The following is a 144,179-nucleotide window of genomic DNA, read 5'->3' as shown; positions in this document are numbered from 1 at the left end:
TCTTCTTCAGACTCTTCATTGGAGAGAGAATATACCCGATAACAAGAAGATCTTGGTGCAAGGGACCGTAGCAGAAGCCAAAAGCTCCCAAAAATGCAAATACTTAATTGAAGATGATCCTTGAATTGGGAGGCGTTCATTTACCGATTTGAACGAACTGCCAGTAGATGACAATGGGAAAACAGGAAAAATGTGTGTAGGCCCCAGATTGCCAGGCCGCTGTTGGCTTTGTGTACGCTCGCAAGGTAAACACAGATGATGATTTCAAGGCTTTAAAAAAAGCATTCGAGCAGCGCTTCAGCAAGAAAGACGAAAAAAACAGATTGGAACCGAAGCATTCCTCCGAGGATGTAAAGACAAAGATTCTTAAAGGCATGTAAAAAGTAAAATCACAAAAATACTGAACTCAGAGGAAAATCAAATCGGAAAGTCCCTAATCTTGGCAAAATCAAATGACAAAACACATCAAAAACGAATTGACAACAACTGTTATATTCCTGACTTGGTACAGGCATTTTCAAATGTAGAAAATGGTGAATTAAACCTGGTTTTATAGCGCTAAACCTCTTACTTTGAACGACAGTCTCGTCATATTCCGTTAAATTTACAATGATGCGTGAACTAAACAGATATAATAAATAAAATAGTCAAAATAAGGGTACAGCAGTAATCATAATAGCGAGGAACCCAGAAACATTCAACAAGGCGTTAAATGAATTGAAAAGCTCACACTAGATGGCGATATAAGGATCAAAAAGTGCCAATTATGACCATCGACAAGTCTACTTTGCTGATGGCGCAGTATCACTTACCGATAAAGGAAATATGAGCAGTCCTTTGAATAATGAGATGCATAAACTCACAGAAATTGTCACAAAACTAGCTGATGTTATGTTTTCAACTAATCAGCATAACCGTGGATTGGCCGATCAAAATAAACTCGGTTCTTCTGATCAAATAATCATGGGAGATCACCTGATCAATATACACGTGGAAGATCTCCTGAGGAATACAATCGCAGTAGATCGCCAGAGAGAAATACACCCAAGCTTAATGCCTATCGATCAGCAACACCCCCACTTAGCTAGAGATCATATAGTCCCTAAAGACAACGGTTATCAGCTCCACGGACAAACTCCAGAAATCTCGGTTATTTCAGAATACGGTCACCTTCACCAGGATACGGAGCAAATCAAAGTGCAACCCAAACAATGGAGTCTTTAAGCAGCAAAGGGTCGGGCCAGTAGGCCAACGCACGATTCCAAAGTCTATTGACCATGAAACATACCTCATCACAAAATCGAACAGAGGCCCATGGCCTCGTCCGATGTTGTCATCAGACGAACAATTTGAAAGAGATTAGCAGTACGAGATACTATGAATGACAAGATTGTGAGCCTGATTGTGGACACTGCTGCATTGATAAATGAGAAATTAATTCCGGCAGAAAATGGAGATTTGGAGACCGTAACGCTACGTGGTTTTGGTTAACAGCTTGTTATTGGGAAGATTAAAAAGAACGACTCTCGACAATAATAGAGAAAACATACAATGGGATGTGTGCAAAGAGCCATTAACAGATGATGTTATACTTAGGCTAGATATTTGGACACACTGAGCGCAGTGATAAACCTCAGTACTCCAAAAATTACCATCAACTAAAAGTGATAAAAGCGGCATTTGTTAACAGCAGAAACGAGATTTCAACTCAGCAAGTTTGCATAAAACGAACCATCACAGTTCCGCCAAGAACAGAAATGCTGTTACCATTAAAACTAATAAAAGTGCTGACCAGGAGTGCATTTTAGGACCATGCTCGCTGAATAGTTGCGAATTGGTTTCGCACGTAGTTGGAAAATGAAATATTTGTCCCTTAACCATTTTAAATGATTGCAATCGACTAATCCGCCTGAAGAAAGGTACACCTAGAATAATTTGACGATGTAGGGTGTACGGCAGATGAAAACGCGATAAGTGACGTAAGGCATGGCATTGAAGAGATACGAGACAAGGCGCCCTCGGCACTGCCTCAAAGTTCAGATGAGTTACCTACTATTCCACCACATTTAACCAACCTGTATTAACGTTCAATCGACTCGTTTCAACATATTTCATTCCAACCATTAAAACTGAAAGTGTTTAATGAACAATTACAATAACATGGAACATATTGATTAACATTTTGAATTTCACTATTTGTTTTTGTATATATATGTTATATATGCAGCGATTTGCAAATATATGTGTTAAAGAAATAACCATTTTTTTTTTTTATATTACAAAATTAATTGATAACAAATTCAAGAACATGAAGTCCATTTTTGAAGAATCATTACTTTATTTTCCGAAATTATATAGAATACCTTTAGGACAATCTTGATATTTATACCGTTTTTCCGCCATATTGAAAATGGCAGCCATATTGGATTTTTCAGAGTGGGTCCATAGCTGAAATCAAAGGGTATATAACCAAGAACTACTATGCAAAGTGTCATGCTTTCCTCATTAAGTGAGCAATTCTGCTCTATACCTGCACCAATCGGCCGGACTATTTTTTCAATTTGTCTTTTATTTTGAAACGGGAAATACTTGTGTACAGAGAAGACAATTATCAAGTATACATATCTGATTCACACCGCCCTAATAGTAGTGTCAGGAACATTAAAATGGAGTCAATAGCTTAATTCATGCTCCAATTGTCAATATACGAATAACTAAGTTGATGCTTCCAGTAACTGTATGGTTTATACTTACTTACATTTGACGTTAAGCAGACTTTCACCCATCCATCCATCTTAAAACTTATTTATGATATATATTTTGTAACCCAAAAAATCAAACTTTATTACGCGTCGAGTACTGTCCAACGAGTCAAATGATTTGTATTATCACATTCTTAAAGAGTAAGATAAGAAGCTTGTTATTTTAGACAATTGAATTAAGTGATATAAAGTATAATGACATTCAAAAAGAAACCAACTCCGAGGAAATTCAAAACGTACAGTCTCTTATTAGATAGCAAAAACGAAAGCTCAAACAAATGTCTTAATTCTGACTCGGTGCAGATAAAGATAGGACAATGATATCAAAGGAATATTCAATGAGGTCAGTCGAAAACAAACTGACAATGCCGTGGATATCCAACAAAACCCGTGGTTAATTTCAGGTGCTCCTCTTGTGACTACCGTTGTGTTAGTAAGTACTAACCAAATGATATGCCTAATTTGGAAGGTCAATCAGATGATAAATTGATAACAATGAAACTCGGGCGTACTTTTATTATATATCAAAAACATTCTAGGTCTAAAGTTTTAAATAATCAATCGTGTTTTCTTCTCGATTAGGACAATTCAATTTGGCACTTTGGAAAGACACGAAGCAAGATTCTGTATTATCTGACTCGATATTTTTATCTGGAGATGCTGTAAATGGCAACAGGCAGCAAGATATGGAAAACACTAGCTGCAGTCACACATCACTTAATAGAAAATTTAACTGGTGGACAGTTGACCTTGGTATTTGATAGATAATATCATTATATACGGCCGTGACGATTGCTGTGGTAATACACTTAATGACCATAACTATTGTATATGTAATGTTTAGATTCAATTCAATCATAAAGCGGGCTCAAAGATATATCTGCTTCTATCGCAAGCAATGGGATGTCCTCCCCTAAAAGGATATTGAATTCGTGATTCTAATACACTGTGTCAAGTTCCTCTATGCATCGTACATTGCCAAAGATGGTTAGACTAACTAGGCTATATCACAGCATAGTTTTCGTTGGTATCTGTAAAGGTTAGAGAATAGAATGTTCAGTAACATCCATGCAGAAAGAATATCTTTCAGACCAGCTGTTTTTGTGGTTTTTGCTGTGGTTTTTTATTTGTTCCTATCTGTCAATATATATCATTATACTTTATTTCGTCTATTAAAACATTGCATAGTTCAATATTAATTAACAGATTATAAGTGAAGAGTTTATTTTTTTTTCTCCATCTCATACCCGGGCTATCGCTCTCCTATGCGATTTTATCCGAGAAACTTTGAATGATGGAAATAATGCAAACTTGTTAATCTTCCACTCATTTTGAATGAGTTTAGATATTATATATAAATATGCTAAATAAATAAATGATTAAGAAAATACATTGAAGGTATAAAAAGTCATGAGAATTCCGAATGCAATTAGGTTATATCCGGGCACTCTGATTCTAAACCTTGGTTCCATCTGGGTTTTCTGGTTCTGAACCTTGGTTCTTTGGTTCGAAACCATGGTAACTGGTTCAACATCCGGGTTGTTTGGTTAAGGCAACCCAACTTCTTGGTTCCATCTGGGTTCTATTCTAGAAGATTCTAATGTTCCCGTTGAACATAACAGAAAATAACTGCAAGTCTCCGAATAAAAAGGTAAAGTAGGTCAAAGACGCTAAAATTATTTTATAACATTAAACATTTTAGCATCGACGGTAAAGGAAGCTATAAGGTATTTATCTTCTCATTTTAATTATTTTGATAAGGAAACTAGATAAAAATAAAGCATCCTATAGATTTTTAAAACAAACCGAAGTATACAGTATATCAAACATCCTTTTATTTAATTCAGTCATTTTGTTTTCTTTTTCCCCTTTACTCATCCCTTATTTACGTAAATATGTCTAGACAGTGGTGGATCCAGAACTTTTCCTAAGGGGGGCCCGCTTCAGTCATGCTTCAATGATTCCCTATATAATCAACCAATTTTTTCCCACGAAGGACCACCCCCCCCCCCCCCCCCTGGATCCGCTCTTGGTTCCATCTTGGTTCTATTCTAGATCATTCTAATGTTCCCGTTGAACGTAACAGAAGATAACCGCAAGTCTCCGAATAAAAAGGTAAAGTAGGTCAAAGACGCTAAAATTATTTTATAACATTAAACATTTTAGCATCGACGGTAAAGGAAGCTATAAGGTATTTATTTTCTCATTTTAATTATTTTGATAAGAAAACTAGATAAAAATAAAGCATCGTATATATTTTTAAAACAAACCGAAGTATACAGTACATCGAACATCTTTTTATTTAATTCAGTCATGCTGTTTTCTTTTTTTTACCTTTACTCATCCCTTATTTACGTAAATATGTCTAGACAGTGGCGGATCCAGAACTTTTCCTAAGGGGGCCCGCTTCATTCATGCTTCAGTGATTCCCTATATAATCAACCAAATTTCCCCCACAAAGGGTTTGGGGGCGCCCCCTGGATCCACCTATGCTAGAAGTTTTAAAACCACCAAATTAGGACATGTTGTTTATATGGCTAACGATATGTGCATCTAGCCACTTGACCAGTTGACGACTTGCATATATATTTGATTGCACATTTATTATCAAGTTCGACTGAATTTATTTAATGGATTTTTAATAATGTCAGATTTGAAAGAAATACATGTGAAGTATATGTTAGAAATCTTTTTGTTCAAAACAGAATGTTAAAAGACATATAAAGGAAAGTTATGATCAATAAGTTGGTAAGCTTTAATTAGTTGGAAAAAAAGTTATAAATATAATAAAATGTATAATTATGTACAATAAATTGGCAAATTTGATACTCATGCAGTCGTTGTGAAGGGCATGCATATAATCATTCGGCCAAAAATAAAGAAATCAAGATTAAGATTGAATATTATTTTTATAATAAAATTAATTGTACATGTGTTAATGACAGTGCTAGTGGGATATGTATCACCAGCACAATAGTAAGAACTTCTGTGTTGGCGCCATGATTTAGGAACATAAAGAGTTACACTAGTCCGTCTGTCCCGAATGTCCCATAAAAACGGGTTCTGCTCTTCTTACTTTAGTTTGCCTCAATCAAATACTTCAAAACCTAAACACAATATATAAAAGGGGCTGATGCATGAGTGCCAATGAGAACTCTCCACAAGAGACTAAATGACATAGAAATTAACAATTATACAATGTAGCCTAGGTCACCAACACGGTATTCAACAATGGGCAAGGTTCATACCGCAAAGTCAGCTTTTAAAGGCACCGACATGACAATGTAAAACAATTCAAACGAGAAAACAAACGGTATAAGTTATGTACAAAAAAATAAACGAAAAACAAAATAGGCACGTGCATATAAAATAAGGCGGGGTTAAACATGTTAGCGGGATCCCAACCCTCCCCCGTATGTGGCATGAGTGCCAATAAGAACTCTCCACAAAAGACCAGATCACGCAAACACTAAAAACTATAGGTCATATGCAGTTTTCAACAATGAGCAAAGTCAATACCGCATATAGTTAGCAATAAAAGGCACTGAAATGACATTGTAAAACAATATTCAAACGAGAAAATAAACGAACAAATTTATGTAAAAAAAAATGAACGAAAAACAAGTATGTAACACATAAAAAACGACATTCATTGAATTACAGGCTCCTGACTTACCACAAGCACATACATACCGAATAAGAGGGGTTGAACATGTAAGCGGGATCCCCACCTCAACACAAAATCAAATTTGAAATTTTTAAGTGTCACTTTTACCGTTCAAGAGTTATCATGTCCCTTTAAAAAATATAAGAAGTGCTGACTATTTCGTTTCCTTTGCCTAAATAAGTCTGACTCAATCAAATGTTATGAACCTTATACGCGATTCACATTACCCCATAACACAGATCTGTGAAGCTCAATATTGGGTCACGATGGTGTCACTGTTCATGTTTTTTTATATGTAAAAAGTTGTGGTACGATTACCAATGATACAAATGTCAACCCGGAGCCTTGAGATAGGAAAACTGCTAAATCTATTGTTTCTGTTCTTTAACTTTAATTTGCCTCAGCCAAATGTTTTGAAACTTATTCACAATGCTTATGGTCACAAAACGGTCAAAATTACGCGAATCCTGCATCTATATGTGGAAGTTTACTCATTTTTTTCACAAGCAGGGGCATCTGTGATTAATAGACATATTCTACATTTACTTCAGTAATCAGCTTATTTTCTTCCATTGAATTCTTTTTTAAATAAACTGAACTTGCACATTTTTTTCAGGATCTCGATGCAGTTTGGTAACAGACAGTGATATCAAGTTAAATTTGACCAACTTAACAAAGTGTTTCACTAGATTGAGCTCTCTGTCTAAGTGTACTTTAATGGTTCTTAGCATTGAGTTCAGTTTATTGATATGCGTATACCTTCTGTGTGAATTTTTATGATGTAAAAGCAGACTATTCATACCTACATGTCCATGAAATGAAATCTAAGGTAAAATGATTGAAACATTTTGCATTATCTATCACAGCTGGCAGAACATGATGCTACTGAAGCAGTAAATTTTCTTACTTGATATTCACAGAAATTAAAGGATTTAGTTTCATCTGAACCAAACATTCTAAAAAATTGAGAATGGAAATGTGGAATGTGTAAAAGAGACAGTAACAATGTCAAAAGAGCAGAAAGCAGTCAAAGGCCATTTATGAGTCCTCATAGCTGACTATGCGGTATGGGCTTTGCTCATTGTTGAAGGGGACCTATAGTTGTTAAAGTCTGTGTCATTTTAGTCTTTTGTGGATAGTTGTCTCATTGGCAACCATACCACATCTTCTTTTTTATATCTTCAACAAAGCGAGAAAATCCCTCTTCCAGAGGCGGGCTTCAGATGGCCCTTAACAAAATGTGTACCAGTTCAAACTTCAAATTATAAAATCAACTTACAATTAAAAATATACAAGACTAACAAAAACCAGAGACTCCTGACTTGACGTCAAGGTAATCATACCAAGAGACACATCCAATATGCAAAGGTCAAGAGTCAAAAAGTCATAGTCTGGTCAAGAGATTCTTGTGAAAAAAAAAGGATTTTGATAAAAGGGTCATTGTGGTACACTAAACTAACAATATATCTTATGTATCTAATATATCTTAGAAGATGTGGTACGAATGCCAATCATACAGTTAATTCTCCATTTAATTCAAACAAAATATACAAGTTTACATTGAGGACAAAGGTCAAGCTCACATGAAGTTTCTCGTGCCAATAGACTCATATAGAAAACCTAGGGCAGAGACAGAAACACAAGACATATAATAACTAAACTCAATTGAATGGAACTTGTATTGCAGGTCACTACAATTGCCTTCAACAAAGAATATAAACTCTCGCAACAAAGCAAGATTAACCCCGTCTTTCACTAAAGTTTGAGCAGGATTCTTTGCAACGATTATCTTAACACATATAATTGAGAATCGAGTCGTGCAGTTATGTCAAGAAATTAAAACGGTAAGATTAAACATTAAAACAGTAAAAACTAGCCTAAGGGTTTACCATTAATTTTTAACCCAACCATATGATAGTACTATGGTAAACTTATGGATACACATGATACAGTCATGAAATTGAATATTTGAAATAGTACGACCAGAACAATACAAGACAGAGTTGTAAACAAAAGAAAGTAATGATGCATATCGAATTTTTAATTCCAATGCACAAATTAGGAACCGTAGTTTTCATTCAATTTATTTATCTAAAATGTACGCTTGGGTTAAACAATGGAAATTAACACTGTATATTTATATAAACGATCAATCTTGTTAATTATATATAAATTCACAACGCCATGGCTAAAAACAGAAAAAAAATTAACAGACGAAAGTACAAAAATACAACAAGCTCCGAAGCATTGGCAGATCCACAAGAGAAACCATGTAAATGTAAATTCTAACAAGATTTTACTTTTTAGAGGAACGTCTGTCTGATTTCGACATAATAGTTTATGATCCTGAAATTCCAACGTGGGATGATTACAACAAAAGTACACAGATGCTCTGTTATCATCATAATGGGGTATCACCAAATGTACTAAATATAACTTGTCAAACTAGCATCAAAGGGAGATATCTGCAAGTATACAAAGACAACGGTGTAGATAATGCGGACAAAGCTTTAACATTATGTGAAGTGGAAGTGTACGGTAAGAATGTGACAGAGCCTAAACCAATCTTGCTAGAGAGTACTACAACAGAGATGATCAGCACGGATGGAATACAATTAAACCAGAGTATGTTTCATGTATTAACATGTTCATTCATGTAAAATATACCATATTAGAAGTACAATATCATACGAAACAAATATTTTTAAAGTTAGATGTTTACCTAGTAAGCATTTGTAAAGATCTTTCTATACACGAACTTTTTAACAGATATACTAGCATGACTAAACTTATACACAGCTCTAAATGGGTAGTTACAATATTTTAACTTTTTCTCAACGTGCTTAAATGACTTAAGATATATTAGGATTGTTTTTTCCTTTTAAGAAATTTGATAAAAGTATTTGTAATTCAGAAATAAAATGTCAGTGCAAACCAAAAGTATACATAAAATGACATCCTCTTTTTTTGGCTTCGACGCACCTTTCCGAATTTATTGTCATTAGGAGCGCTTAGGCGGCAAAATTACAAATTCAGAGATACATAAGTACTGAATAAAATTGTGCATGCATGAAACATTTGCGGTCAATTGATTGATTCATTTTGATGATGAATGTCCTTCGACGCAAACTTTTACAAAAGCCTTGAAAAATCATGAAATCTATCTCCACCAATAAGATTGTCTTCGTCATCAGTAGTTGGTGTTAAATAACGTAAATATTCAAAATCAAAGACTTCTTTTAAGGTATATTAATAAACGTATACATTTTAAATTCCAGTAGATTTTATAAACTTGCTCTCTTTTACCTGTCAGTGAATCAATTACAAGGGTCCTCTGAGTTGGGTTTATATTTCATAAATTTGGGTTAAACTTGTTGATGTTTGTGTTTTAAATGATGGAGGAATTAATTCAGATCGTCGTATTATAATGGTGAAAGCTGGTTTCATTTTTTAGACGATCATATACTAGACTTTCTTTTTGGAAAAAAAACTCTCAAATATTATTTTAAGACTGCAATTTCAAAGTCTGAACCTAATATTTATAATAAGCTTTAAACTAGTGTAAATAAAACAATCTTATCATGCTGTTATGATTTTAATATTGTAGCATCAACATGGACTTCATATAATAGTGTTGAAATGACAAAAGAAGTTCAAACCAGTCTTTTTGTAGAAACAAAAGGAGTCCAAACCACTCTTGTTGTAGAAACGACAGAAGCTCAAACCAGTCATATTGTAGAAACATCAGAAACTCTAACCATTCTAGTGATAGAAACAACAGAAGCTCTCACCAGTCGTGTTATTGTGGCAACTGAGTCTTCATACAATCTTAATGTGGTCACAACACCTGCTCCAACCAGTCTTGATCATTTATATGCACTGCTTATTATTCCGTTTATAGTACTTCTAATTCTAGCCCTATTATTTAGAAAATACTGCTATCGAAAAAATGGACGCGTACACAATATATAAAATCTATGTAAGGGAAACCTGAAGCAATCTCGAATAGTTGACGTCCTGGCTGGAAAATGGATATTTTCGTCTTTCCTAATAAACTAATAAAGGCAGTAATGTATACCCCTAGTTTCTTTTCTGTATTTTATTCGAAATGGCAAAGGGCTTATTCTACAATATCACAATAAACAATTGAGGAACCCTATTATAATGTTACATAACACGCTGATGTTCAGGGTCTATTACCATGACCAATGTCGGATGTCCGTTTATTCTTTGCAAAGGGCTTGCGTTATATAGTTAACAAAGCTTAAAATTCTGAAGTAATAATTGTTTAATCAATATTACTATACTTTAAAGTATATTTGGATGTTGATATTGTTGTTCCATGAACCATATGTATGACTCAAATCTATGATGGGTTCCAGATTCTTTATCTATGGCAAATATGGTGCCATGTCATTCCAAATCTATAGCAGATTCTTTTGGATCCAAATGTATGACAACGCTTATGTTTCCTTTTATCTAGCTGATTTCTAGTTTTCAAGTTAATGGCAGATTTTCTGCAAATGCAACGGGAACCATCAGTACATATCTGACCAATGATTTCAAGTAGTCTTAAACAAGTGGAAATATCCAAAGGTATGAATATCCAGTTTAACAAATGCAAGAGATAGGACAACTAATGTCAGTGTGTAAAATATCTATATCCAATTTTTTTTATCGTTATATACGATAATGCCTTTTCTCTAATTCTTCGTCAATTTTTCCCTTTCTGCACCCATTGTATAAAAAAAACATTAATCAACGTGTGGTTCGTTTGATCTCAGTACTTCATTAATTAAAATCCGTTTATGACGTCGAATTTTCTTGCTTTCCTCTGAATTTCCTATTGTGACGGCATGAAAAAAGGTGACAATGCCTGATGACGTTACATAGAATGAACACATCTTTTTGCTGATCATTTGAAAAGAAGGAATAAGTTTGCCTTCATAATGTTAGAAAATCATTAGAGAAACAGATTCCACCACAAAATATCGTGTAATACGATATTTATCCACTCTCGACAGTTGAATTTGACAATTTTACTGTCTCGAGTGGATAATATCGTATTACACTCGATACAGTGGTAGCATCTATATGTAATTTTCGTTGTATAAACCTTTAACGATGTTTTAATGTATCTGAAACTCGTGTCAATGTATATGAGTGATAATTATAAACTGTTTAAATATACAATCAACTGTCCTTTTCGCCTAATTTGTTGAACATATACGTTGTAATATTTCGTTATAATATTTATATAAAGAATGAACAAAAAGTATATGTCTCTGTTGCAAGGTGACAATTTCACATACATAAGTAGTGAATTTTGAAATCGTCGTGTTTAAATCTAATTTCTTGGAATTAAGACGGGCGATTATCCAAAAAAATGACACAGGAAATCATTAAAAACAATTAAAGCTGATTAAATGTATCTTTATTATAGTTATTTATACGATGAAGTAAAATCACAAAAACGCTCAATTCCGATGAACATTCAAAATGGAAGTCCTTAATCAAATGGTAAAACCTAAAGCTCAAACACATTAATCGAATCGATAACAACTGTCACAATCCTGATTAAACCTGGTTATAAAGCAAGCTATAACACTCACTTATACTAGTAACATAAATAGTTAATACAGTTTAACATAATTATCAGTAACACTGAAAGTCATGTTGGTTTGTCAGCCTTATAATAAGGTGTTTTAACATCTCCTGAAAGCTTTTGACCTTTCTGGTTTTTTGTCCCTAAAAAGGATTTCTCTGCATTGTTGGTTGACCAGTATTTTTACATGCTTCTAAACATATTTGCCAAAAATACGACCTGTTTGGAAGACCTTTTCGACCACAGACAAGATCACATTGGTAAAACGCACAACGCATGCGACGTTGTAGACAAGTTCTGTTTCGGAAGGAAATGATTTTTTATCGATGTAAACAATGAGAAATTATACATTTTCTTATTTTTCTTTTATTGAAAATAGCTTTGTAGATATTATATAAGATCTCCGACGTTATTATTATGAATTGATTAAAATGTATGTTGACGGCTATCGTAGCTTTAATCTCGCTCTTTCTTCTCTTTTGTTTTTATTCTGCTGCTGCTCGATGCTAAACAAAATATTACACATACACAATGCTGCAATTAATATTTCTTATCTAGGATTTGGGGTATGTCAGGTAAAGACAATGTTTGATTCGTAATGTATAATAGATGTGTGTCTCATATTTTTTATAAAAACAATAAAAGGTGCTATTTCTGTACTCATGCATGTTTTTTAGAATGCCAATTACTACATGAAACCAGAATTATTTTTATCTTTTAATATAACAAGGTTAAAATGAATTTCATCGGGGAAGTAAAAACGATAAAAGCATTTTGAAATCTGAGCAAGTATAAATTTTATATTGATTGCACATAGCCACAGAAAACAAGTAAAAAGAAAAAGACAGACACAATTGTGAAAACTCGTCTGCATAGACACTAACACCTACAACGATACCAACACGGACTACAAAAAGTTCAAACATATTCCAGAGCACCTGAGATCACCTTAAGTTTTTGGTGGTGTTCGTGTTGCTTAGTCTTTAGTTTTCTTTGTTGTGTTTTGTGTACTATTATTTGTCTGTTTGTCTTTTTTTTTAGCTATGGCGTTGTCAGTCTATTTTCGATCTATGTCCCTCTGGTATCTTTCGTCCTTCTTTTATACCGAATGTATGACCTCGTTAAACTACTATGTTACAGTAATCAAAAATATATCCCATTCTTTGATCGTAATCGGAATGCACTCGTTAGTTTTAAATTATTTAAAACCCATTAATTTATGACATTCCATCTGGTGCCTTTTTAATTGTCTCTGTTTTAACCATTCAACTGTATTACACTGTTGCAGTAAACTATACAGTTAGAGTATTGAATTGCTGGAACGCATACGAAGACTTGTCATTTATTTCTTATCTTATGAAGCAAGCGTATACAAAATCAATGTAAATCAACAGGTGTATTGATTTGTAATAAACGTTTCGGTGACTCAAACATAAAATAAAATGGCTGTAGAGTATAATTCAACTGAAAAATAAAATGCTAAAAGTTTAAAAAAAATATCAACTGCGTAAAAAAGGTAAAAAACGAAATTCAAAAAGTAATACACTAATTCAAAATTGCAAGTTCCCAAACCTAAACAGAAAAATAATATTTTAATACCATTCCTCCCCCTCCCCCCCCCCCAAAAAAAAAAGTATACACCACCCCAACCTACCCAACCCCCACAACTTTATCATTCCACCGTATATTAAAGTTTTATTGGATAACTCGTAGCACCATACGTTTTAAATTGTGAAGATGGTGTTTCTCATAAGACTTTTTCAATTTAATACCAAAATATGATAATTATTAAAGGAAGTTTAATAAAGAATGCATTAGTTGTATTGTAATCAGAGGTTGAAAAATATTTTACTTTCACGCTTTAAAGTAAAATAAAAATTTAATAAAAATACAATATAAAGCTATGTTTCAGCGTATACATTAATATTGCAAGTTCCCAAACCTGAACAGAAAAATAATATTTTGACACCCCCTCCCCAACACATCGTTACCAAGACATTTCTGTATATTAAAGTTATATTTGACAACTCGCAGCAACATAAGTTTTGAATTGTGAAGTAAGTGTTTCTCATAAGGATTTTTCAATTTTGTACTAAAGGAAGTTTTATAAGAAATGATTTATTTTTCTTGTTATCAGGGGTGAACAAAATTTTACAATGTATTTGCGATATGTTCTGTTTCTCGCTTGAAAATACTTATACAGTTTCAAAAAATATACAAAATAATGCTATGTGGTCAGCGTACACATTGAGAGTAGGGTTACGCGTCGGTATCGACTTTTTTTTCGAAAACGTATAATAAACACCTAGTTTTATTCTCATTATTTAAGTAAATCCACGACATTGCATATAATAAACTCATCATAGATATCAGGAATAAAATTTAATATATACGCCAGACGCGCGTTTCGTCTTAACAAAAGACTCATCAGTGACGCTCGAATCAAAAATGTTATAAAAGGCCAAAAAAAGTACGAAGTTGAAAAGCATAGAGGACCAAATATTCAAAAAAGTTTTGCCAAAAACAGCTAAGGTAATCTATTCCTGAGATAGAAAAGCCTTAGTTGTTCAAAAATACAAAGTTTTGTGAGCAGTTAATTTATAATTATGAACATATCAATGATCACTTTTGTCAACACAAAAGTGCTGACTACTAGGCTGGTGATACACTCGGTGAATAAATCTCCACCAGCAGGGGCATTGACCCAGTGGTTGCAAATAAATTCATCATAGATATCAGGAAGAAAATTTAATATATACTCCAGACGCGCGTTTTGTCTGAAAAAGACGCATCAGTGACGCTCGAATCAAAAATGTTATAAAAGGCCAAATAAAGTACGAAGTTGAAGAGCATTGGGGACCAAAAATTCCTAGAAGTTTTGCCAAATACAGCTAAGGTAATCTATTCCTGAGGTAAACCAAAGAAGTTAAAACAGAACCTCGTCTCAACCACATATCATGAGGATAGGAAATTGGTTCGATTAGCAAATGTTTCTCTCCACTAAAGTATTCCTGGCAATGAAAATTCACTTATAATTTTTAAATTTTGACCTTTATGGTTTTTCTCACATTGCTAGCCATGTCTACAAGAACATTAGACAGTCGTTGAAACGTAGAAGAGATAGAATTCCTAATTTGCTTTTATTACACGACATCCATGCCGGTATTGACGAAAGTTTAGATTCATACTATTAACGTTTATGAATTCACTTAAACTATTGTACTGTTTCTCCTGAAATCATCATTTTCTTACATTATTCAAGGTTATTTTGACAACATCACGCTATCCAGAAAAGAAAGTGAAATATTCAGCAATGGTTACTTTGATTTTTGTGAACATTCGACTCGTTTAAAATTTTATATTATCTGTTCCAATATGCTTGTTAATTACTAGCACAACATGGTTTAGATTGATACTATTTTGATTGGAATACATTATTTGATGTAATGTTTTTGTTATAAACACATGTTCGCTTTTTTCTGAATTAACTCTTGTCCTGTATGCATGTGATCAAGCATTTTTGAAGATTTCACTAGTATCAAAACATAAAATAAAAGAGAACTTAATTCATAGTCCGGCAAGCTATTACCTGATTTTTAACATTAATTATACAACTTTCCTTTATTTTTAAATAAAACACTATTTCTTTACAGTTCAGACAAATGTTAGATTTAAATCGAGCATTCATCTTTACTGGATTTTTTTGGCTTTTTTACTACATGTATTTGTATATTCTTCAACTTAAGCAGCAGATGGAGATACAGTCATGTGACCTTAAGAAAATGTGGGTATTTTTTCTCAGAAAGTGACAGGAACATTAGAGAAATATTTTAAACACCGTTCAGTTGATATTTAGAAACAACTCATTTCTTTTCTTTCAATCATGAAATCTTAAATTACATACGTTAAGGTTCCACGGCGTAAAGCAACCAACAATCAATCAATCAATCAATCCAAAAGAAATATAGTCTTCATCTTACGTGCATTTTCTTTTTGATGTTTTAAGGAAATAACAATTTCAAGTGTGTTCACCATATGATAAAAAGTGACCGTTATTTATAAATATATGAGCAGCACCATTTTTCATTTGTTGGATATTTCTGTTTGGTATTTTTATTGACATTTATTGTAACATTTTCTCTTGTCCAGTTTGGATTGTATGTCTACTGTTTGCATGCATATGTCGGTGTAAAAAAAATAATCAGTAACTTGATTTTTTAGTCCACATTTTATGACATTAAACAAGTCAGAAAAAATAATATTGTCAAACAATACTCCCTTCGTTGAAGATTATAACTCATCCGAATATATTTGTTATCACAATTTTATAAGAAGAGGTGAGCATATTAACAACCAGAAGCAATATGAAAAATATTTTGTTCAATTACATTTGTAAGCTTTATGTTGTCTAATTCGTAAATCATTTTATCATTTCAGTACCCAGTAATAGAATGTAGGATGTTTGTTTGTCAAACATACAGTTGTAGACAAAAGGAAAATAAAGGCGATTGACACGACATATTGTTTCTGTATGCAATGTTTTTTTTCTAAAAAAAAGTGGGCTTTTTTCAAAAACGGTTATTTCTAATTCAGATCTTACCTTTTCATTTGATTTTGCGATAAGGAAATATCAATCGGTTGATGAAGAGTTAAAATCCCGGATCTTGCATAACTAAAAACGTGAGGCAAAAAAGTAATAACAAAAATACCGAATTCCAAGGATTATGCAAAACGGAAAAACTGTTATAATCCTGGAATTTCGTTATGAAGAAAACGGTAGACTTAACCAGGTGTTATAGCTATCTAAACCTGTGGCTTGTATAAAGTACAGAGTTTTACGCTCCTTGTTTATTATGATACGACTTTTTATGGACATTTTGTTAGATAAATATTTAGGAGACTATGAGTACACATATGTGTTAACTAATGCTCATATAAAAACTCATCACAGATACCAAGCTTATATTTCTATATTCAGGACGCGCGTTTCTACATACGACCCAGCAGTGGCGATCGAATTAACACTGACAAGTTAATTTTAACAAGTGTATCAAATCAAAATCCAATTCATAATTAAAAGGGGTGTAAATTAAATATGAACTTAATATTCACGGAGTGTTGTGTTACTATACATAAAGAGCTAATTGTGTTCTTAAAAAACCTGTTGATATAATAATTTATTGTCCAAATGTATTTAACTCGAATACTTTTATTAAAGACGGAGAATTGTGTATTGAAACGTATTTTTCTATATAAAATTTCATATCTATTTTTTTTCAATACTGTAAGCGCATTGTAAATCTGAATTCGATACTAATGTGTTATACGGCTTTTGCAAGCCATATAGGAAATTAATAAGATCGGACTCACCGCAATCATTTTTTAACATCTGAGGTGAAATTGAGGATGAAAATGTCAACAATTTTTATAAAAAAAGAATAAAAGAGTTTATCGCGACCTTTTTTTTATTTATTTACTTAATAACTTTTTGCTATTAACAGACTATCTGTACAAGAAACAGATGAAAGAAAAACGCAATCAAACACAATTCATTTTATGCAAATATCTTTCAATATGCTGGCCATTAAGAAGGAAAACTAAAATCTTTAAAATAAAAACAGACAAATAAAGAATTACATGTAAGAGATAACAGATGTACACAACACACCTTCTGCATTGACAAGATCAGAAATTATAGTTTCAGGAATATTGCAAACAATGTAAATTAAGAATTTATGTACCATTTCTTTTTCAATCAGACCGGTTCAGGCATAAAAATCGTATCAGTTTTGGTGTTTTTTATTTATAATCAAGAATAGTTTTTAATGTTCATATTACACTTAATACATCTGTTACAATAATGAGATTATTTATCAGGTGTTCTTCATTTTCCGGCATCACGTTTATGGTTTTACTTGTGCTAGTAGTAGAATAAATGATTCTTGTAATATCAGAGCCTCCATTACTTATAGCTTTAGTCCATTCAGGATCCGTGTGCTGTTGCAATTTAATATCTTTTCTTCCTTAAAATGTACCCTTATCTGTATCAAGCTCAACGAAAAGATCGAAAAAATAGTTCACGGTACATCCTTTGCAAAATATAAAAAAAATATGGTAAAATATATACATATGTTCTATTTATGTAGCACCAAAGAACGCATGTTTTCGTCTCAATTCATGAAAGATGTTTCGCGGTCCAAAATCGACATACAGTACCAAATCATTCATCTTATCTGTTAATTTGATATACTCGTATATAATAGTGTAATACATATTATTGTCATTAAATTTGCATGGCAAATGCTACAAAGAGAAGCGTACAGTGTATGTCTTGACTTAATCAGTTTGAACTTGCAGAAAATCAATTGTAAATATATAGATCAACTGAAAACGAAGTCGGGTTTATGCACATTTAAGTGAATAAGGAAAGGAACGAAAATAAAGACAGTACATGAAAATTTTTACACACGATAATCTCTCTCTGCTTTAACATGTTTTTTAATTATTATTTTTTATACATGTGGCGGAGGGGTTTTAATGTTTTTTCTTTCGTTTAAAACATAAATTAGGCACTTCCTAAGATCAGTATCAACTATATTGATATGGTGATCATATTAGGTTTGATAGCTTATCAAAAGAAAACGCATGTTATTGCGTGTAAAATTTTGATTTGATTGACGAAATTAGATAATACAATATATTTAGATATAGTTAGGAATGTATCTTTAATTATTTGTGAAGTGTTCTCGTGGTTTTATATTATCGATAAAAAATCTAAGACGAAAATCACTTTCTCCTTTGAAAGAACCACATAATGTTTGTTATAATTATATTGGTCATGCAATTTCTAAACCCATTGTCAAAGTGTATTTAAACTATCACGTTTGAACTCTAGTGATAGAAGAGTTTTATGTAGGAAAATGTTCTGTTTTAATATACTGCATCTTTTTTCAGTTGTTGGCTTTTCAATTTTGCCTGATGTAGGTAAGTGGTTTAAATTAAAAAGAAAAGAAAGGTAAAGAAAACGGGCAAGGGGCAGTAAAGGCCTCAAAATTATGCTTTCTTGGTTTATCAAGAATAAACTTGTGTGTTTCACTGACCATGTTCAATAAATTCATCACAGATATCAGGATTGACATCATGTACGCCGGACGCGCGTGACGTATAAAAAGACCCACTAGTGACTCTTCAATAAAAAATGGGCCAAAAAAAGTACAAAATTGAAGATCATTAGGGACCCTAAATTCCTAAAAAAATTGCCAATTACAGCGCTAGTTAAGCTATTGTTCTTCTGGGGTAGAAAGGAGTAGGTTCAGTAAGACCCCTTATTGGCCCCAAAATATAGCAGTTTTACAAAATTGTTAAAATGAATATTTTCAGTTTTGTTTTTTTGTTTTTTAATTTATCATATTTTATTGAAATCTGTACCTTTATTAGTTTGAAACATCAAGTACCGGTACCTTATCCCGGCCTCGCTAATATAAGCAAATAAACATATTTATACAGTTGTTAATCTTTGTTAGTATTATACATGTACCTACAATAATAATCAAGTATAACAAATGCACAGGTTTTGAAAAAAAATATATATATATAGTTTTTTATATTAAATTTCATTTTTTTCTGATTTGCACATGAACATAATGAGTTATACACATTTGTTTGCATACTAGTTATATACACTACACAGAAGATATATAATACATTTGATAGACACAGCTGTTTTATACATTACAGAAAAAGATTTTAAGACAGAGGCTGTTTGTTGGATATGAAATATATATACACTATATGTGGAGTCTATTTGTTTTTTTGTTTTCTACTTTTATGAAAGTAAAAGAGTCCAGGGGTTCCAGGAGTTTTCTGCCCTACTGAGTAATTTATTTTTATAGAATATATTATTTTCTATTAATTAGTTTTCTTTTAAATAATGTTTTAGTGCTATTATATTGGTTTGTTCTATAGATAGTTTGCTTCTATAAATGTAGAATTTTGTTAACAGAAGAATTAAGTTTCTTAAATCATTTTTATCTGTTTCTGTTAGAATACCAAATAAAACCAAATCAATATTTAAAGTTAGTTCTTTATCTGTCTTCTCAAATATCCAGGAGTTAAGGTCTTCCCATAGGGTTAATATATATGGACACGTCCAGAATATATGTTCTATTGTTTCGACCCCTCCGCACCCAAAACTACATATATTTGTATCTATAACTTTTATTTTAGGGAGAAGTTCATTTGTGCCTAAAACTCGATATATTATTCTGTATTGAAACCATTGTAATTTTGATTTTTTTGTTATATAAAAGGGCAATACATGGATATTTTTTCAATTGAAGTTTGCATTGAGAATTAATGACCATTTTTGTTCATATTTTTGTTTAGGATTTGACTTTTTACCAATCAAAATATTATACATATCTTTTGAACCTTTCTGAAATTTAAAAAAAAAACCTTTAACACTGAGGACGAAACTGGACCGTTTTCTCTCTTAATGTCATTTGGACATACTTGATATTCTTTTAAATACTTTTTTATTGCCGAAATTAGGCCTTGATATGTGAGAAAATTAGTTTAAATATTGTATACATTATTAAAGTGATCAAAAGTCCTAAAATTTCCACCTTCCTGTAACAAGTCATTGAATAGCCAAACCCTTTTTTTGGCCCAATCTTTATATAAAATTGAATGGTTACCAATATTTATTCCATCATTCTTCCATAAAGGGCATGTGTTAATTTGAGAGTTATGTTGTACATTTTTAAGATCTTGCCAAGCATCAAATACTTCTTTCCAAAATGGATTATTTAACTTTTTATAAGGACCAAGAAACTGCATTTCCAAAAAATTCAAATTTTCTGAAAAGAGAAATAATTTCACTAGTTTTGAATTATTCTATTAACTCTTCTTATCCAGGTTAATTTAAGACCTTTTATGTAGTTTTCAATATTTATAATTTTTAGTCCTCCTAAACAGTGGGGTTTGGAAAATGTGTCTCTATTGACTTTATCTGGTTTGTTATCCCAGATAAAGGAAAATATTTTTTCAGTAAAAATTTTAAGCTTTGTGCCATTTGGACTAGGTATGGACAGGAATAGATGGTTTAATTTTTATATTATAAGTGTTTTTATCAGTTATTTTTCCAATTGGTGAGAGTATTTGATTAGTCCAATTTTTATAATGTTTTCGATTTCTTTCAACCTGGGGTTATAGTTTAAATTTTGAATTTCACTAATATCCACTGAGACATTTATCCCAAGAAGTGTAAATCTGCTGGAACCCCACTCTAATCCCCACTTAACACACAAAGTTTCTTGGCAAACTTTTTCTTCTCAATCCAAACAACCTTGGTCTTCTCTAATTTTATATTAAGACCTGATAAATCATTTTCTTCTGTAAAAATTAAAATATCATAAATTAGTCTAGTATTTTCACCAACATATCTTCAGATCTGTAGCTGTTTTGATTTCTACTTCTTTTACATTTTGATAAAAACTCCGAGATATTAGAAAAAAATCAAGCCTACCTTGCTTCAGAGGATTAACTTTTCTCCATGTTAATCGTTTCTTGTCTGGGTAGTATTCTCGAAAGGGATCAATTAGATCATAAGTTTCAATAAGTTCTAAGATTTTTTCTCTTGCTCGTGGATTATTTATACTTAGGTTGTTGTATGTATCTAAAGCCTGATTTTGAACTAAGTTAAAATCTCCTGTCAGAATAACTTGTTGGTAGTTAAAGTTTTCTATTATTTCATTTTTTATTATAAAAAGATGGTGAGTCATTATTTGGTCCATATAAATTAACAAGTGTTATATTTTTACCTTCAATTGTAATATCTACACCAAGGAATTGGAAATTTCCATTAGCATCTTTCTTTATTTTCTTTATTTTATATTCAAAATTATTTGCAAATAAAATGGCAACTCCTCTTTGATTGGAAGCAAAAGAATTAAAAATGCATTCTTCTCCCCATTTGTTTCTAATAAATGATTCATCTTTTTCAGTAAAGTGTGTGTCTTGCAGACAGTAAATATGTCAGAGTTTTGATTTTAAGTATTCGAACACATCTCTCCGTTTCTCTCGAGAATTTAAACTTTGTCAGTTGTATAAGAAAATTTTTAATGAATCCTTAGTCATTTAAACAGCTTAGATATAGCATAAACTTTACATTTATGATTTTCATTCCTTTAATTACACTTTGACTCATACACCTGTCTATGAAAATACAAAGCTGTAATATTATATCTGAATAAACAAGTTGATATATAAATCTACATTCGTGCATAAATAAATCTTTATAAAAAATTTGTCAAACATCGTAAGAATTGAAATAAATAAAAAAAAAAGCAAAAGTAACAACAATCATGATTGTCATATTATGATATGTTTTCTGATTTTTATAAATAAAAACAAATTTTGGATAACCTGTTTCCAAAGAAAGTGGTTAATGGAGAAAATACCCAACAAATTTATACCCACTCAAACTAAATTTCAACAATCAAAGAGAGACAATCCAAAATAGTATTTACCATTAATTGTAAGATTGCAAACCATATGTGTTTGTCAAAGTTTTAGTCAGTATATTATGGTTATTTTCAAAGTCTTATTTTGATTTCATTTTTTTTCCTATTGTCCAAAGAAAGACATTGGTCTCATAACCTTAAAATGGACACATATTTTAATACTTTAAAATGTTTTTCTTATATATGTTGGTTAATTATAAGGAGGATGCAAACTACATGTACAAAATGTACTACAATAACAACAGAAATATTAACCAACAAATTGAACAAAGCAACACAAAAAATCAATTTAGCATAAAGTAGGATGCACTTTCATATAAATGAACACAAGCAATTGCAAACATGTTTCAACAGTTACAATGTAAGCATTCCAAGCCTAAAGCAAAGAAAATAAAATGGCTGTAGCCAATAATTACAACTTGAGTTCAACCCTAAACTACAACTATTCTCTCAGAAGTAATTTATTAATTAAGGCATTAACATTTCAGCCCGTGGTTAAATATCCAAATGAAAAACAAATACATAAATGCATATTTAGAAGGTTGTCTGAAAAAGAGAACTGATTCCCTTTTCTATGATCTTTCTTTAAAATTATTTTTCATTGATTCATTAATATTTGATTATTTATTTAAAAGTAATATGAGAGAGATATTCTGTATTTTTGATTATTTAAATGAGAGTTACATGTAAGTAGATAGTTTTAGGACTGTGTCCATTTTTCATTTGCATTATTATTAACAAATGCAAGCTCATAAACTAAAAGCGCATAGAAGCACATGTAAGAACAATTCAACACACATATACTTACACTAATTGTAGTATTCTAAAATGTATAAAACAAATAATAAATAAATCAGAAATTGTAGATATGTACAAATATGCATGCATAGTATATGTATTTTACTGGAGACAACAAGCAGATATCTGAAGCAAAGTCTGTAAACTTGTCAATAGTGATAACAGTATGTGATGCAAGTTAGCTACAACGGAATTGCTTGCGAATATGCCACTAGTCTCTTGAACTAGTGCGTGTTTCAAGTATTACAGTGACTCCTAAGTGACGCATGAGTATTTTTGGTTTTTCATCAGACTTAATCTTGTATGCAATTTTTGCAACTTCATTTCGGGCTTCCTTCATGCATGGAGGCAGATCATCTACAATGCGGATATTCTTTCTGGCTAAACGAGAGCCAAGTGATAAGAATAGCTCTTTATTGGCATAATGTATGAATCTAATTATTATGGGATTTGGTCGTTTTCTCTCTCCTGAATTCTGCCTAGCTGGTATTCTATGAGCATTTGCAAATGGGAAGCTCTCTACCTAAGGTTTTTCCATTTTTAATAATTTATCATCAGGTCATCAATTACTTTCCAGATGTTTTCATCATTTTGTCAGGCATGCCATACACTAAAACGTTATATTTGCGGTCATGTTTTTCAAGACGGAACTGCTTTTCTTTTACATTGTTCATGTCAGTCTCAAAACTCTGCCTCATTGACTCTAACTTCTCTACCTCCAGTCAGAGATCGCACATTGAGTTCCATAGCCTCAACCCCTCTGTGTAACTCATCGTGATCTTGTCTTAATTCTTTTAATGCTTGACCTGTTTTTGAGACATCTAACTTTACTTGTGTTACATCCTGTTTTACCTCCTGCACTAGATTTGAAAATTTATTTTCAATTGTATCTAATTTCTCATTAAATTTATTTACTTTTGAGTCTACTGCCAAAATAAGAATTTTCAGATCTTCCATAGTTGTATTTAAAGGGCTTGCCATGATGATATCAGTATAGTGTGTGTCAATTTCAATATTACCTTTATGATTGACATGTACATGTATGACGTAACAGGTAAACAATATCAACGATGAAGCGATGAAACTATGTCACAATACCATGATTGAAAATGCGTAATAAATGTTTTTGAACTATGTAAAATCTCTAGACGATTGTTTGTTTTTTTATTTTTGCAATCTTTAAAGTATTTCTATTACATATTCATTGAGTATTTTGTTTTTTTCCCTTGACTTCAAAAAATTACATGGCGGCTGCCATTACAGGGGAGATAATCTCTCTTTTAGTTATTAATTGGAAAGTAAAATGATTCTGCTACATAAATATGGGCTGTTTTTGACATTACAATGCACATATATCGGATATTAGCATCATAAAGTCATGCTAAATTACTGTAATCTTCACAATTTTAGCATTTAGTTAAATTTAAGACGGTTTCCCTATTAACTCAAAGTGGCCGCATTCGTGTTCATTCTTAATATTGAAATGTAAGTTGTATTTGATGATAATACATAACATTTGTGCAGAAAAATTGGTACCGTTAATGTTATTATTATAAAGGTTGAGGATGGAAACGGATGCGGCCCATTTCATTTTTGACAAAAAAACATCTGAAAAGTGATATTGTTTTGCATATTTGATGGATTTTTCATATTTAAGCTAGAATTGGAGCTTTTTAATGAGTGAATCAGTTAAAATCTTTCACATAAACTTATTGAATCAACTGAAATAGACACTTAAGTGTTTAAAAAGTGTCTTAAATCTTTTGTCAGATGAACTTGAAATTTGAGGCCAAAATCGGCCCTAACCGGACCTACTCCTTTTTTATTACAAAATATCCAAGTTTTGTAAACAGTGAACAGTAAACTTATAAGCATGACGAACGTTTCAATAATAGTTCGTCTCATCGGATTTCTATAATGACCATTGTTTATACAAATCTTTGGACAAAACTACACAAATGATAAACTAACGTGATTTATAACTTTTCTAACAATAATATTTTTTGCCATCTTTTTCAGCATGTCAATGTAATTTTCCATCACAGCTTATAGGAGTGTGGAAAGGGGCTGACAGAGGCGACATGACTTTTGTTAATTCTACATACATACAATTTTATAAAGTGACTATTCCTGGGGTCAGTTCTTTCCATTTTTACTGTGAAGAGCAAAACAGTGCAGGGACTTTATACTACTTGAGGTAATAGGAAGTTAAAATTATGATAGAAAATTATTTTTAAAACTGATATTTGTTGTAATCATTTATATTGATGCGGGAAACATAATATCCACAGAATCGTAGCCAGGTCACTATTGTCAAGTTTTTAAAATAGAAAAAATATAATTATATGTATTGAGGGATGAATCTTATGAATGAAAAAAAACATTTTCATTAGGTCATATTAAAAATTTAGATCTTAAACAACCAAATCAATATCTCGGAAATAAATTCTAGCTGTATTATGTATTAAAATTTAGAATGGAAATGGGGAATAAATCAAAGAGACAACAACCCGACCAAAGAGCAGACAACAGCCAAAGACTATCAATGGATCTTCAACGCAGCAACGAAACAATATTGTCTTTTAAATTCCTATTAAAACATATAGATCGACTGCTTTTAGATTGAAATCATTCTTCGAGAGTTTTAAAGTTATTAAAGTCCATGATACGCTTTTCGGACACACGATACCATGCTTTTAATACATTATACTCCAGACGTACAATTTGATTACATGAGACTTGTCAGTAGCTTCTCGAATACAAACAGTTGGAAAACAATCAATACATATTAAAATTGTTAATAATGGAGTTGGTAAATAACACCTGTGTAACTGATATTCATGGCTACACAGTTATTGGTAAAGATAAACAAATCTTTTCTATGTAGGTGATGTATGACCTCCTACAAATAACTGCTAATTAAAAACAGTTTAATTTAAAGAATGAAAGATGATATTCCGGTATACAAATTCTCATAACAAACTATTCAATATTTCAGAGCAGAACAAACGAACAACATTTTTGGCTTGATAATAAAGTTTTATATGTGCTTAGAAATACATGTTGTTGATAGTGATATTGCCTATTACTACCAGTTAACAGGTGAGTGTTGAAGAATTAACTGTTTTCACATGTTACATTATTTTGATATTTTGTTTGGCTATTCTTCATCGGGAATAGATTTTAAACTTTATTGTTTTGAGACGTCACTGATGAGTCTTTTTACTCAGACTGTTCTACATCAATAATAGATTACCTTAGATAAGCTGTATTTGGCAAAACGTTTATGAGCTTTTGGTCATCAATGCTCTTCAACCTCGTACTTTATTTGGCCTTTTAACATTTTTCATTCAAGCGTCACTAATGAGTCTTTTGTAGACAAAACACGCGTCTTGCGTTAATACTAAATTTCAATCCTGGTATCTATGATAAGTTTATTTATATTAAAAATTACACCATTCCAGGCTCTTTTACTTTCAACATAATCAAATATTACTAATAATTGACAAGTTCTTGGTCGAATCTGATTCCGATTCAAATAGCATATGTCACAAAACTACATGATCCCTGTAACCTAATCTGTACGTTCTGCCTCTATCAGGTGCACAGCAATAGAGTATTCAGGATTTGCAATAAACACGGGTTATACTCACATCTTAACTTCGTCATTATACAGGGAATAACTGATTTCCTTATAATCAGACTTTACCGAATTGTTAAATATTAATCTAATTCAATATTTTTTTGCCCTGAAACACAAATGACTATTTGAATATTGTCTTTTACCTTTTTTACTCATTTATGGTGATTCAATGATATATTAATATCAATACATCTTATAACTATGCGAGAGTACAGTAAACACAAAATTCAGTTAGTTGGATGATCTGGAACCATTCATCACAGCAAGCAAATTGGTAAAACACTTATGGATGTTTGGGATATTTTCACCGTTTGTTATTTCTACATTTGTATGGGAAGTGCATGTATATTAAATGCTACTGAATAAAAACAATACATCATTCATCTGAATAATGGATATGTTGGATATCATCAAATATAGTAACTTAACAACAATAACAACAACAACAAACAAACGAAAAACAATTGCATATGACGTATAGGGGCGATATGCATTCTTCAACAATAAGAAGAAACCAAAACAATATGTGAAAAATGAATTAAAGTTTACAAAAGCAACTAAAAATTTACAATGCAAAACCAATTTTCAACTTACTAAAACATTTACATTTACACGCTTGTTCCAAGTCAGAAGTAGTCAGTGGTTATCCAATCGTTCGATGTGTCTTGGCTTTCTATTTTGCCCTTTGATTCGGATCTTTCCTTTTCAGATTTGCAACGTTGTTCAGTATTTTTGTGATTTAACTTTTTTGATATGTTTAAGAAAACTACTGTCGAGGTTCGTGATTTCAAATCCCGGACATGCGAATACAAACGTGGTGGGTTTTATCGTTTTTTTTACACACCTTTTTCTTTCTCTTTTAAATATTTGTTAACTACGCTTAACCGTTTCAGATCAGAATATTTACCCATCTGAAATGACATATATTGTGATTTGTTCACATCAAATTCTTTTTTAAAAGAGGGGCGAAAGATATTAGAGAGACATTCAAACTCATATGTCGAAAATAAACAGACAAAGCCATGTCCAAAAATGATAAAGAGACTAATAAACAAACAAAAGTACATACATAACAACATAGAAAACTAAAGATTAAGAAATACGAAGACCACCAAAACTAGGGGTGATATCAACTGCTATGGAAAGGTAAGCAGATAGATCTGTAATTGACAATGTTTACAAATGCATGAAAACATACACCACTTCTATGTAACACGTTATGTCATAGCAATAGCTAATATTTGTACAGTAACATAATTGGTTTTGTTTTTGCTTAATCTATAAAAAGAAAGATGTGCTTTGATTGCTAATGAGACAAATCTCCATAAGAGACCAAAGAGACGCAGAAAATAACAACTATAGTTCATCGAACGGCCGCAACAATGTGCAAAGCCCATACCACATAGTCAGCTATAAAAAGCCCCCAAAATAACAAACGAGAAAGCTAACGTCCTAAGTTATGTACAAAAAATAAACGAAAAACAAATATGTAACACGTAAACAAACGACAACTACTGAATTACAGGCTCCTGACTTGGGACAGGTACATACGTAAAGAATGTGGCGGGGTTAAACATATTAGCGGGGTTCCAACCCTACCCTTACCTTTGAAGGTGGTGTAACAGTACAACATAAGAACGAACTATGAAAATCAGTTGAAAAAGGCTTTACAAATACTACAAATACAAGTGGACGTGGCCGGGTACTTGTACATTCCATCTACAAAAAGACACTAAGTACAGATCTGAGGGTACTTTCAGTTACTGACAGCTAGTAAAAAGCCACTAACAACTTATACAAAAATCATGCATCTATTTATTTATTAGAACATGATCCCTATTTGCAAGATAACATGGTTGGAGATAGTACAAACTCAGCTACTTTTAATAAAGTGTGCAGCAGGACATTGGTCAGTCGTAACTTTATCACATTAGTTCGAGATGGTAGGTATATGTTTGGCCTCAGGAGATTTAAGACAAAATGCTAAAAAGCATTGTTTTCTATTTTTCTAATTACAGTTTAGCTTCAGTATAAAGCCTTCACTCCATAGATTAGATTATCTTGCATTTCTCGATTTTTCAAACGGATTCCGAAATTACGACAAAACAAAAAGAGACAGTTATCACATTCCTACATTTTTGCAAAAAGAAGCAGAAACAAGTATCATCAAAATAAATTAAAAACTACCACTGCCGAGGTTATTCAGATATGTCACCGGTCGCTTGCTCATTTAATACCGAACCCGGTGATAGTATAATGCGGTAAGTCACATTTGTAAAAAAAAACACGGAGGGGCCACATAAAGAACAGGATAATTAGTTTTGTGTGTGTGTTGTGTTTCTTAGTCTTTTGTTTTCTCTGCTGAGTTTTGTGTACTGTTGTTTGTCGTCTTTCGGTTTTTTTTCTATGTCATTATCAGTATGTTTTTAACTTATAAGTTTGAAATTGGCTTCGATAGCGTTCACATCTCCTCAGGAGTAGATGTGTTTTTTTCAAATTTTGTTATAGGACTTTTTACAAATGATATTGCACTGGTAAACATAAATAGTATGTTGATCGCTGATATTTCTAACTGCAACAAGTATACTCGTAAAATAAATAGTTAATAAATAAAGGCAACAGTAGTATACCGCTGTTCAAACTCATAAATCAATGGACAAAAAACAAAATCGGGGTAACAAACTAAAACTGAGGGAAACGCATTAAATATAAGAGGAGAACAACGACACAATACTACAATGTCACACACACAGAAACGGACCAAGCATCAGACAAAATCCCACGAGAATAACAAATATAACATCAAAACCAAATAGTACATGAATTTGGGATAGACAAGTACCATGAAACGTCTTATCGCAATGTGAATTTACACTCAAAAATAAGAGAAAACAAACGACGCAACGTTAAAATGTAACACACACAGAAACGAACTATAATATAACAATGGCCATTATCCTGACTTGGTACAGGACATTTTCAAAGGAAAAAATGGTGGGTTGAACCTGGTTTTGTGACATGCCAAACCTCCCTCTTTTATAGCCATGTGAAATATAACATTAAAATGACAACTTAACACCACAGGACTACAACTTAAATAAATTAGAGAACACAATTGACAAAGAAACACATGAACAACAGCTAACAAAAGGCAACAAGTTCAAAATTTTAATACGCCAGAAGTGCATTTTGTACCCCACAAGATCTACTAGTGACGCCAAGATACAAAAGTTTGAAAGCCGAAACAAGCACAAAGTCGAACAGTATCGAGGACCAAAAGATCAAAAAAGTTGTGCCAAAAACGGCCATTGTTAAATAGTAATCCTATGTATGCCAAAAACAGTTATATCGAGGCTGAAATGATTTCAATTACATTGAAGTAAACCACAATAACCATATTTCGGCGAACATGGTATAGAAACTATACAGTTGAACAAATCTCCTACATTTGAAGTGCTCTGAACGATAATGGAAACTAACACAAAGCTGACTGCAGTTTTTCCATTTTTTTTTCTTAATATTACCTATAATGTCTGTTATTTTGAACTCACATTATCATTACAATGAAATTATATGCGACTGTCATGCAAGTGAGATGTCAAGCTAGCTTAAAAACCAGGTTTATTCCACCATTTTCTATAATCAGTCAGAAATATGAAATTTGTGTTTCAATCGGTTGATGTGTTTAATATTTTGATTTTGCCATTTGATAATAGACTTTCTGCTTTGAATTTTCTTTAGAGTTCGGTATATTTGTTATTTAACATTTTAACGTGTAATAAACAATAGTTACAAATATGTTTTGATCTAGAAAGGATGACTATTGACAAATACATATCTAATGTGATTTTAAAAAGGTTCAATAGCCAATGGCAGTCTGAGAAAACCCTGTCCAGAAGACCTACTTGCTAAGTTCGGTAATGTTTCCATTCAGCAATATGGCAACGAAAACACATCGACATGCTCAGATACAGTATTGGATGCCTGCACAGATAACACGTTGATCAACATAACGTATAATGACACGTGTACAAATTCGTCAGACAAGACATTATCAGGTTTATCATTTTATATCTAAAACATATTTTACAAAAAATTTATAATGCATGTAGACATCATATTGTGATTTGGATGGATAGTTGTCTAATTAACACAAATACCACATCTTCTTTTATCTATATATATTAGAAGCTTTTACGGTGTTTATATATATTAAAGGTAACTTTTCGCATGGAGGGGCCCTTCAAATAAATTATAAAAATGTGTGTTTAATCATACATTATCTGAAACAATATAACAAAAGTACGAATCTTTAATCATGTATAATTCCTCTTCATAAAATTGTTTTCTGGTTTGTGTTTTGTTATAAATACTTTGATTCCAAGCCTTTTCTAACTATGTCATCTTAACACTTGATTAATTCATGAATAAAGCGTGTGCATGTGTTGATTGATCATTTCTATAAAAATATGAAAATCATTCGCCTTGTAATTGTTTTTCTTGAACAAGTCATAAATTGACGTCTTTTTTTAAATACATTGATTTCAATACTCTTTAAGTCGTCCGTAGTTAATATGTTTACTTCAAAATGATTGATCCGATATCCTTTTTTTTAATGAAATAATGTTGTGTCAATTGTTCTGATTGGACGGCAACAAGAGTAAAATCCTGTTTATATTGTATTTAACTAAGGGAATTCATGAGTGTATAACATAGAGAATAAGACATGGCAACATCCGTATCATATGTCGTATCATCCTGAGACACATTTATCAGCCCAAGGCCTTTAGGCTTTTAATTATCCCTTAATCAGCTTCACTTCATGGCGTTGGGTAAACTCAATTTGCGACAAACCACGTTACATGATATCCAAGCTTCAAAACAATGCGAGTATCTCTTCACAAATAATATATAATGACCTTGGTGTATAGATTCTGCGTACTGACGTCGTTTATCATCTTAACTACGTGTTATATTGTTCTTTTATTTGTCTTCGTTCAATTATGATAATGTTAATTTGGTTTTAATGTTAAATTAAATCTTCATTAATAATGATTATGATTACAATAACATAATTGGAAATACGTGTATTCATTTATTATTTAAATGACGTGAAAATGTAGATGTATAAATATGAATAAAACACTTTTTTTAAATGATCAGAACAATATTTTTCTAACGTTTAATAGAGTTTTTTTTTAAATGTAAAAGAAATATGCAGGAAAATAAATGTGTTTACCAAATTATCTAATGGCATTAGATAAGGAAGTACAAGGAGCAGACGCTATAGTCGGTTCGTAATGAATGAGAAATGTAGTGCATATGCCATGTTCACCGTATATTGTCTGTAATGATATTTAATTTCAGATCTAGGAGTATATCGGTGTATACATGAGATAACAGACGGATCAGATACCTACTTGTCTATATGGAACGACGATTCCGGTGTTACAAATCCGTTCAGCTGTCTGGTAAATTTATGTTAGGGTATTTGAAATGTTGAGACAGGAAAACATTGTCAAATTCTTCTGCCCTTGAATAAAGTAATGATTTATCTTACGAGTTTGAAGAAACTGAAAATAAAATGACGTGGCAAATATGTGGAAAATTTACAAATGGTTAACATTTTTTTAATGGATAAGAATGAATCTTTCGTGATCAATTTAACTAAATAAAGCTTCATCATTGACTTTTATAATGTAATACTCAAATTACGAAATATGTATAACAAGATATAAGTTATCGTTAACACACTGAAACCGATTATATGTGTTTAATAGGTTTGAATTTGTGTTCAAAATGACAATTTGATACGACAATCTATATTCAACTTTTTCTTGATATTTTATCTCGATATTGAAACAGATTAGACGATTTTAAACTAGAATCTCTAATATATGTAATGATTTAGACTTTCAAATTGTCAAATTCACAATGCTTATAGCACAGAAATACCCTTAAACCATGAATTGACGTTGGCATATCTGAATGTTAATATGTAACACTCTCGCATGGTAGCTTTATGTGGAATTCATTAGCAGGGTTGGGCTCCTTTCACAATAAAAGTAATGAGGAAGACTGATTGAAATGGACACTAAAACATATGTTTCGGTAAAAGATACCAAAGGAACAATCAAACTCACAAGTCGAAACAAACTTACAATGACATTGCAAAAAAAACGAGAAAAAAACAAAAGACAAACATAACACAAAACAAAACAAACGACTAAACAAAACGTAAGATGAATTGGTTGACCTATCAAACATTTATGTCTCTCACTGTGGACATGTTTTCGCAGTCCTCTCCTCCGTAGTCGTGTAATACCGTTTAATTTTCCGATAGTTTTCCATTCCTCTATTTATCCATTTGATAATCTTAACCAAGTGTCGATTCGCATGAAGGATGATGCATTTATAGCAGAACATATTTCATTGTCGACACCGTAACTTTCGTAGTAAAACGAATTCCTTCTGTGTGTGTGTGTGTATGTGTGTGTGTGTGTGTGTGTGTGTGTGTATGTGTGTGTGTGTGTGTGTGTGTGTGTGTGTGTGTGTGTGTGTGTGTGTGTGTGTGTGTGTGTGTGTGTGTGTGTGTGTGTTTGTGTGTGTGTTGCCTTGTGCTTTATAAACGATTTGTGAAAATTCATGTTTTGATATACATTTTGTATTCTGTTTGGTTTTCTTTGAGTTTTTACTACTTGCCATGTTGCATACTAAAAACTAAAATCACAAAAAATAATGAACTCCGAGGAAAATTCAAAACAGAAAGTCCCTAATCAAATGGCAAAATCAACCGAATGGAGAAAGACTGTCATATTCCTGACTAGGTACAGACATTTGCAAATGTAGAAAATCGTGGATTGAACTTGGTTTTATAGCGCTAAATCTTTCACTTGTATGGCATTTGCATCAAATTAAATGATATTGAAAACGATGCGTGAACAAAATGTCACAAATAGGGGTACAAAACAAAACGAACCCTACAAAAACTGGGGTGATTTCAGGTACTGCTACACATGTGGCACCCGTCGTGTTGCTCTTGTTATTTATTACAAAGACGGTAAATAGTCTAATTCTAATTTAATTTTGTCCGGTTTTTTTTTTCATTTATTAGGCTTTTAAAAGAAATGATGATATAATTTACGCTACAGAAACCCACAAGTTCTGCAGTAATAAGACAACATCTTCTGATGCTGAAACAGGTGGCGTTAAACTTGTTATATGGGATGTGATAAGTACGTTTCACTTAATAATCTTGAACATATTGTCATAAATATTGTCAACATAACTGAAAAAAAGTTACTTTTGTACTGTTTTATAGCAACATATATATATGATTCTTTACAACTCAATGATATTTCAAAATGTATAGCTCAAAATACAATTTCAAGTTGTGGCATCACTGAAATAAGTAATCCTTTTATTTATTTGAAAAAAAGATAGTTTCATTAACAATGATTTGACTAGGTTATTAACATTTCTCAAGTTTTAATACATATGACATAAAAATGATAAATTGTACGTGTTATGTTATTGTTCATAATGAGATAATTTTGAGGATCAATGAATTCGCCAAATAAATTGAAAGTAAAGAATTGAAATATTTCAAATCAGCTGATACACCACGGAAATTCGCATGAAAATCAAACGAATAAATATGTTACAATAAACTAATCATACGTACCAGGACCAAATTTTGTATAAACGCCAGACGCACGTTCGTTTACAAAAGACTCATCAGTGACGCCCGAATCCAAAAAAGTTCAAAAGGTCAAATAAAGTACGAAGTTGAAGCGCATTAAGGTTTATGTACCCTTCTGTAGCCATTTTTGTACGAACTTTTCAAACTTCAATTGTATCAAAACTACAGATATAATGAATAATAGAGATAGGCCATTTTGTACATATTCCAAGGGGAAACTTGATGCAAAGCATTATTTTTTACTGTTCCATTGCATTTAATAGAAAAAGAGGACTTTGTGGCAAATAAATCAAGATTTTTATAGAAAATCCACAGCCTTTATCCGTGTACTCTCATATTTGGCAATTTGATAACCGATAGATATAGGATTATTGCATGCAGTGCTAGCATTGATTTCCTTAAAACAAGTTTATAAATGTAGTTATTGGTTAAGACAAGTATAAATATGGCCAAAATCAAGTACACCTTTTAGGGTGCGCTCGACTTTAGTGACTCAACACGATGTGTTTTGGAATTTACAGGTTACTTAGAACTTTTTGTAAAAAATAAACACTAGCACATCATAGACAATCAAGTGAGTAATTTATGTTTCAAATTTTATAACAAAAATCTCTGTATTAAAGGCTGTGGATTTTCTATAAAAATCTTGATTTATTTGCCACAAAGTCCTCTTTTTCTATCAAATGCAATGAAACAGTAAAAAATAATGCTTTGCATCAAGTTTCCCCTTTGAACATGTACTAAATGGCCTATCTCTATTATTTATTATGTCTTTAGTTTTGATACAATTGAGGTTTAAAAAATTCGTACAAAAATGGCTACAGAAGGGTACATAAACCTTAAGGACACTGCCGTTTTCTGCAATAACATTGTAAAGCAGAAGGAATGTTTCATTTCAAAAACCAGAAAAAAAATATCCTACGATAATGAATAAAATATACAACAAGTTTGATCCCAAAATATTGGACCAAACAAACTACCAACACGGGATAATCACTTTGTGATTGAAGTGATAAGAGATCATCTAAACTAAAACAATTCTTTTGGAATATTGTAGCAACGACAGAAGAGGATTTATGCAACCGTCATGTACTGTCAACTGAGGCTCCATATAGTCTCGTTGGTCTATATGCATTGCTATTTGTTCCGTTTGTGGTGATGATTATTGTTACGACATTATTTGGAAGATATTGGTTTCGAAAATATGGATGTGCATGTAGGAAATTGCAGTTTGATAGACAAAAAATAGAACCTACCATAAACGTGACTTGAGAAACTAATATAGATAACTAAAAATAGAATAACATCTATCTAAATGTTTTATATTTTTTCATAAAAGCAAATGATTGTGAAAGTTGAGCCATCTTTGGACGATTCATTAAATAATAAAATACAAAAAATACACCGAATATATGCACAATCTGGTGTTAATTAATATGGTTTTGATTCTGCTCTTATTTCAAACAGTTTTTTTTTAATATGCTTTCATCACATCTAACTAATGTGAACATTTTAGTGTGACTTGATTGTTTACCTTTTTATGTTCTTTTTATTCACAATGCATAGAAATAAAGTATATTTTTATAGAATGTGTTGTTTTGTGTTTCCATCTTTAGACTGGTTTATTTTCTCTTAATCGATTTATTACTTTTGAGCAGATATATTACAGTTACCTTTTTCATGAAACATTGCAAAGCCTCTTTTTCTAGCAACTTATATCATAGTTAGACGTGAAACGTAATTTGTATCAAGTTTTATACAATTGATTATAAAGATGACAGAGGTTATAAAAACTTGATGATCTGTGTTTTTAATTTTATATTGTAAGTCTCTCGTGACTTTATTGCCTATAGGTCATTTATGCTAAAATAGAGTTAAATCATGAATCAACTATAATTTCACAATTTCTACCATAGATAATTTTTTGAATAAAGTATGTTTTTTATCTTTATTTATTTCCCACAAAGGCTACCTGTATTTATTAAGCAGTTTCAACTTTATCGTACATCAAGTCTTTTGTTATGTAAATTTCAATTACATTTAATTTCTGGTCGAGTGATCATTTACCACGTGCGATTTGTTAAAGGTTATGTAGTTCATTCATAAATTACACTTAATTTCTACTCTTTTTAAATAAATTAATATACGCTGTGATCCGCATACTGAGACTTGGAGACTGAATCCAAGCAGAATTGGTCCTGCTGCGTATAAAAAAGGAGAACATAAAAAACAAGCAGCATGATAGACGTTGATTAACGACAACATTTAAATTATATGCCTCATATATTGAAACAACACGTCTGGTACAAATACAAAATTTAAATCCTTGTTTCTATGACGAGTTTATTTACAACTACTGGGTCGATGCCACTGATGATTGAGTTTTAATTCTACGAGGGTATCTGGAAATTTACTTGTAATATTTAGTACTATTTCTTTACTATATTTAGGTACTTGTATTTAGCAGTACTTGATTTGTACTATAATTCACAGCGAAAATTGCATACCCGTTTTTCATGCGTAAAACAGGCGTTTTACGTATGTTATAAAACGTACGTAAAACGCATATTGAGGACCACGCATGTAAAACGCCCGTTTGAAACGTATGAATTACGTATGTTAAACGCACGTAATACGTGTGTGAACGTTAAACGTGCGTTAAAATTGTACGTATAACGCCCGTTTTACGTGTAAACGCACGTTAAACGCCTGTTAATTTCTAACAAATCATGCGTTTTACGTATGTTTTTTTATGTCCTCAACACCCGTTTTACGTATGTTTTTTTATGTCCTCAACACCCGTTTTACATCTGTTTTTTTGTCCTCCAACACCTGTTTTAGGTATGTTTTTTCTTTCTCTGCAACAACTATTTATACATGTTTTTGTAGTCTTCAAAACCTGTTTTACATGGGTTTTTTTTCCACAGCACCCATAATATGTATGTTCTTGGGTTTTTTTTGCATCTACACCAGTTTAATGAAAGTTTTTTTTTGTATGGGGTAACGCATCATCTGTTTAACATTTTTTGTTGTCCACAACATCCAAAAAATTTCCAAACACATTATATATATGATTTTTTGGAGTTTTTTTTCTGGTTGGTATAAATGGATAAACCATAGATATTTGTCTTTTCTTACGAAAACACTAACAATTTGATTCTTTTACATATCTTCATGTATGTATATATAAAATCAATGAGTATATCCTTGTAGTATTTAGTTGGAAATCAAAATGACAACATTTAAATATGATAGTGTTGTCTGTCCTTTTCAACCTTTGCCTCCCTTCCATAACTGTTTTTGGCAAGGCATACATTTACTGTGCGCTATCTTACAATTAGAATTGAAGCACAATATTTTATGACAGCCTATACAAATGATCTACATCCATGAAAAAACCCTCATAAGAAAGATTATCAATTACCATTTAGAATGGACTATTTGCCTTAAACATGTTAAAGATGTCTTTTGGTCTTTATGCTGGTTTAATTGATGTATACGCAATATCTCCTTTTTTATATTGAAAAGAATTGGTTATACTCAAGCCAATGTGAAGAAGAAAAGGTACATGTATTAAGGATTAGACATCATCTTTTTCTGTTGGTCAATGGAATTTTTTTTCACTACAATTGTGATTTGAATTGATTGTTGGTTGGTTGGTTCTGATAGAATTTGCAAAATGACCTCAAAATATGATGGTCATATAAACACTACAAATTTGGTTATTTCAATTCTATTTATTTAACAACTGCATTTATTTTGGGACCCGATATTCACAATCATACAAAATGTGTGTACCATAGTTCTTATTTCATTAGCATTATGTGGTATTTAAATGTACTTGTGGTTGACATATATACACTCCAAGTTTACTCTGCCTTGCTCTTGGTCTCACAAAACTGTTTAACTAGTACTGTTAGTATTATTTAAACTGTTCTCCTGTTTACAATATTGTAATTTTTGCACATGAATTCCTTCATTTACTTGAACTTCTCCTTGTAAGATTCCAAGGTCATGATGATATAATCCTGTTGTTCATAATCAACAATCCATCCTTCGAAAGATTTCTTCAGCAGCTGTAATGTAAAAACAAAAGAAAATGTAGTTTGGTGGACCGTGGGAAATCATTTTTTTTTAATGGAATAGCAAAGTATACTTAAACATAATTTTTATTCAAATCCCAGCATGAATATATGTAGATGTTTGTCAGGAATGGAGATATGTCCTTTTTATAAACACAAGTCTGCTTTACTTATCTCAAAACTAAAAAGTCTGATATACATGTATCAGTGAATTACTGTAACGCAATACACCAAATTAGCCTATTGCTAATATCATATCTGAGTAACTGACCATTGGTTATTCTTAAAGGCTGTACAGTCTCTTGTGGTGAGTTGTCTCAGTGGCAATCGTACCACATATAATCTAATTTTTATACAAGTTAGAAAACTGTACATTAACTTATCAGTATGTATCATAACTAGAGACTGTGTCGCTCACCTTTGTCTATGTGCATATCATAAATGAAGGACACAGATGGATTCATGACAAAATTGTGTTTTGGTGATGGTGATGTGTGTGTAGATCTACCTATACTGGACATTCTTGCTGCTCACAATTATATCTATCTATAAATTAATGAACTTGGCTCAGTAGTTAAAAAAATATTGTGAAAATTTTAAAAAAATGACTATGAAGGGCAATAACTCCTTAAGGGGTCAATTGACCATTTTATTCCTTAACTATGTGTAGGTCTTACTCTACTGTACATTATTGCTGTTTACAGCTTATCTCGATCTATAATAATATTCACGATAATAACCAAAATCTGCAAAATTTCTTAAAATTACAAATTCAGGGGCAGCAACCCAACAACCGGTTGTTCTACTCATCTGAACATTTCAGGGCAGGTAGATCTTGAATTATGCTCTAAATGCTTTGGTTTCAGAGATATAAGTCAAAATCTACATTTTACCCCTATGTTCTATTTTTTAGCCATGGTGGCCATCTTGGTTGGTTGGCTGGGTCACCAGACACATTTTTGAAACTAGATACCCCAATGATGAGTGTGGCCAAGTTTGCTTTAATTTTGCCCAGTAGTTTCAGAGGTTAAGATTTTTGTAAAAGTTATCAACGACGGATGCAAAGTGATGAGAAAAGCTCTCTTGGCCAAGGCCTGGCCCCGGCGCCATAAAACTATTTGAGTACAGTTTTTTTACTCAGCCTGAGAATTTTCTCAATTTTTTTATTCTCAGCAAAATACACCGCCATAAAAAAAATTCTCAGATTTTTTTTACTCAAAGTTAAGAATATTCTTAAATATTTGAGTATGGCCAGGAGCATACTTAAGTATAAAAAAAATTCTTAAATGTTGCTATTTAGGGTATTTGATATAAAATTACAATTGTTAATAATATTTTTTTTTATTTTGAAGAACGTCACTATTCTACACAAACCAAGTTGTATCCAAAAAGAGCATACACATATTTATTAAGTCCAAAATTTTTGTTTGGTTAACGTCGTCTTTTTCATATATTTTGTAGAATAATTACTCAATTTTGTCAAAAACTGTAAAAATTGAGGTTTCAGGCTTTTTTCCAGAGTTAATAATTTGTTGATTGATTTAAATTATTCAATCAAACTGTTGCTAAAACAAACAAAAAAAAGTACATACAGTTCTATGATACTATGAATTTAAGAAAAAAATTGAAATACTTTTTTATTCTAGTGTGAAACAGCTTCACTGCTCCTTTGTTTTAAGAAATTATCCACATTTTAGAGGGCATCGGATATTTGAGCGAACATTTTTTTGTTAGGGCTATTTGACTGATATTCTAGAACGGAAACCATTGTATTTGAACTTTTTAGAGGTACATATAACTTTTTTCTTCACTAACACACGCAATAAATGTTAAATATATTTTAATATTCTCCAAAGTATTTGAGATATAGACAATAATTGATATTATGTTAGACAGTTGGGCCTATCAAGGATAAGATATAGTTTATGTGGTCGGTTTTTTTCTTTCTTTAGATTAATCTCTCTTATATCTACTTTTTACAATTTACTACTGCATCAGGTACCTTAATAATATTGCAATATTGGTACCTCATATCTACAAACCAAATATATGTATAATCAAATATACCTAATGTCACCATTTCTACTGTTATTTCTTAGATATTCAAATTATTACAAAGATGTAAAATAATCCCCCCCCCCCCCCTGTTTGGTTTTAAACAGGTATGAAATTGATAAATGTCTAATTTGTGCAGTACAGTAACAGATTCAGGGGAGATACAGACGAAAAATCTATCATGTGAAAATCATGATACAGAAGGAAATTCCCATATGCACGATCAGAACAGAAGAATTTTACAGAATAAATATTTCTTACAAAATACGAAAAAAAAACCCACCCCCAATTCCCCTTACTCCTTATAAAGACCCTCATATATCATTGTGACGGATAGTTTTGCAGTTTGTTCTATTTAACTGTATTTATTTTTGAAAAAGAATGTTTGAACACTTGGTGTTTTTAATAAATGAAATGGGCAATATATATGTCATGCCTTCTCACACGACGTCGTACGTTCAATTTCTCTTCCTGTGCAATATGATATTCACCTCATTATGCTGCTTGCTGAGAAATTTTTATGACTACTTGATTAGTTATTAAATCGCTTTAAATTCTGTATCAAATTTATATTAAAAGTTACATACATGTACCTTGAATATTGATTACAATTATTTACTTGCTTTCATATTATAAAAATATCCGGTTTGTTGGTTTTTTGTTGTGTTTTTTGTTGTTTTTTTTGTTTATAGATCTGAGAAAAAAAAGTTATAAACAATTAACTAAAAAATGTCACATAGTGTCTTCTAATGTGTCGTCTGAATTCATAATGTATGTTATTGATCCGTCTTAATGTTTATTTGGCATGCCATACTCGATAGAAGTGCGGACGTGAAAGAAAGCACCCTTCACATAAACGTCAACGCATATTACATTCCAAGGAGATAAAATTTCGAAGATTTCGCCATTATTAATAAAACATCATCATTAAAACGTGCATCTTAGACAGAAGTTGTATGAAAATAAATGTTGGCACCGATATAAATCTGTTGGATGTAAAAATTATCTTCAAACTAGGTGTTTATTTAATTTTAGAATAGACCATTCCACGCATATTACATGCTTAACAAATCTATGCAGTTTTCAACTTTGTCTAGTTTTCCAGACTGAAATGATTTGGAATAAATTATGGTATAATCAGAGACATATATAATTAAGGAATACCATTATTATGTCTTAATGTGTAATGTTTTAACAGAGACATAATCTTTATAAAAAAAATTAAAAAAAATGAAACTCATTAAAAAGTTATATATATTTATAACAAGATACGGGTAAATAACTTAAGGTTTATGTACCCTTCTGTAGCCATTTTTGTACGAACTTTTCAAACTTCAATTGTATCAAAACTACAGATATTATGAATAATAGAGATAGGCCATGTTGTACATATTCCAAGGGGAAACTTGATGCAAATCATTATTTTTTACTGTTCCATTGCATTTAATAGAAAAAGAGGACTTTGTGGCAAATAAATCAAGATTTTTATAGAAAATCCACAGCCTTTATCCTTGTACTCTCGTATTTGGCAATTTGATGACTGATAGATATAGGATTATTGCATGCAGTGCTAGCATTGATTTCCTTAAAACAAGTTTATAAATGTAGTTATTGGTTAAGACAAGTATAAATATGGCCAAAATCAAGTACACCTTTCAGGGTGCGCTCGACTTTAGTGACTCAGCACGAGGTGTTTTGGAATTTACAGGTTACTTAGAACTTTTTGTAAAAAATAAACACTAGCACATCATAGAAAATCAAGTGAGTAATTTATGTTTCAAATTTTATAACAAAAATCTCTGTATTAAAGGCTGTGGATTTTCTATAAAAATCTTGATTTATTTGCCACAAAGTCCTCTTTTTCTATCAAATGCAATGAAACAGTAAAAAATAATGCTTTGCATCAAGTTTCCCCTTGGAACATGTACTAAATGGCCTATCTCTATTATTTATTATATCTTTAGTTTTGATACAATTGAGGTTTGAAAAACTCGTACAAAAATGGCTACAGAAGGGTACATAAACCTTAAATATTTTGAGATCTTTGTCTTTTATTTCAAACAATTGTCCACAAATTATTTATGACTTTATATCCTGTGACTTTCTGCCCATTTACAGATGCTTACAAAGCGTGCGGTGTCCATTTACCAATGCGTACAAAATGCTACTTGTCATTTCATCCATCATTGATTTTTTTTTATGTTTTACATTGTTAATAAAGAGATAAAACCTGCGTTTTTGCGAAGTTTGGTATACTTTTTAGTTTTCAAACATCTATTTTACCCCTTACATCACTGAGAAAAAAATTCTCAACTGAGAAAAAAAATACTCAGCTGAGAATATTCTCAACGTTGAGAATTTTTTTTATGGCGGATAAAAAAGTTCTCATTCTTAGCTGAGTAAAATAATTCATTCTGAGAATATTTTTTTACTCAGCAAAAAAAAGTTTTATGGCGCCGGGGCCAGGTGAGCTAAAAATGAGGTTTAGGTCAAATGAACACTGCAGACACCACCTACACTATGCAATCATTCCTAGCTACATATATAGTTGATAGATTGATTATAGTATCTGGGAAAAAGACATTACCATGAAAACTAACACTAACCAATGAACAAAGAATGAGGTCAAGGTCAGATGACACAGGTACACCTTACAATATTCCATACAATACATATATTTGACCCAATTGTATATAGTACAAATGTAGTAGTATCTGAAAAAATAGACCATACCTAAAAAAATTAACATTGTCCTATGAACCATGATAAAGGATGAGGGGCAGATAAAACCTAACAGACAGACATATTCATCCTACAAACATAGTATAAACCATATATTATATACAGATGATCTATTGCTAATGCAGTATTTGAGAAACCAACCAAACCACACATAAAATTAATATTGACAAATTAAATGAACCATAAATATGAGACATGATAGCAGCCAGCACGAAGACAATAGATAAGGAAAAACTGTACAGTTGATAAAAACTAGAGAACCTGTGTCTCGCTCACCTTGGTATATGTACTTATCAAACAAAGGACACTCTACAAAGTTAACGGCTGAAGACAGACCAAGATTCAGATTAATACTGCCGGACAGATATGCAAATCATCTGACACACCAAATATATTTTAATTAATGGAAGTTCCCTACTCAGTTTCAAAATATCAAGCTTTTCTTAATACTAGTACATAGAATGCATATCGATAGGTGATTAATAAAGGAACTAAAAAAAAAAAAATATATATAGGCCAATGTGCTTGTTTTCCAGATATTAGCCATTTAAATTTTGGCAGGAAAATGTTCTCTCTTTGATTTTTTATAGCTTTATCAATGTCAATTTAAGTTCTAAACCAGATGCTCCGCATATTTTTTTTTTCACATCCCCCTTTCCCTTTTTCCAAATCTGATCTCAATTCAAATTTCTAATGGAGTTTGCAACAATAACTACTCATTTAAATACATCATAAAATATTAAAATGTAACAAAAGGTGCTTGTTATCACTGAACAATGCTGAATGGTAAAAATTGTTTTAATTTATCAGTTGGTAGTAAAAGTGAATATACATTGTATTGTATAAAACAATGATTTAAGAAGTTGATTCAACTACTATTCTGGACAAAGAAAGATAATAATCAATAATCAATTGAAAATTTCTATATTTCTTGCTATTGCGCAATACTGTGCAATTGAAAATATTTGCTATTGCACAATACTGTGCAATTGAAGATTTCTTGCTATTGCGCAATACTGTGCAATTGAAAATTTCTTGCTATTGCACAATACTGTGCAATTAAAGATTTCTTGCTATTGCTGAATACTGTGTAATTGAAAATTTCTTGCTATTGCACAATACTTAATGTAATAATTTTGGATCCTGATTTGAACCAACTTGAAAACTGGGCCCATAATCAAACAAGAGGCTGTCACAACGACAGCAAACCGGATTTATTTACATTTATTTGTGTCCTGGCAATATCAGATGATATCATTACTGATGAATGGTGAAAGTGAAAATCATCAATATCAAATTTGACCTCTATTTTGTCATCAGTATCATCATTTTGAAATAATAATATTTGAAAAGCTTAGATTGAATGGTTCATGAGTAAATGCAACAACGTGAATGGAAACGCCATTTTACGATCTTTCAAGAACCATAACTCCTGAACAGTAAAAGTCAAAATCGTCATTATGGAACTTGACCTCTATTTTGTCATCAGTAACAACATATTAAAATTTCAAAAGCTTTGGTTGAATGGTTCATGAGAAAATGCACGGACACGACGGGAAACACCATTTTTCAATCTTTCAAGAACCATAACTCCTGAACGGTAAAAGTCAAAATCGTCATTATTGAACTTGACCTCCATTTTGTCATCAGTAACAGCATATTAATATTTCGGAAGCTTTGGTAGAACAGTTCATGCATAAATGCACGGACACGACTGGAAACTCCATTTTTCAATCTTTCAAGAACCATAACTCCTGAACGGTAAAAGTCAAAATCGTCATTATTAAACTTGACCTCCATTCTGTCATCAGTAACAACATATTAAAATTTGGGAAGCTTTGGAAGAACAGTTCATGAGTAAATGCACGGACACGACTGAAAACTCCATTTTTCAATCTTTCAAGAACCATAACTCCTGAACGGTAAAAGTCAAAATCGCAATTATTGAACTTGACCTCCGTATAGTTGTCAGTAATAACATATTAAAATTTTAAAAGCTTTGGTTGATCGGTTCATGAGTTAATGCACGGACAACATTTGATTGCCGCCTTTCAAGAACCATAACTCCTGAACGGTAAAAGTCAAAATCGCCATTATTGAACTTGACCTTCGTATAGTTGTCAGTAATAACATATTAAAATTTTAAAAGCTTTGGTTGAACGGTTCATGAGTTAATGCACGGACAACATTTGATTGCCGCCCGCCCGCCCGCCATACATCCCCAAATCAATAATCGACATTTTTGTCACAAAAATCCGGTTAAAAATCTAAGTACATGTTTAGATTCAGCATATCAAAAAAGCCCAAGAATTCAATTTTTGTTAAAATCAAACTTAGTTTAATTTTGGACCCTTTGGACTTTAATGTAGACCAATTTGAAAACGGGACTAAGCATTAAAAATCTACATACACAGTTAGATTTGGCATATCAAAGAACCCCAATTATTCAATTTTTTATGAAATCAAACAAAGTTTAATTTTGGACCCCGATTTGGAACAACTTGAAAACTGGGTCAATAATCAAAAATCTAAGTACATTTTTAGATTCAGCATATCAAAGAACCCCAGGGATTCAATTTTTGTTAAATCAAACTTAGTTTAATTTTGGACCCTTTGGACCTTAATGTAGACCAATTTGAAAAAGGGACCAAAAATTAAGAATCTACATACACAGTTAGATTCGACAACATTAAAGAACCCCAATTGTTCAATTTTTGATGAAATCAAACAAGTTTAATTTTGGACCCCGATTTGGACCAACTTGAAAACTGGGCCAATAATAAAAAATCTAAGTACATTTTTAGATTCAGCATATCAAAGAACCCCAAGAATTCAATTTTTGTTAAATCAAACTAAGTTTAATTTTGGACCCTTTGGACCTTAATGTAGACCAATTTGAAAACGGGACCAAAAATTAAGAATCTACATACACAGTTAGATTCGGCATATCAAAGAACCCCAATTGTTCAATTTTTGATGAAATCAAACAAAGTTCAATTTTGGACCCTTTGGGCCCTTATTCCTAAACTGTTGGGACCCAACCTTCCTTAAGTGGTCATAAACCTTGTGTTTAAATTTCATAGATTTCTATTTACTTATACTAAAGTTATGGTGCGAAAACCAAGAATAATGCTTACTTGGGCCCCTTTTTGGCCGCTAATTCCTAAACTGTTCAGACCTCAACTCCCAAAATCAATCCTAACCTTCCTTTTGTGGTCATAAACCTTGTGTCAAAATTTCATAGATTTTTATTTACTTAAACTAAAGTTATAGTGCGAAAACCAAGAACATGCTTATTTTGGCCCTTTTTGGCCCCTAATTCCTAAAATGTTGGGACCAAAACTCCCAAAATCAATCCCAACCTTCCTTTTGTGGTCATAAACCTTGTGTTAAAATTTCATAGATTTCTATTCACTTTTACTAAAGTTAGAGTGCGAAAACTAAAAGTATTCGGACGACATCAACATCATACCATATACAACCAAATTTTTTTTAATTTTTGCGGTCGTATAAAAACTATTAAAAAAATAACAAAGATTTTATAAGACTTTTCCAGACATGACAGATGGCATATAGTTTTACATCTAAAAGATTTATAGAAAGAAAAATGGGGGTCAATTGGGGGAATTTTTTAAAGACGATAAATGAATAAAACCTGAGGATTCTGATAATCTGACAAAAATCACAAAACATGACAAGCAAACATCATTAAAGTAATATATATATAGTAAATGATAAATTTTGTAGACATGTTTGGAAATTGTCTTTGAATAACTCAATGTATCCTATATATATACAATGTATGCATCATTTATATTTACCTAAAACATAATTTTCTTTTCTTTTAAAAGCTTGTTAGATCTATACTATAGTATATACAGGATCTGATCATACACCAAAGAACATATTTGATAAACCTAAGAAAGAAAAAATAATAATAGTTTTATATAAATTAGTATTTTTTTTTACCCTCCCTTAAATAGATGATTATGAAGTTTATGTTTAACTGTTACAGTCTTTAAATAGTATATACATGTATATGTGTGGCTATGGCGCGGAATCAGGGTCAACAATACTTATTTACGTGATTGTGAATCTGCTATTAAACATGTCGCCTCTTGTTTTTGGTGGTTTACTGTTGTTCAGTCTTTTATAATTAGTTTTCTAAATAGTGGTGTGTGGACTTATGGTTGTTTTTTTGTTTTGTAAGACATAAGTTTCACTTCCTCTTGTAAGTTTTGAATGTCTCTTAATTTTTCTGATTAACAACTCATGGAAGGAGTTGGCAAGACAATTTTTGTGCTGTTAAGCTATAGTATTGGTTGACTTTGCGATCAAATTTGAAGTTAAACAAGTTTTTCAGTATATAGTTTAACGACCAACTATCGCTAGTTTTCCCCAAATTGCTGATATGATGCATGATTTTAAGGTAATTTTCATTCCAGCTATTTGACCTTATGACCTATTTGTTGATCTTGTCTTTTTGAACATAAACATCAGGGCGTTTTATAGATGACTATGGGGTATAGGCTTTGCTCATTGTTGAAGGCTGTACGTTGACCTATAGTTGTTTATGTCTGTGTCATTTTGGTCTCTTGTGGACAGTTGTCTCATTGGCAATCATACCACATCTTCTTTTTTATATTGTTGACGTGCCAACACAAGGCCATGGCAAGTATAGGCTGACCAATTATTTATCTTGTTTGTTTACCCCTTCTTCTGATGCAGGCAAAATGACACATTTTTCAATCACCAAGTGGAAATGTCATTATGAGAATTTACAATGTACATGTACATGTACATCATACATGACAAATTGATAGCTACAGCTTATAATTGTTTGCTACAAAACAGTATCTAATACTTACTCATTTATATTCAGTTGTTGGAATAGTGATTGGCACTGAAAAATTAAAAAAAATATACTTAATTTTCATGCATACATGTACAAATAATTGGCATAATCTGCAAATATTTTTACAAAATTTACTTGACCATCAGGTGGATAGTTGCCAATGTCATGTGTGTGTGACATTGGCATTCATATTGCATGCTGCATCTGCTAATTTTGAAATTAGCATGGTATCTTTTTTTAGATTTATATCAATTTGACAGTTCTAAAAAAGGTTTAAACTTCAAAATGTTATTGCTTTTGGCATTGGAATTTTGTAAACATACATGTATACAGATGCAGGATTCATTTTGTGATTATAAGCATAAGTTTTAAACATTTGTATGAGACATACTTAAGATAGAGAACAGAAACTAGATTCAGCCATTTTTTCTAATAATGGGGCATATCTCTTTGACTCCACGAAATTTCAACCTCAATCTGTGCTTTGTGGTAATAAGCATTGTGTACAATGTATATATGTAGTAGCACTTTCATAATATTTAGTCGAGACAAACTTATGTTGGATTACGAAACAATATAACGAGACTGCATATGATCAATCAGGTATCCAATATCCATAGTCCAAGTAGTTACATAGCATATATATATATATATAAATAAGATGTGGTATGTAATCTTTAGATATAGGAAGATGTGGTATGAGTGCCAATGAGAAAACTCTCCATCCAATTTACAATTTATGAAAAATAAAGTAAACCATTATAGGTAAAGGTACATCCTTCAACATGTAGCCTTGGCTCACACCAAACAGCAAGCTATAAAGGGCCCCAAAAATTACTAGTGTTAAACCATGCAAACAGGGAAACCAATGGTTTAATCTATATAAAAACGAGAATTGAGAAACATATATGAATTAAGAACCTTAGTGAGCGGGCCCACATACCCTACATGTACGTCCCCACATTGTCATTGGAGAAATTAAATAAGAAAAGAAAATAGAATGAGAAAAAAAAATTGAATCATAATTTCCTGTCAATATGCACATCTACATTATGAGTATGTCCTTATTATCTAAAAAGTTTCATGAAATTCTGTTGTATGGTTTCAGAGAAGTTGCGATGATGAACTGTTGCAGTAGTATATTACAGCAAACTAGTTCAAAGGGGCGTAACTCCTGGAAAAAAAATTAAATTGTAATTTCATGTCGGTATGCCCATCTACGTTGTATGTCCTTATTATCTACAAAGTTTAATGAAATTCAGTTGTGTGGTTTCAGAGGAGTTGCGATGACAAACTGTTGCAGTAGTACAGCAAAAAAGTTCAAAGGGGCGCAACTTCTTGAAAAAAAAAATGAATCGTAATTTCCTGTTGATATGCACATCTACATATAATGTCCTTATTATCTAAAAAGGTTTCGTGAAATTATGTTGTTTGGTTCAAGAGGAGTTGCTATGACAAGAAACAGGACTGACGGGTCAAAAACATTATATACGCAATATTGCGTGGGGTATAACTACATAAACAGAGGACAACCACTGCAGGGCAGATCCAGCCATTTTAAAAAGGGGGGGGGGTTCCAAATATATGTCTCATTTCAATTGCATTAATCGACCAAAAAAAGGGGGGTTCCAACCCCAAGAACCCTCCCCTTGCATCCACTACTGCGCTGACACATCAGATTCTATTCATATATGGTACCGTACATGTACTGCTCTGCCTGTAGATAACTTTGTGTTAAAATATTTATGCTTTTTTTTTTTTTTTATGTTGCATTAACAGCCTGCGTTGCAACTGAAATTTTGTTTTTTAACTTTTAAAATTTGAAAGATTTGAAATTTTTTACTTTATAATTCATAAATTATTTAAAAATTAATTTTTAAACAGAAAATTTTTAAAAATTTTAGTGCTTCATATATATGTTTTGGTATTTTGCAAGATACATGTATTATCTATTTGCTTAGAGTTAATTTTTGGTGCTGCTTCTTATTATTTATTGCATGCTGCATGCCTTGTTTTATTTGTTATTGCATATGTTTTTATATTCGGTGAAAAGCTCATTAGAGCTTATGTTTGTATTGTTTGTCAATATGCCGAATCCAAATAAAGTTTTACTTACTTACTTACATTGTATTATCAAAATATCATGACTATTCATGATTTTATATTCTTAAATTATAATTTTTAGTAAACATGTAATGAGGGGGGTCGAATGAGTCATGATCCTGAAATCCATTAATATATGTAGTGTGTTTGTTTAAGCGATCTGAGTGATCTACCCATTTATTAATTATTTACCAAAATAAGTTATCTGAATCTGCCTCTTGTTTCGTTGACTGTTTGACAAGTCGTCCCCATTTTTGAAGCTGTAAAGCGACCTTCTTCTCGGGAAATAATCCGCCTCTGCTTGGTTTGCATATCTTATTCCATTTGTTTTAATTCAAATGTCCGTCTCTCCAAGTCAATATTTCTCATAGTCATAAACAATCGCACCCAGCGTCCTTGTCGTCTGCGTCATAACATCTAAAAAAAGGAAAACCGAATCCGGACTAAATATCCCGATTACGTTACTGGTTCCCGCTGACGCATTTTCAATGTTGAGTATATTATTAGTTCTGTCGTTATTAATGATCATTAATACTGCCTTTTCAAAATAAGAATGACTGGCCTCGGAAATTTGCAAACTGATAAAAAAATATATCGTTGAGAATAACGGCATGACACGGGTTAGGTTCTTCTATATGTTATGATGGTATGATACTAAATCACTGGACACAATTACGAACGATTTTTGAACTGTAATTAATATTTTTTAGGCACTGGCTACGGTTACATGGAAATGTAACAATAATAAAAATATTATTGTTACATCGGAGACTAATTGCCGGAATGCAAAGTTGGGCAAGGAACCGATTAATTACGAATGTAACAATAACGCTATGTAACCGTAGCCTCAATAGTTATTGTTACATTCGTAATTAATCAGGTCCTCATCCAACCATGCATTCCGGCATTTAGTCTCCAATGTAACAATAATATTTTTATGATCGGGTGTTTTTAAGCTCGTGATTTCGGGATTGACCCTTTCGGGATCCGGGAATCGTTTTTTTTCGGATTTCGGGACATCTGGATTTATTTTATTTAAATTCGGGACCTCGGGAATTCGTTTTTTAAGTCCGGGATTTCAGGATCAGGACCCCTCCTATCCCCCCTCTCATCGACATCAGACTCGGACTTCTCTTAAAATTGAACTGAATAAAAACAATTTCTTGGTATTGTTATGCGTTTACTTTTCTACATTGGCTAGAGGTATAGGGGGAGCTAGGGTTGATATCTCATAAACATGTTTAACCCCGCCGCATTTTTGCGCCTGTCCCAAGTCAGGAACCTCTGGCCTTTGTTAGTCTTGTATTATTTTAATTTTAGTTTCTTCGTGTACATTTGGAGTTTAGTATGGCGTTCATTATCACTGAACTATTATATATATTTGTTTAGGGGCCAGCTGAAGGTGCGGGAATTTCTCGCCCTACATTGAAGACCTGTTGGTGACCTTCTGCTGTTGTTTTTTTCTATGTTCGGGTTGTTGTCTCGTTGACACATTCCCCATTTCCATTCTCAATTGTATTTATAAAATTGCACCTGTCTTGACACCTTCGACTTCGTTTATCTGAAAAACTAATAAAGGGGGGGGAGGTTTCACTTTAAATTAATATGTAAAGTGCTAAAATTATGGTTCATGATGTATTCATTCGTAAGTTAACCTTACAAATAGATCCCAAATAAACTCCAGAAATTAGCTGCATATTTATGAATTTTTAGTGAGGGTGGGGGTTGGAGGGATCATCATCCTGAAATCCCAGGCTTAAAAACATGAAATACTGATGAGGTCCCGAATTTAAAGAAATTCAAAACCCCGACATCCCGAAATAAAAAAAAAAGATTCCCGGACCCCGAAAGGATCAATCACAGGGGTTTAACTGATAAATCGACTGGTTTGCACGAAATTTCCATGTTCAAAGTCAGTCGACCACCATACCTTGTAGCTTCAGGTGTTCAGGAAGACGACGATCAATAGCCCTGAGAACCTGAAATAATTAATAAAAATTATAATTTATGTTTGTATGACATAACCATTACATTGTAAATGTGTTTGTGCTAATAAATATTGTCTTTTGTCTATTGTACATTTGAATATTTCTGTCAAAATTAATCTTTCTCTCTTTTTAGTATAATACATATTTTTTTTCTGTGTATTTTTATCTTTTTCTATCAAATTCATTAAAAAATAAATGTAACCACAAATTATATCATTATAATAACATTTGTTCGTTGACGTATATCCTAACCTTTACATTTAGTGATGAAAACTTATGCTTATCAATAAAGTAATAATTGGTAACTCATTATTATGATTATCATTAACAACCTATGAATATACCTGATAGTAATCTTCTTGACTCTTGCCAGACATGAAACAAAATACCAGTGGCACTTGTTTCATGCTGTCACCAGACCGGACAAAGGCGTGGATGGAAAACATCTGCATCCATGGTGCGTTGACGATACGGAAGGTACCGTCCATGTACCACGTCTTTGCCTTGGCCAAGAGTTGGAGCTGGCGATCGGTGTAGAATATCAGATGTCTGTTATTACCCACGACCACATCTTTCTGGTAGAAGTCTGGAGCCTTCTGGTCGAGGTAATCTAGATCGAGCTGCAAAAATAAAAATATAAATATAATATTAACCTCACTCACACACATATATATATCTATATACATTCGATACCATGTTGCTGACCCAATTAACATATACACAATCTCAATAACTGTTTTCGGTGTCCGACTCAGTGGTCATTTTTTTTATGTGTTACTTTTTTTTTAACTTCTTTTTTATTTTATATAAATAGAAATGTTGAACTCCGTACGGATACCTATAATTGTTAATTTCTGTGTCATTTTGGTCTCTTTTGGAGAACTGTCTCATTGGCAATCATGCCACATCTTATATATAATATCAATTTACCTTTGGTCATACTTATGTTATATTTTAACAAGTTCATAAAATTCATACCTCAAAGTCAAGATCTTTTGGGTCATCTGGTGTCAAGCTAGCTGTTACCCTGTTACACGTCCGCTGAAGGCTAGATGGGTTTGGTCTGCTTGGCTCTGGAGCATCTATATCTGCATGTTGTCGTAGCACTGATGTAACAATGGTCTTAGATGACTGTCCAAACACAGCATCTCTGGCTTTAGCTTTGATCTGTAAAAAAAAAAGATGATTAATATCGGCAATATAGAGACGATAACAACTAAATTTATTCATTGAATTAACTTTCAGAATTTCTATTATTTTATATATAAACGTGTATTGTCTAATTTCATGCGTGAGAGAGACGATAACAACTAAGGCAATAAAACATAATCAATTACAAAAGAACAATACAAAAAAGGCATCTAGCTGTTGTTTTGGTCTTTTGAAAAAAAGTTATACAGCTGTCCGCTTACAAATCTTATTGAGCGTTCTTGATGGAATCAATTTCATTAATATGTACAGATAACAAACATACCTCTTTCTTTATCATGACAGCTATCACAGACCCTGGTTCTGCTGGGTGGACATGCTCTTTCATACCGGGTTTGAAGTTGTCACCATCTTGAATAACAGTAGCAGGGCAGTTGATGGTCTTGTTACGCTTGGTGCAGCGCCAGAGGATGTGGTCATTCTTCTGTTTCTGCAATCAAAAATAAAAATATATAGGTCTTTTTTATAATTGTAAAAGTTAATAATAGCAGATACTCTCTTACAGCCGACTATATATAAATGTGTATATATCTAATAAAAATTATACTTGCAGTGTTTTATATCAATTTGCTATTGTATAAAATTTTGATATTGTATAAATGTGTGATTTGGTGCTAATCTCTTATAGCCGACTATGCAGTATAGGATATGCTAATTGTTGAAGGCCGTAAAATGACCCACAGTTGTTATGCTATTTGGCCTATAGTGTCTCATTGGTAACCATACCTCACCTCCACATTTAATTTTATGTTAAAATTATCTGATGTTTCATAATTTAATAATATAAATAAATATATACCTTAACTGTGTAGTTGAAGCCGTCTGAGTCGCACAGTTTACGTTTGCCCCGGTTGCTGCCTTCTTCAATGGTTTGGTAGTGGACTGTTGGGTCATCTTCTGGGATGTCACCTATAGACTCCTCTGCTATGGAATCTTCTTGTACTTGCTCAGGGATGTCAAATGAACGGTCTATAACTATCGAAGGGTCTTCATCAATAATCTGCAATAAAACACATCATTGAATACTTGTACATGAATTAATTATAAATATGAATTGAAAATCAGAATATCGTAACATAAATTTATATAATCATATATTTAACACATTATTTATGTATGTGCCTGTACCAAGTCATTTTTTACCTAAATAAGGCCGCTAGTTTTCTCGTTTGAATTGTTTTACATTGTCTTATCGGGGCCTTTTATAGCTGACTATGCGGTATGGGCTTTGTTCATTGTTGAAGGCCGTACGGTTACCTATAGTTGTTAATGTTTGTGTCATTTTGGTCTTTTGTGGATAGATGTCTCATTGGCAATAATACCACATCTTCATTTTTATATATGGAATCAAATAAATTTGAATATTAAATTAATACTAATACTTATGAACGTTGTAATAAGTAATTATATGCAAAAGCAAAGTTACAGATCTAACATTGTTTGGTTGATGTTTATGTTGATGTTTATGTTGATAAAAATATAATGTTAAAAAAAATATATTTGTAATTTTTATGAGAAAAGTTTTACCTCAGTGCATGTGACACACTTCCACTCTAGCTGAGCATGGTCTTTTACAGCCTGTCTGTACTGATCTCTTGGAACACCTAAAACACAAAATCTTCGTCAATCAAACTACATATTTTATATATATATATTGTAAATTGTACTTTATTTCATATCGTTATATGTAATATATTCAAAGTTAAAAATTACCAATCAGTTAAACATTCCCAATCAGGTTAATTTAATTATCTGGCTACTAATCCAATTAGTTATTATATGTTAATTAGCTCGTTCTGGCTCGTGGCAATAGATAACTGTCAATACACAGGAACTATATAATATATTATACTTTATCAGTTTAATGCAAAAAGTGACACACTGAGGGATACATGTAAATTGCAAACACAATATACAAAAGTGACAAAACACATACAATACTCGAAAAAGGTGTTACAAACAAGTCCGGTTAATATTAATAATACATCATAAGAATATATTATACATACATGTATATAGATAAATGACCATAATGATTGTGGACCTTCATTGACCTTATTTTTTTCTATTTCATCGATTGTTTTATATTTCTATTGGGATCTAGAACAGTTTTTTTAAGTTTAAAGCTAGAGTGAAGCAGGTTAGAATATGGATAATGGGTTTTAATTGCATTTATAAGGGTATTTCTAATATTACTATTTTTTTGGCAGGATTCCCTTTACTCCCTTAAGTACAAATACATTTAGCTCTATCAGAGATTGGCTACAGTAGTATGGAAATGAAAAGTATGCAAGGAGAATTTCAGTTATGATAATCTATAATAATTAAAAAATATTTAAAAGCCACTTACCACTGTTGCATGTTCTATGTTGCCACTTTTGACACCCATCACATTGCAAAGCTTCTTGTCTAGGGCGCACAACATTTTGGCACTGTATACAACTGTCGTCTGACATTGTGTTAGAAAGAGCATCCCAGAAGTGTTGACCTTTATATACCTTTCTAGGTATTTACTCATTATGGCTTGCACACGCTGTTATGTTTAAGGCTTTTAATATTAAAACAATAAAATATTGTTTTCAAGTATTGTGTTGTCTTAACAGATGTAAGGATCAAACGAAAACACAAGCTGCAAACACAAGCTATACACTTTTGATCTCTATTGAGGAATTGTTAGATTTAAACATAACATACTGATTGATGCATAACTACAATCACTACAATTAATTATGATTTAATTATGATTCAATTTAATAATGTTTATTCAAACAACAACTATCAACAACATATCTAACAATCAATTATGATTTAATTAAATTATGTTTATTCGTACATAATCTTCAAGAGCTTAATTAAATGATGATTATTCTTTTTGTAATGCATATTTTATATACAAATTATAATATCTATGCAACAATTCTTTAATTTTTGATAATAAATTTATTTTTAAAAACGAGGTGCCGGATTGTCTTGGTGCCGATTTGTGCGGATACCGAAATGTCCAAAATGGATGCCGAAATGTCTTCGGACTTGGGTGCCGATTTGTCTGGGTGCCGATTTGTCTTGTTACCAAAGGAGGGTTGTTCTCAACCTGACAATAACAAACACAGGTCAAAGTACGGCCGTTTACATAGGGCTTTGATACAGACCAAACAGCAAGCTATAAAGGATCCCAAAATTATAAGCGTACACAATTCGAACAGGAAAACCAACGATCTAATTTATATATCCAAACGGGAAAATACCAATGAACAACACCAACAAACGATAACTGCTGAACGACAGGACCTTGAATCAATCAGGACAGGTGCATAAACATGCAGCGGCTAAAGATAGTTTTGTTTTGCCAGCATACAATATAATTGCAGCTGAAGGCAAATCCTTCAGAAGTTCTTTGTACTTTATTCTTACAACGAACATTTTTTGATAGGGAATATAAGTAAGGGGGAAAGAAACCAAAGTTGATATCTTTTTATAATATTTACAAAAAAAAACGGTGCGGGAAATAGACATGATTACATTTCCGGATGCGGGAAGCGGGAATATAAAAAAAATAAAAAAATTCTGTTTTGAAAAAAATAGATGCGGGCGGGTCCGTCGAACAAGGAATCAAATTGGTGTGGCCTAACTTATAAATATCTGATTCATTTATTCACACAGCCCGGTCACACAGTCAGTCAGGTTTTACTACAGCATCTGTGATTTATTATAAATAGATATCTTTTTCAAATATGGTTTCAATGGTAATTAATTTGGCGATAGTTTGTGAATGTCCTTTAATTTTTGGTTACTTATTCCTCTTCGAATTATTTTTTACAGTCAAAGAAAATATTGTGTTCGTCTAATACCTTTCTCTGCATGTAAAAATGTATAGGTAGAGGTAAAATCTAGATTAACATATTATTAACCGGGATGAATGTAGTAAAGCCAACTCGCTACACTCATGGAAAAAGTATTATCCCGTTGTATATAACTTAAATTCCGTAAATATTACTTCTGCCAACTCGCCCCACTTATAGAAAACGATAATATCTAGATTAATATATTATTAACCAGGATGAATGTATTAATGACAACTCACCCCACTTATGGAAAAAGATGTTATTCCGTGAATATTACTCCTGCCAACTTGCCCCACTTGAAAGAAAACAATAATATCTAGATTTATATTATATTATTAACCAGGATGAATGTAGTAATGCCAACTCGCCCCACTTATGGAAAAAGATGTTAAGTGTCAGCACTAGAAACATGAGTATAAATAATATATAATAAGCTTTTGTAAATGCATGTAAATATTATTTATAGACCAATAGCAGTTTTGCCTTAGGTCTCAAAAATCATAGAACGACAGAAAGCTAATAGTTTGTATATATTTTTAAATAGTAATGATCTTCTTAATACTACAGTCAGGTTTCAGACCTAAAAATTCGTGTACTCCTGCACATACTAAATTAGTAGATGAATGGTAAGAAAATATAGATAATGGAGAGATAAACGGAGTTATATTTTTAGATTTAAAGAAGGCTTTTGATCTTGTTAGTCAAATAGTTTTATTGAAAAAAATTAATACTATAATGTTTCAAATTGTACACTAGACTGGTTTAAGTCATACTTGTTTGAACGAAGCCAACAAATAAAGGTCAATAACGTCATGTCTAATACTAAATGCATAAAAATGGGGGTACCACAAGGTTCTACCCTGGGCCTTCTGTTATTTATTTTATATATTAATGATTTACCACTTAATATAGAAAATTCATTAATAGATTTATATGCAGATGATTCTACATTACATTGTAAAGGTAATAATTTAATAATGTTTTAAGTTTATTAGATAGGCGCTATAAAAATCCTTGTAATAAATATCTTTTAGAAATAGTTTATTTAAAGATATTTTTAAATATTTATTTCTAGTTGGCGTTTAATGAATAATATTTAATGCTTTAACAAATATTTATTAACATGAATGATACTCATATAAAAAAACAATACTATGTAAGTTTCTAAAGCCGTAACCTCATCAGTACAATGTAAAGTAAATAAAGTATAACTATAAAGACTTACCAGAATTGCAAGTAAAATGCTGCTACCGGTCACAAGAATCACACTGCAGTGCCTCCTGTCTGGGACGCACGTGCACGTCACACACAACACAAGGATACACAGTAGACATAGTAAATGCATGTCAAAGGTTACTTTGCTTTTTATAATTTTAATACCAAGCCATAAATGTCTCTATGATAACAAATTGCTGTTAATTGAAATCCGTTAAGTATTATGATATATTGCATTATGATACAATTAACAGGCTTCTTTTCAATTGTTATGCAGATAACTAATCTTAAAAAAATACAGTTATTCTTCAATAATACGAAAATTATTTTTAAGTGGGGCGAGTTTTTATATTTTAATTTTAATTTTATATCTAAATATTACCGTTTTCCATTAAGTGGGGCGAGTTGGCAGGAGTAATATTAGACATGATTTAACCAATTTCACATGTGGGGCGATTTTTTAAAAAGTGGGGCGAGTTGGTGATCCAGGTTGTGGCGTTTTTTTTAAAAGTGGGGCGAGTTGGTGAAAAAGTGGGGCGACTATGTGTGGGGCGACTTGCCAGTGGGGCGACTTGTCCTGCTTCCGGTAGAGGCTATGTTTCGCTCCCCTGTACCAATTTATCCCTTTGAAAGAAAACAGAATTCAAGTTGGGATGCTCTCTATCATGCTTCCTACATAAAACAGTGAACATTATTTTGTTCTGATTAGTGAGTGTATAAATATATTGTTAAAATGGTAATTAAGCCAGTTGCTTAATCATAAGGTCAGGATTGAGTAAGGCTAAGACACTGTAAGAGCCTAAGAGGGTGAAAACTGTTGTAGTACCTGACTTATCAGAGACATATATTTTTTAAAAGATACATATATTGTATTATACAGCTATGTGGGGTGGACAAGGGAAATAAATCAAATTTATCTAAATATGAGTATACTTTGTAATCAGTTATAGAAACTATTATTTTAAATTAACTCCCATTGCCTCAGCAGTTACATCTAACCTTAAGTGGAAATGATTCCTTTCAAACAAAAAGATATGATGAGATGATATTTTCATACTTGTATCAAAGACATACATTGTAAATACATGAATGTTTCACCTTTTCACATTGATTTTTTTTTATTCATTTAAAAATAAGGAGATGTGGTATGATTGCCAATAAGATTACTTCTGAGTTCAACGGAAAATTTGCACATGCATTTTTAAAATTCTAGATTCACATGCATGACTACATTTAATGTGTAAATTTTAAGTTTAATAATACCAGAGACATATATACATACAATATAGCTTATTAAAGGAGGAAAATGTGCTTTATCATTTTATCAGCTTAAAGAGGCTTAGCATGAACAGATAATTTTAACCATTATGCAAATATTCATGTTTTCATATTTATATGCTGTAACAGTTCTAATTTTTTTGTCAGCTTATACACTATTTATAAATATACTCTCTAGAAAATAAAAAGCGATGGAAAATAAATTGTGAAAAACATGTTCAATTTGATGTAAAATTCTCTTGAAGTTATAAAATGAGTTTTTTAATATGAGAAAAAAAAGGCTGCGTAACACAAAAATATATAATGAAAAGGCACGTAAAGCACACGTAAAACATATGTTTTACGTGCGTTTTTAAAACATACGTTTTACGTACGTGATGTATTACGCCCGTTTCAAAACGGGCGTAAAACACCCGTTTTAGTACAGGCGTTTAACGCATGTTGGCTAAAACATGCGTTTTCCATACGTAAAACGTACGTTTTACAGACGTTTTTTAAAACGTACGTAAAACATGCGTTGCACTTTTTGCTGTGTAAATATTTTGGTACAGAAATAATACAATATTCCATGTTTGAAAATCATAATTTTAAGAGATTTGAATAGAAAAACTTTCAAAATGCTGAAAATGTAACGGTAGTAACCAAAAATCTGTAGTACCTAAATTTCAAGTACAAATTAAGTACTGTAAAATACAGGTACCTAAATATTAAAATAATTTTAAAGAAACAAAACAGTACTGAATATTAAAAGTTTTTTCCAGTACTACAGATTTTTAGTACAGAAATAGTACCTATGCATAAGTAGCTGTGTAAGACTTTTCTACCCCAGGAATAGATTATCGTAACTTTAAAAAAGACTTAAGAACTTGTAGACATCAAGGCTCTTCATCCTCGTACTTTATTTGCACTTTTGATTTTTAGTCCCGCGTCACTGATGAGTCTTTTGTAGACAAAGCGCACGTCTGGCGCAATTACACAATTTTAATCCTGATATCTATGATGAGTTTATTTATTCACGTACTAATGAGGCTGGGTTATACATTTTGGGGAAACTATCCGAACTATCCTATGACAGTAATACAACCATAAAGATGGCTCAATACAGTACCATATAAGAACAAACAGGTAACATTTGTTTGAATGAAACCATTAAAGTCATACCGGATATAAACTGCTGTACGATAATTAAAGATGGACACAGGAAGTTGAACGGATTATGCTTTTGGTCAAAAGTCTATCTATTGAAGGTAATGCACTATTGAATGTTGTAACTACTTTTTTTACTTGATTCTGGAAGCTGGAAGATATATCATTAAGCCAATAGCATTGTAGCATTCTACGTATTCATGGCTTTCAAATGTTAAGAATTGAGCGTTCCTGATGAAATTAGATTCATAAAATCGCTTCGGATGCACGAGATTCATTAAGTTTTTTTTTCAGTTAAAAATGCATTAACGGGATTTATGTTAATGTCTTAATGTGTATTCATAGTTTTACAACATAACTAAAACTTCATTCAAACTGAGGTGCCAGAAAAGGTTGTATAAAATATAGAATGGAAATGAGCAATATGTCAAAGAGACAATTATCCGACCAAAGAGAAGATAACAGTCAAAGGCCATCAATGCGGCTTTAACGCAGCGTGAAAATCCCGCACCCGGGATATGAAGATAGGCTGATCTCTAAATGAACATGTGTTCTAGTTAAGTTAAAATAGACGTCATACTAAACTCAAAAACATATAATTGGACTACAATTTAAAAACAAACATACAAAACTTACAATAAGACACAGGCTCCTAACTTTGAGGGGTTAAACATGTTTTTTTTTTATATAAACCTTCCCATTATGCCTCAAGCCAATGTAAAATAAAGAAACGAACAGAAGTACGCACATTAACTCCATTTAAAAGAAGTCCAAGTTCGATGTCAGAATAAGTAACAAAAGAAACTAATCAAAATGACAATGATACATTAATTAACAAAGGACTACTAGCAGTTACTGACATTCCAGCTCAAGACCTCAATTAAGCTGATTGAATAAAAATCAAGCACAATCCCTCTCGTAAGGGGGTTTAGTATCATACCATCATAAAATGTATGAATTTTTTTTATAGAAAATGCTTTGGTTTTATTTGCACCCGGGTAAATAACCTAACCGATTGCTAACGAATATATAAACACTACATGTATACCATTAGCTGCAGACGTTATGTTACTGTTGAAAAACTATGAAGTGTAGAATTGAAAATTGTCACGAGTTCATATATTCTGGTCTTAAGTCGTCCATCCGTTTCAATATCAGGGACGATATAAAACAGAGACCTTCTAGTTTTTGTATATATATCATCAATATAAAGTTCATTATGGTATTTGAGAAGAAAGAATTTATTACAATGTGGGTTACCGACAGGACATAATGAATTTATCTAACGTCCTTTACATTTCCAGGAATATGAATGGTTAAAATTAAAACAACACGGTGCTGAGGGAAAATCTTATAGGTTTCAACAGACAAAGAAATTGATAATGAACAATTGTAATAAAGCCATAAAACACATTTCAAGTTGGTGGGTTTTTTTTTTATACTTAGACAATACTTTCATTATAAACATTATGGAAGTTAATTATTATTACTTCCAGTCTTGATCTCTTCGATAGACCGCTAGTCTAAGTCTCATATGTTAATATTATCGGTACTATATATTAGTTACATAGTGTGCCAGTGATTTATACGATATATATATATATGGGGTCAGTAAATTCACAATGGGGACTCGAGCTTCGTTCTTACTCCGTGGAATGACCCATTATACAGCATTTTAAATCACTAGCACACCATGTAACTAAAAAAAGTAAAATCATGAAAATACTGATTTTTGGGGGAAATTCAAAACATGAAGTCCCTAATCAAATGGAAAAATCAAAAGCTCAAACACATTAAACGAATGGATAACAACTGTCTTATTCCTGACTTGGTACAGGCATTTTCTATGTAGCAATTGTGAATTGAACCTGGTTTATAATAGCTAGTTAAACCTCTCACTTGTTCGACAGTCTCATCAATTCCATTATATTGACAGCGATACGTAATCAACACAAACAGACATAATTAATAAAAATGTCCAAATAGGGGTACATCTGTCAACATTGTGTTATCATCTTAATCACAATAAAAACAAACAAATATTTCACAAAGAAGTACAAAAAGGCATATTTCAAATGTAACAAACTCATTTATTGCTTTAGTGAAATTAAAATTTATCATGGATGATTGCCTAAGTATAAAAACAGTTTTGGTCAAAACTATCACCGCTAGAAAAAGAATATTCAAAGCTTATTTTTAACACAATTGACAAAGGTTGATGAGTATGTTAAAAAGTATAAAATGCACTATTTTAAAACGCGACAAAGGAGTGTTTGTCACATGTTGCCATATAAAGACTGATTGTGCGATACCATTTACTAAATTAGAAATAATAAATTTCTATTGTTTGCAATATTCCTTTAAAGGAAATTTGAGCAATGAGAAGACAATGGCAATCAAAACCAAGGAGTAAACAAAAACTAAAAAAAACAAAGGACATTTACATCAACAGTTATAAATAATAAATAAGAAACAACACGAACTCCACTAAAAACCGGGAGTGAAATCAGGTGCTCCGGAAGAGTAAGCATTTCCTGCACCGTATACGTCATCCGAAAATATACGGAAGTAATCAGCTATAATTATGTTACACAGTTGGTTGATTTCAACAAAGTTTTGCCGAGGTGTTCTACCGTGTAATCTGTTAAACTAACCAATATACAATGTATGTATCTGTTGCAGGCGATGATATGGGTTTAAAACCCATTCGATATCGTAACAAAAAGACCATACTATATCTACTAAGAGTTGATTTTATATCGTATAAAAAGACAGATTTTTCTAAACAGCAAAAAAGCATTCGTCAGAATTTAGATGTGTTTCTCAATGAGAGTAATGTCAATATGATATGTGAAATGAAAATTGTGTCATTGTGAAAAAAAACATCGAAGTGCTGTAAATATTGGTCTTTATACATCAGACATTTCGCGTGTGTGTGACTTGTCATTATCGGTGTATAAATTAATGGTTTTAAACATTTACATCAATAAATTACAATTTGTATTTATTATGAATATAATGATAAAATTATTACCTACAGTCCATTTTTATGTTATTGTTCACAATATTGAAACACTTCATAAATTTGATATAAACTTAAATTCAGGTCTTATAAACGTTATCAAAATAATTAGAGGTTTTAATTTCAATCACATCTACCAAAACCCATCATTGAAGATTAGCATCTTCACTACACTGTGAATTTGTTAACATTTAATTTGCATGTGTGTATACCCTATATAAAAATACAATGAACATATTTATAGGCTCTGTGGATAATTAACAGCTGTTTACTGTTTGAAATCAATTGAGCATCACAGGGTATATGTTGAAATTATAACTTGATTCATTCTACATATGAAGTTAAACGAAATTTTAAATTCTTTTGATATACTGCTATGATTAGGTTATTCATAAAAATCAGTTATTACGGAATCATTCTTGAACGTTTGTGTGTGTGTTTCCCATGTAAAAGTTGCCATGGATATAACTGATATTTTTGGCACGTATCTACTTTTGACAAGTATACCATTCTGTGGTAAGTTTACAATTGAACACATTTTTTGTCGTCTACTTTACCGCGTACTGTTTTGCAATTCCTTGTTAACCTCTTATCAATGTATACTGTTTTTCGGGGAGGGGGTTTTGGGGGTTTTGATTTTTATTCTATTTATTCACTATGTGCATACGAAGCGAGTATAAGTCAACGCTTTGATACTGATATTAATCATTATAAAACGCTTTGTTTAACGTACTGGCATACTTTATGGTGAACAACTATATTGACGGGTCAAACAAAGACTCTGACCAAACAATTTTAATCAAGCTTGTCAACACCCTCTTTTGTAGATGGCGTTTGCAGCTTTCCAGATGAATTGCGAGGAGTTTGGATAAGTCTATATAATGGTCCAATGGTTTTTGGGTCTTCCTCTATCTCTGGATATAACACATCTATACCAAATAGGAAGACTTTACATCTGAATTGTGTTGAAAGAAATTCTACATTCTATATATTAAAGTGAGTATATTCATTATGCGCTTTCAATGTAATGTTTACACACTTATGCTAGATTTTATCACTGTCAGTTACATCTTATTTTCTTGACATGACAACTCATTTCACCCTTAAAGTGTAAGACAGTTCTATTCAAAGAACTATTACATTCAAACATACATTCGTGTGACGCACTGTCCATAATTCTTTTTGCTGTATTAATTGGTACTACTGTCGTATAAAAATATTATATGTTCGTTGTTATTCTATGGTATACATGTCGAAATGATCTATTATATTATTCGCTTGTGTATTTCTCTGACCTGACTGTTCTTGTTATTTTTACTGTATTCCTGTCATGTAGTTTTGTCATTTAATCGGTATTTTTTACATTGTCATATAAATGGGAGGTTCGGCTACCCATCTAACTAGTTTCAGCCAACCATTTCTTTTTGAAATGTCTCGTACCAAGCCAGGAATAATATGACAGTTGTGATAAAATAGTTCGTTTCTATGTATGTTGAATTGGTGTTTTTGTTGCACTTCAGTTCTTCTGTTCTTCCGTTGTTTTTCTCTTAAAGTTGGTTGACGAGATTCCCTCAGTTTTAGTTTGTAACCCGGATTTGTTTACTTTCAATCGATTGATGACTTTTGAACACCGGTAGACTACTGTTGCCTTTATTTATGTTTGGAGTTATTCGTCACTTCTTCAATACTTTGGAGATTGACACATTATGTAGAAACCTTGTAGGGTGGTCGGCTGTAAGTAGTACTCCATACGTATTTTTGAAGCACTGTAGGTTTTCGGTTGTTGTCGCATTATCTTATACCGCATATCTATGTCATCTTCATTGAAAGAACCAATCTTATTACCTAGTTGAATGTATAGTTTCTCACATGCCAATTATGAAGATACAATAACATAGGAACTTAGTACTGTATGCAAAACAAATGTTCCCATTATAGATTTTTTTTATCTCGTATTACTAATGAGAGCACAGGATCCTTTATCAAGATTTTAAATATGTGTAAAACAATTCCCATTACGTTTTTAATACATTTTTGAAACTTGTTTTAAATTTGAGGTTCGCATGAAATTATCATGGTTCCAGGTATAACTTTGAACGGAAAGTATTCATTCTTTTGAATCAATCGACATATCTTTGAAAATTGTTAAACTTTAATGAATTGTTTTCAATTCTGATGGCTATTGAGAGACATAATGATTACCAGAAAAAAAATCATGGAGACAATGAAAATATATTATGTTATATGTTCCTATTGTAGCCTTTTCATCTAAATTTGGGTTTTTAATGTAAAATTAGAATAGAAGGTGAAAAAGCCTTTGTGAGACCTCGAAATTGAAAGTATTATCCTTTTCCTTTATCAAAAAATTGTTAATCAATTAAAAATCATCAAACAAATAATCTTGCTTTGGAACTGGTTGTTATCAAAGGGAAACAATTCAATCTCAATCTCAATGTGTTTAAATCCCAGTAGAGATAATCTTGTTACACGAAGGGGTAGCTCATCCACTATAGTCTATTTTTAAAACATCTTTTAGATATTTATTTTGCTTTACCAAATTGTTTTATAATTAATTCCTCACTTTGTGCTCGCAAAGTAAACTTTATTAAAAATCCTGAGAATGTAATTGCTATGCAATTTTTGTGGTTTTGTGAAAAGATCGTTTGAATTGTGTGCATTGATGCCATATAGTTGATAGTAACAAATACGCATGGGAGTTCAAAAACAAGATGTCTGAAAAAAAATTGACATTTATATTAAAGCAATAAAACCTGACTCGTAATTTTTGCATATAGGAGACAAATCAGGTTGTTTAATATAATTTGTCGAATGATGGGTTGTTAATGGGTGCGAGTCATTGGGACACTTTAAAGGGGTTGGACAGAATTATGGGAACTGTGGAATAAGAGGACTAGAAATGAGAATTTGATGGATGAAAGCTTGAGGCAGGGTGGTCTTAATCGTGAGAAAAGTTTGATAAAACAGGGATAATTCTTGTTGATGAAAAAATAAGAGTGCAGAGGAACAGAATATGGAGTGAAGTAGGAGTTTGGGGAGGGAACTGGGAATCAATTCCCTGTGTCCACCAAATAACTGAAAGCCATTAAAGAAATAAAGGAGTGGGGTCTGACATGTATGTAAAAGGATCAATTATGCAGGGGATGCAGACCACAGTTTGGTCTAATTTGAGAACTGATAAATAAAAATACGATGGATGCCGAATGTGATAGCGCTATCTAAATAAAATAAATGAAAACAATATATATTTTTTTTCAATAAGTACAATTTTTATTATGTAGACCTAAAGTAGAGAAATGTAGCATTGAATGACTCCAATAATTGAGCACGCATCCGGCAGAACACAGCTTCCCATGGTCGGACTGAATGTCAGTTCATAAACATCTCAATCATTCAATGTTGTTACCAACCATATACAGTATTAGCGTTGGCAGTCCTTGAAAAGCGCCATTGACTGCTTTTTTTTTTTTTTTTTTTTTTTTTTATCTATTAGCGTTGGCAGTCCTTGAAAAGCGCCATTGACTGCTTTCAATCAAACAATAGAAGGAAGTTTGTAACCAACTATATTTTCAAACGATAAGCAACGATGGAAATATTGAATTTTAGAACATATATAATTCTCTTTAACAATGAATTCAAAACAGCAATATCTATATTATTTAACAAATATGTACTAAATAATGTCATGCAAATCGTTAAATATAGAAACACGCAATTTCTATTTTTAAACAAGGGAAATAACAATTACATGACAATCCTGTCTTCCAAATGAATTTAAAAACATTTTGTTTTCATAAACAATCATAACTAATTAGAAAGAAAGAAAAAACACGCATACACACTGAAAATTACATGTGTTTATGTTGCAACAACTGCCAACCTGTACTAGAAACAAACAATGGTTTGGAACAAACTATACACCACGAACGACAACTCGACCTAGAATGTTACTCACATTTATTGATAATGTAAACAAACATCGATTTACAAAAAAGCGGTAATATGTAGCAATTAATAACAATCAGAATGCTGTAGTAAAGAATATCAGGAAATTAATCTGGCTTGCCGCCCGGAGATGCCGATAAGTGATATTTTACAAAATCATGTTTTCAGGGGACGTGATGAATTGTCCTTGCCAAAATTACAAATAATTCAGGTATCTAACATTTCTAACATATATCGATACCACGATAATACATTGATAATACTGCCTTGTTAAACATACCTTATTGTCAAAGAATGCAGCAATAATTCTGTTGTCAACGGCCAAAGAAAAAATCGGGATGATCAAGCATGGAATTCCGGAAATTGACCGTCTCCAAAAATATTAAATTCTAAAATTGAGTTATCGTCCTTTTCGCGCCAGACGACTATTGAAAAGGCTACCTATTGTCTTAGTAAACATCCAGCTTGCCGAGTCTGTCCTGACGTTATACCAAACAATAATTGATTATATTACAGGCTTATTGGTGATGAAAACAATATTAAAAACATGTTCCCTATTTTGCAGGTCTGCACACGTTTTTAAAGTATTTGGACATGACGTACATATGTACATGTGTTTGGAAATGGCACAACAGTCAGATTCTGTTTTTCAATATTACATACGAACAGGTGAGGCAATATTCAGGAGGAAATAAATATAAAAGAAAAGAAAAATTAGAAGCTTGATAAGGTGTCATATCATCTAAGCATAGTACGTCACATCCGGCTGTAAACGAAAAAGGATAAAAAATATTCCCCTGAATTTGAAAGTGGAAGGGAATTTGATTGCAGTTTTTTAAGTCATAAATATATATCTGTGGTGTTTCAAATCACCATTTTTTGTTGTTTGTTTTGTTGTTTTTTGTTGTTTTTTTTAGTGTTAGAATATATGAAGAATACTTGGAAACATGAAGTTACATGGTTATTAAAGCTTGTACACAAAAACAAAAGGGTCACAATTCGCTTGGTTATCTTCCAGTGATGGTTATTATCTATATGAAATTAAATGTAATGTGAAATGTCAAATATTTCTTATTTGAAAAAAAGAATAATTCAACACATTTTTGGAAAAATGCAAATTTAACAAAAAATTAATCCTTATAGTGGAAACATTCTTAGTATCACATCATACGCATCTTGTTAGACCAGAATAACAAAAAGTGAAAGCATTCTTCACTTTGAATTCTTATCGACAAAGTAAAGGATAATATAATCAATTTAGCCATTTTTATGCCCAAATATTTGTTTGGTGATTATATATGTTATAACTAAAGATTTTGGCCATTTGTCACCACTAAGATCTAGTTTTTGTTCAAAGTTAAAATAAATATGGCTGTAATTCAGGACAAAACGTAAATTGAACAATGTCTTTTAATAGATTTCGACAATTATTTGAACGAATTTATGAAAGGACATGTCAAGACAAATACTAGTACTTTAGACGAAGTCTGTGTTCCAGGTTTGGCAAATGAAATCTTACTGGTGCGAAATGGTAAGTATGATAAACTGTTATCACAGAGATATGTCTCACCTTTTTGTAATTTTGATTATGCAAATGTTGACATCAAAATAGCAATACTTTTTAAAACATCTTACACAAGTTATGCAATTATTCAATGAACCATGACTGAGTTACATTGCTAAACAATCTCCATGTGAATGAGATGTGCCAATGCTAATACAACTGCATACCAAATACCATTGACTTATTATAAGTCGTTCCCAATCCTAAATACAAACATTAATTTGTAAGTTATGTAAAAGTTTCAAAGTCAATGAACCATGAAGAGGGGTTAGGGTTATACAATCTCCATGGAAACTATACTTGCAAATGCAAATAAAATTGCATACCAAATATCATTGACTTACCATACATGTAGATTGTTAAATATGAGTGTACATGTGCTTTGACACATTCCCATTTCCAATCTCAATTTTACGTACTTTGTGGATATCTTATACTTACAAAGCTCAAATTACTTATTTCTTCTTGTTCAGTTTCGTTGATGCAAAGATCCTTAGGGTCAATGTGTCCTCAGATTATTCAAGGTTACTATGGCAACATAACGCAAGACAGTACAGAGAATGGAATGTGCAGTGATGGCTACTTTGATTCTTGTAAACAGTCAACTCATTTTAAGTTGAATATTGACGAAAACTGCTCAAATATGTTTGGTAAATACTATCTAAATATGATTACGAATTGTTAGTATGTTGATAGGTACGCAACCATATGATAATAGTTTCTTTATTTAAAAAAATAAAATGACCTTATAATCTGTTATGCTATAGAGAAAACATATAGACAGACTTAAGTGCAGTATCAATATCTAAAAATGGCTTTTAAATCAAATATTGTCTTGAGAGTTGTAGCATAATTCAATACAGTGATTATACCACGTTGTTAATCATTTTATTGCAGTTTACGCAATGTTAAATTTTAATTGGGCATCTATTACAACTTTGTTTTATTTTAATTAAGTAACAGTTTGAAATATGTTTTGTGTTGATATTTAAAGATTCCGTTTAGTGAATAAATCAAGCTACAATTCTATATATTCATCAAAGGTCTGACCCGTTTAATGATTTCAATTACAATATTTGTTATATAATTGTTTCTTAGGAAATACAACTTTTACTTGCGTTCATTATATCGACGATAGTGGAAGTCATTTATATGCATGGACAGACAATGCGAAGCTTAGGCAGTATTCACCTTTCGGATTTTTCTGTATGGTAAGTTTTTAAGTAACTAATATATACTAATCTGTTATAACTTATACCCTATTCAAATTCGTAATGATATGAAACATAAAAGTGCCTATCAATTTCTTAAATGAGGTTAAAAGTTGAATTGTGGTGTACAAGAATTAGATGCCGACACATAACATTAAACATTACTCACCTCAATGAATACTATAAAACAAAGGAATATTCTGTTTTTGCCCTACATAAATATCAAGAAAGAGAAAAAAGGTCTTCTGCTTTCGAGGTAAGTAGCCATTTAAAAATAAAAAATTGTGCATGTAATTGCCGTTAATGGTACTCTTAGTTGTACATGTATATGACTGTATGTGATATTTATTATAAGTATTATAGTTAAACTTATTTTACAGAATGTTTCACAAGCTGACGATGTCGTTAGAATGTCCATTCATTCTGATCTGTGTAGTATAGCTGATAATACAATTCTCAGTTTTCAATTACAAGATGTATTTGGTGAGTTTTGTTTTGTCTTTAAAATATCTCTGATCATCTCTATTTCGTCCTTTTCGCCAGGCATTTTATATAAAGATATTGAGTGATTAATTATTGATTTTAACGCCACTAACATTACTCTATGAACTATACCATGACGGTCAAACTAGTTTTGGAGTAAACTGGTGTGTCAAGAATGAACCACCGACCTACGGCAGGAAACCTAACAGACTCAGTCCTCAAAAAAAGGAAAATAGTTGCTTACTGCATATTTTTTCTAGAAACTATGTTATCAATCATTTGATTAGACTTTAAAGAAATACCATACACGTAACCAGTGACTAACACGTAACTTTCGGATTTTACAAGCTATGATTATCTAAAACAAAGCTTTACGAAAAATTGGTACCGTTTATGGTATTCCACAAAAAAGGATGAACCACTGTATACATACTTCTGAAATTTTAATTTATATGTCATTCAAAGAAAGAACTATAAAAGGAACCATACTTCTCACTTGTTATAATACTCTGGTTTATTGTTCATTATTTGTTTGTTAGATAAATGCTTTGAAGACAGTAAGTACAAATATTTGTGTCAATTAATTCATAAAATTTATGTTAAATTTCACCAAAGATACCACTGGTTATAGTTGCGTATGTCAGACGCGCGTTTCTTTTAAATAAAAACACATATTTCGAGTTGTAGGTTTTATAAATGTTACAAATCAAATGTAACCAATCCATGAGTCAAAGGGGTTCAAATCTAATTAATAGTGAAATTAATATTCAATGTCATTCTATATGTTCAAAATAAGATTTGTGTGTTGATAAAAGTATGACTACCTGTATAACTGTATACTCATTGTAAATGTGAAAGTCAATACCATTTATTCATACTTTATGATTTCATCAACTGTGACATTATATAAGAACTGACTAAGCATAAAGATTTTTTAATCCGTTTTAAAGAGACATTTGTTTTAAATTGAAATTTACGTTTTCACAGACGTGAACTTTAACATAACAAAGTAAAGCACAAAGTGAATTTTTTTCTTTATTAGTACAAAAAATTGCAAGATTTTGCATACAACTTAACAACTCTGCCTAATGTAATTAATACTGTAAATGAATTTCTTTTTTTCTTTTTATCTATATATTATTTAATAGCATAGTGCTTGTTTCACCCCTAACACCACTCTGCTTTTATAATCAATTTATATTTCCTTTCCAGATCACGTTGAAATTACTAATGCTTCAATATACATAGATGTAAAATTAGTTGATGTTTCTAGTCATAAAATGCTTAAAACAAATATAAACTAGTTATTTTTTCAATTTTACGATCCATCAATACGTATCCATCAATACGTTCAAATAAACAAAAACGTATTAACAAAAATAACACCAACTTATGAATTTGCGTCACCATATTATTGGCGACTGATTTATGAATTGGCCTGAATTCTTTAAGTCTCTTGCATTAGCTTACAGGCAAATCCATTAATGGTTTGTGAAACACTATAACGTCTATGTGAATATATTTCATGTTATGCTCTTAGCGCAATTATACTCAGCATTCATTTACTAACACTTGTCAATTGCCTTGTATGTTAATGTTCATTTACCTTTTTTGTATAAGATGTATTGTTGTTGTCTCTTTGACACATTCCCCATTTCCATTCTCAATTTTATCTTCATTTCATTGATGAAATGTAAATGCTTTTATGTATGTGTTTTCTTTTATTTGTTTTGAGATATTGTTCTTCACTTATTTCTTTATTTACATGTTAGTTTTATGTGTTTACGTCTTCTAAATAGACGAGTTATTTATTGTGTCCTTCAACAACTTCATGGTTTGCTTTTAGAAAACTGCATTACATTTTGTGATGAATTTCATAAACTTTATCGCCATTCAATTTGTTTTGCTTTATTTATTTTAAATATGACTACATTTTGTATTGCTCTTCTGTCTAAGGGTTTATTTTTTTCAATAACATATTTTCTCGAATTATATTTTCAGCTTCTAAAGACGTCAGTACCATCTCAATAGATAAAAAGATAGAAAGTCACTTAAGTTCAGGTGTGATTGTAGTGATTGTACTGGTTGTTTTTATAAGTGTAACCTGTGTCCTAATATTCGTCTTACATTGGCAGCGTAAAAGACTTGGTCTTAATTGTAAAAAACGTAAAACCAATGAGGATTATAGATTTGATGACGTTGCAACAAAAACACAAGACACTGAATCTGTTCAATGATTGTTTTTGATATTAGTAGATAGTATGATTTTAAAATTGTAAAATATTTTGTTTTTAAATAAATTAATAAAATTGCAACTTTTTTTTCTTTGAAAAAAATGAATAAATAATAATGAACAGATTGTTCTTTTCAAAAACAAAGAGTACGAATAAAACAAATCATAATTAATTGTATGCAAATCAAATATTTATCATATAAATAGTTAAAGGAAACTGAAAATAAATTAAAACAAACAAATAAATAAACAAACAACATTACGATATGACAACTGTACAAACAAAGTTGTTGATGCATTGGTAAGATCAGAACTAATATAGTGTCGGGAATATTTGTGAACATAAAAAAAATCATTTATCATTTCCTTTGAATCTGACATGTTTAGGCATCGAAAGTTTTGTCAATTTCTGCATTTCTTGAAATTTATTATCCGGAATAGTTTTTCTAGGTTCATACCACAATCGGTATACCCTTTCCCATAATGATCTAGCTGTTTCAAGTTCTTCTTTCTCTGGCGTCACCCATATTATTTTACTTGTACTGGTAATAGAATCAGTGCTCCTCGCCGTCTCAGAATCTTCATAACTTATAGATTTAGTCCAATCAGGATCCTTGTGTTGTTCCCATCGTACCTGCCATTGCTTAAAATGTACATTGGTATATATAAGTCAGGAATATGACAGCTGTTTTCCATTCGTTTGAGGTGTTTGGGCTTTTGATTTTGCCTTTTGCTAAGGAATTTTCCGTTTAGAATTTTTCCCGGATTGCGGTATTTTTATGTTAAATTTGTTTTTCTTTGCTAATTAAAACTCTACCTTACCATTTTTGTGTGATTTGAAAAAGTCCCATAACGTTAAGCAAATTTGTTGAATTGCGAATATGTAGACATCTTTATTTTTTCAATTATTTTTTTCTTGGGGGAAGGCTCGGAGCGTTCATGATCACATTAAATTTAGAAAAGCGATTCGGACGCACCAAATACAATCACACAGAAATCTACGTGTATAGCTACAGAACTGTATGTTACACATTATCTGAAATATTGATTATGTCATATAAAAAAGAAGATGTGGTATGATTGCCAATGAGACAACTGTCCACAAGAGACCAAGATGACACAGACATTAACAACTATAGGTCATCGTACGGCCTTCAACAATGAGAAAAGCCCATACCGCATAGTCAGCTATAAAAGGCCCCGATAAGACAATGTAAAGCAATTCAAACGAGAAAACTAACGGCCTTATTTATATAAAAAAAAATGAACGAAAAACAAATATGTAACACATAAACAAACGACAACCACTGAATTACAGGCTCCTGACTTTGGACAGGCACATTTATAAATAATGTGGCGGGGTAAAAAATGTTAGCGGGATCCCCCCCCCTAACCTGGGACAGTTGTATAACAGTACAACATAATAACGAACTATAAAAATCAGTTGAAAAAGGCTTAACTTATCAGATGAACAAAAATACAAGTGGACGTGGCCAGGTATGCTTGCTTTATACTGAATCCAAGATATATATACTTTAAATGGTATTATGCTTTTCGGTAACAATTAGGCTTAACAGGTTTTTTTCAAACTTATTTAGACATAATATTGTGATCCATTTTAGTAAATTATATTTTTCCCTCCACGCTTTTTTTTCTTATTTTTTTTTTCAACGGATTTCAAAATTCGAACTGTTCAAACTTATGCATCACTTTAAATAATGAATAGATCATCTTTTGATCATTTACCTTAAAGTTTTGGTACATATACAGAATAATTGGTACCATTAATGTACTTAAGTACTATATTCATAATGTATATCCAGATTTAAGAAGTGATTAAGATTTATCGCATTTAAAGGTTTATAATTACTCACCGGTTTATCAAAACCATTTACATTTCCACTAATACCAACAAAATCTGTCCATTTTAGTTTTTTTTCTTTAGCCTGTCAAATAATGAAATTATTCAATGTCATATGCATAACTGATTCACACAACGAGACGTTGTACATGTAAAAAGGATACCGTTAGAAACGTTGACGTATTACACCTCTTGGTCTTACTTTATGATGACTGATGATGACTGATGTACCCATATTTTGACTATTTTATTTATTGTGTCTAGCGCTATAGAACCAGGTTTAATCCACCATTTTCTACATTTGAAAATGCCTGTACCAAGTCAGGAATATGTCAGTTCTTGTCCATTCGTTTTTGATACGTTTTGTTATTTGATTTTGCTATGTGATTATGGACTTTCCGAATTGATTTTCCTCTAAGTTCAGTATGTTTGTGATTTTACTTTTTAATGTTCTTTATTTTCTTGGATAATTTCAATTATCAATGGAAATACATATATGTAACAAAAGCACTGTTCATTTAATGAGCTGGTTTTTATAAGTATCCCAATGTTGTATAAAGGTAAAAACATTTACATCCTGCATACTTCCTGTCGATACTTATGTTTTGATATTGCGCGAGGTCATTTTTTTTCGAATACTGTTTACAAGTATAACTTTTGTACACCAAATCCCTTCGAATCGTACTGTATACTATTTGTTGTCTGGAAAATATGGTTTGATTATTGTTTATGATTGAAATAGATTTCAGTAATTTTGAGTACTCCTAGTTCGGCGCGTTGTATGTTTGTGTTTTTGTATTTCACTGGGTTTTTTTTATGCAAAAGTCATGTATGCAATAATGTTTGTAAACGGTTCGTTACTGAATACCTACAGATAAATAGAGTAATCCCCTATGTATTTTACTTATCCTCTATGGATCCGTAGTGGACCTAAAGCAAACTATATAACTTATAATAGAAGATTGTATGGCCTTTAACAATGAGCAAAACGCATACTGTGTACATTTTTTAGTAAGCTATAATACATGACATATGCCAAAAATTGGAAAAAATCAAAAGAGAATACTGACTGCTTGATACATGTATGCAGACGCATAAACATTAAACGTCATGTCAAATTATAAAAAAATGTGGTAACGCTGTACTTGTAAATTAACCAGGAGATTACAGAAAACAGAAAAGTGTGAATCGTGAAACCATTACTCACTTGTTCTTTCATGGATTCTGTTCGTCTTAAAGAAACATTCATATTCTGGTTTTGATCCGTTTTTTGCTCATTGTCTGTCTTCTTCTTTTTCGTTTTCTTGTGTTTTTTCTTTTCATCATGTTTTGCTTTTCCATCAGAAGACTTTGATTTAGATTCTGATTTGCTTTTTCTAACTTTTTTCTCTTCGATAATTCTGACTGCTTTTTGACGCCTTTGTCCTAGCAGGAAAAGGACTAACAAAACAATAGTCAACACAATCAAGGCAAGCAGCAGTAGACTCAGTATTACGCCAACAGCTATTTGGCTACCAACATCATTTGACATATCTAGAAGAAGAAAAAAATGTATTCGTCTGTTTTTATATACATCATTCACATTTTGGTTAGTTTTACTTTTATTTATGCTTAAAAACCAATTTAGGAAGATACCCCAAAAAATCTATAGTGAAAAGATATACTAGAACATATGTTTAATATTTCATTTTTTATTTATATTTTTAAATATGTCATACTTACTATTAGAAGCTACAACGGTCACTCCATCAGTTGCCGTCCGAATTGGTGTCTGCAGGGGTTGACAGATTTGGGGATGATATGTATAGTATACAACATGACCATAACTCCAAATTACCTATTATAAAATTTTCTAAATTTGAATGCATGTAAGAGAAAGATAATAATTATTCATGTTTATAACCTCTAGATTTGAACAAGTTAATTTTTTTTTCTTGTTTTGTTTGGTTTTTTTCAGGGGAGGATCTGAAGCGGAAATACTAAACCATGGAGTTTTCTTTTTTCACTTTTTAGTTCAAAAAATGGTTCACCGCAATAATGTTTTTTAGCCGGGTGTCATCCCGAAAACTGTAAAGTTATGTGGTATAGTGTAACGTTTGTATTTGGTTCTTAACAATCAAGTATTGTGAAAATTGTTACATGAAATGTTCGCACACTATCAGAAAAAATATAGGGAATAGTATAAATTATTGACAGTACTTTGATGCATTTGTGAGATTTAATCGCCATTTTTTGTAGATTCGATGTAAAACAAAAGTATACTTGCATAGCATAAATATCTAAATGTTGCAGATTCATCAACCGTTGTATCATTGTTAAATACAGTCAGATAAGTATATGGTTCTTCTGTGACTGAATACATACAATCAAATTTACCACCAGCTATAAAAAAATATATATATTAACAAGAATGTGTCCAAAGTACACGGATGCCCCATTCGCACTATTATTTTCCATGTTCAATGGACCATGAAATTGGATAAAAAATATAATTAGGCATTAAAATTAGAAAGATAATATCATAGAGAATATGTGTACTAAGTTTCAAGTTGATTAGACTTCAACTTCATCAAAAACTACCTTGACCAAAAACTTTAATCTGAAACATGCACTGTCATTTTCTATGTTCAGTGGACCATGAAATTGGGGTCAAAAGTTTAATTTGGCTTTAAAATTAGAAAGATCATATCATAAGGAACATGTGTACTAAGTTTCAAGTTGATTGGACTTCAACTTCATCAAAAACTACCTTGACCAAAAACTTTAACCTGAAGCGGGACAGACGGACGAACAGACAGACAGAAAGACAGACAGACAGACAGACAGACGGACGAACGGACGCACAGACCAGAAAACATAATGCCCCTCTACTATCGTAGGTGGGGCATAAAAACAATGATAATTTTTAGCAAAGGCATATTTATTTAGATAAATCATTTTTCATCTTTTCTCTCTATTAAATTTTCTTCAAAGGGTTCAGTTAATAGCCTTTGCTTGTCTGTTTTGTATTTCTTTTTTTATTTAATGTTTTTAGGTTAACAAATTCTATTAGAAAAATTTCAAAATTGTAACTTATTGAAACTATGACTTTCTTATTTCATTTGTTGTCATATATAGCATTTATCGATGAATAAATAAGGCAACATTATCTATACATATCGTCAGCGTTTTAATCTTACTGTGAGTTACGTCTATTCCATTATTTCAATTGAACCTCAGTAACTTGTAAGTTTGACTAAACAATTTAAAGCATTGTTCCTTTGCCATGTTATTTTGTGCTTCATATTTCATCTTCAAAATTTAATACCTTGTATTTTGTAAATTTTGCAAAGCTTTTGAAAGTTACATCATTTCCTTTTCGTAGAGTAATAAATATTTCATAACTCAACGAAAAGGTAATTGACAAACAAATATCATTCACAATATGAATCATACATTGTAGCAATGCCTATTAGATGAACCGTGTTCTTGGTGAATGATAGGCCACTAAATCAACTAAGGGTAGACACACAACCAATATCATGATTTCAATGCATACATCGCTTACACAACTCATATTTAAGGACAAATTTTCCTGAATAAGCATGATATATTTGCCACTGCATATTGTGAATGATATTTGTTTGTAAATTTTCGATACATACAATGTTGTGCAGTTGTGCTTTAAAGTAGTATATAGGTTACAAGTCCGTCAAACAGAGTTTACATGAACATGTGGGGCTATTTTGTTAATGCTGTTTTCTTGGCTTCTTTGATTTCAAAACATAAAACATTATTGGCTTTCCAAACTTTTAACCTCAAGATCTCTAATGATCGTTATCCAAAAATGACGTTGTGTGGGTACCAACTTCATATAATAAATTTTTGTTGTTGTTGGTCTTTTTTTTTTGGGGGGGGGGGGGGGGGTGAAGAGTGAAGTTATTATTTTCAAAGTAACTATTTACAATTAGTAGCAGTAAGAAAAGAAGATGAAACAAACAATCGTCAACTTCGTGTATTCAAAAATTCGGAAACTATTATGTCTGATTCTGAACTTATGAAAAATTTGTGTAACTTGAATTAGGATGACCTAATAGAGTTATCGTGTTTGATTTTTTATTTTATTTTTCGGTGATTTGGCTCGTTACGTAATCATACATCCCGGGCTCTGACATTTCTAACTTCATTCCTCCTGGTAAAATCGAAAACACTATATTTTATAAATTAATGGTTTTGGAAAGAAAACTAAGATATTACTTGGAATATAAACGTAAAAATATGTTTGCAACAACTTCCCAACACGCTGTGAAAAAATAACCATAAAACTCCGGATTTACCTCTTTAAGTCGAATACGATTTAAGTGCTTTTACACATAAATTTGAAATATTTGTATGGATAAAACAGCAATAATCCGTATTAAAACAAAACATCCATTACTGCATAATACTGTTGATGAAGAGACTTTGGAATTAAGGGTTAGTTAATAAACACCCAGACACACTCTCATATAACTTACACGTGTACTTTGAAGTGACACATGATGCATATGTGTATGTATGCTGTGTAGCTTTAGCAGCCCCATCAATATAGTTCTCAATACACCCACTGGACTGAACGGTGGCACTTAAATAATACTGGATAGATGTTGGACAGCTTATAGCTGACGGTGAGACAGAATCTAAAATTAAATACTTTGCTATTAAACTGTGTTATTAATATATAAATAAAATACGATTAGTGTTAACTTTATATTAAGTTCACATTCGAGACATTATTAACAAGAAATCGGATGAGCAAGCTGTCAGTGACTTCGTCAAATAGTTCTTTAAAAGTTTCGGTTCTAATGCATCTTTGGCTTTTGGCTTTGAGCGTTCCTGGTGAAATAAAGAAATACGCTTCGGACGCTTGAGATTTATATAGTGCTGCTTTCGTCTTTTCCTTTTTCAGTGTTTTTTTTTAATTTAGTTAAACAGTAGAGCCTCATTTTACCAAAAAGACTGAATTTTATAATCAAGAAAAAATATTACCCTTTTTGTTATACCGCAGTCCCACTAGGCCACGATCGCACTACGATCTGTGAAAAAAATGAAAATTTTGACAATCGTAGTGCGATCGTGCAGATTGCAGTAATGTCGTAGTACGGTGGTGGTGAGGTCTTCGTGATCGTGATGAGCGTGGCCAACTTTGAACATGTTCAAAACAATCGTGGTGCGGTCGTGGCGAAATCAGGTCGTAAAGAAGTGTAGTTATATTAGAGCGCAGTAAAGTCGTGGTAAGATCGCAAAGGTCGCAATACCATTGTAGCGAGAGCGTAGCAAAAGCGTGATTATATTCGGAGAGACTGCGCTTCGATCTCACAGCGACGTTATAACGACCTCACTACGACCATCACGTTCTCACCACCACCAACTACGCTTCAATTACGACTACTAGTAAACCACGTTTGTACCACGCTGTTCAATACCATCGTACGATCCTAGCACACCCATTCTGTCCTTATCACGCTCTTCTTACGCCCTGACTACGTTTATACTACGACCATCATAAAATTTATAAAAGCTCTCAAGGTTTAGTTTGTTTGTTTGTAATTTGAACCTCTTGTCCTTTTTCTCTAACGGCGTCACAACCATGCTTGATACATCTGTGTCATCCCTGCTATCATTTACTAAAACATCGTCATTTGAGCTTGATGTACCAGCAATAGGTTGTGATTCAGGTTTGATTAGTCGGTCCGACACCTCTGCTGGATCAGGATTCGTTAATTTCAGAGCTCCCTCAGCCTCAACATCTTCCTCTACCACCACGCCCAAGTGTTCTGGTAGATGTTGATGGCACTACTGTGTTGTTTCTGAGAAATATACGTATTAATCAGAAATAGAAGGAATGGAACAGTATTTATAAGGAACACGATGTTGACATTATTGCTAAGAACTTAGTGAGATCGCGGTATGATCGTAGTTTAAGGTGTAATACCACCATTGATTTCCCCCTATTAGTCTTTGTTAAATTTGCACTTTTCAAAAAAATGTGCAGAATTTATCTTTGTTTCAAATACAGAAATACTTGGCATGAGTAAAGTTTTATCCTGTCCAGTTCTATAGAAAAAAATGCACATAACATTTCATTGCATATAAGAAAATAACCATCATTGGAAGTTAACCAAATCAAATGTCTCCCCTTATTTTATCTGTGTACAAGGTTTAGTCACCATGTAACCTCAAGATTACAAAATCTTCTATAGAAATCCCAAATAAAAAATAATGGTGTTTTGAAATACCCAAGACATATGTTTATAACACAGAAATGTTTTCACTGCAATAAAATGTAGGATTAATTACCTACAACTGTCAAATTCAAGGGAATATTTTTTTCGACCTACTTTCGTATGCATCCGGATGTGATGTACCATGATTTGGTGGTATTACACCTGTAATCGTGGTAAGATCGTGCTATAATCGCAGTAGAAGCGTGGTAAAATCGTGTTGCAATCCGACAACTCGTGGTATGGTCGTAGTGGGAACATGATGAGCGTAGTAAGATCGTGATAATCGTAGAAAGAGCGTGGTGAGAACGTGGTTAAAGCTAGGTTCACACTGCTGATCAGATCAACTCGATGGACCCGATTGTCCAAATTTCCACGACCAAGCTCAACCAATATCTTGATCGGGCCTGTTTACGACTTCAACCCGACCGCCATCCGACTGTACACGACCTTTACTCGACAATTCACGACCCCATCAGGACTCCATCCCGACAACAAAATGAATACTTATTCGATAATTCCGATCCATTCACGATCTTTATACGATCTTTACTCGACTAGCTAGACCAAATTCACCTTTTAACGATCTCAGTCTGATATTGACCATACCAGATCGACCTGATCGTATATGGGTCGTAGCAATAATCGGGTATGCACAATTTTAGTTATTTGAACTTATTACGCGTAAAAATAGGTTTATGCAAACTTTGCAAAAGTATGTTAGAAACAAATTATCTAAACATGTGCACGCTGAACTGTTTGTACCGCTAGTGTAAGAATGGAATACGGACAGAGAAAACAGAAAATATCCCATAAAACAGGTAAATATAATCTTGATCGATGTTCTTATAAACCAACTTCGAAAGATAACTTAGTCGTCAACAGTCTAATACTGAATGTTATTGCTCAATTACTTTCGTATTTTAAAAATCCGCCGGTGCCAAAATTGCAGGATATTCATCCCTTACGTCGTTGTCAATGTACGGCCTTCAACACGGAGCCTTGGCTTACACCGAACAACAAGCTATAAAGGGCCCCAAAATTACTGGTGTAAAACTATTCAAAACAGGAAAACACACGTAATATAGATAGGGGAATTTTTGTATTGTACAGTTAAATATGATGTTGCCAATATATTTTTGGGTAGACAGAGTTATGAGAGTTAATCAGATCTGCACACACTTTTAGGGAATCGTGTAACAGTCATGTGTTCTCGTGTATAGGAGAGTAGAGATCGAAGAGTGGTCGAATGTGGTCGCGAAGGGATCGGGTATTGGTCGAGTTGGTCTGGGATAAAATAAATATAGAAGTCGAAGTGATCTGTAAGAGATCGGACATTGGTCGAGTTAATCTGGAAATAATCGGACTTTAGTCGAGCAAAGGTCGAAATGATCGGGTACTGATCGGTATTTGTTTGTATTCCGACCAAACTCGATCTCTACACGATCTTTACCCGATCAATTCGACCGCTACTCGACGAATTCTCGATCTCTTCTCGAGTGGCTTGCTTTTTGGTCCTTATTCGATTGTTTTTGCCATGTCAAAAACTATCGGGTAGAAAGTCAGATCGATGACGAGTAAAGTAGACTATCCCGAACATTTTTGTCGATTGAATCAGACCAGTCTCCCGATCACTTAGTTTATCTTGATCGGGTTTGATCGAGTTGATCTGATCGGCAGTGTAAACCTAGCTTAAAGCGTAGCGGGATCGTTGTAGAAGCGTAATGAGGACGTACATGTAGTATCATCGTGAAAACAACAAAAATTAACATTTTCATGACGCTCATACCGCGACCTCACTACGATCTGAATAAATTTAAGAACGCGGTGAGCGTAGTGCGATCGTGGTCTAGTGGTAGTGGGGCTTACAACTAAGATATTCTGAATCAGCTTCTCCCATTATATCGCGTTAATAATGTACATATTTAAACCTTTGTGTTAAACATACCTGAACGAACTAGTAATTCCTGTGTACCCACCGGCTGTGAACTAGTTAATGCGCATGCTTGACTTGGTGTGAGGGTTCCTGTGACATTGTTGATCACAATTACTCTAACTAAAGATGTACTATCGATATCTGTCAAAAAAAGTGTGCAGCTATATAGAATTACGAAAAAAGATGTATGAAAGGTCCCCTCTCAATACCCCGCGTTTTATATACATTTTTATTTATATCGTTTTTTAAAGTTGTCAGCTGGGTTTGATTTTTTATAGGCGAATCACACATAGGCACATGCAACACATTATATAAATGATGTTATTCTGCAAATCCTTTCAATTCTATAAGAATTCAACAATTATTATAGCATGATAAATTTCGACAATAATTGTATATACTGTACAATTTTAATGAAATCACCGTATACTAGTATATATAGGACTCATGTGTGATTGGGACGCTGAAGTGCGATGACAACCCTATTGAAGTGCGATGGTTTTGATCATTTCGCTGATGTACGATGGTCCTGTCGCTGATGTGTGTCTGTAAGACGCGTTATGTCCAGTTTAAAATTAACAGATGTTCAATTATTATGAGAGCTAGATTTTGCATAAGATGCTAAATGCATACAAAACATTCAATTGTTATTTTTCACAAGAGCCGTATCCGTTTTTCGCTCAAGTTGTTTCGTTGTGACAAACTTAAATTATTTTCACTTCAATGTTAATCATTGTAAATACATGTGAAGTACTGCTTTAAAAAAAGTTCTGAACGGTTGAATGACAACTGTTTGCTATCTTTAAAGTATAATATACACTACAACTATAGTCAATGAGGACTGGATATTCAATGACTGCTTGAAATCAATAGGTTACACTATCCATGGTTTACATAAAATAAAACATTTATTTCTTCAACAAATTCAAATATGAAAAAAAAACCATTGACATAATGATTTACGAAATTGGTTGCACTTCAGAGAAGTCATCGACAAGAAATATAGCGTCACAATGACACCATCGTACTTAAGCGTCAAATAATCACACAACAGCGTGACTATCGCGGTTCGGAGTACCATCACGGGTCAGAGTCCTATATAAAATGCCAATAGCAGAATTATGTCCACATATCAAAAAGGACGATTTCTCATTAAGTATACAACTGTAGATAAGGACAGCCATAAAAATAATAAATGTAAATTTATATCAATGTACTCATTATTAATTTTGAAAATCTACTTCTTATGATAATTGAATATCTGTAGATTTTAAACTATCAAAAATGCGTCAAATAGAACATCGCACATCCGCGTATGGACCAATTCATTTCGGTGTAGACCATCGCATAGCATGACAATTTAACTTCAGCGTCACCATCGCATTGTACCTTAGACTCCTATATAAGTCAAAATAATAATGACGTCAATCAAGGCTATATTTTTTTTTCTTTGGCGCCTTACGTCGACGAAGGCGCCAAAGCAAAAATTCAAAATAGCTTTCCTAGACGTCATAATTTTTTGTACTACTTACATATCTGACATAATACAACGGTATTGTTTAAAATTGCATCATTCCAGACCTTTTTATTTTACACTTTATAAGTATTACAGTTTCGAGTTCGATACCCTCTGTAAATCCCTCGTCTATCAGGACAGCATTGATATGAATTTTTCCAGACCCTAGATGCACTATAGTAGACTATGTTTCGATATAGTACACTATGTTACACTATAGTACACTATGTCACACTATAGTACACTATGTTACACTATTGGTATGATCAATGGTTTAATCCACCATTTTCTACATTTGAAAATGCCTGTACCAACTCAGGAATATGACAGTTTTTGTCCATTCGTTTTTGATGCGTTTTGTTATTTGATTTTGCCATGTGATTATGGACTTTCCCAATTGATCTTCCTCTAAGTTCAGTATTTTTGTGATTTTACTTTTTTTTTTGGTATTATCAAATTAATCATATAATAAAAAAAGTTAATTATTCATTAGCTTTATTAAAAAGAATCAAGAAATACTTGAATCACAATGCAAGAATTTTATTTTACAATGCGTATATTCTTCCACATTTGGATTACTGTTGTTCAGTTTTTAGTTGACAGTTTACAAAAATTGCAAAAAAGGCAGCTTAAATTATTTTAAACGAACACGATATTCATAAACCATCTTTTGGAATTTCTCGCTACATTGAAGACCTGTTGGTGACCTTCTGTTGTTGTTTTTTTTCTATGGCCGGGTTGTTGTCTCTTTGGCACATTCCACATTTCCATTCTCAATTTTATTTTGAACTATTTAAGGAATCTGGAATTATTCCTGTTACTAAGAGAATATTTTACCACAAATCATTATTAATGTATAAATCAAAACACCAACTGTCACCAAAATATTTATCCAATCTTATTGTGCCTACAAGTAGAAAACAATCGTACAATACTCGACTTTCATCATAGGATAATTTTATTGTCCCTAAATCAAATACAGAATTATACAAATCAAGTTTTTCTTTTAGTGATCCAAAACTGTGGAATTCACTGTCCAGTGAAATTAAAAAATCAAAATGTAGATCTGCATTCAAAAACACTTACAAGTCATTTTATTTTTAAAAGTGTTAAATTTATAAGTTAAACCACAATGTATACCATAGGTGTTTTTGTTGTTGTTGTTATATAAACTTTATATACATCTATTGTTTACATGTGTGTAATAGTAGATTAATTATGTTTGATTCATATTGTGAACATTGTATGTAGAGACCCTTATTGAAAATTGGTTTAATCCAAATGAGTTACTCTCTTTAAATAAAGATATTATTATTATTATAGTATGTTTTTCTCCATCTCAATACTCCTTTTAAATTTGATAAAATTGAAATAGTTGCTTGTTATTCTATTGTAGTAAGAAAACCACTGTCCAGGACGGGTTAAAACAGACAGATTGTGAAAGAAAAGACAATAGTGCACAATACAATCAGCATGAATTTATCATATGTCAAATTTAGGCAATAAATAAGGCAGAGGTACTCAAATTCAGTCACGGACTTGCGAAGTCGAGAGGGTGTACTAGTAATCTCGTTCATTGCCGGAAAACCTTTCATCAAATGTTGACGTTTACTTTATCTATTTCAGTTATGTATTCTTTCCTGTTTGTTAAAAAATATTTAAAAAATAAACAAAGCGTATATTATGCCTCATATTGTATCAGGAAATAAGAGGTATTTAGAGGGATAATGAGGGGTAATTAGTCTAAATATTATCATAGAACGTATCAGACAAAGCTAAAACTCTTGAGTAGAACTCTTAACATATTTAGGTTTGATTTATACTCTATTATTGAAACACTTGTTTAATTTAGTTACATTCAACTTCCTGGTATCAATTAATTGTTTTTACACTTTCCCATAGGCACCTATAAAATTATCATATCGTTGAAACATGTTGTTTATATATGAAATGTTAATTCTCTTTCTTTATTATAGCTAAAATACGTATATCGACTCAACATGTCACATAATTCGACAGCCATTCCTGTCTCAGATATCTTCGATTGGCAAAGAGATACGATTCCAGATTTTGTGACGCTGTCGCTGTACATTATAATAGGTCTAGTTGGAAACACTATAGTTATTCTAGTTTACAAATTTCATTTGACCAAGGCATCCGAAGAGAGATATTTCATACCAATACTGGCACTAGCAGATCTTATAGCATGCGTTGTCAGCTCCTCGCTTGGGATAGTTTGGAACTACCACCAAGAAAACTTTACAAACGTAGCTCTATGTAAGATAGTGTACTATTTCATGGGAAATACAACATATATGTCTATTTTCTTATTGCTTTGCATTGCAGTTCAAAGATACTTGAAAATATGTCGGAAGCGTACTTTGAGTTTAAGATGTAGGCGCATTATGATTTTTATATGTTTAGTGTGTGCAGTATGCTTTACTATACCGCTCTGTTTAACATACGGAATTGTACATTTCAAAAAAAATGGACATGTGATTACATCGCACTGTAGTAAGTTAAAATACGGTAACAAAATATTTGGCGCCCTTTACGGAATTGTCGTTTCTTCGTTTATTTTCCTTGTGTATTTATCTTTCATATTTTTATATGGGAAGATTGGATACGCAATTTATCATCACTTTAAAACCCACCAATTCAAACATACACATGCACATTATCCAAAAGATTCAACGCCAACAAATTCCAAACCGAGCAAAAGTGAGGAATCATACGAGGATCGTGCACAATCAGAAAACAGTGAGACGGGTAACAATCTAACGTTCCAAACATTTGGGGATACTAACAAAGGCCATGTCAGAAAATCGTCATTACACGATATGATATCCGACAAAAATATGAAGGCAAAAGGATTACAGAACATTGCGTTCCCGGATGTAGACTTAGTCAGATTTCAAAAGATTAAAAATACATCGATGACAGTAGACTTTCGAACAGTTGATAATGGAGTTATGACGGACGACCAATCTATTGATTCGCTTCAAATCACGTGCCCAATGTCAGACATATCTTCAGACTCTCTTTCAACTACAAAAACCTATTCAACAACTTTATCAAAACCATCGAAGAAGAAACACCGGAAACGGAAGCGGAGCAGACGTCTAATGAACAAATTCTCTTTCATGTTTATGATAGTTACAACAGTATTTCTTATATGCTTCATTCCTGTTTCAACTATTTTAACCTTGGAAGGATTCTATCCAGACTTCTGGGAAAAACTATCAAGTTCACAGGTTAATATAGTGATTTGGTTGTATCGAACATTCATCATAAACAATATATCAAACCCGCTGATTTATGCTTTTATGGATATTGAATTTCGTAATGCAGCAAAAAAGCTTTTTAAACAATGCTGCGGCACGATGTGAAAAATGAAAGTGTTATTTTTGGGATAATATCTGACTCTTAGTTCGTTCAAATCATCCTTATTCACTAACTGCAACATAATGATCTATGTTGTATGACATTTATATGTAGATATCAATAAATTCATGATTTGCTAAACACTTCTTATAGAGTTTTTTTTCGTAATAACTGACTTTTTGCCGACACGTTTGAGGTATTTTCACGTATTTGGATTTCGATGCTGTTCAAAACTCAGCTAGATTTCACGACCGGTTGGATTTCTTAATATCTTTAACACGTAATTTGTTTGATGTCAGTTTTTCATCAGAAATAATCCAAAAATGACTAGCATGCATGAGGACGTCATATAATTAATAACAAATCTTTTGCATATTATTGAAACAAAGAATGTGTCTACTATACATGTAGTCAAAATATCCAATGAACCGTGTCCAATACGATATTTTCCAACCCTCAACATTTGAATTTGATCGGTAATCCTTGCATAAGAAATATGAAAATTATGGTATGTTGAAGTGGTATCTAAATTTACCACCCAACATAATACATGTAATATCCTCGCTTCGAATTCAATTATGCATAAAATTATGCATATTAATTTTTATAGCGAGTTATTTTGAGATATATCATTAATTTTTACTGACTGTCTATCTATAGCATTTTTTTTTATTACTCCAAAATCCATTTTTGAAAAAGAAAAAAAATAATCGCCTCTTATCTTCAGAGCGGAGACCCCCCTTTTTTATAATATACAGCTATTTTCAGTGTCTTTTAGTTATACCAAGACAAATAGATGTAAGTTAACACAAATAAATAACCAACTTCTAGAAGTAAACAAACAGTTGTCAGCTATATTCATCTAAAGACAAATAACTATGACAGAATCATACTGAAACGACGTTTTTTCATTACAACACAAGCCTCATTATATTGCATATATATTCTTAATTATTGTGTATTCCATTTAGCGTTTTCATAAAATAATAGATGTATATCCGTACGGCCATGACAGACTGTTCGAAAAATATGCAATTGTCTATAGTGCTTCTGAAACATATGGTAACTATATGGAGATATACTGACTAAAAAGTAAAATTACGAAAATACTGAATTTAAAGGAAAATCAATTCGGAAAGTCCATAATCACATGGCAAAATCAAATAACAAAACGCATCAAAAACGAATGGACAAGAACTGTCATATTCCTGACTTGGTACAGGAATTTTCAAATGTAGAAAATGGTGGATTAAAGCTAACCCTCTCGCTTGTTCTTTCAAATTTAGACTGGCAAGTGCAAATGACAAAAGAATAATGTAAAGAAGGCCAATTTACACATCTTATATATATTAAATGACTGAATAAATAGTCAACGATAAATATTACGGGGCGATGAATCATATAATTATGATTCAGTACACTACAAAATATAATATATAACAAGTCTAAAAGGGTACAACATCACCAAAAACACAATAAAACGAACAATATGTTAGATATTTCGGATAACAGATATCCTTCCTCGGTAATAGCACGATGACAAATGAATCATGTCAATTCAAATTAAGACTCTATCAAATATATACAATCTTTAAAGTAAGATGATATTTCTATAAACTTTTTTATTGTACTGTCTAAGAAGCTTTCCCTGTTGGATTGTTGCATTAACTGTATGAGGTGGTCTAGTCTATTGATTTTACTGTTACCCTTGTTTATATCATATGGAACCATGAAAACTATATATGTTAAACATTAGGCAACAAATGATACGTAGAGAATGCAATAAATGCGACAAAACAAGTTCATAAATCTATTAATAATTAACATTCTTTTATAATGTATTTGTTACGGAAAGTTTAGACGAATGATATCCCTACTGTTCACAGGAGGATAGAGAAAAGTGTCTTGAATTCATGGTATAAAACTGCAAAGGAAGTATTCTACTTTTCCGATTATCAAAACGATAGAAGTTTCTTATCGTACGCATTCATACAAAGTGCATCGACCAATATCTAAATAATACGTTAAGTGAAAGGTCGTAGACCAGTGACGATTTATGTTGACATGCTGATCGATGTCTCAGATGCAGATGTTCGAATCCCGTTGAGGGACAAACAAACATTTTCTAACGCTAATTTGCAGTTATAATATTGTTTTGCTAAACTTGAGACATCTCTGATTACAATAATATGTTATGTAACTGCTTGATGACAAGTTTACATGAGATAATGTACAACATATAATTCCGTTATTTTCTTGGGTTTCAGAATGTTACTATGACAATAATGACTTCATAACACGACCTTTTCTATCAGATGTCAAATTAAAGATGAAATTACTCATTAATAATAGACACTAATTGAAATCATTCTCTAATCCGTTTGCATAGCGAAATTATATGATATGTCAAAAATATACTTCCTTTATATTGATGGATTTTAGTATAATATTCTGGGAATAACACCTTCATTAATCGAACTTCAGTATCTTATATCAAATAATTATCTGGGGATAAATCCTTCTCTGGCGTAAAGGATGCATGGGTAACAATGTAAATTAAAAATAAGGTGGAGACAACCTTTCTTGTCAAAGCGCTTACAGACTATAAATGTGATTAGATTCAGGCAGGTAAAAGTATGTAGATAAAAACTTTAAAATCTATCATAATGTAGATCATCATTTATGTTCTTTTCTTTTCTGTAACTATTTCAATTTCTCACTGTATACAAGGCATGATTTAGGTTTGCATATTTTTGATTAAAAGATAAATTTATAAATAAAAAACCACACATACTTTCTTCGGGTTTTAGTGGGGTTGTGTTGCTCAGTACTTGTTTTTTATGTTGTTTTTTTTCCGTATACTGTTGATTGTTGTTTGGTCGTTTTGTATTTTTTTGCCATGCCATTGACTATTTTCAACTCATGATATCCCTTTGGTATCTTTTGCCTCTCTTTCTTTCATACTCCTACTCATTAGTGCCTTTTGTTGATTTTTTAATATTCTTTCACATAAACAAATTATATAAATATAAGATGGCAAGCTTATAGTTATATAATACAAGGGTATCTAAAAGCTATACCAGTTCTTCCGTTATCTTCAAGGGTTTTGTTATTAGTGGTTTCTCGTAATTTATACACTATTGACGAGACAATTACCTCCATTAAGATGGTACAACTATCATATATCAAATTCAATTATGAAATCAGTCATTTATTGGATAGCCACCTTTCTCTGACGTGAAGGATGCGAGGGTTATATAAAGAATAAGTTAACTTACAACCAAACAACCAATACATGTGATTGCATTAAGACACCCAAAGGTAAAGTATGTATATAAGTGTATATTTAAAAAAAACTTTAGCATTTATCAATTTGTATGTAACTATTTATACTGATTTTTTTTCATTCTGTACCTTATTCATCAATTGTGTTACTGAACTTTGCTATTATATAATTTTCCAGATAAAAGAGGATAACAGTCATATCCGAAGTTAGACTTTAACTATTTGTCTCTTGATGCATATATTTAATCATTTATATATCTAGTTTTTTCTTAATTTAATTTTATAGGCACAGACTAATATATTGTGTATATATGCGATATAAGAATGAACACCTCCATCATGGAAGCTAATGAAAGTGTCATAGAAGATATGCAGCTTAATGCAACAAACGACCTTGAAGACTGGCCAAAGGTTGTTGAGACGTACTTGATTGGTAACAGTGTGTTTTTAGCCGTCTGCATGGTTATAGGAGTAATAGGGAATGCTATTGTTGTGGCTGTGTATAAATTGGAAATGAAGGACACTTCTACAGAACGATACTTTATTCCAGTTCTAGCTGGGGCAGATATCTTGGCGACGATCGTTGGTTGTATAACTTGTACAATATGGAATTCCCTACAATCGAGTTTTACAAGTAATAACCTTTGTAAAGTCATCCTGTTTTCAATTGCAAGCAGCGCATCATTCTGTCTGTTCCTTTTCCTTTGCATTGCATTCCAACGATATTTATTGATATGTCGCAGGTATCAACTGAACTTGTTGCAGCGCCGAATCATGATTGGTGTTTCTGCCATCCTTGGAATAGGTATGGCAATACCATTCACATTGACGTACGGTATCAATGAGTTTTCTATTGAAGGAAGATCAGGGGGTCAACGATGTGGCAGACTCAAACGAGAAGATGTTTACTATGTTGCGGTTGCGCACTCCATTGTGTTCGGAGTTATTATGCAAATGACTTGCACATGTCTAGTCGTCTTTTATGGCAAAATCGGTTGCACAATATTCGGGTATTTTAATTCTCAGTCAAAAAAGAAGAAATTGCAAATGAAAGAATCGTCTAGAGAATATACGAGAAGCTTATCCGATAAGAAATCAAATGACCGAACAGAAGATACCCCAGCAAAGACATGCGAGATAAAGATTAACTCAATCAGCCAAGAAGACGTCAACTTTCCATCAACAGATCATCATAATGATGAAGCATTGCAGAGAAACAACAAATCTGATACACAGAACATAAAACCAGAGTTACCATCAGTGGAGTCTACAGTTTCCAAAAAGGAACCTTCAACAAGTGGCAGAAAAGATACCCGTAACAAAAGAAACAGGCGGTTTAAGACCAAGTTTTCGTTGATGTTTGTAGTAGTAACCAGTGTATCTATAGTTTGTTATTTGCCAGTTGGGGCAATCGTGATGTTAGAAGGGTTTATTCCGGAGTTCTGGGATAATCTTACTCAGATGGAGCTCATTATTGTGGTATGGTTCTATCGATCGTATATTATCAATAGCATCGCTAATCCAATCATCTACGCTTTTCTGGATATCGAGTTTTACAATGGACTAAAAAGACTGTCAAAGATGCTTCCAAAATGAGTATATTTGATGAAAAATAACATACTTCTCAAAATGTGCATGCCTTGAAGCATGCGTGCAATGTTTTATACTAGAAAAGAAGATGTGGTATAATTTCGAAGTGGACAATTATGTATTTTCGTTTCAGATGCAAGGTTAATTGTCTAAATCCTTTTCCCGCCAAAGCAAGTTATGATCATTGCGAATGAGACAATTATGTTCATTTCGTTTCAGATGCAAGGTAAATTGTCTAACTCATTTTTCAGCCTAAGAAATTTATTATTTTAATTCAAACTACATGTAGTGGTAATATCAAGTATACTGTGGTAATATCAAGTATACTGTGGTAATATCAAGTATACTGTGGTAATATCAAGTATACTGTGGTAATATCAAGTATACTGTGGTAATATCAAGTATGTATACTGTGGTAATATCAAGTATGTATACTGTGGTAATATCAAGTATAGGTTAACATTATTATATCGAACATCTCTACTTGATTTTAATGGTCAATTTGATATAACTCTATGCGACTAGCTATGTACAAAATCAGGTTAAGTCCAACTTTTTATATTTTCGTTGTATTTTTGTGAATTTACATTTTTCGTGACATTTCTTTTGTTTTGAAAATTTTCTGTAACATTTTTTTAATTAATTCCTTATTTAGGAATAAAACCTGCATGAATGTGTTTAATTAAACCACCCTATATCATATATATAGATTTCTTTATATCTTATATGCATTGGTAATTATCTCAAAATATGTAATCTTAAAAAATAAAAAATAAATTTGGGTCCGTAGGTGACCTGTTATAAGGCAAAATTTCAGTCCATATCCAATATACCCTCATTTTCCAGTGGCATTCCAAATTTCCCCGACCATTATCCCGGATGGCCTCTATTATGACAGTATCTACCTATTGTATTTATTGTTAACTTGTTCTTTTCCTAAATATGCATGAAATATTTGCCACGTTAAGCAGCCAACAATCAATCAATCAATCAATCAATCGTCTGCACATTTCATTGCAGTAAATAAAAGCTGTGTCATCTACATATATCTTGCAAATGTGTGTTTCAAAGCACCATTATTTTTTTTTTTATTTGGTGTTTCTATAGAATATTTTGGAAACTTGAAGTTACAGGGATACTAAAGCTTGTTTACAGTAAGAAAAAAGTGTGCAACTTTGATTGGTTAACCATCAGTGATTGTTATTTTCCTTTATGCAATGAAAGATTATGTGAAGTTTATTCCATAGTACTGGACAGGATAAATCTCTACTCACGCAAAATATTTCTCTATTTAATACAAATATGAATTCTGCACCGGTTTTTTTTAAAGTTCCAATTTAACAAAAATTGATACGGGAAATCAATGGTGGTACTACACATGAACACCGATTTTTAATTTACACAAAGTTCCATGTAATATACTTGTATACCAGTTGTCTTTAATATTTTACACAAAGTTCCATGTAATATACTTGTAATATTTTATTTTATGTGTATTACATTGTTTAGAATTAGATGTATGTTGTTTGTTTTGTGGCTTCAAATTAGAAAATAAAACTTGTTATTTGTACTTGTGTCATGTTCTATATATAACATAATACATCGTAAAGGAGATGGAAGAAAGGTAGTAAAAACACTATTGTTTGGCAAAGGACAAGGTTCACTTATGGCAAAAAATGGCCTTACATATCAACTTCATCATAAATCCCAAAACGGCCACATGTTGGTTCGTAAATGGGTTTATTCCAAAAGTCTTAAGGTGGCTCGTGGGTACAAAAATTTTAGCAAAAAATTGAACCTTAATTTTTTCATTAAAAATTTTATTTATTACACTATTAGTTATTACTTTATGATAAGGTAAAAAAAATCAACTCAAAAAATCGATTCGGTTTGGCCCCAGATGACTTTTAAAATGTTTATATCATTGAAAAAGCTCCAAATTATCTCCCTTTGGTGCAAAAATGCCATTTTTTGGCATTAAAGGACTAGGCCCGGTAAGGACCGATTTTGGCCTCAAATTTCAGGTTAATCTGACGAAAGATTTTGACCACTTTTTAAACACTTAAGTGGCTATTTCATTTGATTCAATTAGTTTATGTGAAAGATTTTAGCTGATTTAGCTATTCAAAACGATATGATTCAAGCTCAAATATGAAAAAATCTATCAAAATGCCGAAAAATGTCACTTTTCAGATGCTTTTTGTCAAAAATGAAAGTGGCCGCATTCGTGTTCATCCTCAACCTTTATATATGTTATGTATTATCATCAAATACAACTTACATTTCAATATTAAGGATGAACACAAATGCGGCCACCTTCGTTTTACATGAAAACCGTCTAAAAATTAACTAAAATGCAAGGATTGTGAAGATTTCATTAATTTAGCATGATCAAATGGTGTTAGTACCCGATATATGTGCATTGTATTGTCAAAAACAGCCCATATTTATGTAGCAGAAGCATTTTACTGTCCAATAAGTAACCAAAAGATTACATTTTAACAATTTTGTAAAACTGCTTTATTTTAGGGTCAAAAAGGGGTCTTACTGGACCTACTCCTTTGAAATATTTTTTTTAACTCATCGGTGACCTATATTTTTTATTATTGTTTTCATATAAGCTGTACATCAACTAAATAATTGTAAAATTTAAGCGATTTCTGTAATTAGGTTATTTTTTTATTTCGATATTACCTCTATTTCTCCTATTAGTTCAACAGAAAAAAAGGACATTAACAAAAATGTATGTGAGGTAGATTGTGACCTTAAATGAACGGTGACCCGATTTTTTTAATTTCATTTTTCTTTTAAGTATATGATAAAGTTCATTTATAAAAATAATATAGCGAAATCCTATATTAGAAAAAAAAATTGATTTATACCCAGGAGCCCCTTTAATGCTAAACAAATCATTTCTTTTCATAAAAGTATCAAAAATATGTTGTAATCAAAAGATTCCAATTTTGATACAGAATTCTTCAATATAAACACTTTTTGGCTCGTAGATGTCGGCCAAGGTTGATTGTGCCAAAAACAATTAAAATTATGGAATAAAAGTTACCTTTAAATACAAATAATGTTTATTTAAGGTGTCATAGCTTCATAAATTTTAAAGGAGGGTGCAAAAAACATATACTTAGGTGAGGTTTTAGAATTTGTGTCAAATATCCGTGGTGTTTACCATACAATAAAGTGTAAAATATTTTGCCCCATAACACCCGTTTATTTTCTCATATAAGACTTAATAGCTCATTAAAAATCATTTACCAAAATTTAAGTTCTTGATTTTCTTTCTTTTGTTTTAAGACCCAAATAATACCAATGCAAATATAAGGTAAAAGTCCGAGTCAGCCTTTTCCCGCCATATTTTAAATCTCAAATATCCCGAAAAGGAGGTCCATGACCTATCAATATTTTTAGCTTATCTTTATCCTTAATTGATGCTTTACCAGCTCATAGTATCAATTTTAATTTCTTAATTTCTTAATGTTTACCTAACCTCATCCTTAATTGTATTGTTTATATTTGAAATATGTAACCAATTTGAAAACAAAACATCAAACATTAAGGGCCGATGTTAACCGTTTGTGAACCTTGTTGTCCCGTTCTGATGATAAAACTGTTCCAGAACGAAATAGATTCAATGAAAACAACAACCAATTCCTGCATGATATGGGGATTCACAAAAAGAATGACCTCATGCAAAATATTAAGCATATTCAAAATCACGTAAAGAATGAATAAACCTTTTTGATGCAACAGTAATATATCGCTGTTTAATGGTTATAAATCGATTGAGAGAAAACTGAAGAAAAAACATTAACTGAGAGAGAAAAACAAAGGAACAACAGAAGCTCTAAAGTAACAAAAACAAACGCCAGCAATCAAAGAAACAAACTATTTGACAACAACTACCATTTTACTGACTAGGTACAGGGCATTCTACGATGAAATAGTGGATTGAATCTAGTTTTATGGGTAGCCAAACCTCCCGCTTATATGGCAATGTTAACAAATATCGCTCAAATGATAACACTTCATTACAGAAATACAGCACAAACAAACACCTAACAATCAAGTATATTTGACCTAGTGATTATAATACCTAAGAAACAGATGAAACCACAATAATCTTTACATTGACTATGAAAATGAGATCAATGACATATAAAACCTGCCAGACAGACATGACACAGTAGTTTGATTCAGCCAGTGTACTTATCCGGAGGACGAAAATTCCTAGTTGTTTTTTTTTATCCACCAACCAAACTTAACTAGCTTTTTTAATCCGGGTTCAGTATAAAATATCCACAACTCCTCATCACATTCTAAAGAGTTTATTTATAAGGGGAAATATATAAAAAATGGGCCATGGTATTTTGGTGGTATACATTTTGAATTAACTAAAACTTGCATTGTTTATTGAAAGCCCCACGCCATGATATTGTATATACAGTTATGTATAGGATCACGATTATTAAAAGAAAAGCGTATTATCCTTCATCAGGCAAGAGTTTTCATTTTTCATTTGCAGTAAAGAGGAAGAAGTTATAATGTTACAAATGAAATGCATACATTTTTGTCTATTATGACTATAGTTCAACCTAATATGTTCGCGTGTCGTTCCCCACCTCTGCATTAATGTTCGTGTTATACATGTTTAGTGAAAGACAAGGAAGTATGCTTGATAGTAATTTAGATCCATCTATTTAGACTTTAACTTCTATACAATGATGCTTTTACTCAATTAATGGTTTTCTATGGGTGATCCGTTTCTCCTTATATTATATGCGTATAAGTTGGTGTCCCTTAAGCTTTTATAAGTCGTAAGCACTTGCTTTGGCTAGATGTCTCGTTCAAATTAAAAGGCCACTCAATAGAACGGTTCATATCATATTTTTTTGTAATTAAAGATAAAGAACGTAATCAAAATCACCAATACCAATGAAAGCGGATTAAAGAGAGAATGAAGATACTTGAGGAATATTTAAAAAAAAAACTCATACGTCGTAAACAAACTGACACAAAAACCTCATACGTCGTACACAAATTGACAATTTTCTGGTGAAACTAGAGGCTCGTAAGAGCCTGTGTCGCTCACCTTGGTCTATGTGCATATTCAACAAAAGACACAGATGGATTAATGACAAAATTGTGTTTTGGTGATGGTGATGAGTTTGTAGATCTTACTTTACTGGACATTCTTGCCACTTACAATGAGAAACCGGAGTGATGTATTTCCCATTAGTTACAGAGGAAAATATTTTGCTAAAAATTTACAAAAATTTACAAAATTTATGAAAATTGTTAAAAATTGACTGTAAAGGGCTATAACTCCTTAAGGGGTCAACTGACCAGTTTTGTCATGTTTGGTTTTTTTGTAGATCTTACTTTGCTGAACATTATTTGCTGTTTACAGTTTATCTCTATCTACAATAATATTCAAGATAATAATCAAAAACGCAAAATTTCCTTAAAAACTACCAATTCAGGGGCAGCCACCCAACAACCGGTTGTCCGATTCGTCTTAAAATTTCAGGTCAGATAGATCTTAACTTGATAAACAAGTTATCCCTTTGACAGATTAGCTCTAAATGATCGGTTTTAGAGTTATAAGCCAAAATCTACATTTTACCCCGTACGTTCTATTTTTAGCCATGGCAGCCATCTTGGTTGGTTGTCCTGGTCACGCCACACATTTTTTAAACTAGATACCCCAATGATGATTGTGGCCAAGTTTGGTTAAATTTGGCCCAGTAGTTTCAGAGGAGAAGATTTTTGTAAAAGTTAACGACGACGGACGCCGGACGCCAAGTGATGAGAAAAGCTTACTAGGCCTTTTAGGCCAGGTGAGCTAAAAAATGAAAAAAGACAGAAATGTCATGGTGATACACTTAAAATAATAATCATAATGTGTTTCACCATGCTTCGAAATCTGTCTGATTTATTCTTTCTATTCACAAATACGTAATATATTGTGCAAATGTAAACCAATATGCCAAAAGGGATTCTTAGGACGACATTGTATGGATTCGTTTAGCTTGCAATTTAACACAGTTATAACAGTAATGTTATAAAACTAAAATCTAAACAAATCAATATTTTGATATTGACGAAGGGACACGCGGTCAAGAAGATTGTGGGCGAGGGGGACACTTGATTCTTTAAGTCAGTTTATAGACTGAATATAACATGAATACCCCGATCTTATTGGTTAATATTTTAATTTTTCTGTTAGAATTTCTCTAAATCGTAATGTTGGGCTATTTTCATCTTTTATTTACAGTTATTAATCAAAAAGGCTGCTGATAAATTACTTTTTCACAATGTATATATAACATGATATAAGATCACGATTGTTCAAAGGAACAGCATATTGTTTTTTACAATGATATCCTCCATCAGGAAAGAGTTTTCATTTTCATTTGCAATAAACAGGAAGAATTTATTATGTTACTAATGAAATGTTATATTCAACTGAAACCTGAGAAAAGAAAGATGTAACTATAACATTACAATGAGACATCAAAACATGGAAACACGAAATGTACTATGGAAAATTTCAAATGAATAGAATCTTATAATTTCCAAATAATTCGATATTCGCGAATTATCTGTAACGACTTGGATTTCAAAGAACACATGTTATTTGCCAGCATAAAATACACGAAATTGGCCGCATTTTAAAATTTCATCACAAGTAAAGAATTTTTTATATGACGAGATATGAATAATCTGAAGAAATAAAATTAACAATACCAGTTTTACTGCTAAGATCCGCATTTCGACTATAAATACCTCTTCATATGCTCCCGGCATACATATTTAAAAATCTAAAACTAATTAATAAAAGAAAAACGAAGAGCATTACTTTTTACAGTAAAATAGTTCATTAGATTCAAGAGTAAAGAAATCTAGTTTTGGGTAATAGAAAAAGTGAAAAGTATTATGTAGTAGTTCAATCATTTCATTTTTGTATATTTTGAAGTACACACATTATTTCCTAATTTTGAAACTAGAAACCCAAACAATATAGGAAAAGGTGACAGTTTTATATCTAAATTATATGAAAAGGGTGGGGTAACAGATCCTCAGCGGTACCTCCTATCAATTAAGTAGTGATGTCTCCCCATGGCTACAATATTTACAATGACTTTCCAAATTTCTGAAATTGTGACTTGACAGCATTAATAAATTATAAACGACTTAAGACCGGTTTTAACCTAATATTTAGCATGCTTTTATTATGCCCACATCTTTCTGTTTGTATTGAATATTTCATCAAAAATGATTATCAAGTTCTGTTCATGTCCATTCTGTAATTTAGCTTCTTACATCTATGTTTTTTAATATTTGGGTTTGAACGTTTCTTGTGAACGACAATCCCCGAAAAGGCTCCAGACGCACGAAATTCATATAATATAAAATAATTGTAGACGAATTGTAAGGTGCAAATGAGTATATTAAATCTTTAAAGATATTCATAACTCAGGTAAAACTCAAAGTGCTGTTCTGTTAGTATTAACCTCAACACTGACATGACTAGCGTAATCCAATTGACTTAAATTTTGTAAAACACAAAATAGTTACAAAGTCTTTTTTTTTATCGAAATACATGTCATCATTTTTTTTTTAACTTTCTGTATTATATTCAGCTGTACAGAACAACTTCATAATACAAACCATATTTGAAGGAAAATATTTCAAAGAAAAAAAAATTAATGCGACAGAAAATCTGCAAAGGGATATGCTTTCACTTTCATTCTTTTTTAGGTTAATAAATACAGTTAAAAAGAACATAAAATGATTGCCTGATTTCTAATTCAGCTTGCTAAAAATAATCATATACAGCAACGCAATTCAAGACTGAAACCTTGACATTGTATTGCATAGCTTTAGACAACAAGTACAATGCCAACGTAGAGAAAACTGAAGGTTTTGTAAGAGGAACCCTCCCAAAACTGGGATATTGTTTTTAGAACGGGAAAAAAAGTTCCTGCTAAAAGTGTTACTCGTGACTTTAACATTACAATGGTAAATAGACAACTTTATAAAAGTGTGTTGGATCATGGAAGTATTATATTGATAAAAGTAAAATCACAAAAATACAGAACTCCGAGGAAAATTCAATCGGAAAGTCCAAAATAACAAGGCAAAATCAAATGACAAAACACATCAAACGAATGGACAACAACTGTCATATTCCTAACTTGGTACATATGGTACAGGCATTTTCTAATGCAGAAAGTGGTGGATTGAACATATATTGATTTTACTCCCATGGTTAGATATTGACGATAAACTCAAACACCATTATGTCTATAAATTAGAAAACCAACGCATTACTTTATTTGAAATTAACTGCACTTAGCTACTATTAAAGACAATATGTAACCTTCAGATGTTTAATAAAGTCTTCCCCACATCTCATTTTATACAAGATTGACTTAAATGAAAGTGCAACTTATAATATAAATAAAAAGATGTGGAATAAGTGCCAACTCTTTATCTTAGTCACAAAAAAGATAAAAAGTAAACTTTTTATGTCAAAGTACGGCCTTTAAAACAAAGTCTTGGCTCACACCAACAACAAGCTATAACGGACTCCAAAAGAATTGTGTAAAACAATTAAATTCAAACAAGAAACCCAACAGTCTAATCTATATTATAAAAAAGAAAAAACGAAATCGCTAATGATTCTCAACCCCCAACAAACTACGACAACCACTTCAAACAACAGGTTCCTATATGTTTGTTTTATAGAAAAGTACCGATCTTTTTACACTGTAAACGTTATATTCTTATTCATATCATGTTAATTATCACATCATGTTTTCTACAAGGGGTTTCAAATATATGTACTTTAAGCTGTAATATATTCTAATATCAAAACATCTGTCTGGTTAATTATTTTTCATTATTTTCAAATTAAGCACCGAGTAATTGATGAGATATACATTTCATTACATGTTTTCTCTTTATTTTTCGTATAATTATTTCCTCCGTCAGGAAATAGTCCATGTGAACATGTGATGATTAGGAAGACAGAGTTATTAGAAAATTAGTATGAATGTTATTCTCAAACTACGAAACAACCGTTTTCATTCCTAAGTTAGTTTGAATTACACCACAAAAATCACAGAAACATAACTTAACCATAATTATGGTTTCAAGGACAATATGCAATTATACATTTCACCACAAACGTATTGTCGATGGATGTTTCCATTGGCAGAAATGAATGATTAATACATGTATTCTGCCAATGTTAACGATTAAAATTCTTCCTTAGACTGACAATATAAATTAAGGACATGATGTATGATTGTCAAGTATCCAATAGTATCCAAAAAAGGGTGCTTTATTGATTATTTTGTTTTTAATAATAAATGTTAAAATTTAAATATTGTTATCCTGTCAAGGATTTTTTTTTAAATTTGAAACGAACACCAATACTAAACAAAACTAAATCTTGTTTTTGATGCTATATGTAATCTATTTCGCACAATAATATGATAGTTCATAGGCTTTAAAAAAAAGAACAGGAACTGAAAGTTGATTTCTCTAAACACAACGTTTGTTTTGATTATTACCTCAATAGATTATGTAAGCACTATTATATACGCAGATTGATTCCAGCTCTTTGTGCAAGGTTTTTGAAAAACCATGTCTATTTTATAAACATTTTATTCACAAAAATATATCCACCGAAGAAAATATCAAAATATGAACTACTTGATACAGATGATATTAATTCAGTTTGTTATCATGTTATTAAAACAGCCAAAACATATTCCAATAAATATAAACTTAATCATGTTAATGTATCTAATTCAGACACCTATATCTACTATTTTCCGTATTCAATCTGACTTGCTATTTCAAAAATTGATATCAATGGCTTGAGTTGTTACTCAATCAGTGTTATCTTGTTTTATGAGTGATAAGTGGGCTGTAATGTCGTCATTGATTGTGACGCTAAAATCCTGCCTAACTTAGTAAATAAGCAAGTAGTCATCAGTTTCTATAGATTGTTGATATGCATTTCTACAGGGAAAACAAGCTTTTACCAAGAACGGTGATTCACTGAAATCAATTTCATTAATACCAATACTCATTTACATATAATAAGGTCCATAGAGAAAAAAAATATTTTTCTGCTTCAAACTCAGCTATCGTTTCGAAATTGTGGATGATTATTCTTGGCCATCAAGTAAGTACTTTCTATTATTCACATATTATGAGATGTGGTATCATTGTCAATGCGACAACTATCCACCAAAGTTTAAATAAGGTAGATGTAAGCAATAATAGACAAGGGTATGGCCTTCAACACCGAGAAAGGCCGTATAGTCGGCTAAAAAAGGTCCCAGCATAAAAAATGTGAAACATTTCAATTATACAAAATTGGCAGCCTAATTTATAACAAAACAATTTACGAATACAACTATGACAGACAACGATAACCATTGTATTACAGTCTTCTGACTTTGGACAGGCGCATTCAGAATCAGAGCCAAAACATAATTAAAATATCAAACAACAAACACATTGATAATAAATAGCAGTATCAAAACCTGTTCTTCTTAAGTCAAAAGAACTTCCAATAAAATCAACAATTTTTCTTTAATAGTAGACATATGTGTGAGCGCTTACTTCTCCCCGTTACATGTGACAATGCTGATACAGCACAACACAAAAACGAACTGTAAATTGGCTCTGCCAGAAAAGATTATACAACTTACGAAACACAAAATACGCAATACACCGAAATAAGAATACTAGCAGTTACTAGCAGCTAGTTGAAAGCCAATTACAACTAATAAACAAACCGTTTTTTCTAAAAAAAAAAATATACTGTCCTTATTTTTCTTAAATGTAGATATCAAGACTGTGAAAATGGTCTTTTACGGATATTGCAAAATATAATAAATGCAGAAATTCAAAACTACATAACATTAATTATTTATGTAAAGACATAAAAGTTTATGAGATGTTGATACATATCATAAAACAAAAACTGACTACGAAAACAATAAAAAAAAAGTAATTCAGTTTTATCTAATAATTAGTAAAGAGATGATAATAAACGTGAATAAAAACGGGAAAATTCTTAATAAAATCTGAAGATGTGTAGACCATAAACGGATTGTTTTGCCTTAATCCACAACACACTAACACTATCAAATGAATGAAATGTTCAAGTAAATTTTAATCAAAAGAAAATAATGATCTTACACAGGGTTTTATGTTATTTCTTAAACCAAAAATGAAATTTGGTATCGTTCGGGTTGATTCCTCAAAAGAAAGACCTGTACCAACGGCAAATCCTTTACCTCCCTCCTGATGGAGGTGTTACGCATTTAATACATCTCTTGTAACCTTATAATGAATATTTTAGTTCTTTGAACCATTTTTCATTATTATTTCACATTAAATACAAAATTCATAAATATTTAAATAACTTCTAAATACTAGTTGTTAAATTTCCTAATAGATCCTGTCCAGCAAAACACCAAAATACAATGTCAATGATCCCGGAATTTATAAATTGTATGTGGACTAAACTCACATATTAGGATATAAAGATGTGCATTAAATGAATTAAAATAAACAGGATATGCGGTTTTACGCCTGTGTAATGATTAATGTAATCAAACTAAGCCGTCATAGCTGTTTGCATTGAAAGTAATGAAGCAACAAGTTTGAGCTTTCTAAAAAGCCATGGACTGCTTCGTTCTGTCATAATTTAAGGTAAAATGTGTGTGCATATGGTTGTTGATTTAGTATTGAAAATGTGGTATTTTTAGATATTGATTAATACAAAACAGATTTACTTTAAGAGTGTGCCTTAAAGATTTTGTAACTACTTGCTGAAAATTAAAATAATTACAAATAGAAACGACTATTGGGTGTTCCTCTCTGGAGGTGTGCCTAGATTGTCAAAAGTTATAAAATACAGTTATGAAATGCATTTTTGTAAACATTGTATATGAAAATTGTTTAGCAAAGCAAATCGTGCATATTGCAGATTAAAAAAAGCAAATAAACTGATATTTCGATATTGAATTTATCTGTGAAATATATGCATGAAAAAAACATGAAAAAAAATAACATGAATTAATAACAGTTGATCGGAACTGAAATACACATAGTAAATTTTCGGGCATTTGATGTCTCATTCTCGGACGGGAAAAGCAAATTATTCTTTATCTCGTTTAAGGTGGTACCTAACACTACAGGGAGATAACTCTGTAAAGTCAGCTAAACGTTTTAATTACGTTGTGTTGTAAACAGAATATTAAGCTTCTCAATGATCAAAATTGGTGTTTGTCAAATTGCTATATAACCAGTGTAATTTTTCTGACAAAACGGTTGGTTCAAAATTTTTTAAATTTTTATATTTTTGTTAAAGTGTCAAAGTAAATAATTTGACAAAATTTAATGAAAATTAAACGAGCCAAATTAATTTTAGTGAAAGTGTTGGGTACCACCTTAAGCCAATAGCTGTTGCTATATCGCAGCCGCATCATATTGCAACCAATCAGAACCTTTATGTGATATTAAGTAATTAATTCAAGATGGCGTGTATGTCGACTGAAACTAATAGCTTCGCACCGTGATGCGAAGCAAACAATCATACATTTTCTACATTGTTTAGCCCTTATCTCATGACAACGTTCACGTTTTAAGATTTAATTTCTTAATGTCTTGTATTTTATGCATGTTCTTTTGTTTCTAAGACACTGTGGACCAAAGTAACCATGCGTTCATTGACAAATGTTAACGGAAGCATGCCGGGGAATTCAGATGCAAAAGAGCTCAATATGACTGACAAAATTGTAGAAGACTGGATACAATTAGTTGAAAGAAACCTTATACCTGATATGGCATTACTTGTGCTGTATATCATCGTTGGAATTATTGGAAATTTCGTAGTTCTATTGGTCTATAGATATGAGATGAAAGGTACTTCAGATGAAAGATATTTCATTCCAAAGTTAGCAATTGCAGACATGTTTGCGTCCGTTGTGTGTTCGGTGGCAGCTATTATCTGGGACGTAAATCAGATCAAGTTCTCACATAACATTTTATGTAAACTAACATTCTGCGGTCTCACCGTACCGGCCTCCTTATCTTTATGGCTTTTACAATGTATTGCTGTACAAAGATACTTCAAAATTTGCCGAGACCATACCTTAAGTTTAAAAGTTCGCCGAATGATGGTTGTATCCATCTGTATTATCTCGGTTATTCTATGTTTTCCATACCTTATCTTATATGGATCAAATGACTTTCTTGTAGATGGAATTAAGTATGGGAGCCGGTGTGGTAGGCTAAAAGAGTATGCTTATTATGAAGCTGGATTTGCTTATGCAATATTGTTTGGGGTTTTGATGATTTTAACTGTTGTTGCATTAACATTTCTCTATGGTAAAGTTGGTTTAAAAATATTCCAACATTTCAAGTCCGATAAATGTAAGAAAACACAAGCGTCGAACAGCACTATCCCAAAATCGGGATCTGAAGAAAACACTGATACACCTATAGAAGATAAGGATGTTGTTTCAGATAGTCAAGTCAATATAGATATAGAAAGCAGAGAAAATGAGAATAACTTGGGCACAATGTGTAAGGCAGAAAACACCTCTGAGAGGAACGGAAACCTAATAGAAATGAATTCAAAGAAACAGCATAAAATAGTATCAAACGTATGCACTGATTCTAGTAGTGGACAAAAAGAAGTTGCTATTGTAAGCAATAAAGTAAAGGAAGATCATTTGGAGAAAAGAAACAGACGTGTAAAACGAAATTTCTCCATCATGTTTATCATCATTACCTCCGTTTCTCTCCTATGTTATTTCCCCGTTGGATCAATTGTTGTGTTAGAAGGTTTAAACCCAACATTTTGGGAGGGGCTACATCCGACAGAGCTGGCTATCGTCATTCCATTCTACCATTTATTCATTGTCAACAGTATTGTTAATCCCTTTGTCTATGCTTTTTTGGATGCAGAATTCAAAGCAGCTCTGCTGCGTCTTTTTAAAAGATAGTTATATATATATATATATATGTTATTGTTACAGATCAGCTAAATTATCTATAGTAAAGGATCCTACAAATTAATGTAAGATACAGTCACAGAAAATAATTATATTCATAAGTACGTCTGAGTCAGTGACAACCCTACAACCGATGTATCCATCTGATCGCCATCAATGATGGTGATACATGGCTGTGTACATAATGTATATACAACTCGTCTAAACATCAACCCAACAATGTTAGATCTGTAAATTTGCTTTCGCAAATTTTTGGTTCTTCCCTCGCCGGGATTCGAACCCATGCTACTGTGATATCGTGACACCAAATCGCCTGCACTGCAGCCGTCCCGCTACAAAAAAACAGACTTTTCAATTCAAGTCTACTGATTCTGCATGAACAAAGCTTTGTTATTTCACAAATTAACAAGTTCACTGTTTTTCCCTTATTGCATTCTTAAAATCAAATGCTCGAACTCTTGCTGTTAATTACATTCGTGGCTTATAGCATAGACACAAGACGAATTATCCACACATAGTCTTATATATTTGTGATGTAATGATCAATTAGTTTAAAAGATCATTTGTGCATTGCTTGGTATATGTGAATGTGATAGCATGTACAATACTGTATGTGTAGATAGGCATTGGAATTCGTTAGAGACATTGTTTGCCATAGTAAACAATGAAAAGACAGTCCAAAAAACACTGCACAAAAACTGAAGTTTGAGCAACATGAACTGTATATAAAAAATACGACAGACACGAACAATTGGCACCCATTGACTCGGAATAGGCAAACCAATAATGTGTAGTGCTTGAACAAGTTTGTGAGTTCTCGTCCATTTTGCATAAGACAATTTTTAACGGCACAACAAAAGAATAAACTGTAAATTCAGTTGCAAATAACTCATCTGACTAATAGATCATTACGAAACAAAAGAAATAACTTACAAAAGGTAAATCGACACAAAGCCATTTTACAACTCATAAATTGGCCCTGATCCATCAGACTAAAGCAGCAATAAGTACACATTAAACGAATTAAGTTGATAGACATCGTTCTCAGCCTGAGAAACGCACGGATTTGAACAATGTAAAGATACAAGTAAAGAGTATGTAAAATCATAAGTACTCATAAAAGTATAAATAAACTATATATCAAGATGTATCTATTTTTATTTTAATTATCTAAGTCTATATAAGATACAAATGGTGTATCATGTAGAATATACTAGGGTATCATGTAGAATATATTAGGGTATCATGTAGAATATATTAGGGTATCATGTAGAATATATTAGGGTATCATGTAAAATATGTCTTGATATCAGGCCATAAAAAAGAATTGGGTTGTTTGCCCAAACCCTAAATACCCAGAAAAAAGCTGCCTACTCAAATTCTTTTATTGTCCTGATTTGAGGAAGTTTTTTTTAATCAGATTTGGCATGAAGACTAATAAACAGCTGATACGTAAATTTCTTAAAAAAAAAAAAAAAAAAAAAAAAGAAATGCCTACCTACCTACCCACTGTCTCAACCTTGGGTAGGGTTTGGGTAAACCAAAATATTTTTAATTGTGGTCTCAAGTATGATATGCTGGGATGTGTAGGTGTCAGGTAGTATATACTATAGGGTTATTGCATGAATATTGGGAAATATTGTCCCGAGTAGAATTTGATATTCGCAATTATTTTTCGCTCTTAACGGTATATGTCTCAAGTCAGCAAATCCATGCGTTCTACTTTAACTGTATAAGTCTATTGTGTTACCTACTGTACTGTATGGTTCTGAAATGTGGACAAATTTAAAGTCAAACGATATACCAACGTTGAATTGTTTTCAGCACTTTATAGTCAAGCGTATTTTAGACTTGAGAACTTCAACTAGGTCTAGATGTGTACGTACATGCGTGTTGTAGTTTTTGTGGTACTCAATCAATCAGCAGAGATGCATGGTGGGATTTCATTATTGAAAGGTTTCCATTGCAATTATTTGTCGAACTGTATTCATACGACGATGAACAGTTATACTGCATTCTTTTAGGCAAGCACATAACAACAGTAAATATCGACACTGACAGTTTTCTTAGTTTGTGCCACGTATACGTTGCACTCTGTGTTGCTGAGTATAGCAGAGTAACGAGAAGGATAATACAGTAGCGTGCTAGTACATGAACTGTCGTTAGTGAGAGCAATTGTCTTAAAATGTTCTTTTGGTAATATGCTATAGTTAATTTATTGTAAATAGTGTAATATTGTATTGTGTTGTCTGTTTTGTAAACTTTGTTAATATATGTTGTTCATTGAATCTCTTGATAGGAAATAAAGAAATGAATGAATGAATGAAATATATGTTCTACGAGGGACATATCCCCAATATTCATGCAATAACCCTTTTATTGTACAGCAATATAATATTTGACAGTAAAAATGGGTTTAAACTAAGATTTTGTCGTTGATAACGTCATGAAATTTTAACGATATATTGCACTAGTGCAATATTAGAATTTATTGCATGCTAACTTTTGGTTACTTTCAGTGGAAAATATAATATTGCTATGCAATAATATGGTATTTTGTATGGTATGTTTGAATATCAGGAAGGATATGCTAGGGTATTTTGTAGGGTGCTTTGGTATAAGGTAGGAAATGTTGGGGTATTTTGTACGGGGTGTTTGAGTATCAGTATTGATATGCTTGGGCATTTTTTTCAACGTATGTCTGGATATGCTAGGATATTTTGTATGGTTTGCCTTGGTATCAGGTATGAAATGCTATGATATTTTGTATGGTTTGCCTTGGTATCAGGTATGAAATGCTATAATATTTTGTAAGGTATGTTTTGGTATCAGGTATGAAATGCTAGTATATTTTGTATGGTTTGCCTTGGTATCAGGTATGATATGCTATGATATTTTGTATGGTTTGCCTTGGTATCAGGTATGAAATGCTATGATATTTTGTATGGTTTGTCTTGCAATCAATTAGGATATTCTGTGGTATTTTGTAAGTTATGTTCGGGTATCAGGTAGGATATTCTATGATATTTTGTAAGCCAGGTTAGGGTACATGTACATGTACCAGGCAGGACATGCTAGGATATTTTGTAAGGTATTAAATTGGATATGTCACATTATCAACAAATATAACAAGAGGCTCTCAATGCTCTCAAGAGCCTGAATCGCTCACCTGTATTTCAGATGAAATTTTTTTTAAATATTAGCAAATTTGATAAATAAATTGCGTAAAACTGTCTTTAAAGGGCAATAACTCCTTAGGAGGTCAATTGACAGTTTTGGTCATATTAAAGTTTTTGTAGATCTTACTTTGCTGAACATTATGGCTGTTTACATTTTATATCTATCTATGATAATATTCAAGTGAATAACAAAAACTGCAAAAAATTTTTAAAACTACCAATTCGATGGCATTTGACCCCTATGTTTTATTTTTAGCCATGGTGGCAATGTTTGTCGATGGATCAAAACTCCGGATATACTTTATAAACTAAATACCTTAAGGAACATTAAGTGAAAGTTTGAAGGTATTTGGTCCAGTAGTTTCAGAGGAGATATTTTTTTTTTGAAATAGTTAACGACGACAGACGAAGGACAACGACGGACGCCAAGTGATGGCATAAGCACACATGGGTCCTTTCGGGCTCCGGTGAGCCAAAAAGGATATGAACAATCCATCCATCCATGACATAACATGCACAACAACAACAACAAAAACACACAAAAAAGCGAAGGAGCATATGTGATAGAGTATAATGAAGAATATTTCAGTGTATCATTACTCATATATAGGATTTGTAAAATGATTTCATAAATATATGTCATGTTATCAAGTTAAATATTCCAGAGTGTCAGAGAACAATGTACATATGTAAAACAATTATTCAGGGTATCAACAAGGATATATTAGAGTTTCAAAAAGGAAATATACTAAGTTTTAATGAAGGATATGACACGGTATTGAGTAAGATATACCATGGTTTCAGGTACGATACTGTCAAGTGTAATATGCTCGGAGACCATGTCGAATCTGCTGGAATATTATGTAGACTATGATAGGGTATCACATAGGATATGACATTGTATGATACAGATTTCAATATGGAATCGCGAACGGCATGGCAATGTATCATACGTCGTGTGTCATGAATACAAAGCCACAACAATCTGGAATAGAAATGCCATATGTCTGAATGTACAAATGAACTTACCTGCGTCATACGTCATAATATACTTCATTGACGTTATTTTGGTAAACTTCATACAGAAAAAGGCTTTGAAATTGTCCACTGCACCGAACAATCTAAACTGTACCCTGAAATGAAATTTGGGATGAAATTTTGACATTTGCATGCACGAAAAGTATTGCTTTTTAACAAATGCTTCAAATGTTTTTTCAACAATTTTTTAACGTTTTTAAAATTCTACGACAAACGCAAATACAATACACTAAATAATAAAACGAAACGCGTCTGGCGTATATGCAAAATTTAGTCTATTTAAACTGTTTACAAAATTTTGAATTTTTGAAATACTAAGGCTTTTCTACCTCAGGGATGGATTACCTTAGCTGTAATTGGCAAAACTTTTAGGAGTTTTGGTCCTCAATGCTCTTCAACTTTGTACTTTATTTGGCCTTTTTAACTTTTTTGGATTCGAGCGTCACTGATGAGTCTTTTGTAGACGAAACGAGCGTCTGGCATATATACAAAATTTAGTCCTGGTATCTATGATGAGTTTATTTGGTAGTATGATCGCCGCAGTCGAGTGTATAATACAGTGCGTACGAACAGTGTGTCCGACTCAGTTTAGTACAAATCAGGGTTTAAATTGACAATGTTAAAAATTTAGACATTTGTTTTGTTTTCTTAAAAATTTTAAATTCTCTCATGGAATAGACCATTAACATTTCAAGTTTTGCCAACAGACAATTAACTTTGAGTTTAAAGAAAGACGCGGGAATGTATTATACCTGTATAACTCTTCTCTTCACACCATAAAAATTAAACTTTAATATGCCACCTTTTTGAGCTTAATTTTACTTGTTTATGAGTTTGCATTCAAAATTGAGGATTAATGCACTCCATAGTAATACTTATTTAAGATTTCCAGAAAACCAGGGGTTATTTTTAGTGTTACTTCTATTCGGAAGACCTTTTCTTTTTGTATATGATTTTAAACATCTGTTGAAAATTGGCATGTAGAAAGCTGATACATGTACGATTCAGGATATACCTGGTTTCTATGAAGTTAAACTTAAGGTAAAATATTTAGAAAGCTGTGAAAATTGTAAAATTTGGTTGAACAGATAGGGACTTTTAATTGGTGGTATGACACCTAAAATATTGATTGTTAAGTTAAAAGCAACAATAGACAGTCTTGAATCCCTATTAGAATACTTTCTACTCACGTGCTAATATAACGGTCTGTGTCACTGTCATATTCTGAACAGGTTAAAGTAAACGTCGCGCTCTGTATTGCTGATTCAAAGTTTACTATAGTACTGCCATCAGATGGTATTGTTACTTTCCCATTACTAGTCGTGTACCAATCATAGCCTCTCAATTCAGCGGGAAACTCACAGGCGCCCTCTACAAAATAAAAAATAAAAATATATATCTTTCATCTCCACTCATTTCAATGGGAAACGCATAAGGAAATACATGTATCAAGTCAGGAATATGACAGTTAGTTTGCCAATTATTAAGGAAAATTCCGTTTTGAATACCTTGGAGTTAGAAATTTTTGCTATTTTACCTCCACATGTGTTCTCTACAAAATAAAGAGATATGTATGTATAATATCTTCTAAATTCAGAGGGGCACTCACAGCTAGGCACCCAGTCTACAAAAAAAGATATTTGAGAATGGAATGTTTAATACAAATATGGTTTTTGTTGCAATTTAAAGTATTTGTGGCTTTTGTGTTTTAAGTTTAAATAAACTGGCAGTTATATTATGTTTAAACTACAATGTATCCTCTATCCTGAATTCTGAAAAATTCAACACACCCTTATTGCATATTAGAGCGCACTGGTTCCCAGAAGTTTGGTAGTTCAAAAACATGTACGTCGTACCGGCTGAACAACAGGGCAAATGTGCCCTTTTATCATAATTTCATTATATGTTTGTACTATTCCAAATAAACTTTCAACAAAGCTCTTGCATTGATCACAAGTTTTAAAGTTTTTATTTGATACCAAATTTATCAAAATACTAACTGATAGTTACAGCTATGCGTAGGAACTATTCTGTTTAAAATATGTACTACTTTCTTATGTTCTTTCTGACCTGTCCCGAATTAGTGGTTCTATACCTTATGGACCAACAACATTATATAACATTATTTAGTGTTTCAATAAAAGAAGGCATGGGGTAAATTAAACAGCAACCCAACAACACAAGATTCAAAAGAAAATCTAGAGCTCAACATACAGGATGTGTTATACCATATACAGTATATCATTTCACTCACTTCATCGTCCACTATTTTTTCAGAGTGCACATATATGCTATGCATGCTATGAGCATGCATACATTATAGATTTTGTACAGTAAGAACCGTCTTTTATGATTTCTATTGCATATTAAATTAAAGGTGTTTATTCTATTGAGCTATTGCCATTTTTTATTGTGTATGCCTTACAGTGAAATGCATCACTGTATTAATATAATGAGTATTTTAAGTGATTTCCATCTGTTGGTGCATTTATCTCTAAGTGGTTGACTCATAAGTGTCGTGCATCGTGTAGCTATATGTGCAGTTGCCCAAAAAAATGCAAATATAAATGATAATACATAAATCTATTTATATATCTGAAGACCAGTCGTATTGAATATTTAATATAACTGTTTTATGTCGATCTCTATGTATACTTACCAATTGAAACAAAAGCCAGACTGGCTAACAGGAAATAGGTGAGCATCATATCCATGCATAAATGTTATTAGTTTTATCCATAACCATTGCTGGATAAATACATGGTCAATGATTTCCTACACACAACATGTGCACAATTTTTAATTAATTATTAAATCACTTTTTGTTTGTATTCCTCCTAGCGACTTAATTGAAATTTAGGTCTGATAAAAGTAACAATGGAAATAAATCGACCAGTTCTTGTGTATTGCTTTAAATAAAGTCAATGTGAATACAACCGTGTTTCGGAAGAGTTCCTCTGTATATACATGTGTAAAATTAGATATGATAAAAAGTATTGAATTAACTCATATAGACAGTAGGAAACGTTCGAATAGAAATTACTTTATTACTGAAATAAATACCATTAAAAAATAATTGGCGAATATTTTGGAATATTTTCACTCAAATAAATGTAAACAATGTTTCGATGGCTCAGGCAAATACATGCATGTCTTACACACAAATGTTACTTCAAATAATTGAGGGAAAATTTTAAATCCAACATATTGAACACTGTTAGAAATATGACGAATATTAAGTAATTTAATCTTTTATATCGGTTCCTATGTCCATCACAATGTATCATAATTCATAATCATTGTGCAATACTTTTAACTAGTATTATTTATTAAGAAATGTAGTCAAATATTAATAATTGGTTTATTTGTATTAAGAACAATACATTTCTAATATCAAGATTAAATTTGTAATAAGGGATTTTACGAATATGTTCAGTGATTCTATAAAATTCCTGATAAAATTCACTGAAACTGTTAGTGATTTTACAAAATTACTAATTATTCCAGGGATCTTACAAAATCCCTGATTTTACAAATTCACTGTGACATACGTAATGACGCTAATTTTTTTCATGGTTTATATTACAGACCGCAATGGAAAACATTACCCATTTTATAAATTCAGTCTCTTTCGCTAAACGCGTTCCCACTCTTCTTTTTTAATTCCAATTGATTCGGATTGGCTAATTCGAATTCGAATTACCCAATTCAAATTAGAAATTCGTTTTTGTTAATACGAATTTAAAAAAGTTAACGTCGTTTGGACAGTAAAGCGAATTTGACGCGCATTGTAATTCGATTAAGAATTGACGTTAGGAAAGACGTTACGCACGTTATTGCGTCAATACCGCGTATTCAACAAGTTCACACTAATCAACAGCTTTTCTATAATAGCAGTATTAAAGATATTTTAAACTTATATCTGTTACAGTGAATATGTATAATCAGTGATTATGTTGAATCCCTGAAAATTTCAGGGATAATGTAGAATCACTGGTCAGTTTAGGGATTATATATAATCACTAAAACTTTCAGGGATTATGTATAATCACTAGAAAAAACGTCAGGGATTATACATAATAACTGAAGTGATGAATTAGTTGTATTTATATAAAAATGAATAAATTAAATTTAGATAATTAATTCTAAAATAATCATATTAAAACATCATTTTAAACAAAAGTTGTAAAATGTTAAGCACAATATACATGTATAAGAATGATAACATCAATACATTAGAATGTTAGAAACAATGTACTTAAATATTTAGCACAATAATTATATTTAAATATTAAGAACAATATTTCAAAAACAATCATCTATTTTTACAAATTGATTTGGATGACATCGACTATTGCACATTTGCCCTGCTTTTCTACAGGCACATCTATTTGAATCACATGTAGTATGTTTTTACCACAACATCGGCATTTTAACAAATATTGTCCTTCACATATCTAATCAGATTTACACTTCGAAGAAAAATGAAGAGTTCAGTACAAACATCTGAGGTACCAAAACTAGAGGCTATCGTGTAGAAATAAATTAAATCATAACAGGTACTTCCAATCATTTGTTCTGCCTGTATTTCTAGAAATTTAGTTGAGGCAAATCTCTCAGTTTTAATTTCTTGTTCATTTAAACATAAAATACACAGAACAGATGTTCAATAACCTTATTCACCATTTGTTGAACCACACATAACATGCACTGTGGATTTACACTTGAGTTTTTTGTCATATTATCTTAGTAAACCATGATGGATTAAAATTTAAATTTAGTAGATTGCATATCAACCAAAAAAATGTGTCTATATGAATTAAATTCTTTGCGAACAATAGGTTCAACCAAGGATTTGTCTAGTAAGACCATACAAATCCTTGGTTCAACAAAAAGTCCACTGGCAGATCTAGAAATTTTCATAAGTGGGGCCCACTGACTGCCTAAGAGGGGCAGGCTCCAGTCACGCTTCATGGATTCCCTATATAAGCAACCAATGTTTTTTCCCAAAAAGGGGGCCTCAGAAGTCATCCCAAATCTGACTAAAATAATAGTTTACAAATGAGACGCTAATCGCAGAAATGTGCATAATGATAAATAGTACATAGAAAAAACTGTATATCTAGATTTTATTACTTTTGCTTTAATCACCAAAAAAAATGTTCGTCAAATATTTTAGACTTTTTTTTTTTATCTATACCCAATAGCTAACATCCTATATTGATGTATAACGATGTGCAATATGTATGAAATATAAAAGATGGTCCTTAAACTTTCTAAGAATAAGAACAAACAAAGTATTATTTTGTCCATATTTAACTTTTATCAAACAAAGTATCTTTGAATTATTGATAATCCCTAAAATAATTTCAGGGAATTTGTAGAATAATTATTAAAATGTTCAGTGATCATGTAAAATCACTGTTCATTTTCAGGGTTTATATATAATCACTTATCAGTTTAGTGATTCTACATGATCCCTGAAAAATCAGGGATTCTACAAATTCACTGTAACATATCCATAGACTAGACAGGTAAATACTGTTTTGAAAAAAAGTACAAATTGTTTTATCATATTTTACTATAGTCTAAAATAAGGCAACATATTGACAAAACATCACAAATATGCGTGTCAGACGTAACAGACTATAATACACATAATAACTTTAGCAGGGGTGCTTGTGTTCTTCAAAACAGTGTTATATCCACGAAAATTCGAATGAAAGATATGCTTTAATTTATATATATTAAGTATTACAATATTACTGAATATGCGTTCCTGTAACGACCAACGCTATTTTTTGGCAAAAACAAATAATGTTCATTATGGTCAGATTTTGGAAAATGTTAAGTTATCAAAATTTATAGGTTTTAAAATATAAGATAATATGATATTTCGTTTGTGTAAATTATGCTCACAAAAGTACATACATAGACCATATCGAAATCGAATTTTTGCAGCACTCACACTACATATAAAAATGCAACGGCTACTGGCAAATGTCTTGCAAGATGTCCAATGTCAGATTTCGCCGCTTTTAACAAATAAATTGTCATTTTCGACGTTATTTATTGCAAATTTAGATTAGTTTCATGCTACATAGTGCTTTTCCGTGATTGTACTTTAACTTTACAAAACAGCTACATACTTTTTAATAATTTGCGTAGTCAAAACGACTTCTTTTTGAAAGAAATGAAATGTCTTGCAAGTTTTTCATATTTTCAAGGAGGACTACAATATAGTAATTCTTTTTTAAGTATTAGTTTATGCTTGTGTTGTAAAATGTTTAAATTTTTCAGATTTCTGTGAAGAGGCTTGAGTGACCTTTAAGCACCTGCCCTTGGTGACTCCTGCATATGAACAACAATACTATTTGCTCATATGCATCAGCCACGAGGAAGGACTTAACTCAAAGTTTGTTTTTGTTTTTTTTAAATAATGGATGTGATGCTGCTTCTGGTGCATGGTCAATAATCACTAAACATACAGGTTTTTGATATGTGACTACAAGAATTATTAACTCAATTTATATTTCATGTTTTTTTGTCAAACGTATTTCTATTTTTATTTTTTGTTTATTGTCTATTGGCATTGTGTGATAAAAAAAATCAATGTACTGATTATGCCCGTAATGGGTCCACTATTGGAAATAAAATATATCTATCTATCTCCTATCTATCTATCTATCTATCATACGTTTTCAACGTTGTCGATTCGGGGTACGTTATTTATGGTGGATCATCTGTATATATTTCCTCAGATAGAATTTGCTTGATGGTCAGATACTATCAACAAGACCACAAAGTATATAAAAAAAATCCGATGACTGGGGTAATTCGTTTAGATGAGGTTCTTAAGCTGTGAACAAGTTTTGTATCACGAGAGGATAAAAAAATCATCTTGTTCAAATATTCAAATTTTGGAAGGCTAGCGTAAAACTTCGATTTTTTTTTTATTTCTCTGCAATAAGATTCATATGTATAGAACTTGAAAGCTGGGAACAGTATAGCCTTAATATATATGTTCCTGTTGAAAGTGAAAATGAAATTGGGCCTAAAGCGTGCCATTGGCTATATACCAGTTCAGTTCAGTTTCTTGTATATTCCTCCATTAATTGTGGAGCACTACCCAAAGGGTATAGTTTTAGCAACTATGTACACCTTAAAACATAAGGAAACACATAATTATATACAGATGACTGAATTTGGTTATAACAAGGATTTGTATAGTGGGCTCACTATACAAATCCTTGGTTATAATAATCACTAAATGATAAATATTATAATTAATACATAGGATTGAATAGTATGATACCTCTCCACATCATACAAAGCTTGTAAATTATAATTTATCTTCTTTTTTTTTCTAACAATCGTTTCATTTCTTAATATAATTGTACCGCTATTAAAGAAAGTAAATTGAACTTTATAAGCAATACCCGTTTAACGTGTAATTCCCGACAAACTTTTTATATATATCTTCCTCCTTTTCGGATCTTAATGGGGAAACATTGCATTTTATTACTTTTTATGTCAATTGGTCTCTTGTAGAGAGTTGTCTCATTGGCACTCATCATACCGTATATATATATCTTCTCATTTTATATAGATTTATGCATTACTTATATACGATATATTTTGTTGTTTGTTGCTTTTGTTACTTTCAGTGGGAAATATTTCATGCATAATCAGAAAACCAAACATTAAGAAGTATCCATATTGATATGCAAAACAATAATTGCAAGCAAAATAAAAACTTATCCCAAATAAGCATTAATCGCCATAAAACGTAAAAATTTGACGTTACCATTTGAGACGCAGTATCGTGCTTAACGTTTCGAGTGCGAATTAATTAAACTAATTCGAATTAGTTAATGCGAATCGAATTCGAATTACGTGTCACTGTGAACTCAGCATTATTTAGGTAAGAGGTGCTCCTAAGACGTTGAAGTGTCAAGTACAAAACATAAGATCACAAACTGTTAATTTCTCTCCCCTAAGTTAACTTCCCTTTGCCAGTACACACAGCGGAAGCATTAATATTGTACAAAAGCTTACATTCTTGCTGATTCGTTATTGCAGAGTGAAGGTTAGATTCTCAAATTAAAAAAAATGAAAGACCTGACGACTAAATATAAATCACAGTATTATTCAATTCGTACTACTGTATTGATTAAAATCATTCATTGAATTTATATAAAGCAAACAAGAGGTCAATATCTAGAATGTTTTTATGAATTCACCTGTAATGTCATTCATTCTATGTGTAAACAATTTTCAAGTAGACTTTTCAGAGCTCCCTATTTATTGTTACACTAACATTAAAAGCTGGACCTGGTACAAATATATCAGATGGGTTAGGTCTATAATACTTTCCATATGAATTTATAAGTTTATTCTTTAAAATATGTTATGCTGTTACAATAATGCAATACTGTCCAATCAAGGTCACTTCGCCTGGGCAGTTTTCCTTAAAATATGAAATCATGCCACCTTAAATGTAAAAAATGGTGGCTGATCTTATGAGAAGATTTAATTATTCAATGTACATATTGTTAACAAATTAATGGATAAAATTGAGAATGGAAATGGGGAATGTGCCAAAGAGACAACAACCCGACCATAGAGCAGACAACAGCAGAAGGTCACCAACAGGTCTTCAATGCAACAAGAAATTCTCACACCTGGAGGCGTCCTTCAGCTTGCCCCTAAACAAATATATACTGGTTCAGTGATAATGAACACCATACTAAACTCCAAATTGTACACAAGAAACTAAAAGTTAAAATAATACAAGACTAACAAAGGCCAGAGGCTCTTGACTTGGGACAGGCGCAAAAATGCGGCGGGGTTAAACATGTTTGTGAGATCTCAACCCTCCCCCTATACCTCTAGCCAGTGCAGAAAAGTAAACGCATAACAATACGCATATAAAATTCAGTTCAAGAGAAGTCCAAGCTCTGATGTCAGAAGATGTAACCAAAGAAAATAAACAAAATGACAATAATACATAAATAACATCAGACTACTAGCAGTTAACTGACATGCCAGCTCTGGTCCTCAATTAAACTGATTGAAAAATTATGTCTTCATCATATGAATATCAGGCACAATACTCCCCGTGAGGGGTTTAGTATCATACTGTAAGTAGACAACTACTTGAATTAGACATTATTTGAGCTTGTTCAATGGCAAGTGTGAAAGGAGTAGGTCCGGTAAGGGCCAATTTTGGCCCCAAATTTTAGTTTCATCTAACGAGATATTTAGGACACTTTTTAAACACTTAAGTGTCTATTTCAATTGATTCGATTAGTTTATGTTCAAGATTTTAACTGATTTAGTCATTAAAAACGCTCCGATTGAAGCTAAAATATGAAAAATCTATCAAATATGCCAAAAAACGTCACTTTTCAGATGGTTTTCTTCAAAAACGAAAGTGGCCGCATCCATGTTCATCCTCAACCTTTATATATGTTTTGTATTATCATCAAATACAACTTACATTTCAATATTATGAATGAACACGAATGCGGCCACTTTCATTTAAGACGGAAACCGTCTAAAATTTAACTAAAATGCTATAATTGTGAAGATTTCAGTAATTTAGCATGACTTAATGATGCTAGTACACGATATATGTGCATTGTATTGTCAAAAACAGCACATATTTATGTAGCAGAAGCATTCTACTTTCTAAAAAATAGCTAAAAGATTACATTTTCACAATTTTGCAAAACTGCTTAATTTTGGGGCCAAAAGGGGGTCTTACTGAACCTACTCCTTTACAGAATGCATAGAATAAATGATGTTTGCTTCCACTAACATGACGAAAATATAAGAATAATAAATTTCATAAATAACACTTTTCAGAAAGATAACTTTTTACAAAAACCCAGTGTGACAAATATTGTGGAGAAAACAGCCATCATGTCATGTCAAAATTTTGTTCAAGTTTCTTCCAAAGGCCTTTTGGTATAATGGTAATGTGATGCTACTATATATTTCTTGAATGGATTGATTTTCTTACAGATTTTGCTTTGGATGTCATGTTTATATGAGGCAGGCATTACCTGAGAATGGGGATAAGTCTGTATGAATTTTTTTTTTAAACTAACATGTTAAAAAGAGAAACGGAAATACCCTAACGTTTCCGATTTTGGTTCTGTTGTTAGGGATTTTAGTTATGATGTTATTTAAGTTATGATGTCTTATTCAATGTAAACAAAGAAAAGCTGTCATCAGGTAACGTTTTTTTTATAACAAACAATTTTTAAAAATGAATTAGTTGATTGAGATCTTTTCTTAGACTGATAAATATACATTTAATTCAAAGTATTATGCAAAAAAGACTGGAAACGGAAGTAGAGATCTGGAAATTCGAAAACGTGACAATATTTTTTTTGAACAATTTTGAGTTCATGTAATAGTACAATTAAAATTTGGGGAAATTTTTTCCCCGATTTTTTTTTTTTTTTTTTTTTTTTTTTATTGATTTTTTTATTGAATAGGGGACTTAGTTCCCATATGATTTTATATGATTTTTAGATACAAAATGCAGTTTCAAATTTCACTAATTTAAATGGATGCTTAATGAAATATTTGTTGGTAGTAAATGTATTATCAGCAGTATGACAAGATAATCCTTAAAAGAATATCAAAAGCATTGCTCCCTTTACTTGTTACCCTTAAAGTTTGAGTTTACAACCAAAGTGATGGAAGTCAGCTACATACATGAAGACATAAGAAGATGTGGTATATGTGCCAATGAGACAACTTTCCATTCTAGTCAAAATGTGTAAAAAGTAATCAGGGCATCATTACATGATTATAGGTCAAAGAACATGTATGAAAAAAAATAAAATAGCTTGTGTCAACTTTGCAAAAGAAAATTGCCTCCTCACATGCCTTAGCTAACATTATAAAAAGATGTTGTATGATTGCCAATGAGAGAACTTTCTACTTGAGACCAAATTTACAACTATAGCCAATAGGTTAAGGTATGATCTTCAACAATGAGCAATGCCCATACTGCACAGTGATTAAGTTAGCTACAAAAGACCCAGAAATTACAAATGTAAAACAATTCAAATGAGAAAACTAACGACCAAATTTATGTTAAAAAATGAAGGAAAAACACATATGTAACATTTAGCAACAAACAACAACCACTGAATGACAGGCTCCTGACTTAATTAATAATTTTTATATTGATGTGATATTTCAGGATTAGCATTATCATGATTGTTATGATTATTTTCATTTTTAGGCAGGAATAAACTTTATACATCATAGGACATGCAACAGTTTTGTAAAGGCTGACTTCATATATCCAAAGCTATGAATAGACATGTTTGCATCAGATGTAAAAACATATCCCTGCTCAAACAGTTGCAAGGAATCAGTTATGACACCATGTCTTCTATATCTACAATGAGAGTATTCAAAGGACAGACTCAACTAACCAGAAGTTGTAATACATCAACTTTATCTACCTTGTGTAGAAATTCAGGGACCAGATTCAATATAAATGGAAAACAGAAGTGGACTTCAAATTCAGTATGGTCAGTTAATGGACCCATGCTTGCAGGGCAGTTTAGGACAGATATCTTACCATTGATTGGTGTTAGACAAATGAGTACTGGTCCTGATACCATCTTACCTGCTGGTCAGGTAGACAAACACAATGGGCTGACCGTTGACCTTAGTGACCTATCTGAAGATTATACTGATAAACAATTTAACTCTCTACTTACTGGTAAGTATCAAAATAATACATGTATTAACATGTTTTGTTTTTGTATAGTACTAAACAGTCAGAGGACTTACTTAAATAAGTGATTTTCTAAATCACTGATTCAAGTAACATTATTTCCATAATGTTTGGAAGTAAGCTTAAGAGTTGCCTTTCTTTAATAATCACCTGTTTAATTAGTACAAAATAATCACTAGAGGAAGTGATTTAATTTTACTGTAGCTTTAAATATAGATTACTAATGATCCAGTGACTAATTTTGATTCTAAAATTATCAGAACCAACATCTGTGTTGATAGGATGACCTTGTGCCGAGTCTAGGATAATGACATAAAAATACAAAGTTGTAACTTTTGTATGCTATACAATAACAATTTTTTACTTGGTGTATATGTATGTGTATTAAAGAATAAAGCATTCTCCTTCAGGAAAAAGATTAAGTGCCAAAATTAAAGCTACATATAATAAAGGAATATGGTAGCCATCCACAAATTTTCTACTGACCACAGGTTTCTCCAATTTACATGTATACTGTGTAGTTACTTTATATTGTTGAATAGTTAGTTTATATCTTTCATTTTTTTTAACAACAACATGTTCGTTGTATCTGCAGATTTAGATTCAATTGTATTTAAAAAAACATTCCAAAAAAGTTACCATTAATTCTGGTACTTTCTGTTCTCATCGCATGTCCCCTTTTGAAGTTTATACCTTGGTTCTTATATTGTAAATGGTTTTACTTTTTTGAACATTATTAAACAATTGCTTACTCTTATTTAGTCTTTTAAACTAGCAATTTAGGAATAGAGGAACTTGATTAAGTGATTATATCAATTCCAGAATCTTTATCAAAGTGGAGACAAGAGGGAAGATCCTGTGTATGGTTAAAAGTACCAATACATAAAAGTGCATTCATATCTACTGCTGCTAATAATGGTTTCCTATTCCACCATGCTGAACACCAGATGTCACTGCTAAAGTTATGGCTGAATACCAGTTGTGAAGATAGAACACCAAGATTTGCCACTCATCAGATAGGTGTCTCAGGTAAGTTGTATCTTCTGTAACATGTTTAATGTAAAGGAAAATAAGTAATAACCTGTTTTAGAATATATCAAACCTAACTTTAAGTGTATTTTATTTAAGGTGCCGATAAAATGCTGCTTGTGTCTGAGTATATACTCCAGGCTTTAGTAAAATACAGGACTGTGAGAAATATTTAGGTAAAGATTGCATGAAATGCAATCAAAACCTTATAGGACTGACTTAAATGTTCCAAGGCTGATCACTACCTTTTTGATACACAAAACATAATCATTAATACATTGATCATAACATTCCATACATCCTATTTATGAACATTTCCAGAAATTTATCGATGTACTATATGCTCAGATATTCAAGGCACAAAATGAAATTACATTGCAGTAATCTAAAAAATAAATCTATATGTTTTTTTAAAAATATAAATTATGTCATTGTTAACCTCATCTTAAAAAGTTGGAGTTATCTTCCTTTTTCTAGAATAGCTGTTAAATCAACTATAAGTTATATCACATAGTTATATTACATTACAAGATATTACTTGATGTATCACATGACATCTAGGCATCTGCTTAGTTTTTCTTACAAAAGAATTTTGAAAATAGAATTGATTTCACTTCAAAAATAGTCAACCATTTTTCTATATTGACCCATAACCTGCTGAAATCGATGGCCGGAAACCACAACTCACATGGTAATCTTTTAAAGCAGCCAAAATGCTATTGATTGAAATCATTCCTAACTTGATAAATGAAGCTCATGACTGGTGTGTGTTTAAATTATATGATAACTTGCATGGAGAAACTACGTTAATGGGAGATGTCCGTTGTTACTCTGTGGATTGCATGTTGAAATGTACTGTTAAGTTATATATTTATACATTTCTCTGTGCTGAATGTACTTGCATTTGTTTGTACTGTATTTCTGTCAAGTTTTAAATGTTGTCATTTTAGCAATATTTTTTTAACATTGCCTATAAGTGACAAGTTTGTCTAGCCAAAAAAACAGGTTCAACTTACCATTTTTTAAATATCCTGTAGCAAGTAAGAAGTATGGCTGTTGTTAACCTATAGTCAGTTGGCGTTTGATTTTGTTGCAGCTCTCAGTGCTTTTGTTGTTCTGTTGTTTTCCTCTTGTAGTTGATGTGTTTCCCTTGAGTTTAGTTTGTAACCCGGATTTGTTTTCTCTTTATCTGTGTATGACCTTTGAACAGTACTGGTGGTATTATTCTACTGTTTACTATCTTGAAACTTCTTTATCATGATATGCATGTCTTGAGATTCAGTACAATGCATGCAGACATAATATGGGGACGAAGTCCCCAATAACAGTAGAAAATTCAATAAAAATAAAATTCGGGAAAAATACCAATTTCATTTTTGATAATTCCTTGATATGAAAAAACGTTACCTGATGATAGCGTTTCTTTGTTTACATTTCATATGACGTCATAATTTAAATAACGTCACAACTAAAATCCCTATCAACAGAACCAAAATCGGAAATGTTACGGTATTTCCGTTTCTTTTTTTTAACAAATATTTAAGTTACAAAAAAATCATTCATACAGACTTCGTCCCCATTTACAGGTAATGCCTGCCTCATATTATGTTCAAGTATAATTGTCATTAGACATGTTAGAATCTAGATTTCTTTTTTTTTGTGTTTTTCACATAATAATAATGTATCCTAGGGATGGTTTATAGAGAAGAAACAAAAGAAATTTTAGTTGTAAAAGACAAAAATAGTCAGGTAATTATATGTATTAAACAACTCTTTTTAATTTTAAACCAAGAAAGAAGACCAAATCAGACACACCTTCAATGAAAATGATGAACACATTTTGTAATCTAAATGGCATGGTATACACATATAATAAGACATATATATATATATATATATCAAGAGAAATAACTCTTAATTATTTTTATGACATTAAAATAATATCTTACCTTACATAGATATATAACTTTGAGTAATTCCATAACATGGTAATTAATTTTGGATTTATGATGAAAAGGACATTTGCAAATCATTGAATGCAGTTTAGTTATATTTCCTTTCACCATCACTGTGTCCTCTCCTGCCTTTTAATATCATGGTAATGTGATGCTACATTTCTTGAATGTGATGCTATAAGAATTTTTCTTTTATAGATTTTGCAATGAATGTGGTGCAAATGTTTTTAAAATCAAGCTGGTATTTCAAATTTCCCTGTTTACCAGGATGTTGATTTAAATATCTTGGGATGAACATTCTAATTTTTTACATAGGATTTGTTTGTATACATTGAACTATATACACTGTAGGGTAAATTTATATTTATTTTTAGTTTTCGTACTGGAAGTTTCCTGGAGGGTTGTCTGATTTAGAAGAGGATATAGGTAAAACTAATTTGTTTATTAAGTTTATATAGTATTCATTATTTCAAAAGGATAGCCTTTATTTTGAATAAGATCATAATTATACAATAAGAAATCTATGTATTTACATTTTGACATGAAATGGTGGTGAATGTTACAGGTATGTTTTTATTATATCTTAGCTCTAATGAGTGGTTGAATTGGATTACTGCTGTCTATCTCTCTGTAAATCATTTATTTAGCATTTATGTAGCATTTACAAGACATAGATTTTCACCTGTTACTCCTTACCGTGCGACAAATTTTCATTTCCTTTAATTCTCTACTTTTTGCCACATGTACTATAGTTATCTCTGAAAAATGTCATGAAGTTTTCATTACAATTTACAAGTCTATGGCAAATAGCTTCATCTGTGTATTAAAACTGTGAGGCACATTTTCTGTTCTTTCTAAATATTTTTAGTTGTAGTTTATCTGCAAATAGAGTATAGCCAACAGTTCATCTGAGCTTACCCTGAATGACATTGCAACAAAAAATATGTTATACAAATAGTAGGATCTTTACCTTTAGTGGAAATTTTGTATTTTGTAGCTGACACTGCAGAAAGAGAAATTTTAGAAGAAACAGGGATAAAGTCAGGTGAGAAGGATTTTTTATTAAAATATTTGTGAGCAAAAAGATTTGATAATTATTTGAGCTTGTTGATTTCTACTGATGTTATTTTTAATTGTAGATCAATACAAATTTAAAATCTGTATTTCATGAAGCTTTAAATTCTCATTATAAAGCAACATTCACATTCAAATCTGACAATTGACTCAAATTCTCATATTCTCAGGAGTAGGGACAATAAAGACCTAAGTTGGCCCAAGTATGAGTGCAATTTTTAAATTTGTTCAAACTACACTAGGTAAAATGTGTTCTAAAAATACATTAGGCATACGATGACGAATTTTTATATCCAATTTATGGGCATTATGTTTTCTGATCTGTGCCTCCATTCATTTGTTCCCTCTTCCTTACGTTCGTCCGTCGGCCTGTCCCACTTCAGATTCAAGTTTTTGGTCAAGGTAGTTTTTGATGAAGTTGAAGTCAAATCAACCTAAAACCTAGTACACATGTTCCCTATGATATGATTTTTTTTTAAATTTTATTGCAAATTAGAGATTTTACCCCATTTTCACAGTCAACTGAACATAGAAAATAAGAGTGTGAATGGGGTATCCATGTACTTTGGACACATTATTGTCTAACAATAAATCTTACAAGTTAACAGTTTTTGCCATGTGATTATGGACTTTCCGAATTGATTTTTCTCTAAGTTCAGTATTTTTGTGATCTTACTTTTTACATTGCATCAAACTTGAGATTATGTATACAGATTTTTCAGAAAAAGGTGCATATCACCCCCAGTTTTTGGTGGGGTTCATGTTGTTTATTCTTTAGTTTTCTATGTTGTGTCATGTGTACTATTGTTTGTTTGTCTTTTTCATTTTTAGCCATGTCATTGTCAGTTTATTTTCAATTTAAGAGTTTGACTGTCCCTCTGGTATCTTTCGCCCCTCTTTCATGATGTAATACTTCCAATTTGTGCAAATTTAAAATAATTATCAAAATCTTGAATTACTTTGGCCAAAAACAGTCCTCTTCTCTTTCATTCAAAGCATACTTAAATGTATTTCAGGATTACAAAAGTTCAATAGGCAATATAAACAATGCTTTCACAAATGTTTAAAATCAAAATTGGCTATAAAACTGACTGCCAACTAATTAAATTCAAATTTCTGTTCTTGTTGATGTTGACAGCCGCAAAATACAAACACATTTTTTTTTCAAAATTTATTGTCAAGATCATAACTATTGATATTTTTGTATTAAACATGGGTTGTGTTACTAAATTTCTTATTGATCTATACCGTTCTGGTGGAGAAGGAAAACTGCTTTCCCTACTCACTCTTGTTATGTCTGAATCAATTTATAAGAATCTGGTATACAGTTATAGCATAGGAAGTTACAGAATAGTTTGAGTTGTGTTTTTCAAGTCCAGCGATTGCTCATCAGTAACAACCTTAGCTTATGATCTTGCTCATCAGTAACAACCCTAGCTTATGATCTTGCTTGTCTCATCAGTAACAACCTTAGCTTATGCTCTTGCTTGTCTCATCAGTAACAACCTTAGCTTATGCTCTTGCTTGTCTCATCAGTAACAACCTTAGATTATGCTCTTGCTTGTCTCATCAGTAACAACCTTAGCTTATGCTCTTGCTTGTCTCATCAGTAACAACCCTAGCTTATGATCTTGCTTGTCTCATCAGTAACAACCTTAGATTATGCTCTTGCTTGTCTCATCAGTAACAACCTTAGCTTATGATCTTGCTTGTCTCATCAGTAACAACCTTAGCTTATGCTCTTGCTTGTCTCATCAGTAACAACCCTAGCTTATGATCTTGCTTGTCTCATCAGTAACAACCTTAGCTTATGCTCTTGCTTGTCTCATCAGTAACAACCTTAGCTTATGCTCTTGCTTGTCTCAGAAATGATATCAATGTAAATGTAACTTAGATAAGCATAGAATCTGGAAGGGGACAATTTATAGTATAAGAAAAACTTTAAGAATGCTTTTTTTTTAAATATTCAAATTGATAAATTAATGATAAATGTATTCCATTTTCAATTTTATATCATCATCATTTGTACAATAATATACCACTAGTAGAACCGATACTACTTACCATGCTAAATGACCGACTTTACCCTTAGCCAGATGCCACTAAAAGGGCAGATGCTGTTTACACTGAAAGAGCACATGAGTTCAGTCTTAGCCATGTGTCACTAGTGGATCAGGTGCTCATAACCTTGCAAGAGCACACGAGTTCACCCTTAGCAATGTTCCACAAGTAAAGCAAATGCTGAGTTCACTCTAAGCCAGGAGCCACTAGTAGATTAGATGATTCCTTCCCTGCTAGAATCCTGAGTACACTCTTAGCTATATATAGTCATGGAACACTAGAGGAGCAGATGATGCCTTCCCTGCTAGAGGACCTGAGTACACTTTTAGCTATATATAGCCATGGAACACTAGAGGAGCAGATGATGCCTTCTCTGCTAGAGGACCTGAGTACACTCTTAACTATATAAAGCCATGGAACACTAAAGGAGCAGATGATGCTTTCCCTGCTAGAGGAACTGAGTACACTTTAGCTATATAAAGCCATGGAACACTAGAGGAGCAGATGATGCTTTCCCTGCTAGAGGAACTGAGTACACTTTAGCTATATAAAGCCATGGAATACTAGAGGAGCAGATGATGCTTTCCCTGCTAGAGGACCTGAGTACACTTTTAGCTATATAAAGCCATGGAACACTAGAGGAGCAGATGATCCCTTCCCTGCTAGAGGACCTGAGTACACTTTTAGCTATATATAGCCATGGAACACTAGAGGAGCAGATGATGCCTTCTCTGCTAGAGGACCTGAGTACACTCTTAACTATATAAAGCCATGGAACACTAAAGGAGCAGATGATGCTTTCCCTGCTAGAGGAACTGAGTACACTTTAGCTATATAAAGCCATGGAACACTAGAGGAGCAGATGATGCTTTCCCTGCTAGAGGACCTGAGTACACTTTTAGCTATATATAGCCATGGAACACTAGAGGAGCAGATGATCCCTTCCCTGCTAGAGGACCTGAGTACACTTTTAGCTATATATAGCCATGGAACACTAGAGGAGCAGATGATGCCTTCTCTGCTAGAGGACCTGAGTACACTCTTAACTATATAAAGCCATGGAACACTAGAGGAGCAGATGATCCCTTCCCTGCTAGAGGACCTGAGTACACTTTTAGCTATATATAGCCATGGAACACTAGAGGAGCAGATGATCCCTTCCCTGCTAGAGGACCTGAGTACACTTTTAGCTATATATAGCCATGGAACACTAGAGGAGCAGATGATGCCTTCTCTGCTAGAGGACCTGAGTACACTCTTAACTATATAAAGCCATGGAACACTAAAGGAGCAGATGATGCTTTCCCTGCTAGAGGAACTGAGTACACTTTAGCTATATAAAGCCATGGAATACTAGAGGAGCAGATGATGCTTCCCCTGCTAGTGGACCTGAGTACACTTTTAGCTATATATAGCCATGGAACACTAGAGGAGCAGATGATCCCTTCCCTGCTAGAGGAACTGAGTACACTTTAGCTATATAAAGCCATGGAACACTAGAGGAGCAGATGATGCTTTCCCTGCTAGAGGACCTGAGTACACTTTTAGCTATATATAGCCATGGAACACTAGAGGAGCAGATGATCCCTTCCCTGCTAGAGGACCTGAGTACACTTTTAGCTATATATAGCCATGGAACACTAGAGGAGCAGATGATGCCTTCTCTGCTAGAGGACCTGAGTACACTCTTAACTATATAAAGCCATGGAACACTAAAGGAGCAGATGATGCTTTCCCTGCTAGAGGAACTGAGTACACTTTAGCTATATAAAGCCATGGAATACTAGAGGAGCAGATGATGCTTTCCCTGCTAGAGGAACTGAGTACGCTCTTAGCTATATAAAGCCATGGAACACTAGAGGAGCAGATGATGCTTTCCCTGCTAGAGGAACTGAGTACACTCTTAGCATATATAGCCATGGAACACTAGAGGAGCAGATGATGCTTCCCCTGCTAGAGGACCTGAGTACGCTCTTAGCTATATAAAGCCATGGAACACTAGAGGAGCAGATGATGCTTCCCCTGCTAGAGGACCTGAGTACAATTTTAGCTATATAAAGCCATGGAACACTAGAGGAGCAGATGATGCTTCCCCTGCTAGAGGAACTGAGTACACTCTTAGCTATATAAAGCCATGGAATACTAGAGGAGCAGATGATGCTTTCCCTGCTAGAGGACCTGAGTACACTCTTAGCTATATAAAGCCATGGAATACTAGAGGAGCAGATGATGCTTCCCCTGCTAGAGGACCTGAGTACACTCTTAGCTATATAAAGCCATGGAATACTAGAGGAGCAGATGATGCTTCCCCTGCTAGTGGACCTGAGTACACTCTTAGCTATATAAAGCCATGGAATACTAGAGGAGCAGATGATGCTTCCCCTGCTAGAGGACCTGAGTACACTCTTAGCTATATAAAGCCATGGAATACTAGAGGAGCAGATGATGATTTCCCTCCTAGAGGACATGAGAACACTTTTAGCTATATAAAGCCATGGAATACTAGAGGAGCAGATGATGCTTTCCCTGCTAGAGGAACTGAGTACGCTCTTAGCTATATAAAGCCATGGAACACTAGAGGAGCAGATGATGATTTCCCTCCTAGAGGACATGAGAACACTTTTAGCTATATAAAGCCATGGAACACTAGAGGAGCAGATGATGCTTTCCCTGCTAGAGGAACTGAGTACACTCTTAGCATATATAGCCATGGAACACTAGAGGAGCAGATGATGCTTCCCCTGCTAGAGGACCTGAGTACGCTCTTAGCTATATAAAGCCATGGAACACTAGAGGAGCAGATGATGCTTCCCCTGCTAGAGGACCTGAGTACAATTTTAGCTATATAAAGCCATGGAACACTAGAGGAGCAGATGATGCTTCCCCTGCTAGAGGAACTGAGTACACTCTTAGCTATATAAAGCCATGGAATACTAGAGGAGCAGATGATGCTTTCCCTGCTAGAGGACCTGAGTACACTCTTAGCTATATAAAGCCATGGAATACTAGAGGAGCAGATGATGCTTCCCCTGCTAGAGGACCTGAGTACACTCTTAGCTATATAAAGCCATGGAATACTAGAGGAGCAGATGATGCTTCCCCTGCTAGTGGACCTGAGTACACTCTTAGCTATATAAAGCCATGGAATACTAGAGGAGCAGATGATGCTTCCCCTGCTAGAGGAACTGAGTACGCTCTTAGCTATATAAAGCCATGGAATACTAGAGGAGCAGATGATGCTTCCCCTGCTAGTGGACCTGAGTACACTCTTAGCTATATAAAGCCATGGAATACTAGAGGAGCAGATGATGCTTCCCCTGCTAGAGGAACTGAGTACACTCTTAGCTATATAAAGCCATGGAACACTAGAGGAGCAGATGATGCCTTCCATGCTAGAGGACTTGAGTAAAATTATAACTGATTTTATATATAGACGGATGTATACGATTGTATCTTCCAACTTCTTGTGATTTGTTTGTTATATAAAAAAGGTAAACTGCTTTTTAACTTTGTGAGAAGACAGTATTCACCATAGTTATTTAACGTACTCTTTCAATACAATGAATTCATTAGTCCCAGGATTTAACTCAGACCATGCCGTAATTTATTCTAAAGTCCTATATTATATACCCTTATAGTATATATTGATTCGAGTTAACATGATTTAAACCAACATTTTCGTAAACCAAGTCAACTAAGAAGAGCAATCAAGGTAACACACACAAACTCAGGGAATTACATGCATTCTGAAAGGAGCAATACCGCGTGTTTCTACATAGTAAGTGTCTATTATGTCTGCATTACCCACCATGCAAATCATCAGTGAAGTATTTGGGGAAAGGACACACTCGGTAAAATTATAAAACACACTACCATACTGGTATCTAAAGATTTTAGACCATGGACACATGTAAATGGTGAGTTGAGACATTACCACATCTAATCGGTAAACAAGTTCGTGATTATGATGATCACAAAATATTATACATTTGGCCATGTGAGTGTCGATGTCAGTCGTTTATCTCCATTCCTCTGTTTAAGCTGTTGGTCTTCAAGAGCACAACCCTATTAAGTCCCTGTTACATGCTCGATCGTAACATATTGACTAAGATATGTAAACATCACACGATGAAACACTAAGAGCCTGAGAGTGTATATAACCGCTGAGAAATGGTAAGTTCAATTAGTGTCAATTGAAAAGAAGAAGTCATCACTTATTTGAAATCGTCCTTCGGAGTCAGTATTGAAATAGCGAACATGATATATATATATATGGCGCTGATCTACTACCTGCGGTAGTATCATTTAGTTCACTATTATATACAAGATGTATAGGGTATTGAGTGACAACATCATTAATATATTTGAAAGTAAAGATAAGGTACTCAACGAGATGACTTTTCGTTTTGTCTTTGAGAAGGGTCTGTATGGTTAATACAAAAGCAAGTTGGCAAGTTGTGATGCACAATTGATACTTAAAAAAACGACTGTTTATTGAGTCACCAGTCTACCAAACTCAACGATCAAAACGTCCAGTATTCAATTTTTATTGATATCAAGTACGGTTAGAAAAGTAATCTCTCCTGCTTTCTTTAAAAAAGAAATGATAAAATAAGAACAACAGGCAATATATGTCAACATGTCTAAAGACATTATTGAATGTGTCGGTAAAAAAGAAGGTTTAAAAACTTTAATATTATTGAACAACTAAATCCAACTTGTTGAAAAGTCAAAAGAATTGATTTGAACTGAGTTATCTTTCTTTTTATACAAAATCAAACGTTAAAAAGTTGGATGAAATGAAATAATTGAAGTATTTGGTAAAGGGTTCGTAAATGGAGAGGCCTATGCGCTAAATTTATAGTTTAAATCTCTTTAAATAATCAGCGGAGATCACCCCTGGTTTTTGTTTGGTGCACATTTCGTTTTCGATGTTGTGTTTTGATTCTGCTGTTTGTCTTTTTTCCTACGGCATTGTCAGTTTGTTTGAATTATAAGTTTGGATGTCCCTTTTGGTATCTTTCGCCTCTCCTTTACTGTAACATAACACAACAACCCGTATTTGGCACATTTTTTTGGAATTGTGGGTCATCAATGCTATTCAACTTTATACTTATTTAGCTTTCTAACTATTTTGATCTGAGCGTCACTGAAGAGTCTTATGTAGACGAAACGCGCGTCTGGCTTATTCAATGTAAGCATTGTATCTTTGATATTAACTTTGTCGGAGTAGACATTTTCAAAAATTCTAACGGACTATTATATATAGACGGATTTATACGATTGTATCTTCCAACTTCTTGTGATTTGTTTGTTGTATAAAAAAGGTAATTAAAACTACTTTAACTTTTTGAGAAGACAGTATTAGTTAGAATTCATTAGTCCCAGGATTTAACTCCGACCATTTCGTAATTTATTCTTAAGTCCTAAAGATAAATAAAGGCAACAGTAGTATACCGCTGTTCAAACTCATAAATCCATGGACAAAAAACAAAATCGGGGTAACAAACTAAAACTGAGGGAAACGCATAAATATAAGAGGAGAACAACGACACAACATTACAATGTAACTAACACACACAGAAACAGACCAAGCATCAGACAAAATCCCACGAGAATAACAAATATAACATCAAAACCAAATACATGAATTTGGGATAGACAAGTACCGTGACACGTCTTATCGCAATGTCAATTTAAACTCAAAAATAAGAGAAAACAAACGACGCAACGTAAAATTGTAACACACACAGAAACGAACTATAATATAACAATGGCCATATTCCCGACTTGGTACAGGACATTTTTAAAGGAAAAATGGTGGGTTGAAGCTGGTTTTGTGGCATGCCAAACCTCGCACTTTGATGGCATTGTTAAATATAACATTAAAATGACAACATAATAATACAGGACTACAATACAAATAAATATGACGTATTAGGCAAAGAAACACATGAATTATAGATAACAAAAGGCATCAGGTTTAAAATTCAATACGTCAAAAACGCGTCTCGTCCACACAAGACCTACGAGTGACGCCCAGATATAAAAGTTCGAAAGCCAAAAAAAGGGGGTACAAAGTTGTACAGCTCTGAGGATCAAAAGTTGAAAAGGTTGTGCCGAATACGGCTAGGGTTTTCTGCTTGTGATAAGAACATCCTTATTATATAGAACAATTTATGCTATTGCAAACAGTAAATTGTATCAAATGAATATAAAAGATTTAAATGATAAATCTGACGTCTTAACTAATTACAGATAACAAAACCCTGATACATAATACTAAGACCAACACAGAAAATAGACACACCCGACTCAGTCCAGGCCTGAACGCAAAAAGTCATAACAATGACGTCACATACGAAGTCGTGAAAAGGCACAATATTACGTCACGCAGACATTTGAACAAGTTCTGAAACAGCACAATAATGACGTCATATTTGAAAAATTATATCTAAAAAATAAGATAGAAATAGGATTGATTTAAGATTATAATAGAACTAAATACTGATATTACATTGAAACACAAATCAATGCAAATTGCAATACTAATAACAATTAACTATATTATATATATGTCCGGTTTGTTTTGAATCTAACATAAAAATCGTAGATCGTAGTATATACCCTGATAGTATATATTGATTCGAGTTAACATGATTTAAACCAATATGTCCTTAGAGAGACAGAATACTAACGAACTGCACATGTGACCTTGGCAGCTTGCTATTATTGCTATTGCTATTCAGCTGGATGGCACGTTTTCGGGGGTGTGGGATATAAGGATAAAAAAGTTCGAATGCTGGGTTGAGGGAGTAAACAATAGGGATGTTGAATATTCTGAAAATATATATATTTTGAAAAATTTAGAATCTGAGAAAAAAAATTTATGAAAGAAGAGATTTGGGAAATGAGCACGCCCTTCGTCTTTGTAGTAGAATTTTTAGAAATACAAAAAAAACATTATCAAACATATGTGCCCTGAACGGACGTGCTGGGTCAGCTCTCCTTTACCCGCTATCTTCGATGAGGGTTTATTGCTAGATGGTCAACGACATACTACTAAGATGACAGAAACCAATCCATGCCGTACAGAGAGACGTAGTAGTTGGCGTACCCGCGTTAACATGCCTCCAAAACCATTGTCTATTATGGGGAGTGTCATGCCGATTAACGTCCGAGGGCTGTATTCTAGGCTGTTGGGTGATACGACCTTCATTTTCCTGCCTCACGGCTTGGGTCCTGATAACGCTTCCTGTCATCTTTAGAACTACGTCCACGATTCATCTACCAGTACTCCATCATCGAGGCTAGCGGGCTGCCAAGCTGACCAAACTGGCCCTGAAAGCAGCCGTTGTGAAGAAGTAAAATCCAAAATAGTCAACAAACCAAAAACAACTCACCAAAACCAAGATGGCGGCCTCCATTCGGCGTCCTTTGCTACCCGTTCCTGACCCACGGCACAAAATATTTAAATGCTCACCAATCGTCTTCGGGCACCGAGCCGACCGTGCGAGGGCTGTATAGCCAGTCAAGGTCGTTAAACACTTCCATTTGTATGTGCCCCAAAAAATACAAGACTTAAGCTGGGTACAAATACCAGCATGTCACTTGGCTCATTATTGCAGCCAACAATGTCTAAACCTTTGGTAGGGGTGAATTGATCTTTACATAAATTTTACTGACGCCTTATATTTTGTTGACGTGAGCGCTTGGACTTCTCTACATTCTACAATAATCATAAACCAATCCCGGAAACTTGTAAACTTCTTTGCAAGGTCATTGACTATATTATATAAGAACGATGCTCATTTTTATTGGGTCAATAGAAATGTTGTACAAGTATATCATAAAATACTAGAGGATGAAATAAAAAGTTTGATGTGAACATAGGTATGTTTACAACCAGGATGTCTTAATGACATTCATTCTTTGTAGGTAGACAAAATCAAATTAAGATAGTGGAAGGAATATTTATTAGGTGAAGTGACAATTCACCAATATCATAAAGTATATGTGATATAAGTAAATACGTCTGTGTTTGAATTAAAGGTATAAAGTGTCGAAATGATTTAGTTCTTCATGTTTGCATAATTTTACATAAGGTATACTTGAAAAATCAATGAAGATAAAAAGTTTTAAATTGCTGATTTAGCTGATTCCATTGATGGGTTTTACCGTTGATTCTTACGTGGGTGTTTATTTCATGAATTAAATTCCAAATTTTATTGCACAATATATAGATCGAAATATATTTTGGCTTACCTGTATACTATTATATGTAAAATATTTAAATTCATTTTTGCTGTCGTTTGTATTTTTTGCATTTTTAAATACCCTTATAGAATCTTGATATTAAAGTCTACAAAAAAGATCAGTAAACTAATATTCATGTAATTTAAATCTAGTTTAACAATTTATTGCAGAGTTCTTGTCGATCTTGGCCTTCCGTCAGCAACATCTACAACCAGGAGCCTTTGGTCGATCAGATATTTTTATTGTATGTAGATTGAAGCCTCTGACGTTCGATATTATGCATTGTGAAAATGAAATTAGTCATTGTAAATGGATGAGCTTGGAAGAACTACACGCCAATACAACAGACATATCACCAATAACCCACAGAACATGTCAGATTATGTTACATGGTATCAAACATGGATTCGATAACGTTGATATAAGGTTTAAGGAAATGAAGTCGGTGTACAAGGGTCTAAAGTATAAATTGTATCATAGACCTCTGCCATAACATTTGTCTATATAATTTAAAAATAAGTCTTCCACAGTTGTTATTCAAGAGGCATTATGATAAACTATTTATTGAAGAACGATTGTTTTATTTATTTAACATTGCTTCATAAGCGAGAGGGTTGGCTAGCCATAAAACCAAGTTCAACCCACCATTTTTCTAAAAATGTCCTGTAACAAGTCAGGAATATGACAGTTGTTATCAAATAGTTTCTTTGTATGTTGGCGTTTGTTTTTGTAGCACTTCTGTGTTCCTGTTGTTTTCCTTATGGTTCACGTCTTTCCCTCAGATTAGGTTTGTACCCCGGATGTTTTCCTTATGGTTCACGTCTTTCCCTCAGATTAGGTTTGTACCCCGGATGTTTTACTTATGGTTCACGTCTTTCCCTCAGTTTAGGTTTGTACCCCGGATTTGTTTTCTCTCAATCGATTTATGACTTTTGAACACAGGTATACTACTCTTGCCTTCATTTATGTTTTATGTGAACGTTCTTTTCAGAACAACTGTTTCATTTGTCATGTACTTGCTGTCAGTGTATAATAGGGTTCATTTCAGTTGCCTTCAACACAGTGTGGACCAATTGTGTTGGGCATGATACATTTCTTTCATCTGTTGTGTTAACCATTGCGTTCGAGGAGGTCACTATATTTGCACGTGATAAACGTGAAATTATAAGTCAAAGTGATAGTTTAACGATGAGTTTCAGTTATTTTACGAAGACAATTATTTTTCCATTACCATCTTTGCACTGGTGTTCGTCCACGTTTTTAATTAACTAGTTTACTCCAGGCATAAGTGATCAATACTTGATTGGTTTTAGCTAACAATGTAGACGTGTTTCAAATCCTCATCTAAGTTTATCTTATGTCATCTAAGATTTTATATCTTTTATAAATCGAAAGCATTCCTCAGCAGTCGATATAAATGGCGAAAAAGATTAATGGATATGTTTAAAAGTAAAACAACTCGATCCTTGCAATGCAATGAATGGTGCCTTGACATTGCTTGTATACATAAGCTCTGCACTTGTGGCCTTTCTGTATTAGGATACATGATAACTCAAAATATTTTCCCAGGAAAAAGTTTTAAATTAAAAAAGCGGTGATTATAAGTTCATAACATCATTGTTTCATTATCTTTACTCGTAATCCTCATACACACATTAGGTTAGAGTTTCTTTTCCAATCAATTGATCACTAAAATCTGTCGTTTATTTTAGACTTTCTTTATCAATACCTTACTTACTTCAAATATTTATCCCAGATTACATGATTTATTCAGACAACTTTGCTTTTTGCTCAGCGATAATTTTTATCAATGAAAAAACTTCAAACAAAATAAAGATTTAGTGAACAGCCAGGAGCATAGTTGTTTGGCTCTGTCAACTAATAGTACATGTTAATTTGATTAAGCTTAAGTCTTCCATTCACCCCTGTCACTATAATTACAGGTGTACGGTATTTTACTGGTTCAGATAGACAGATAAACTTTGACTTACGAGGTGTTCCACAAGTGCACATTGTGTCGTTTGACTAACATTGAATGTACTAACCAAGGTGTTATATAGAAACATAATAGAGGCAGAAAGTGTATGTCTTATAATGTTTTCTGCTCTTTTTAAGTTATTGTCTCTGACACATTCCCTGTTTTCCTTCTCAATTTGTATGTGTAAGATAAGATAAGATATTTTATTGGTCTAAAATCCAAAATTACAGGATTGATACCAAGACCATACACAGTATGCGCTAACTGTTGATTTATATCAAAAGTAATCGAAGGTGACGACATGACTTATTGTTTAGTACGTCAGACGAATGTTTTGTCTGTTTCAGCTAAGATTCGTCTGTGATCCTCAAATGTAAACAGCTGGTATAGCCAAACCCAATTACAACGTGTAGGAAGAATTTGAGATGATCATTGTACCTTAAAACAAATTGATACTATTTGGAATTCTTCCGATATTATTGCGCTACTGTGTAACAGTTGAAGTAAGAGAAATGTTTTATTCATGCTTGAGAGTTTTGTGTTGACAAGTAAATGTCAGGGATAGGATTTAGAGTTAAAAATAGTCGTCTGTATTGACACTATTCCTATAATAAAATGTTCTGGATATACAATAAAGGGAATGAACTCCAGACGGGAACGGTCAGACTTAATATTTCTAACTTTATTAGGTGGTAATAAAGCCAATGAACTCCAGACAGGAACGGATGAGCATTGACAAGGAGGGACTGATCAGACTAAATATATCTGACTTTATTAGGTGGCGATCAAACGCCTATGGAAATGGTGATATGAAAGTCTGAACCTTAATTACGTTACAGGATATATTAGTATGCCTGTGTCCTCGTATCCGATGAAAGGTGAAAATTGATTTATTAATGCGATTTTTATCCCTGTCAAGATACTCTCGTCAATATAAATTACCTACAATTATCTCCTCTTGTTAGTTAAAGGTAGACATCAAAGGAATATTCAGGCGGCTGTCCAGATTTAGTTTTCTTTTTGATCAATCTCCAGCTTAATAAATGTACATGATATATTCAATTTATATAACCCAATGTTAATTTATTTCTTTGATGTTCAGGACAGTCGTGGTATTCGGTGATAGGGATTAGAAATATGTTAGAGTTGTCGCCCGTTCGTCAGAAATCATCAGTAAAACGAATTACATGCAAATATCGAACTCCAAGGTCAATTCAAAAAAGGGGAAGTCCGTAAAAATGACAAAATCAAACGTTAGTAATAAGTTAGTAATAAGTTAGTAATAACCCCAAAACCACTAAGTTTTATGGCTATGATTCTAGCATACTAGTTCAATACGATTTAGATATATGTTTATACCAAGGCTGAATGATCCTTTTTCATTACTCTTTATATTGTTTTAATATTTTGTTAGAATTTCTGTGACATGTATTTTAAAAAGCATTTTATTATTACATATAATCATATCTTTATATATTTTTTTTCAGTTCAAATACATATTTCAGCTGCCATGTTTTTAGAAGTTTTTTCTGATGTATTTGTTAAGTCCACTTGAACCAGAAACAAATTCTCAACGAAATATGAAAGAAATAACACTGAACTTCAAACTGTTAACTTGACAATCATCTACAGTATCTATTGTCTGGCTTGTTATCATGACAGCTGGAAACTGGTCAGTATGATCAACCCTCAAGGTGACCTTAACCATAATTGATTATAGTATGGGTTTGAAATTGAAACTTAATTTGCATCAATAGATATAAAAAGATCTTTACGCAAATGTCATTATTTGGCGTCCGTCGCCTTTCTTATTTTTACGCCCTATTTATGAACATTATGTTTTTCGGTCTGTGCGCCCGATACTTCGTCTGTTCGTTCGTTCGTCCGGTATTCGTCCGTCTGTCCTGCTTCAGTTAAAGTTTTTCATGTTAAACGTTTTGGTCAAAGTAGTTTTGATGAAGTTGAAGTCCAATCAACTTGAAACTCAGTACAATGTTCCCCATGATACTACTCATTATTTTTAATGCCAAATTGAAGTTTTTACCTCATGCCGCTTCACGGTACATTGAAGTGCGAGTGGGGCATCCGTGTACTATAGACCCATACATATTTCTACTCATTATTAGGGCACATACTTAAAATCTGATTTCCCTAGTTCTAAGGACCTCTGTTACTGAAAATAGAATACGGTGAATAAAAGAAAAGAGAATGTTAAATAAGCAATATTACATGGCAAAAGGGAGAGGGGTCTTTTTCAGTGCACTGTAGATCTTCTATCGTCTTCAAACATCATGTATATTGCTGGGGAAAGTTGTCCAATAAAGAGAACATGTGGAAAGTACAACTTTTACTTATCATTTTATAACACCTCAAAACCAGCTGGACACCGGTCAGACTGACAATTATCTGTCCCATATCAATTGACCTTTGTTGACGTCAACGTACAAAAAAATAGATCTAGGTCTTGTCATTAAACGTTTCTTTACCTAGAGAACCCGGTGTCAGACTTCAAAGGACCTAAAGAGAAGCAATACACATTTCTTTATAATGCATAGTGACCTATCATTAGAAGTAGGTAATGACAGGGACATATGATCTTAGGTCTGTAGGTTTCTATTATCTAAACTCAAGGTCACGGAGGTCGTTGATGGGAAATTAATTTTGAAGTATAGTATACAATTTAAATGTTAAATTTAAACGATGCTGTTCAAGTCACTTTAATATAAGTCTACGCTAACAAATAGAACAAGATTAGTATATATAAAGATGTGACCTTTATTTGACCTTATATCCAGATCTGAGACCCGACAAGTGGTAGGGATGTACTTTTCACATAACAAAACACATTATTCAACTCTTAAGTAGCAATTCAAATTGCATATTTTAAAGCATCTATCTTTAAAAGAAAGATACATACATCTAGACTATGTGTTTGTAAGCCTTCAATTGGTATATAATTTAATGTATGTTACCATAAATTATTGCAAATAAGTATGTTTCTAGTTCAACATGTCATGACCTTCAGTAACGATCAGTAAGTACTTTAGATGTATCATGATAAGACGGGGGAAAGCTCGATATTCATAGCATAAAAAAAAAAATAAAAAAATATATATATATAATAAAAATATTGTGAAACAAACTTGCTACTAAACTTTTTTTATGAAAATGATGGTACCTGAACCGGCTTCCCTCGTTTACCGACGCATTAAAACTCTTTGAATATATAATCGAAATATATCTGGCATTAGTTTTGAAATCAATAGAAACTTCAAAATTTACCATAGGTCAAATTGCTTTGCTATATGATTCTAAAGAACGTAGATAATAGCAAGGGCTACATTGTGATAGACCCACTAATTCAGGCAATATGATTCTATTGTAGTTTTTGTGACTAGCAAGTACAGTGTAACCTTGTTTCTAATTACTAGTTACAAAAAAATGTATATGCTTTTATGTTAAAGTAAGCGGTTATTCTGTTGATAGCCGCAGATAGCTGCATTGTACAAGTTTTTAATCCATGTTTTTGTTTAAGCTTTACGACATTTTGTCTACATCGACAAAGGTGAAGGTTTCTGAGCACGAAACATTGGTTTAATCCATATTATTTGTCTGTTCCACACCAGGCTATCGGAACTATGTTTTATTTGTCTGTCTTTGTTTATATGTCATTTTTATGAGTTGGTTAGTTGCTGTTATTGTTTTTGTTGGGGTCCTTGTTACTCAGTCTTCATATGTTGTGTATTGTATCTTCGGTGTTGTTTGTAGATTTATTGTTTTTGTTGGGTTCATTGTTACTCAGTCTTCATATGTTGTGTATTGTATCTTCAGTGTTGTTTGTAGATTTATTGTTTTTGTTGGGGTCCTTGTTACTCAGTCTTCATATGTTGTGTATTGTATCTTCGGTGTTGTTTGTAGATTTTTTGTTTTTGTTGGGTTCATTGTTACTCAGTCTTCATATGTTGTGTATTGTATCTTCGGTAGTGTTGTTTGTAGATTTATTGTTTTTGTTGGGTTCCTTGTTACTCAGTCTTCATATGTTGTGTATTGTATCTTCGGTGTTGTTTGAAGATTTATTGTTTTTGTTGGGGTCCTTGTTACTCAGTCTTCATATGTTGTGTATTGTATCTTCGGTGTTGTTTGTAGATTTATTGTTTTTGTTGGGGACCTTGTTACTCAGTCTTCATATGTTGTGTATTGTATCTTCGGTGTTGTTTGTAGATTTATTGTTTTTGTTGGGGTCCTTGTTACTCAGTCTTCATATGTTGTGT

General features: G+C 32.3%; 6 protein-coding genes and 2 long non-coding RNA genes across 11 annotated transcripts; 5 read left to right on the top strand and 3 right to left on the bottom strand.

The window, feature by feature from the left end:
* Positions 1 to 25,377: 25,377 nt before the first annotated feature.
* Positions 25,378 to 28,938, top strand: LOC139486876 (uncharacterized). Its single transcript, XR_011655664.1, has 3 exons — positions 25,378 to 25,552; positions 26,354 to 26,457; positions 28,825 to 28,938. It is a non-coding gene; the product is annotated as an uncharacterized lncRNA (long non-coding RNA).
* Positions 28,939 to 38,417: 9,479 nt separating this feature from the next.
* On the bottom strand, positions 38,418 to 50,901 carry LOC139484702 (uncharacterized). Of its 3 annotated transcripts, none has more exons than XR_011655141.1 (4): positions 50,730 to 50,901; positions 48,448 to 48,504; positions 47,401 to 47,496; positions 38,418 to 38,776 (listed from the first exon to the last, which is right to left on the bottom strand). It is a non-coding gene; the product is annotated as an uncharacterized lncRNA (long non-coding RNA). The 3 variants fall into 3 exon arrangements; XR_011655140.1 differs by having other exon boundaries at positions 48,448 to 48,482; XR_011655142.1 differs by lacking the exon at positions 48,448 to 48,504.
* A 2,493-nt stretch (positions 50,902 to 53,394) lies between these two features.
* On the bottom strand, positions 53,395 to 56,348 carry LOC139486709 (uncharacterized). Its single transcript, XM_071271632.1, has 5 exons — positions 56,085 to 56,348; positions 55,262 to 55,338; positions 54,534 to 54,734; positions 54,000 to 54,164; positions 53,395 to 53,692 (listed from the first exon to the last, which is right to left on the bottom strand). The coding sequence occupies exons 1-5, from the start codon at positions 56,188 to 56,190 to the stop codon at positions 53,498 to 53,500; spliced, it is 744 nt and encodes a 247-aa protein (XP_071127733.1). The 5' UTR covers positions 56,191 to 56,348; the 3' UTR covers positions 53,395 to 53,497.
* An 8,155-nt stretch (positions 56,349 to 64,503) lies between these two features.
* On the top strand, positions 64,504 to 73,773 carry LOC139484701 (uncharacterized). Its single transcript, XM_071268575.1, has 9 exons — positions 64,504 to 64,753; positions 65,065 to 65,233; positions 68,766 to 68,869; positions 69,618 to 69,731; positions 70,238 to 70,414; positions 70,863 to 70,975; positions 71,356 to 71,458; positions 71,998 to 72,015; positions 73,460 to 73,773. Exons 1-9 carry the CDS (start codon positions 64,696 to 64,698, stop codon positions 73,693 to 73,695), a joined length of 1,092 nt encoding a protein of 363 aa, XP_071124676.1. The 5' UTR covers positions 64,504 to 64,695; the 3' UTR covers positions 73,696 to 73,773.
* LOC139484698 (uncharacterized) lies at positions 73,684 to 114,708 on the bottom strand. The gene is made up of 10 exons (XM_071268572.1): positions 114,445 to 114,708; positions 112,976 to 113,156; positions 111,777 to 111,880; positions 83,743 to 83,871; positions 80,049 to 80,210; positions 77,819 to 77,934; positions 77,275 to 77,389; positions 76,760 to 77,085; positions 75,566 to 75,637; positions 73,684 to 74,334 (listed from the first exon to the last, which is right to left on the bottom strand). Exons 1-10 carry the CDS (start codon positions 114,497 to 114,499, stop codon positions 74,044 to 74,046), a joined length of 1,551 nt encoding a protein of 516 aa, XP_071124673.1. The 5' UTR covers positions 114,500 to 114,708; the 3' UTR covers positions 73,684 to 74,043.
* On the top strand, positions 87,185 to 88,771 carry LOC139484699 (cholecystokinin receptor type A-like). The gene has a single exon (XM_071268573.1). It carries the CDS (start codon positions 87,247 to 87,249, stop codon positions 88,633 to 88,635), a length of 1,389 nt encoding a protein of 462 aa, XP_071124674.1. The 5' UTR covers positions 87,185 to 87,246; the 3' UTR covers positions 88,636 to 88,771.
* Positions 92,209 to 93,592, top strand: LOC139484700 (5-hydroxytryptamine receptor 1A-alpha-like). The gene has a single exon (XM_071268574.1). The coding sequence runs from the start codon at positions 92,240 to 92,242 to the stop codon at positions 93,509 to 93,511; it is 1,272 nt and encodes a 423-aa protein (XP_071124675.1). The 5' UTR covers positions 92,209 to 92,239; the 3' UTR covers positions 93,512 to 93,592.
* A 5,036-nt stretch (positions 114,709 to 119,744) lies between the features above and the next one.
* On the top strand, positions 119,745 to 138,502 carry LOC139484695 (nucleoside diphosphate-linked moiety X motif 6-like). Of its 2 annotated transcripts, none has more exons than XM_071268570.1 (7): positions 119,745 to 119,874; positions 123,052 to 123,540; positions 124,378 to 124,584; positions 126,275 to 126,333; positions 126,914 to 126,965; positions 127,537 to 127,584; positions 138,101 to 138,502. In XM_071268570.1, exons 2-7 carry the CDS (start codon positions 123,123 to 123,125, stop codon positions 138,421 to 138,423), a joined length of 1,107 nt encoding a protein of 368 aa, XP_071124671.1. In that variant the 5' UTR covers positions 119,745 to 119,874; positions 123,052 to 123,122; the 3' UTR covers positions 138,424 to 138,502. The 2 variants fall into 2 exon arrangements, with proteins under 2 accessions (XP_071124671.1, XP_071124672.1); XM_071268571.1 differs by lacking the exon at positions 119,745 to 119,874 and adding an exon at positions 120,044 to 120,141.
* The last annotated feature ends 5,677 nt before the right edge of the window (positions 138,503 to 144,179 follow it).

The sequence above is a fragment of the Mytilus edulis genome, chromosome 8 (genome assembly GCF_963676685.1).
Source record: "Mytilus edulis chromosome 8, xbMytEdul2.2, whole genome shotgun sequence".
Lineage (NCBI taxonomy): Eukaryota > Metazoa > Mollusca > Bivalvia > Mytilida > Mytilidae > Mytilus > Mytilus edulis.
Note: the sequence above shows the minus strand (reverse complement) of the source record. Positions and strands in the feature narration are given on the sequence as shown.

Bases quoted from the DNA above. Each gene is read 5' to 3' on its own strand.
- LOC139486709 (XM_071271632.1), bottom strand. From the start codon at position 56,190: ATGTCAGACGACAGTTGTATACAGTGCCAAAATGTTGTGCGCCCTAGA. The intron at 55,339-56,084 runs GTAAGTGGCTTT...TTTGTGTTTTAG, and splicing joins ACATAGAACATGCAACAGTG to GTGTTCCAAGAGATCAGTAC. The intron at 53,693-53,999 runs GTATGTTTGTTA...TTTTTTTTACAG, and splicing joins CTGTCATGATAAAGAAAGAG to ATCAAAGCTAAAGCCAGAGA.
- LOC139484701 (XM_071268575.1), top strand. From the start codon at position 64,696: ATGGATATAACTGATATTTTTGGCACGTATCTACTTTTGACAAGTATA. The intron at 69,732-70,237 runs GTAAGTATGATA...CTTCTTGTTCAG, and splicing joins AATCTTACTGGTGCGAAATG to TTTCGTTGATGCAAAGATCC. The intron at 70,415-70,862 runs GTAAATACTATC...ATTGTTTCTTAG, and splicing joins AAACTGCTCAAATATGTTTG to GAAATACAACTTTTACTTGC.
- LOC139484699 (XM_071268573.1), top strand. From the start codon at position 87,247: ATGTCACATAATTCGACAGCCATTCCTGTCTCAGATATCTTCGATTGG.
- LOC139484700 (XM_071268574.1), top strand. From the start codon at position 92,240: ATGAACACCTCCATCATGGAAGCTAATGAAAGTGTCATAGAAGATATG.
- LOC139484698 (XM_071268572.1), bottom strand. From the start codon at position 114,499: ATGGATATGATGCTCACCTATTTCCTGTTAGCCAGTCTGGCTTTTGTT. The intron at 77,935-80,048 runs GTAAGTTATATG...ATTTTTTTATAG, and splicing joins TGTCACTTCAAAGTACACGT to CTGGTGGTAAATTTGATTGT. The intron at 77,086-77,274 runs GTAAGTATGACA...TTCTTCTTCTAG, and splicing joins GACCGTTGTAGCTTCTAATA to ATATGTCAAATGATGTTGGT.
- LOC139484695 (XM_071268570.1), top strand. From the start codon at position 123,123: ATGAATAGACATGTTTGCATCAGATGTAAAAACATATCCCTGCTCAAA. The intron at 123,541-124,377 runs GTAAGTATCAAA...TATCAATTCCAG, and splicing joins ATTTAACTCTCTACTTACTG to AATCTTTATCAAAGTGGAGA. The intron at 127,585-138,100 runs GTGAGAAGGATT...AATTTATTGCAG, and splicing joins AGAAACAGGGATAAAGTCAG to AGTTCTTGTCGATCTTGGCC.